This window comes from Natator depressus, chromosome 1, assembly GCF_965152275.1.
Source record: "Natator depressus isolate rNatDep1 chromosome 1, rNatDep2.hap1, whole genome shotgun sequence".
NCBI lineage: Eukaryota > Metazoa > Chordata > Testudines > Cheloniidae > Natator > Natator depressus.
The window spans coordinates 216799710-216903338 of NC_134234.1; the positions used below are offsets into that span (position 1 = coordinate 216799710).

The window sequence follows — 103629 nt, forward strand, 5'->3', positions numbered from 1 at the left end:
CCACAGGTGAGTTCTGTCCGTTTCCGGGCACAGGGATCCGGGCACTGGAGTGGGTGGGAATTCGCTCAGGGAACGTGACACTTTCGATGACACCTGATTCTCAGATCAGGGTGGAATTTGTGGCTAAAGCCAGTAAGAGGAAAACCCAGGGCCATGTCCCCCGGCTGACTCGAGGATAACAGGGATTTGACCCTGTGACTCCCACATCCCACACGAAGTCCCTGTTGTGACTGGCTGTGGGTCATGCTGGGGTGATGGGGTCAGTGTCTGAGTTCCTCTGTCCTTCTTCCTGCTCCAACTTTGACAGGGCTTGGGGTCATCCTGATGCGAATCAGGAAAAGTTTGGAAATCACGGAAATTTTCAGGACTTTTGGGTTCTATCCCCAGCTTTGGGAAGGGAGTGGGTCTAATGGTTTAGGGCAGGGAGGCTAGACTCCTGAGTTCTATCCTCAGCTCTGGAAAGGGAGTGTGGTCTGGCAGTTAGAAAAGCAGGGCTAGGAACCAGGCCCTCTGGGTTCTCTTCCCAGCTCTGGGAAGAGGGTGGAGTTGTGACATCACCCGGGGTACAATCTGGATTATGGAACCCATGTGCCCCATTTAACTATCCTGCCTAGGCTGTCTCCTATACTGCTATGCCAGTGAACAGCAAACCCCAGCCAGGCTCTGTTCACTCAGTCATCAGCATGCAGAGGCATACTCAGTGAAGTTACATGAAGGCTCTCACAGCCCCTCATGAGCTGTGTACGCAGGGTCTGCTGAATTCTTCCCTGACAGCTAGCTGGGCGGGGGAGAGACTCAAGAGCAAACTGTATTTACATGAACGCACCTACTCTGTTTAGATATCCAGCAGATAGAGCAGTGTGCTGCTCAAAGTGATCAACTTTGGCTAGTGTTAGGTTACAAATCACAAAAGTACTGAATGCAGAGGTAGTGAAATGCTGTTACCAATCTTGGCAATATTGTGAATAAAGGGGAGCAGAACTGTACTTAACCTGTCCCAAATGAGGGAGTCAGCCTCAGCTGAAAGGACCTCGTTAAGCCAGTGGCTCAAATGCCAGAGCCCTGTGAAGGATGGGAGAACAGGTGTTCCAGCCAGGAGATGTGGATCTGCCCTCGCCCACCCCACCCTGACCTGGTTTAACCTGTCTTTCTCTCTCCCTCCCCTTCTTCCTCCCCTCCCCTCCCCTCCCCTCCCCTCCGCCCCCCCCCCCCGCACTGTTCAAAGTAAGAGCTAAATAGGCTTCATTAGGACTGGCTTTGTTATTTTAGAATGCTCAATCAGAGCTGAAATCAGTTGTGGTAGGACTGTGTTTCTTGCCCTACCTACTAAGAGCTGAAAATCACTGAGCGATTAAATCACATGAGATGGGGCAGTGTTTCTGCCTAGCCTGCAAAGAGCTGAAAATTACTATGTCTATATTACGAAATTAGGTCAATTTTATAGAAGTCGATTTTTAGAAATGGATTTTATACAGTCGATTGTGTATGTCCCCACTAAGCGCATTAAGTCAGTGGAGTGTGTCCTCACTACCGTGGCTAGCATCGACTCACGGAGCGGTGCACTATGGGAAGCTATTCCACAGTTCCCACAGTCTCCGCTGCCCATTGGAATTCTGGGTTAAGCTCCCAATGCCTAATGGGGCAAAAACATTGTCGTGGGTGATTTTGGGTACATGTCATCAGTGTCTCCTCCCTCCGTGAAAGCAACGGCAGACAATTGTTTAGTGCCTTTTTTCCTGGGTTACCCATGCAGACGCCATAGCACGACAAGCATGGAGCCTGCTCAGCTCACTTCTGCTGTTGTGGGCATTGTAAACACCTCACGCATTATACTGCAGTATGTGTAGAACCTGACTAAGAGACAGCAGCATGAGGACGATTGTGAGGAGGACATGGGCACAGACGTTCCTGAAAGCATGGGATGTGGCAATTGGGACATCATGGCAGCCGTGGGGCTGGTTGATACAGTGGAACACCGATTCTGGGCCCGGCAAACAAGCACAGACTGGTGGGACCGCATAGTCGTGCAGGTATGGGATGATTCCCAGTGGCTGCGAAACTTTCTCATGCATAAGGCCACTTTCCTGGAACCCTGTGAGTTGCTTTCCCCTGCCCTGAAGCGCAGGAATACCAAGATGAGAGCTGCCCTCACAGTTGAGAAGCGAGTGGCGATAGCCCTGTGGAAGCTTGCAATGCCTGACTGCTACCGGTCAGTCGGGAATCAATTTGGAGTGGGCAAATCTACTGTGGGGACTGCTGTGATTCAAGTAGCCAATGCAATCACTGACATTCTGCTATCAAGGGTAGTGACTCTGGGAAATGTGCAGGTCATAGTGGATGGCTTTGCTGCAATGGGGTTCCCTAACTGTGGTGGGGCCATAGACGGAACGCATATCCCTATCTTGGCACCGGAGCACCTTTCCAACCAGTACATCAACCACAAGGGGTACTTCTCAATGGTGCTGCAAGGGACGTTTCACTGACATCAACGTGGGATGGCCGGGAAAGGTGCATGACATTCGCGTCTTTAGGAACTCCGGGCTATTTGAGCAGCTGCAAGACTTACTTCCCAGACCAGAAAATTACTGTTACGTAAAAGAATAAATGGACACAAATCAGATGTCAAGAATTATAACATTCAAAAACCAGTCGGAAAACACTTCAATCTCTCTGGTCACTCGATTACAGACCTAAAAGTGGCAATTCTTCAACAAAAAAACTTCAAAAACAGACTCCAACGAGAGACTGCTGAATTGGAATAATTTGAAAACTGGATACAATTGATTTAGGCTTGAATAAAGACTGGGAGCGGATGTGTCATTACACAAAGTAAAACGATTTCCCCATGTTTATTCCTCCTCCCCCCGCCCCGCTGTTCCTCAGACGTTCTTGTCAACTGCTGGAAATGGCCCACCTTGATTATCACTATAAAAGTCCCCCCCGCCCCCCGCTCTCCTGCTGGTAGTAGCTCACCTTACCTGATCACTGTCGTTACAGTGTGTATGGTAACACCCATTGTTTCATGTTCTCTGTGTATATAAATCTCCCCACTGTATTTTCCATTGAATGCATCCGATGAAGTGAGCTGTAGCTCACGAAAGCTTATGCTCAAATAAATTTGTTAGTCTCTAAGGTGCCACAAGTCCTCCTTTTCTTTTTGTGAAATGCCAATAGTTATCCTTGGAGACGCAGCCTACCCCTTGCTCCCATGGCTCATGAAGCCATACACAGGCAGACTGGACAGTAGTAAGGAGCATTTCAACTATAGGGTGAGCAAGTGCACAATGGTGGTAGAATGTGCCTTTGGACGTTTAAAAGCTTGCTGGCGCTGTTTGCTGACTAGGTTAGACCTCAGCGCAACCAATATTCCCATTGTTATTACTGCTTGTTGTGTGCTCCATAATATCTGTGAGAGTAAGGGGGAGACATTTATGGTGTGGTGGGAGGTTGAGGCAAATCGCCTGGCAGCCAATTTTGAACAGCCAGACACCAGGGTGATTAGAAGAGCACAGGTAGGCATGCTGCCCATCAGAGAGGCTTTGAAAACCAGTTTCATGATTGGCCAGGCTACAATGTGACAGTTGTGTGTTTCTCCTTGATGCAAACCCGCCCCCTTTGTTGATTTTAATTCCTTGTAAGCCAACCACCCTCCCCTCTTCGATCACAGCTGGCAAAGAAAATAAAGTCACTATTGTTTTGAAACCATGCATTCTTTCTTTATTAGTTTAAAAAGGGAGATAACTGATAAGGTAGCCTGGGTGGGGTGGGGGAGGTGGGGGAGGTGGGGAGGAGGGAAGGACAAGGGCACATTGCTTATTGTAGCCACACTACAAATCAAAACTATTTGAATGACAGCCTTCTGTTGCTTGGGCCATCCTCTGGAGTGGGTGTCTGGGTGAGGAGGATATGGAACTTTGGGAGGAGGGCAGGCAGTTGTACAGTGGATGCAACAGCGGTCTGTGCTCTTGTTGGCTTTCCTGCAGCTCCACCAGATGCCTGTTTGCTCCACCATTAGCCTCAGCACTGCATCCTGCCTCGTCTCATTGAGCTCACTTAATGCTTTCCTGGACTCTGCCACTGAATGCCTTCATGCATTAAGCTGTGCCCTATCAGTGCGGGAGGACTGCATGAGCTCAGAAAACATGTCATCGTGAGTGCATTTTTTTCACCTAATCTGCAATAACCTGAAGGATGGAGATGGTAGGGGGAGCATAGAAACATTTGCACCTGTGGGGGGATAAAAAGGGAGAGTAAAATTTAATATGATACATTTCTGAGAACAAAAGGGAGACTCTTTCACAGTGAATCAAGCAGTCCACAGCAGACAGCACATGTGCTTTAGGTACAAGGTCACATTTTGCCTTTTATATTGAGCACCTGCCAGTATGGTGAGACATCACACACAGCTGGGCAACAGAATTTGGTTTCCAGGCAGCCATGGTAAGCCAAAGGGTACGTGGGTTTGGCTTCTTACGCCTTCATAACATGTGGGAATGTTTTCAAATTGCAGCACCCTTCCTTTCCCATAGCAAGCAATGCCGGTTGGTTTGCCATTTAAAAGGAGGGGCTGTGGTTTTCGGGTGGAAGTGCAGCACACACCTCCCCCAACCCCTCCACGTGGCTATTTGGGATGATCCCTTCACCCTTCCCCCAGCCGCGTGGCTATTCTCTGGGATGATCCCTTTTAGCCAAGCACAAACAACCCAGCATGAACAGAGTCCTTTTACTGTTCCCTTACAAAAATTCCCCTATTTCAACCAGGTGACCATGAATGATATCACTCTCCTGAGGCTGACACAGAAAGATATAGACCGAATATTACTTGAATGCGACCAAAACCCAGGGCCATTCGCTGCCATGCTTTGTGCTGCAATGATTCCAGACTACTTGCTACTGGCTTGGCGTATAACGTGCCCTACCATGGAGGATGAAATAAGGCAGCCCTCCCCAGAAACCTTCTGCAAAGACTTTCAGAGTACCTCCAGGAGAGCTTCATGGAGATGTCCCTGGAGGATTCCCTGTCCATCCCCAGACACATTAACAGACTTTTCCAGTAGCTGTACTGGCCGCGAATGCATCCCAAGTCTTCAGGGCAAATCAAACATTAAACACTATTGCTTTTAAACCCTGTACTGTAGTTACAAATGTGCACTCACCAGAGGGGCCTTCTCTGCCTTCAGGATTGGGGATCCTGCCTTCGGAGAGTATTGGCTCCAGGGTGATTAAAAGGCCCTGGCTGCCAGGGAGAACGGATTCACTGCTTCCCTGCTGCACATTCTCCTCCTCCTCCTCCTCCTCTTCCTCATCCAGAAAATCCTAACTTCTATCCATTTGTGTCTGTGACTAGAGCAAATTTTCAGTTGCAGAGCTGGCTATCCGGGGTATAACTCGTGTGTGCAAACAGCTACCACACCTCTGTATAGCCAGACAAACAGAATTATGCTTCTGTAGAGAGGGGTTTCTTCCTGGCTTTTGGAGACTGCCTCCCAGAGTAACAGCTCAGACACGATCAAGTTCCTGGCCCACTTTTCATCTGTGGTCATATCAATTCTCTTCTTCAGAATTCGATTTATGATCATTAACCCTTTCCATTGATGGCTTTATGCCTCCATCATACATGCTAAGAAATCCGGGCTAGCTGAAGAGATCCCATGGTTTTGGGAGAGTCTGAATTTATGAAGTGAACATAATTTTTTTAATTGAAGAAAGAAAGAAAACTAATTGGTCCACTTTGGTTTTATTCAGAGCTTTCATCTGGAAACATCACTTCAACCTCAAAACTCCTTCTCCCTGCCTTTGCCATCACTCTAGGTGGTAGGAATGTAATATTATCCCAATCTTATAAATAGGGAAACTGAAGCACAAAGAGGTGATGTCAGAGTCAGAACCAAGCATACAACCAAGGAGTCCTTACTGCTGATTCCCAGCCCATTCTAATTCAGTAGACCACCGTCCCCTCCCAGACCTAGGGATAGAACCCAGGAGTCCTGGCTCCCAGACATAATATCATGTGAGTCAGTGCAATGGTGCAACAGTGCCCCTTCTGGGCCAAGCGGGGCATGGCCCCAGCTCACCCAGCTCAGCGGTGCCCTCACTCTACTCCTGGTGCCCAGGAATCTGCAAAACTCTCTCTGATCTCAGGTCTGTCAAGGGGTCGGGAGAGGAACCCAGGCCCGGCCATTTCACTGGGTTCTGGCTTCGGTCCCTGCAGCTAGACAAGCAGGATCAGGATGTGCTGACTCTGACAGTGCCCTGAGCTCTTTCCCGCCTGTCCCGGGCCACTGCAGCCTTTCAGCCTGTGAGTCCGTTTGTCCCGGCTGGGGTGCTGTCATGGGACGGCTCGCTAGCAGCTTGCTGGCAGGAGCTCCCTTCTCCAGCTTGCTCTCAGCCCTGGCAGGCACCTGCGTCTCTGCTTCCCAGCCCTTTTCTCCTGCCAACTGGGGTGAGGCTGCCAGTCAGCTGGGTCCATATTAACTCTTTGCTTGCTGGGCCAGCATGATGTACATATGCTCCAAGAGAGAACCCCCCCCCCCCCAGAGCTGGGGAATGAACCCAGGAGTCCTGGCAGAAATCTCAGTGCTGGGGGGCAGGGGAACATTTCCAAGCAGGATTACAAGTGGAGGGGGGTGGGAGATGGATTTCCTGGCTGCTGAAAATTTTCTGTGTTTTCCAGACTTTTCCAGCTCCTTGTCGGGATGACCCTAAGCCATGTCAAAATTGGAGGAGGAACTAGGAGAAGAAGGACAGATGGACTCAGACTCTTACCCCATCACCCCAGTATGACTCACAGCCCAGTGGCCAGGGCCCTCATGTGGGAGTCCCCAGGTCAAATCCCTGTTCTCCCCATGTCAGCTGTGGGGGGACATGGCCCTGGGTTTTCCCTCTCACTGGTTTTAGCTACAGATTCCATCCTGACCCAAGACTCCGTCATCCAAAGTGTCACGTACCTCTGGCAAATTCCCTCCCCTAGTTTTACACCTGGCAAAAAAAAAATCACCCGCGAAATGAGTACAAACTAAAATTTCAATGACTTGTTTATAGTGCTCCATATACTAGCCACCGAAATTTAAGTATGATATTTGTATTCCGATTGATTTATTTTATAATTATACAGTAAAAATGAGAAAGGAAGCAATTTTTCAGCAATAGTGGTTGTGACACTTTTATTTTTATGTCTGGTTTTGTAAGCCAGTAGTTTTTAAGTGAGGTGAAACTCAGGGTACCCAAGACAAATCAGACTCCCACAAGGGGTACAGTAGTCTGCAAAGATTGAGAGCTGCTGGTCTAGATCAAAGTGATAACAAAGGTAGAACAGTGTATTTGGAGTTTCAACTTCATGAAAACGAATGGGACGTTACTTGCATTGTTTTCCCTTCCATGTCTCCTGTTATAATGGAGTAGCAAACATTTATATTATATACAGCCCTGTGACTAAATAACCCAGCAAAGACACCTTGGGGGAATGCTAATGAAGAAATGTAACAGAAAAGTGCTAACTCCAAAGCAAGGGGCCATCGTGTGTGATGACCGGAGGTCAGAGACTCAAAGCACGTTCCCCCCTCTCTGCCATCAAAGGAAAAGCCCACATGGGGGGGCGGGGTGACCATGTCAGCTGTGACAAGAAGCTGTAAGTATGGATTCAGGGAAGGATCCTATATCGCTGGGCTGTCTGGACTCTTACGGGGAAAGGAACCAGATGTAAAATTGGGCTCCCCGGAGACCATCTGGGCACCCTGAAAAGACTTGGGAAACTGGCAGTTTATTACATCGCTGCCACCATTTGGGATTACACACTGTGACTCGCCTGTGCATGTATTTTACCTGATTTAACCTCTCCATAACTCTCATTTCCTTTCCTTAGCTCATGAACCTTTAGTGAGTTTACCACAGAATTGGCTGCCAACGTTGTCTTTGGGGTAGGATCTCGGGTCCCAACTGATCTGGGGTAAGTGACCGGTCTCTTGGGACTGGGAGCAACCTGGTGTGGGGTGATTTTTGGTGCAAGTGACATTTTATCACAAAGTCCAGCTTGTCTGGGTGGCAGGAGCGTCCCCGGGGACTGGCTGTGACTCCAGCGTAAGACTGCTACAGCAATCCAGGCATTCACATTTGGTGAAATCTACTCACAAAACACACCACCAGCTTGGGGGGTCACCCCTGTTTTCTGACAGCCTGCCCTGAGGTTGGCACTCACAGTGGTGAGCCGCTTCACACAGTGTGGCAATCTGAGCGCTCGCAAAATCAACCTGGAAGGACATTTCTCCCCTCCAGCGTATTCCCTCCTGCCTGCGCAGCTGGGTGAACCATGGCCTCTCCTTCCCACAGCCCTCCCCTTCCAGGGGAGCTTAGCCAGCCCATGCCTTTCTCATGGCCACCTGGGCCTTGCTTTGGGGGAGGGAGGGGTCTAGGCAGGACTTCTGGGTGCTACTCCCTGGCTATGGAAGGAGAGTGGGGTTTCTTGGGTTAGAGAGGATTGGAGTTGGGTGTCAGGACTCCGGGTTCTCTTCCTGCCACTATTTCTTGTGCACAGAACAGAGGCCAGCTCTTTGTGCCACCACATGCTTTATTCACTCAAAGCACAAAAGGAAACTGCAGTCCCCCCAAAAAGAGAAGCAGCAGTTGGTGGCTGCCAGGGGGAGGCACACTGCAGGCCCCCCGCAAGCAGGACAAGGGGAGGATGCCAGGCTGGGGCTCACAGCTCCCCACCGGCCCTGGGAGCTGGGTAGCACTCGGCCCAGCTCAGCATGTCCACCAGGCTCTGGATGTACTTCTTCACCCCCACTCTCTTGATGCAGCCACCAGGGGAGCCACAACCAGCCGCAGCCTTCGTCATGGTGATGTCACCTGGATGGGCAGAGAGAGAGACAAAACTGGGGACTCCACATCCTCCCCTGACCCCAATGATGCTTGTCACACACTCCTCTCCAAACAGGACTGCACCTGGCTCTGGGAGGAGGGTGGGGCCTAGTGGTTAGAGTGTGGGGGGAGGGTGTGGCTGGGAGCCAGGACTCCTGGGTTCTACCTCGGTGAGTCTGTGTGCTCCAAACCCCACCCCGATCTGGCGAAATTACCCATTGTTAATGTGCCGGTGAATTCAACACAATGATCCTTGGCTCCAGTGCAGGGTAAAGGCTCCATGTCCTCGCAGCGATCTGCCCCCACGAAGTAGCATGATGGGCACTGCCATCCATTGGGGACGAGGCTCACAGCTGGCACTGAAAACAGCCAGACACACACAGTCAGCTCCATCCCAGCTCTGGGAGGGGAGTAGGGTCTAGTGGTTAGAGCGCGGCGGGGGGGAAGCGGGAGCCAGGACCCCTGGGTTATACCGCTGGCTCTGGGAGGGCAGTGAAGTCTAATAGTTAGTGTGGGGGCAGGGCCTGGGAGCAGGGGTCTAGGTTTGCAGCAGACACACACCTGGGATGACCCCAGCATTGCAGCCATCGGTGTCACAGCAGGTGATATTCACCCGCACGGTGATATTGTGCTGGTAGGTCACCGTAAAGGGGCTGGGCTCACAGCTCTCGGGTGCCAGGCACGATTTAGCCATGTAGGAGAAGGAGTTTCCCCTGTGGGAGAGAACCAGAGAATTGCCTCTTAGCTCCCCAGTGCCCACCCCCCCAGCTGCTCCCTCCACCCCCTTTGTATCTATCCATCCCACCACCATCTAATCGCATCTCCCACCCCCCTGATAGAATCCTCTCTTCTATCTGATCCAGTCCCCCCAGCCACCCACTGCAATTCCCCCAGCTCATCCCATCCTCCGTCTATTACATTATCTTTCCAGATGGAGGAGACCCAGCTCCAGGGGGAGAGTGGGGTCTAGTGGTTAGAGCACGGGGGGGAGGGGTGGGCACTAGGACTCACAGGTTCTAGCCCTGGCTCCAGGAGGACAATTGCATCTACACTTAGTAGGCATCTTGTTTCACTCACCCACGCTGAACCCTGCCACACCGATGAGGCAGGTCCCTTCCAAAGGGGCAAAGAGCTGCAGGGGACAGAAGCATGATTCTTCTTTGGACTCACACACCTTGCATAGCAGAGCGCTCCCTGGTGGTTGGAAAAATCCCTTCTCAAGTTCAAATCCCAGCTCCAGTGCCCACGGGATAAATATCATGTGGAACCAAGAGGTGGCGCTGTGGTAGTTCTTACCACCAATGCCACCTCACTGAATGTGTGGGCAGGTAGATCTTGGAGAAATTCTATGTGCTTTTGTCCCAACTCTGCCCAGTTCCATACAACTCAATGTATGGGGAAAGGCATCTTGCTAGCTGGTTACTTGTATCTTCTTGAAAGCCATAGACAAGTTTGTTTGCTGCCTGTCTGTGGCTGGAGTAAATTTTCAGCTGCAGAGCTGGCTATAACTCGTGTGTGCAAACAACCACCACATGACTGTATAAACAGAAAAACAGAATTATGCTTCTGTGGAGAGGGGCTTCTGCCTGGCTTTTGAGTGAACCTTTCACCTACCCCCCCTTTCTGACTTGCTGCTTGGGGACTCTGCCTCCCAGAGTAACATTAGCTCAGCCATGATCGAGTTCCTGGCCCACTTTTCATCTGTGGTCGTGTCAAGTCTCTTCTTCGGAATTTGATTTATGATTGTTAACCCTTTCCATTGATGGCTTTGTGCCTCCATCATACATGCTAAGAAATCCGGGCTGGCTGAAGAGATCCCATGATTGTTAACTCTTTCCTGTTCAGATTTTGGGAGAGTTTGGATTCATTAAATGAACATAATTTTTTTAATTGAAGGAAGAAAGAAAACAATTGGTCCACTTTGGGTTTTCTCAGAGCTTTCATCTGGAAACATCACTTCAACCTCAGAACTCCTCCTCCCTGCCTTTGCCATTGCTCTAGGTGGTAAGAAGGCAATATTATCCCCACCTAATAATTAGGGAAACTGAGGCACAAAGAGGTGGAGTCTGAGTCAGAACCAAGAATACAACCCAGGAGACCTGATTGCTGATTCCCAGCCCATTCTAATTCACTAGACCACCCTCTCCTCCCCTCCCAGACCCAGGGATAGAACCCAGGCATCCTGGCAGGTATCTCAGTGCTAGGAGAGCAGGCTAACATTTCCAAGCAGGATTACAAGTGGAGAGCAGTGGGAGACAATTTTTCTGGCTCCTGAGAATTTTACATGATTTCCAAACTTTTCCGGCTCCTTGTCACTCTTGGAGGAGGATCTAGGAGAAGACGGACAGATGGACTCACATCCCGACTCCATCACCCAGGGTGACCCACAGCCCACTGGCCAGGGCCCTCGTGTGGGATGTGGGAGTCCCAGGGTCAAACCCCTGCTCTCCCCAAGTCAGCCGGGGGGACCTTGCTCTGGGTTTTCCTCTTGCTGGTTTTAGCCACATATTCCATCCTGACCCAAGAATCCGCCGTTGAAAGAGGCACACTCCCCGGGCGAATTCCCACCCCCTCCAGTGCCCGGATCCCTGTGTCCAGGGATGGATGGACTCACCTGTAGCCAGGAGACCGGACAGCAGGCAGAGGGGCAGGGGCTCCCACATGGTGCCCGGGTGTTTGCTGCCGTGAACAGAGCAGCGATGAAGCAGCTGGCTGTGGGTACGGCAGGCAGGTGGGCAAATACCTACCCTGGAGAGGTCACCCAAGGCTGCCCCATGGTGCAGATGGGAGATTTCACAGCCCTGAGCATTGCAAAATCAACCCTGAGGCACATTTCCCCCCTGCAGCACATTCCTGCCCACCTGTACGTCTGGGTGAGCTGCGACCTCACGTATCCACAGCCCTCCTTCCCCAGGGGAGCTCAGCCAGCCGGCACCTCTCCCCAGCCACCTGGGCCTTGCCTTGGGGGAGGAGATAGCAGTAGAGGCATCCCTGGGAGGGGGTTGAGGTTTCGGTGGTTAGAGCAGGGGAGGCTGGGAGCTTGGGAGCCAAGGCTCCTGTGTTCTATCCCCAGCTCTGGGACAGGAGTGGGATCAGGTGGATTAGAGCATGGGGGGCTGGGTTACAGGACTCCTGGGTTCTCTTCCTGCCAGTGGTGAACTTTGCTCCTAAAACCGCAAAGGGAACATTTTCTAATTCGGGGCTACGCATGCTGCTTCTGCAGCACACCCTGCCGCTGCTAGCTTGTGGAGTAAGTACCAGGTTCTAGATACAAACCGAGATCGTCCCAGTGTTACATTGTGCTCAAACTACTAAGCTAGCTAGAATACTATTTTGGGGGGGGGGGGGAATTGGTATAATATTGTTAAACAGAGAATCTGAAGAATTGCAGTAAATAATACACGCCTCAAAATTCAAATGTGAAACCACTTCCAACACTAGATGGCCTCAGAGCATAGGCAGTGAGTTATATGGGCCCATGGTGCCTGTGCTCCACCAATATTCAGGAACATGGGCCCGGCTCCACCAATGTTGGGGCTTATATTTTCAGAGCCATCCTGTCCATAGGACGGACCGGGGCAACTTCTCCGGGCTCCGCCATTTGGGGGCCCTGTACTTTGGGGGGCCTCGGGCTTCAGGAGGACACGGGAACCAGGGGGGCCTGTGGGGTTAGCAGGGGGCCTGATGCCAGCAGCACTGAGCAATCTGGCCCTAGCCCGCCCGGCTCTGCCCCGCCCCTTCCTGTCCCTGATCCACCCCTGCCCCGCCCCCACTCTATCCATTCCCCCAGCCCCTGTCTCCACCCCGCCTCTTTCTCACTTTCACCCCCTCCCCCTGACCGACACTGGGAGCCAGCGGGGCGGAGCAGAGCAGAAGGGGGTGGGCTGGGGCCAGGCCCCCCGATAACCCCCCAGGTTGCCCTGGATCCCACACCCCCCTGAAGAGCGGGGCCCCCCGAAGTACAAGGCCCGAGGCGGTTGCCCCAGTCCGTTCTATGGACAGGATGGCTCTGCTTGGACCCATTCTGGGCACCACCAAAAATTATACAAACCTGACGTTCATGTCTCAGAGCATTAAACAAGGATCTAACAACCAGGGTGCAAAGGTATAAATGGCTGCTTCTTTTGTTGTTTTATTTTTATAAAGAATGTAGTGTTTTAAGAATATTACATGAGTAACATGACAATATATTTAGCAACATTAAGTAAATTATACATAATTTAATTTAAGATCAAGTAAGAGAGAGAACAGGGCGTCAGAGTCAGAATTCCTGGGTTCCATTCTTGGCTCTGGCATTGACTTGCTGTGTGACTTTGGATAATAATTAGGGCTGTCAAGCGATTAAAAAAATTAAATCGTGATTAATCGCACAATTAAAAAAATTAATCACGATTAATCGCATGATTAATCGCACCGCTAAACAATAATAGAATACCATTTATTTAAATATTTTTGGATGTTTTCTACATTTTCAAATATATTGATTTCAATGACAACACAGAATACAAAGTGTACAGTGCTCACTATATATTTATTTTTTATTACAAATATTTGCACTGTAAAAAATAAAAGAAATAGCATTTTTCAATTCATCTAATACCAGTAGTGTAGTGCAATCTCTTTATCATGAAAGTTGAACTTACAAATGTAGAATTACGTACAAAAATAACTGCATCCAAAATTAAAACAATGTCAAACTTTCGAGCCTACAAGTCTACTCAGTCTTATTTCTTGTTCAGCCAATCACTCAGACAAACAAGTTTGTTTACATTTGCAGGAGATAATGCTACCCACATCTTGTTCAAAATGTCACCTGAAAATGAGAACAGTTGTTCTCATAGTACTGTTGTAGCTGGCGTCGCAAGATATTTACATGCCAGATGCACTAAAGATTCATATGTCCCTTCATGCTTCAACCACTGTTCCAGAGGACATGCTTCCATGCTGATGATGGGTTCTGCTCGATAGCCATCCAAAGGAGTGCAGACCAACACATCTTCATTTTCATCATATGAGTTACATGCTACCAGCAGAAGGTTGATTTTCTTTTTTGGTGGTTGGGGTTCTGTAGTTTCCGTATCGGAGTGTTGCTCTTTTAAGACTTCTGGAAGCACGCTCCATGCCTCGTCCCTCTCATATTTTGGAAGGCACTTCAGATTCTAAAACCTTGGGTCGAGTGCTGTCGCTATCTTTAGAAATTTCACATTGGTACCTTCTTTGCGGTTTGTCAAATCTGCAGCGACAGTGTTCTTAAAATGAACATGTGCTGAGTCATCATCCGAGACTGCTATAACATGAAATATATGGCAGAATGCAGGTAAAATAGAGCCAGAGACATACAATTCTCCCCCAAGGAGTTTGGTCACAAATTTAATTAACGCATTATTTTTTTAACGAGCGGCATCAACATAGGAGCATGTCCTCTGGAACAGTGGCTGAAGCATGAAGGGGCAGACGAATGTTTAGTGTATCTGGCACATAAATACCTTGCAATGCTGGCTAAAGAGTGCAATGCAAATGCCTGTTCTCAGTTTCTGGTGACAATGTAAATAAGAAGTGGGCAGGATTATCTCCTATAAATGTAAACAAACTTGTTTGTCTTAGAGATTGGCTGAATGAGAAGTAGGACTGAGTGGACTTGTAGGCTGTAAAGTTTTGCATTGTTTTGTTTCTGAGTGCAGTTATGTAACAAAAAACTACATTTGTAAGTTGCAATGTCACGATAAAGAGATTGCACTATAGTACTTGTATGAGGTGAATTTCTTATGTTTATCATTTTTACAGTGCAAAGATTTGTAATCAAAAATAATAATATAAAGTGAGCAATGTACACTTTGTATTCTGTATTGTATCTGAAATCAATATATTTGAAAATGTGAAAAAAATCCAAAAATATTTAATAAATTTCAATTGGTATTCTATCATTTAACAATGCAATTAAAACTGCAATTAATTGCGATTACTTTTTTTAATTGCGATTAATTTTTTGAGTTAATCACGTGAGTTAACTGCAATTAATTGACAGCCCTAATAATAATACATATGCAATCTAATGGGGGGTGTTGTGGTGCTTAATTTATATCTGCAAAATGCCTTTAGTTCTTGAGCACAAGGTGCTACAGAAGGGCACAGTGCGATTATTATTAACAGACAACAGGTTCCATAATCCATTTTTAAAGAAAGAACTATAAAAAAGGAAAGATAATGTACATTTAGCTATAGGGATAAAATAAGGTCTGTAAATTGGGCTTCTCAAACTGTGAGTCATTCAGGTATTCTTTTGGCTTGCAACAATTTGTCACTTTGCCTGTTCTTAGGCACAATGAGCAGAGCACTGACCACGGGCTTGCTCTGTATTTTGGAGACTCCTTTTACTGCATGAAGAGCAGGAGGGCTACATGTACATGATAGGCCACACCCACTGTTTTCTGTTCTGCAGGAGAACTTGAGGGCAGTGGAGGCACCTGAAGAGAAGAGCTGTCTGCCTGCCTCGCTAAGAATTTATACCCAATGCTCATCCCTGTGGTCTCTGAGCATGAATCTGATTGTTAACTAAAGGAGACACTGTCCGGAGAGAATGAAGGAGGTGACCATGGTTGAGATGGATGTGGAGGCTGATGACTTAACAGGAAAAATGTGGAAACAAGGAAGGGAAAATAAGAAACAAATATGGAGCTATGCAACTATACTCAAATACCATCAACATAGACTCTGCCTCTGACGAGTTAGAGGATGGTTAGACTGAATTCCAGTGTCAGATGATTTTCTATCTCATATCACCCTCAGCACTGAGAATGCTCCTGAGATGTTCAACAGCAGGTTTACTGAGAAGTTGGGAGATATCAGTGTACGTGCCAGAGAATATAATAAAGCTACTGGAAGATGGGCTCTGCAAAACAGATCATCTAGAGAATGTAACTGCAGCAAAGACGCAACAAGCCAAACTGTGTCTGTAGTTTCATTCTGGGAACTCCGGTGCAATCAAGAATGACTGCAGTCCCAATTTGATCCAATTGGAGCAGACAAACACACAAGTGAGTAACTCTGAGAGGAGAACAGATATTTTAGATGAGAGTAATCTAAGCATCTAAGTCACTAAGCACAATAGCGAGGGAGAACGAATAATAATCAAATTCAAACAGCCTGAATTCTCCCTCTGCTATTCAACTACAATTCTGACAGTGGCGATAGTCTGTTTTTCAACGTTTGATTGCAGGGATGTTTCAGGTAGTAATGTTGTGAGAACTATCAGCAGCGTCCAACAGGTAATCAGCATTTCAGTTGGATACTCATGGGCTTCCCATAGTTTCCAGTGTCAAGCAGGAACCTGATGGTATACAGATAGTACTTCAAACAGTTCCAGCCGCTGAACTCTGTGCTCTATCTCTGACATCCAGTTTATCCTCTTGCCTTCACGCCTTTGCTGGCTCTTAGCAGTTCCTTGCACCCTTGCCCTTAGCACAAACATTTTCTAAGCTACATGATACAGTCAGACTGTATCTTCCAGGACAGTTTACCTGCTCAACACCTCTGTGATGTCATTGATACAGTCAACCCTCTATCACCTGGTATAGGGCCTCCAGGAAGTCACTGATACAGTCACCCTGTATCCTACAGGACAGTTTGCCGGTCTTGGTCCTTGATGAGGTCATTGATGTGATCATTCCTATGTCCTGCAGGAATTTTTCCTGGCCTGTAGAGCCTATGTGTGATAGTGTGACTCCAGTAACCCACCCAATTGCTCTTGTGCTCTGGGACCACTGTGAGATCACTGAGATGGTATTCCCTGAATCCTGCAGGACAGCTTCCTTATTATTCTTATTTGTAGCACCTATAGCCTCAGTCAGGGATCAGATCCCCATTGTGCTGGGTGCTGTAAAGACATGTCAAAAGATAGGTTAATGACTGGGGCTGGCAGTCATATAAATCTGATTTTGTAATGAATTAAATCAGACTCCCTTTGAGCGCTCATTCACCTGGACATTGACTCTCTCTTTCATCCACCCTTCTGGTTTGATATAAAAAGGGAGTGGGGTCCCTGTAGAAGGGTGTAATGCACACCATGGTTTGGTAGCCTTCTCTCCTGTTGCCTTTTATAAATACCTGCTCTGCAGTCTGCACGTCACTGTAGAACTTAACGTGGGTTTCTAATTCTGTTCAGAGGTGCTACCAATGATCCGTATCTGACTCTCCCCTCTCAGAGAGGGAGACACTATGAGTTTGATTCTCCTCTCATTTACACTGGTATAAATCCACTAACCTCTGTAGAGTTATTTCTGATTTATATTGGTTTAAATGAGATTAGATTCAGACCCTGTGACCTCTGTGGTTTTTCTAGGCTTTTAACTCCCAAGAAGCAGGAGTCCTTGAATGCAAGTGTCCAGTATAATACCAAGAATAAGTCTCTATCCACCTCTAGAGTCTCCTTTTTATTAAAAATATTGCTGTGGGTTGTGAAGAATCTCTGATCACAACAAGAATGTTGGTAACGTTCAGGAATGTTCAACGCACATTCTGCTTTGGTTACCTGGACTAATCGAGATTAAAAATGTGTAACAAACGTGCACAGCCCATGTGTGGAGAGTTATAATTTAAAATGATGTTCTTCAATATTGTACAGTTAAATGGTTACCTACAAAACATACCAGGCAGGTATAGAAACCAGGCCAATAGCTGCTTGCGCAGAATGTTACTTAATTGGTGGTAAGAACATTGAATTTTTGTGAAGAGCTGTTTCACTGCTATGTTCTGCCTTGTCTCTTTTGATAGCCTTTTCCACTGGGTTTTCCAGATCTTTCTCTGGAATAACCTGTTTGGTTGTGTTCTGCACTTTATTTTCCATTGTGTCTGAGGAAGCTGCATTGAGAATTAGTCTTTCAGTTGCAGCAGTAGGATTTTCAGGCAGTTCACCTTTTACTTTATCAACCATGTCTTGACAGGTGTTTTCTTCTGTATGAAATAAAATTAAAAAATGACAGTGTGAAACTGTAATGTGTCCACAGGCCCACATTAAATCTGCAAAGGGCCAATCAATTATTGGCTCAACATTTCAGAGGAGCAGAACCACCAACCCCCACGCATTTTTTCTGCCCTAAGAACTAAAGTGCATTGTGGATGGATTGCAGATGCTGTCTCTGATTCTTTTCCTACCAAGATCACTGTATGAAGGCTCTTTCTGCATGAACCTATGGGCCTTTAGTTGTTATATTTACCCTGTCGGGCTGCAGATAAACCACACGACCCACCGGGTAACTCTCTGTTTCTACCAAAGAAGCGGGAAAGAAGTGGTGTGGCCAATGGAGGTATGGCAACTTCCACCTTCTCTGTATGTATATATCTATCTTCTTACTATATGTTCCATTCTATGCATCCGATGAAGTGGGCTGTAGCCCACGAAAGCTTATGCTCTAATAAATTGGTTAGTCTATAAGGTGCCACAAGTCCTCCTGTTCTTTCTGCGGATACAGACTAACACGGCTGCTACTCTGAAACCTCTGGCTGTGGGTATGGCCGATGCTTCTATGGAGCATTCCATCATTTTACATTACTTCATCCTTTCTAACAAAGCTACTTGCTCAGACATGAAGGCCTCTAAAAATCATAACTGCCAACACGTACAAGCGATGAATATTATTGAGAATAAAGAACTTCAAATATTCAGACTACTGCACCTCCTTGTCCAGGCAGTGTGTGTTTATGTACATTCTCCTTCTTCTCTGGTGTGAAGAAGGAGCTTTCACTTGCAGAGTGGCGATTTTGTTTTGATTTATGTATTCTTGGTTCCTGGATCCATGTGTGCTGCATTGCTTCATCCGGAGTCATGCGGAGGGCAGGTTCCCACCTTAAAATATACAAATGATAAATAATTATTGAACAGTGTTTGTTTATAATGCTAAAAATGAAAAATATATTAAACTTAGGTTAGGCCAGAAAATACTTTCATTGTCTTCAGGAAAATTGAGCCATGAAGACATTTTTCAAATTCACAAACAGTAAAAAAGCCTGTTTGCCTTTATCCATAATTCCATTTGCCAAAACCCTCTTTCTGCTTTCTGAAAATTTGCCTGAATTACTGATCAAATTCTGTGCAGTATCAAACAGCCAAATGCTTACCACAGATCCTCACATGCAAATCACAATATTATCAGAGGGTTCATTCTGTATATGTGCCCAAGAGCCTTAAAATCCTAAAATGATGTTAGCGCCAAGAAAAGGTTAGAACTGAGCAGCAGTTGCAATCCCCTAGCAGATAGGTACTTCCTCAATTAGTTGTACCTCATACAAACTGTATTCCATTCTTCTGACTAGTCTAATGTCAAAACTGTCCATGGCGCTCATTACAACTCCACAGAGCCATTGTAAGAAAGATACTGGGCCACTACACTGGAATGTTAAAGGGATGTTCCTCGTTAAGGGAAAGATTTTTTGTGTAACTAGGTCACCGTTCAAAACAACATAACTGCAAGTTGAGATTTACAGAAGAGCAACCCTACAAACAGAGTAGTAAATCCTGAAGCTGTTTTTGAGGGTTTCTTCAGGAGAGTAATAATAACGGGTAACAAAGATCTTGCACAGAAAGTGCTGAACACGGTCCAAAATTCCAACCTGACATAGTGCATAGATAACAGTAAAACAGGCAAGGGAGCTGATACTGCTGTCACGTACATGGGTGTAAATCAGGAGTAACTCCTCCGGAGCCAAGTTACATCAATGTAAGTGAGAGCAAAATCTGGTTCACTGTTTTCAAAATTCAATCCTTCGCTGGTTCAAGTCTTTTATTTTGGCTGGTGAATAAAACATTGTTAGTGTGATTATTAACATCCATCATTCTGGTAAAAAGCAGATCAGTATTTTGTGTGTAGGCTGGTAAATCTTTGTGACAGTTTTGCAGCAGGATACTACTAAATCCACCTTCCTAGAGTGTTTTGTTAGTCTCCACCACTTCTATTTTTCGAGATAAAAGATCACACCACATACTAGCAGGTCTGTGAGGTGCAATCCTGGGAAGTGCTCAGCACTCTCAACTCCCAAGAGTTTTGCTTCTTCCGCCTCAGTTTGATTCATAACAGGTCACCTTTACTTTGTGGTAACAGGGGGACAGTGGCAACATGCTGGAAACTCAAGTGCTGCACTTCATTTGCAAATGAATGTACAGGGTTGTTGTTTTTTTTCAGAAGAAAGAAATGAAGACAGCCATGATATTTGTTGGTACTTATTTATCATTTGCATGGCACCCACAGTGTGCAAGACAATTACCAACAGGCACGAAGAGAAGGTTTCTATCCTCAAAGGGTTTATGAGCTAGATAACCTACTGAAGTTGTATCTTCCTTGAAGATTAACAGAAATTGTTTGCTATTTGTATTCACCAGCAATGAAAAACTTGCAGCTGATCAGTGTCAGTTAAGAGAGTAACTGAAGTCAATGACAAAACTCCCATTGACTTCAATAAGGTCAGGATTTCAACCCACAACTCCCTGGGAAATGTTTGGACCCTGACTTGCCCTCGAGGTTCCCCTGGTTGATAGGAATCTACTCCAATAACTAGCATGAAAAAATGCTATTGAATAATTTTTGAAACCTTCCCATCTACAGTGGCCCAGAACAATGTTTATTTTTTCAGAAATAGTAAATAGAGGTAGTAAAAAGAAAAAAATACCCAAGGGACAAAAGGCAAAGACTCGTCAGGGATTCAAAAATTGATAGGTGACAGGAACAAGAGTTGTATTAAATGACTGATTTTCATAATAGACAGAGGTTAATAGGTGGTTGCCTCAGGAGTGGGAAACAGGCCAGCATGGTTTACTATTATTATTGAACATGTTTATTACAGCAGTGCCTAAGGACCAACCAAGAATGGGACCCCATTATGCTAAGCACACAGAATAGTAGATGGTCCCTGCCCCAAAGAGCTTACTGTCTAACTAGAGAAGACAGACACGGGGTTTAGAGCTTTATAAACATTTACTAATTAATCCTTTCATCACCCCAATGAGTTAAGAAAGTCAGTATTATTATTTCCAATTTAAAGACAGTAAAACTAATGTGCAGAGAGATTTTGTGCCGGGGTCTACTTAAATCGTGGAGAAATCGCACATTTTTTGCAGGTCAGTCACAGCATAAATAGCAAATTTTGCAGATGCATTCATATAATATATTCCAGACCACCCTTACTTCTACGCTGCTGCTAGTGGCAGTGCTGCCTTCAGAGCTGGGCATCTGGCTAGCAGCTGCCTCTTTCCGGCCGCCCAGCTCTGAAGGCAGCGCAGGAGTAAGGGTGGCAATATTGCCACCCCCCTACAATAGGCTTGCAACCCCCTTTTGAGTTGAGACCCGCAGTTTGAGAAACGCTGTGTACTTTTATATACTCTTACCGTATAGTATAGGGTAAAAGTACACAAAAGACCAGATTTCATGGGGGAGACCAGATAATCAATCCATGATGAATTTTTATGGCTGCGAATTTAGTAGACCTCTAGTTATGTGTCTTGCCCAATCTGTACTGTACTTCATACTAAATACAATAGAGTGTTTAAAAAAAAAAGAACTTCAGAGTTTCTGACTCCTGGTGAGATCTGTCCCTAGGCATGTGTGTCCCTAGCCCCCACTCTGCAGGACAGGGTCCATGGTAGGGGGTGGGGGATAGCTCAGTGGTTTGAGCACTGGCCTACTAAAGCCAGGGTTGTGAGTTCAATCCTTGAGGGGGCCATTTAGGGATCTGGGGCAAAAATTGGGGATTGGTCCTGCTTTGAGCAGGGGGTTGGACTAGATGACTCCTGAGGTCCCTTCCCACCCTGATATTCTATGAATGGGTAGACGGCTAGAATAGCTGCATGCCCCACATATGGGGAGAAGAGATTGGCAAGTTTTCTACAGGACAGACTTATTATTCAAATTCCCACATTCGTAAAAACTATTGTTGGACCCCACCATATTTCTGTCCAGAGATAGGGTTCTACTAGGGGGACTACACTTTGAGACACATATAGTAGCTAAGCCTGAAAATGTTCAGGGAAGGGCCAGAAAGCTCATGAGAAGTAACAGAAGGACGTACATATGAAAGAGTATAGAAGTGGAGTGATTTCTGAAAATGCAAAAGCCAGAGGGGACTTGACTGTGGTATTGATGCGTTGAAGTACAGAGTAATAACTGATCAGCAGTTCCTCCTATAATATGAGAACAAGGGGTCACTCAGTGAAATGAATTGGTATTTACTCTGAATACAGTTAAAAGGAAGCACTTTTCACATGTACTCAGTCTGTACCATTCTCTCCCACAGAAGTTCACAGAAGTACGCGCCGGGGCGTACGAGGGCTGGAGAGCCCCATGTGCTGAGCGAGCGTCAGAGGATCCAGCCAGTCTCCCCGGTCGTAGTCCAGGAGGTCTCCAATTCTGGTGACTTCTGCCCGGACCAGCCTCTGAAGCACCGAGGGGGACTCCGCCACCTGCACATGGAGCTGGGGGTTGCGTAGCAGGGGCTCCGCGAGGAGATCCGCCCCCTTGGTGGCCGCCACGGACCTGGTCGCTGAGACCACTTTCCAGGTCTGGAGGAGGTCCTGGTAGAAGACTGGCAGCCCAGAGAGGTCTCACAGAAGACCTCTCAGATGGAGGTAAAGGAGCTGCCAGTCATATCGGAGCCCTCGGAAGCAGCGCAGGAAGGTGTGCGCCAGTGTGCTCCATGCTGGACTACCTTCACCATAAAGGAGTCTCTGCAGGGCCTGGAGGTGGAAGACATGGACCTGAGTGCACAGGCACTTCAGGCCCTGTCCTCCCTCCTCCAGGGGCAGGTGGAGGACCCCTGCAGAGACTCAGTGCAGCCCCAGCCAAAAGAACTCCAGAACCAGCATCCAGAGGTTAGCCAGGAAACTCGGGACCAGGGTGTTGAGCTGGTGCCAGAGCATGGACAGGACTAACTGATTGAGCACCAGTGTCCTCCCTCGGAGGGAGTTCTGGAGGGTGGTTGAAGGCAGGTATATCAGTCTTAGAATGGTTAAAAAGCCCTTTTTGCTACAAACTGAAAGAGATTACCTCAGATTAATTATGGACACCTGAGTCTAATTAAGAGCAGCCTGTGGCCTTTAAAAACCTCTTCCAGTGAGTGGGAAAAGGGAGGAAGGATGAGAGGCAAGCTGCAGAAGGGTCATGTGCAGTGAGGGGAAAAGACTCTTCCTAGGTAAAGAGCTGCTTTTCCCTATATGCGGAAATCTTGTGTTTATTTCTGATTGGGGAGACGGCCTTGCTTCCCAGCATATGTGGGCCCACAGTGGTTTAGAGAGGGTGGCTGCTGATTGGTAGTCCACATAAGAAGAGGCCGTACTCCACCTAGAGTTAGGAAATGTATTTGTGTGTGTGTGTGTAAAGAAGCCCTCGGGCCAACACTGTAAATATCGTAAATAAACCAACATGAAGTATTCAACCTCTAGAGTGGAACTGATTTACCCCAGGCCCCCTCAAAGCCAGAGGGAGAAACACTGAGCCCTGATGTGATGAAAGAGGTGTGTTGTCACATAAGACAACGAGATAACGCTTGTAGTACATCAAGTGTTTGAAGTTTAGCTTCCCTCGGGGTTGAGTGAGACTTGGGAGGGAAAAAGACTGGCAGATGAATGAATTGGTTCGTATGGAACTCTGAAATAACTCTAAGCAGGAATTTGGGATGAGGACTGAGAGTAACCCTGTCCTTATGAAACACGATATAAGGGATTCACCATGAGGGCCTGCATCTCCCCTACCGTTCAAGCTGAGGTAATGACTACTAAAAAGGCAGTCTTCACTGATAGGTGGTATAAGGAACAGGTTGCTAAGGTCTCAAAGAGGGGTCCTATTAACCCTGTTGATACTATACTGAGGTCCCAAGAGGGAGGGGGCTACTGAACTGGGAGGAAAACATGAGTTAGGCCCTTAAGGAATCTTGCCATTGCAGGGTTAGAAAAAAGTGTGGCCCTGGATAAGAGGATAATGTGCAGATATCGTTCTTAGACAGACCTTTATGGAACTAAAAGAAAGTCCAGATGGTCCCAGGGTTAGTAAGTTGTCAAGGGTGTTGTCAAGGGAGATAGCTGGTGCTGAGATGCCCAAACAGAAAATCTCTTTCAATTAGTTTTATAAGTTAGTGTGGTTGAGGCTTTTCTGCTTTGGAGCTGGATGTTCTGAGCGTCTGTTGAATAGCGTCTTTTGGTGGACATCAACCAGCCAGCATCCAGGCTGTCAGGTGTAATGATGCTGGGTCCAGGGGTAGGATCTGAGCATTGTTCCGCAAGACTATGTCAGGCAGAGCAGGTAAGGCTACTGGGGGCTGCACTGAGATGTTCCCCAGATCCGAATACCAGATGTGCCTGGCCCATGCTGGAGCTGTAATCATCGTCGATTCTGAATATTGCCTCACCTTCCTCAGGACCCTTGGGATCATGCAGATCGGCATACATCAGTCTCAGTGCCCAGGGAACGAGAAAGGCATCTGATAGGGGAGGGAGGAGGGATGAGCAGGAGATAAGTCTCTACTATGTCCCAATGGAGAAGATGAAAAGGAATACACCTCCTTAAGTGGGGGGTGGATTCCCCACTTTTGCGTGTGTTAGGGTGCTCCTGCATCCTCTGTACATGGGTAGAGCAAGTAGATGGCACAGATGTATCAACAGCTGAATGCTGTTCTGTGATCTGGGTGACCAAAGGACTAGTTAGCACTGCTGATGTTGTACAAGCCAACAAGATGGATTCTGATACCTGGCCCACAGACAGGGCACTCAGTGCCAAATAGGCCATAGGAGCCAAAAGGGACAGGACAAAGGGTCTGGGTGCCAATGTGCTGGGTACAGAGATTGCCAAGGAGCCACTGACGGAGGAAGGATTTAGCCTGTCCTGCAGGCACTCTTTTCATAGCTGGTACTAAGGTGGCAGAGATACTCATTGTAGGCTGTTGGCTCGTGCCCAACAAGAGTGGGATCTATGTGGACAAATACTCAAAGAAGAACCAAGTCTTTTACATCATGGCACATTCTCTGCTGGCCCCTTCCAGGGCACACCATAGACGTGGTAGTCCAGAACCACAAATCAATGCCCAAAAGGACTCCCACTGAAGAGAATGGAAAGACTCCCATCTGCTGCAATGGGACTTGAATTGTTACAATAGTTGTTGAATACAAAATTGAGCGTTTTTCTAGGGAGGTGTACAATGTGATTCCACTCTGACACCACCCATGTTACCTACATGAAACTTTACCTTAAATCAGATTGAGGTGGTTAATTACTGGGGCTTTTATACGTGAGGAAGGATGCTTTTGGGGTTGTCACTGGATTCAGAAGCAGGAGATCTGGGTTTTGTTTCTGGCTCCACCACAGATTTCCTGTGTGACCTTGGGGAAATCACTTAAATCTCTGTGTGTGTCCATTTTCCCTTCTGTAAGCTGTGAATAATACTTTCCTCTTGTGAGACTAAGTTCATTAATGTTTGTCAAAGGCACTCAAATGCTACAAGGATGGGCCTATAAAATAAACATTGGTGAAAAAACGGAGATACAAAAGTTTTTAAAGGCCTAAGAGAAATAAAGCAGGGACTTAATGTCAAACAAGTCGGCAGAAAATAAAGAAGTAAAAAGTAACTTACATTAGGCAGCCTCTCAGAAAATCCAGGAAAGCAGCATCATGAGTTTTTAATACCATACTTAGATCCTTGGAGTCTGGGTGTCTTTTTTTTCCCCTGCTGTTTGTTATAGTTCTAGGAAAACCTCTGGAATCTTTAAAAACAAAATATGCTTTTAAGCCATGTAAACATTTTGCACAGTAACAGTTTAGCTGTAGTTATGATGTTACCCTTCAGTAGTGTGAACTTTACAGAGTCCTACAAGGAGATTTAAATCCATAAGGAAAATGACTTACATTTACATAATGACTTTCATCCAAAAGGACCCCAAAGTTCTTCACAAACTTACACACAAGAAATATCTTTACCTACCACTGACCTGCACCTACCTCAGGTGAAACATGACAACCGTTTAACACCACAGAAATGCACTACACAGCTGCTTAGGACAGGAAGTGAAGAATGCCATGTTCCATTGAAGCTTGTTGAATGGTAGGTAGGTTGAACATAATTACCCAGTTGGTATTTAGCTAGAACACAATGAACCTTACTCGGGGCCAGGCCTGTGAGGTGGCACTGAGAATTCTCTCTTTCCCAGGTGCTTGGCTGGTTGGTTCTTGCTCATATGCTCAGGGTCTGAGCACAATAGGTGGGAAGGGATTTTCTTGCAGGTCTGATTGGCAGGGACCTGGGGGTTTTCTGCTTCCTCTGCAGCATGCAGGTACAGGTCATTTGTCAGGATTATCTCGGTATATCTCCCTTAATCATTTCCTTATCATTGTAGGCACCTCGGTCCCTCCTAGTCTCTGCCTGTGGCACATAACAGTCTATTCTCCGGAGGGCTGTAAGTCTTTGGTTTCATTTTGGTTGTTTGGTTTAGCGTGCAGGTCCTGGGTGGTGCTGGTGACCTGTGATACACAGGAGGCCACACTAGATGATCTGGTGGTCTCTTCTGGCATTAAACTCTGACTCCTTATTTAGGGTAAAATCCTTATTGAAGTCAGTGTGAATAAAAAGTCCTGAACAGGGTCTTATGAGAGCAATGAAATGAGTTTTCCCATATTACAACCATCCCACCAGTACATGGCTTGCACTGCTTGTGAGTAATCCCTCTAGCATAGCTATCTGAAATTATACGGATTGAATGCTGTGCTGTGTTACCACTTTACTTTGCATATTTTTCAGGACCAAAGAATAATCAGTTCTAGTAAAGTGCACTTAATACAGATTTGTTTCCTAAGTGGTGTTGCCTCTTTCCATGGTTTTAGCAATGAGAAAACACTTGTTTTAAAACAGGAAAACAAACATAGATTTCTCAGTCTCTCCTCTGTTATCTCTGCAGTGGGAGGACCTTAAACTATCGACAGCACATCACTGAGTTTTTGTATAGTCCTCAAATTATTTATTTCTTATGGATATTTGTTCCTAAAAGCAGTTTGAATGAAGTGGTGACCCAGGTAAGAAGAATCTGAGGTTCTTCTAACCCCATTCTCCACCTGCACATCAAAGGCAATAGCAGAGAGGAGACTTAAAAGCCCAGGGAGTGATACAATAAAGAAAGATAATCACAGGCGCTTACCAAAGAACGTTCGTCTTCTTGATGCAGTCTGAATAAAATCAGCTGGTGGAAGACCCAATATCTTCAAGACAGAAAATTAATACGAGGAGTTATTCACTATTTCTTCAACATCTCTAGCAGCCTTGGCTAAAGATGGATATGCTGTTCCTCCTCCTCTTATTTACATGTGGCAATTTACAGTAAAATGTCTCAGAGGGGTAGCTGTGTTAGTCTGTAGCCACAAAAACCACAAGGAGTCTGGTGACATCTTAAAGACTAACAGATTTATTTGGGCATAAGCTTTCGTGGGTAAAAAACCCACTTCTTCAGATGCATTCAGTGAAATGTCTACAACTTTCTCTAACCCACCCTCATTTTTAATGTGCCTCTCCCTGTAATACAGTATCTAAGGTCCATATACAGAACCATGGGATCCATTATAATTGGTTGAAAATGAACTTCACACTCTCCATTTTAAGCTGTCTTCTCACAGTAGATAAATTTTGATGGTTGTCATCTTCCATAAAGAACGCTGCCAGGCTAAGTTGCTCTGTCATTAATGGAGGTCTTACTTAAACAGAATTGTTTTCACAGTTGGGCTCATTCTGATCTGACTAATAGCATCTACAACACCTACATCCCTCTGTTGAGACAGCTCTTTCCCCAGCCCTGGAAGTTTCACAGGGGGACTCTGAAGAACAGCACTCCTGTTGATCGACGTAGTTACTGTGGGAGACTGCAGAGAAGGACAGTACAGCAGCTTTGCACCTGCTAAGTCAGGGCTTGCCCTGGGTTTAAAATCAGACAGGGAGCTAGCATAGGATGCTGGGCAACAAAGTGATATGCTCTCATTAGTCAGACTTGCCTAGAAGACTGACTGCAACACATTGTACCTGCCATAACTTTTGCATCGTTTTCCCAGTTGGCCCCAGGTACATTACATGGCAGTACAAACAAAAAATGTATTAGGAAAAGGAGAAAAATTAAAATATTGTATTTTGCTTTGCTTCCCCCTTAGACTCAAACATACTTCTTTGGTCAGAACCGCTCCTTACAATTCTGATCAGATTACAGTGTGTTCCCCATAAAGACAGAAATAGCACAGTGACTGAACAGACCAACAACGTTCACCACAGGCCGCTGGTTTGCCACACAAAGCGGAGGCAGCAACTTCACATTCTGCCTCTTCCTTCTCACTGGGCCCCCTGGCTGTGATAAGCTTCCCTCTCACAGCCAGCCCAGCTCCAGAAAATATGTGAGTCTCTTCATGTGTCATTCTGTTGCTGGGAGTGCAGTTTAGCAAACTCATGTCAATGAAGGGGACGGTACTGTTCGAACAATTCATCAAATTACAAAATGCTCTGTTTCCAAGACATGCATGTAAGGGATGGAGGAAACAGCACCTTGATGTTATGACTAAAATATCCCAGAAGCTACCTCCATGATGCAGGCAAGTTGTTCTACTTCATTCTCTCCTGGAAAAAGGGGATAGCCTGTGTAAAGTTCAGCCATGATGCATCCCAGGCTCCACATATCAATAGGAGTAGCATACGGGTGACCAAGAATCACTTCGGGGGAGCGATAAAATCGGCTCTGAACATACGTATACACTGCATTAGGAAAGAAAATTGGACACTAAGGAACGTAGTGTTGTCAGGGCAGCAATTCATATTAGAGAACCATAGACATTAGAAAAGACAAATATATCTTATTTCCTCATAAGCCGGAGAGGGATTGTTCCCTAGTATATGTTTCTAATACTTCATCCAGTTCCATTTTAAATTGCACGTGATGGGTGCTTCCCCACATCTTTTGGGAACTACTTCACAGAGCAATAGATCTTGCTCTTGGGAAATGTTTCCTGATATTATTCAGCCAAATATCCTTAGTTCATTCCCTTACATGCAATTATACACCTTGAACCAGCCCAAACAATTCTTCCCCTTCTATAGGCCCCAGTCCTGCAATGGGATTTTCTAGCACAAAGCAATCCACACCTTCAGAGACCTATTCGGCGAAATTCTGGTTTCACTGAAGTCAATGACAAAACTAGCATTGACTTCAGTAGGGTCAGAATTTCATCCAATGTCTTAACTGGGACTCTACACATGTGCAGGGGTCTGTGCCAGGAGGTCACATTCCAGCATTGGGACCATAGTGAGTAAACTAATCCCTTTTAATTGGTAGTCAGCCAAACCAAATATAATGATGGTACATTAGCTCTGTCACTTTCCCCTCCTACATCAATTCCACTAGCCTGTTGACCCTTTTATTTATTCTTTTGCTCTTTTAACTCCTTCCAGTTCAACACGTTTCTGGGAGCAAGGTGCTCAGCTACATAAGCAGTATTCTAGATGCAGTTTCTCCAGAACTGCATAGGAAGGGACGACACATGGCATGTTGCTTTGGCCAATATCACACTATTGGGTTTTTGTTGTGGTTGTGCCATATCATATTATGACCTAATATCTAACTTTGTCTTCTACTACCTGCCCTTCGGTATCTTTCAGTTACTGCTTCCAAGGGGTCTAAAAAACCCTCTTATTTAAGCTAACAGGAGACGAATCATGCTCCACATTTCTTCCACTGAATTTCTATGTTTCAAATTATTCCTCTCCAGAGATATTCCAGGGTGAATCTCTTATTGTCTTGTGCCCAAACATCGGATAGCCTAAAATGATTAACCTCTCTTTCAAAAACAGACTGTGTAAATCTAATTGACTTCAACCCAACCATCCCAAAATCCAGAGCAGGGTGCTTGGCAGAATTTGTATATATTGTCTGAGTGGAGAAACATGTTTAATGGGAGAAAGAGAAGAACACAGGACATGATTTTTTCCCCCATGCTTAGTGAAAATGTTGTATAGATTTCTCCCATTTAACAAGTGCTACAGCCTTCCTCACCTTTATATCACTCTTGAACGACACGTTTATTCTTAGTGTTGGGAGTTCTTTGTCATCAATTCAGCTATAAGACACATTTTATGTTTAATTTCTTGTTTATTGGTTTTGTTTTGTTCATTCGTTGTACGTTTTGTTTAAACCTTATCAAGAAAAAATATTTTAAAAATCTCTTTACAATGGCTGTTTTATCTCCAGTGCCCCGAGTTGTTTTCATTCCACCACAACTCAGGGAAAGAATACTTTTGGTTCAAAAAATGCATGAATTGTAACTTAACTAGCTAATAAAAAAGGATCTCAGGGTCTGATCCTGTCAACCCCCACTGAAAAGAGTAAGTTTTATTGAAGTCAGTGGGGCTATTCACTTGGAAGCATCTGAACTCCCTATGCCTGCTAAGAGCAATTTCTATATCGTCATCAACCATCTTCATCAAAGGTGGTAGATCAGTCTCAGCAGTGTGGGGGAAAGCGCTGGTAGGTGACACAAGGAGAACCCCACTGGCTTACTAGTTCAATAGATGCAAATAATGGGCATGTGTCATTGTATTAGCTCAATGAAATAAACATTTTTTCCAGTTTTTAAAAATTAAGAAATCTAATTAAGAAAATTACATCAACTTGACTTTTCTGCAAACCTCTTTGGTGTTCATAGCAGCTCGATCCAAAGTCAATAACTTTAACTGAATTTTGACCTTTGTGGTATAGCAATATGTTCTCCTACAGAGGAAAAACAAAAAGCGGGAAAGACATTAACACCCCAGTAGGTTAGTGAACTCTTTGGTAAAAGTAACGTATAATATGATGAGGTTATGCTTAACTCTGTAATAGTAATATAAATCACTTTATCTTGCCTGTTCATACACTTTACTGATAGCGGAGGGCAATTATGCCCAATTATTTGAACTAAAGCAAAACTCCAAATGAAAGTTATGAGAGAGACAGAGTAAGAGGAGGAAATAGGGACCCCCTTGGACCAGGGCCCCTGGGCTTCTAGGGTCTGCAGCTCTGGGACAACCCCACCATGTCAGGGCTTCCAGCTTCTTTGCCATGAAGCTGGGAGTCCCAAAGTCCCAGAAACCCCCTCTCTAACTGGGGCTTGGCTCCTGGATCAACAACAGGAGCCTGGAAGCCCTGAGAACCCTGGCTCAAGCCAAGGTTGCTGCAGAGCCAGGATACTGGACCAGCCACCCTGAGTACAAACCTACCCAGACCCTGAGGGTATGTACTTGGCACTGCTACACTACCATTTCTAGCGAGCTAGCATGAGTATGTCTACTTGAACTGGGAATAACATCCCCCAGCTACAAGTATCCTTAGAGGAATCGTAGGTGCCACCCATCACTGTTGAGTTTTAAAGATCCTTTCAGAAGTTCTCTATCTGTGAAAGACAAGATGCACCTTAGAAGAACTGTACAAAGTGGTTTATAATGAGATGACAGTACTCACAGGTTTCAAGTCACAGTGGATAATTTTTTCCCGGTAGAGCATTTGTAAACATCTCAGCACACACTGAGTGAATCGTCGAATCAAAGACAAACTAAAACCTTGGAACTTGTTCTTTTTGATCAGCTGATACAAATTTATTCTGCGGGATGAGACAGAGAGACCAGGGCACTTTGGGTTTATGGCATGAATAGTTTAGAGCTCATTAGAAAGCCTCTTGTTTTTTTCCGTACATGAGAGAAAGGAATCACCCAGAACAAAACAACATGTAAGTTTTCCTTGGGAATGTTATATTGCATGTAATAAGCATAAATATCTCGATCCTCCAGATCTAATGGATGAGTAATGTCAATGGGACACATTTATTTATTGAACCAGGTGTCACAAATCCATTACTTTTCACCATGCAGAATAGCGTTCTCACTGGCGGAATAAGAGATAGAAAGGTTTGGTCCAGTTCCCATTCTTTTTAATTGACCTTTGACTTGGCACCGTCCATAAATTCCTTTGTATCTCAGTGCCTGTGGTCAGACGCTCAAGGGAAATCATCCTTGATAAAATACCTGTATAGTTTCCATTGCTCTTATACCATCCTCATCAGTGTAGTATGAGCACCTTTCAATAGTGCATTAAGTGACGTGACTAACTTCTGTCATGTGTGGTTTGATGGGAGCGGGAAAGGCAAAATAAGTAAACAAACATAAGACAGAAAAAGAGGCTTCCCTTACTAGCGGTTTCCTTCAACCTTCCTCAGCAAGGCAAGATCCCCACCAGGCAATGCCATGGCCAGAAAGAAGATGGGAAGTGCAATGGTACTGCTGCAGTAGGGCTGATAATAAGAATCTAGTGATACTGTTCACTAGCGCACTGAAAAGCTCAGCAGTGCCGATGTACATCAGGTCATGCGGATAAGCCTTTCTCCCATTTCACTTTGCACAGGTTTGTACTTGTGTGAGTTTCACTTTGAGTTATGGGTTCATAAAACTCAAAGCAGCCCTCCCCCCAAAATGCCATGGTTTGCTTTTGGGACAAAACACCAAATTCTCCAGTTCCTCCTGAAACCACAAACTGCTCCAGTGTTGCTGAAAGCTCAACTCAGGTTTACTCAGCATTCTGTCCAGGTTCACTCAAAACATTTCCCATGAACTTGGGCCAGTTTTCAGGTCTGCAATTAAATTTGTTTTACCTGGTTGTAGTTTTGCAGTGTCTTCATTTCTAGATATCTACAATTATAGCCCCAATTATCATAGTATCTCAGCACCTCACAACCTCAAATTTATCCCCACAACACCGGCAAGGGAAGCGCTATTATCTCCATTTTACAAGTGGGAATTGAGGTACCGAGAGACAAAGTGACTTGCCCAAGGCCACACAGGAAGTCTGTAGCAGAGTAGGGAATTGAACCCAGATGTCCTAAGTCCCAGGTTAATGCACTAACCACTGGATTACTCCTCTTTTCTATAGATGTGCCCTTCAATCAAGGACCCCTAACTACTTTACCAATGATAAAGCAACACTCTTCTGAGGCAGGTAACCATGATTATAATTGCTATTTTACAGTTTGGGAAACTGAGGCATAGGAGTAGGAGAAGGGCCTGGCAATGAACTAAAATGGCAATCTTGCTAGTAGGTGTCAAAGGTTTACCAAGAGCATTTGCATTTTGTAGAACGTTGAGTCACAATTTTCAGAATAACTGATATATCTTAGGTTTAGATTCTTCCCTGTATGCCGGAGACATATTGGTGTGACGTGTGTTGAGGGGCTGTGTTGCCACTGGAATCCCAGAAATAATTCTGGCTGAATTAGGCAGATTTCTTCTTAGGGGTTGTGGGTCAAGGTAGTAGCTTCATCGCTCTTGGAGACGGTGGAGCATGCTTCTTGCTACGCATCTGACCAGCTGTGCTGGGGACACAGCTATTGCCCTGCCCTCACCCAGCTTGCTTTCAGACAGCTGGGACCTATGCAAGCACTAGAAGGGAGATGATGCTGTGTTCCCCAATGGAATTCTGACCAGTTACTGAGCATAGGTGCAAGACACTGTATATAGGGGGACCTCCCTCTCTTGCACATCCACACAAGGGATGGGCAGAGTCTGGCCATTAGAAAACAAACTAGCTGGTACATGGTGCTTTCATTCTGTAGGAAACAATGTTTATCAATCAAGTTATTGCTTTACTAATAATTTAAATTACCATTGGGCCGATAAGGCAAAAATATGCTTTTATGTTAAGGACAGAGGTTCCAGATCTCTTTTAAGGGGATGAACTCGCTGGATAGCCAGAAGTTCTTTTCCTCTCAGTTTCCCATAGTGACTTTCTGAGATCCCAGGCTGGTGCCTTTATTGGACCCAAGAGGCCTTTAATTACATCATGTTAATCAGCACACGTGGCAGAGTTCACGTTTTCACATGTATCAGTATGAGCTGGATGTGACATTGAGTTTAGGTCAGAGTCAGGGATCAAGTCTTCTAATAATTTGCTGAGTCTTCAGCATGCTGAGAATACTAGAATGGATGGGAAGAAAAGCCTGCTACACCTATATGCAATTGGGGAAGATTTTTTTTAGAAAACAGAAAACTAAGCAATTGCTTGAACTCCTATTTGACATTTGATTACAAGAAATGTGAAAAATAAAAATGTCCATGATTTCTCCAAACTTCCTCCTATAAAGTACATTCACAAAACAATAACAATCATTGTATTTTTAACTTCTGACGTCCAGTATCTTTAAAAACAGCTGAAATAATCATTTTAAAACACACCCCACATTCCTGATATTTGTTATCATGTTTGTGAGACAATAGATGCAATTATAAAGGTCAAGTTCACTTCCTGGTTCCTGTATTTTTCTCCTATTCTATCATCTCCACCTGGTTACTATTTTAAGGGAATCATGGGTATTTTTCAGCACCGTGTCCTATGGGAGTCTGTCACGGCTTGTTTTCCTTTGCTAAAAATTGCAATGCTGTGCACTATTTATATAGTGTTAGACTGAATATTAGGACAAACCTAAACTACATGTTCTTTATCAGGAGTTTTCAAGGGGAACAAAAGAGGGCAGATCAGCATAACAAACCCTAAAGTTCACCAACCCCTACATTCACTTTTTAATTTTTTTTCCATTTCATTCCATCAGCTAAAGTAATATAACATGCACAGAACAAGAATTATGCACAGATTGTGCCTGGTTCTAATAAGGGTGCACATGGTGTATGTGGTGGAGGAAGTCTAATAAGGAGCCTTTTCCAATCTACCCGTGAGCACCAAGACCTAAGGTCAATCCCAGGCTCTGTGTTGAGAGATTGCTTCTTCTTTGCACCACTCAGGGATGCAAACTGCCCCCCAAAAGAGTGGGGAGGGGCCTCAACCACATCTCATTGGATGGTGCATCAGGTATGTTCCCTCTATGCTTTGGGGAGCTAGGGGAAGGATTGTGCCTCTTGGGAAAAGGAAGTATCCCTCTCAGGGCTGTGGCTAAATACCACAATCTGGCCCTATACGTAAATAGATCATCTGTGTCCTTTCTACATTCTCAGGCCATTTTTCTCTACTTTGTTCCCCATCCTTTTTCAAGAGCTCTTGATAGTGGGGTGTGCAGGGAGAGGAAATGATGTGTAAATTAACACAGATGTCTGTAAACTAAACACTACATGGTGTAAACCAGAAAAAAACCCAACCGACCAACTCAAAAATGGGGTTACCAATTTTGGTTGGCTGTATTCTTGGAGATTTCATCACATGACATAATCTTTAATTAAAGATTAATCTTTAATTCTTGGAGATTCCAGGACAATCCTGGACGGTTGGCAACCCTACTCAAAAACACTAAAAAGAAAGAAAATAACAGACAAGTTATCTTCATAACATGTATGGGTCTGCGATCCTATATCATTTGGCCCATGATATATGTAGAAGAATATATACCTTACCCTAGCAGTTCAAAAGAAATGCAGAAGTGATTGCGAAAGTAAAAGCATTCCTTCATATGGACAACATTGTGAGTATTGTCTTTGTCCTTCTTCCGAAGAGTATCGAGAATCTTCACTTCTACCAAAGCCTGATTGTGAAATCTACATGCATAGGACAAAGTCACATGATATGGCGAGGACCTGATTAATTTAGTCTAATTGTAAATGGAATACTACAACCAACATGATCTTGCCACAGATACAAAACAAATGGCTCTCATTAAAGAATCAGAAGTGACCGGTAATTACCACACAGTGGAATCTGAACTACAAGAGTTATTTCCTAGTCTAAGTAGAGAGAAATACTGTGTGGTAATTATTGGCAAATGCTGACTTCATAATGCTAACCACTATCTATTCTGGTTATTTTGAACCTGGCTGGCAAAATAACTGAATGAAAAAATGTTTCAAACAATACATGTTTGAGCATCTAGGGTGAAATCCTGGCCTCAGTGAAGTCAATGGGAGTCTTTCCATTTACTTCAACAGAGCCAAGATTTCACCCCAAGAGTAGCAAGGTCTTCAGTTTTCTATAGTATCTGTACAAGAGGCTTACTGAAGCAAGAATAAAGCATGCAATGAAAGGGCCTAATTAATTTCCTGCTTTAGATAATAGCACAACTCCCATTGACTCCAATGCTGCTGGATCAGGCCCCAAGAATTTTAGTAGTAAAATTCTCTGGGCCTGGTACAACAGCACTGCTTAGTAGAACAAGCCTGGCCATTACTAAGAGGGGAAGAAAAATTGTAGGACCATACTGTAAAATTTCCTATGCTGGAGCCAGCTATTGGTCCTCCTAATGCCGTATGCCGTCTCCAGCAATGGGTCATTGCTGGATGCTTCATAGGAAGGTGATTGTCCCTCACCCTATTTTCTAACTATGCAACATTATATCATGTTGGAAGAGGGGGGAATTTTTCAGCCTCTGAAGATGCTCTGCTTTGCCCTCAGCATAGGTATGAATATTCCCTGTACATTTTATACATTTCTGTATCAACAGCTAAACCCTTTAAAATCACGCTACACTGTTTGCCTGGATGATTTCCTGTTGCTCTTATTTCATCAAACTGACTCTATGCTAGGAAAATAAAGTGCTCCCTTTTTGTCAGTTTTAAGCTTGCTACCTTTTGATTGTGCTCTCTTGTTCTTACGCTACGAGGAGGAATGAATACAAGCACCATCCTGGTTTTCCACATATCATTCCTTTTATTCAATTTTCCTCTTCTTCTTCTCCTTTCCAAACTAAATAGTCCTAAGATTTTTAATCTCTTTTACGAATAACCCTGCCATTCCTATGCTTTTTACCATCTTTTTTGCACTTCTGGATTTTTCCAGAGTAAAAGAGCTGATCTACGCTACAAAGGCTTTGCCAATACAGCTATACCAGTATAGCTATCCTGGCAGAGCCCCCAAGTGGGACTCAGCTTATACTGGCAAAAGGAGTTCTTTTGTTAAACTCCTTTTAAACCCCCTACCCAGACAACATAAACTATATTGGCCAAAGGACTCTTTTGCTGGTAGAGCTAAATCTACATTGGTGTGGGGGAGGGTTTGCCAGCATAGCTATGTCTGTCAGGGATGTGTTTCTTTAACACCGCTGACTGACATAGCTATGCTGGCAAAACTTTGTAGTGTAGTCCTGGTCTAAGGGTTGTGTACTGGGGGGAAAAAAGCCTAGAATATCTAGTGTGGAACAGCTATTCTGCACTAGTTCTGTGCGGGGACACTCTTATTCCACACTAAAAGTGCCTTTGTGATGTTTAGGTTAATCCACTTTGAAGTGGATTAAGATAAACTGCAAAAAGGCCTTCTCAGTGCAGAATAAGAATGCCCACATGGGGAGGTGGTGCGGAATAACTATTGTGCTTTAAATTCACATCCTAACCCTTTCACACTAACTTCCCCATGTAAACAAGCCTTATAACAAGCCCTATTGGATAACTCTATAACAAAGCTATTTGGGAGTCCAGTACTGGAATAAAATGCAGTTTTGCAAGTCAGGATAGAAGTGAATTGGCAGAGTTATGAAGTGGGGGGAATATAACTGGAATTGTGGGGGATGAAGTCGGTCAGAAATGAGGTGCATTGGCCCAGCTACGTGCAGGGAGCTTGCACCACTCCTGCCCACATCATGCCTGACTCTGCCAGGACGTAGCATCCTTCCAATTTTATTGCCAACAAACTCACGCAAAATTTTTAAAAGTATTTGTAAATACGGAATAAGCAAGCATCCTTTTTCTTACAGCATAAACCGATCATTACTTGTAAATTATCAATAATAAAGCAGGGGATGATTATTCTCATGAATAGAAAAGTATCAGCCTATCAAAGACCTCTTTAACCTCTTGAAGTCGCGCCATGCCATACCTTTTCTTGTTCCTTATTATTTTCACTGCCACTAGTTCATTGGTTTTATGATCCAAACATTTTGCTACTTGTCCAAACGACCCTTTCCCAATGACCTCTAGCACTTCGTAGCGGTAAGCAATATGGTCATGCAGAACCTGCAGTAGACAAGGAAACAAAATGCAAGGTTCTGGTGCCGGCACAAATTGAAGGTTCATATTCTAGAGTGGTGTGCATGTTTGTGAATTCACTGCTCATGAAAGGTGCTGGACTGGCAAAACCTGACGTCTTATGCCCACAGGACAAGTTGAAAGACAGAAGTGCACTAGCAGAAGCGGCACAAGCCCTCAACTAATGCACCTTGCGTCAAGGGAAGGTGGGTCCCCATTCAGAGCTTCGCTTTTGAGATTCAAACAGGTTATCAATAGTGATGGGTTTTCAATGTGGACATTTAACTGCTAGCAAGTCATCTGAGACCCTCATTTATCTCATATAGACCAACTAGCAGTGGACAAATAGCCACTACAAATATTGTTGCCCAGAATACCAGTACCATGATTTTTCCTCTTACCTTTATGTAAGTGCCATGTTCGTCATCATAACAATTATTATTCTGTGTTTCAGGTAACCCTTCAATCTTTTTAGCTTCCAGACCAAGAAACCACAGCTCTGCATAGTTTAGAATTTCTTCTTGTTCATATACTGTTAACTGGTTTCTAAAATATTTCAAGGCTTCTGAATTGAAAAAAAAATCAACAGTGAAAATGTGGAATACCTTGGTGATGCAATTCAATTGTGATTCTTACAGTAAAAGTTTTCTTTAAATGTAAAGTGATTAATTCGTTATTTTTATACTCCCCTATCAACTGTGTTCTTTTCCTGACTCTGCCTTGCTGTGTGACCCTTCGCAAATCATTTTATTCTCTTAGAGCCAGTCTTCTAGAGACATTTAGGGGCCTGGTAGAATTGTCAACAGCACCTACGTGCCTAACTCCCATTGATCTCAGCTTTTGAAAATCTCAGTAGGTGCTTATCTGCTTCTTTAGGCACCTAAATATCTCCTTTAAAAATTGGGCCCTTAGTGCCTTGGTTTGCCTACCTGTAAAATGGCTTTATGTACTTCCCATGAGTGAGGTTCAGCTAAGTAAAGTTTGCAAAGTATATTTTGCTCCTTGGAAATATGGTGTTAAGTGCAAACTGTTAGATGTATTATTTAGAAAGCAGTTGTGCATGAGTTGAAGAAACAAGTCAGACCTATCCTCTGTATTTCTAAGCATATTTCTTGATTACCCACTAGAGCCCCCATTCTGATGTCACATCATGAGCTCACTGACGTCATTTGCAGCTGGAGGATTAGTCTGCCTGGAGCATGACGAGGCAGTGTGCTCCACAGAAGGGCTCTATGGATTTACCCCAGGTGCTCTGGGAGGTATCTGCTAATGCTTCTTCTTGGGTGGCCAAGGGAGGAAGAGAGCCCCAGCTGCCACTGCTGCCTGATCTTCCTCTTTGGCCTTAACTACTTAATCTGCCCCACAGTTAAGTAGGTAGAAGTTTGGTAAGTGTGATTGATTCCCTTTTTTGAACTGTGGGTATACAGTGTCTGGAATGCACCTGTGGGTGGAAAATGGGGGTGGCCAATGTGTGTCCACAGAGTGGCTGGTCTTTGGAAGTTTGTCTTCATTTGCACACTGCTTATTCTATCTGTAGGGCTTCTGATTTTTTGGTTTTAACTCATAAATCCCAATAAAACACCCCCAATACAAATAAACAAACAAATAAATAAATAAAAGAAAAGAAATTGATGTTTATCCAATAAACCCTGGAAAAATACCAGAAATGGTTACTTGTACGTAAGGGCTTGTCTATACAGAGCTGTAATGCGGACTATGGAGGTGTGAGTTTTGAAGTGCACAAATGTATTGAGCACTAATTAGTCAGGGTAGATCCTGCTGGTACACACTAAAGGGTTCCTAGGGCACTTTAACCAAGTACCATTTGAAACAGTGCTCTGTTCAAGTGCATGAGGCAACATTACAAAGGTATTACTTATTGCAGTCTGTACTACTGTAATGAGTAATGTAAATAATATACATTACTCACTACAGTATATACAAAAAGCAAGCCCCCAAAGCCATCTACATAAAACTCAAAAATTGCTAACAGTAACTCCCTTCTCCCAAACAAAATGAATAAACCCTGAAAAACAGAAGCCCAGCGATCCGTTATGTTGTAAGAAGGTACTAATGCTGTAATATGTTACGCTTTAGCTTCTTTACTAAGGGTGGAAATTTCAAATCCACTCAGCACTGGCCTAACTCTACTCCCATGGAGATCACAGGTGTAATTTACATTGACTTCACAGCAAGCAGAGCTAGGCCTAAGCTGAACACTTTTGAAGACCCACGCCTGAATTTCTAAAAAAAGCATGTATCACAGTTGTCCCGAGGCATATTTACAATAGCACATTGACTCAAGTCAGATGCTCTCACCTCCGAAAAAGAGCTAAATGCATAGTCCACCAGTCTTCCATCCCCCAGGCAAAGGGCTCAGAAAACAAATGGATTTAGTCCTTATAATGGCTAAACCTAGCATCAGTCCTCCAGTGCTACAGAGGATCTCTGCTGAACTGTCAAACCAATGAGCTGTTTTAAGCTGTCTTAATTTTGCCTGCATGTTGGTCTGAGGCCAGCCTTATTAGTTTAAGTCAAATTCTCAGCAACTGAAGAGCCCAGAATTGTTCCTGTCACCAGAGTGTCACACTGTGTCCTTGTGTCAAGTCAATTTTTTAAAAAGTTTACTTCCACAAGTCCAAACTTAGGGAAAGCAGAAGGTTAAAGACTAGAGCTTACCTACCCCATTCATTCAAAATCACTGGTACCAGTGCCTTTGAATAAAAGGGAATGCGGGTTCATATTTTTTCTGTTGACAACTGCACATGGAATTATACTGTAAGGAGGGTGAGATTCTCCTTGAAAGAACATGGCAACTTCAGTTCCAAGTGTCTTGTTTGTTTATGTTGTGCCATATATGACAGGCTTCCTGAACCTGAGGAAATCAGAATGTCAGAGCTGAGATCTGCCATTCTGATCAGAAGGGAGAATTTACTCTTAGTCACCATATACTGGACAGTCATTTTTGCTTATGACTATCTGTTTGTATGTTTTTAATGGATCCATCACCAGGCTATAATTATTGCCTAGTAGTATCTAGGCACTGTTTATATAACAAAGGTTCAGCAGAGAGTTAGGTTCAACGTGGGGATGTATTTGCTCTACCATTCCCTTATTTTTAGTCACTGATGGTTGATTTCCAGAAAAATATTGCCAGGTCCTTCTGCTACTCCCTTGTTAGGGGGAATATTTTTGCAAAGAGATGAGACGAACAGCTACAGCCAGGTGATTTTTTTTTTCTTTTTGGTAAATAGATTATTTGCCAAAAAATGCATTTGTCACTCAAACAGAATTATTCACAAATTGGGGTAGAATTCAGCAAATAATTTTAGCCAAATAAAAATGTAAAAATATATATTTTTAAAAAAGCTGAAACTGTTTGTTTTGACATTTTCAAAATGAAACATTTAGACTTTTCATTTCAAAGTAACATTTCACTTAGAAATATAGCTAGATTTGTTAAAAATAATTTTAAAGGGTAACAAATACATGAAAAATTAATGAAATAAAACAACGTGGAAAAAATTGTTCATTTTATTCAACCCAATTTTTTCCCATGAGAGACCCTGATATGGGTAGATAGTCAGGGAGGCTAGACTGTCCTGCAGCTCACACTGCCATGGCTACCATTCTATTTTTACTGTGCTGGCTCAATGAGAGTAGTGCACGTATGCCTTCTGAAGGCGGGAATCACACCCCCAACTCCAAGTGTAGACAGACCCTTAGTGACTTGTCTTCCCACAACAAGGTCACACGTCCCGGACAAGCCCTTGCCATGGTTTCTTTGCAGGGACTGGACTAGATGACCTCTCAAGGTCCCTTCCAGTCCTATGATTCTATGATTGATTCTATGATCCTCTTGTCACTTATATATTTGCACTAGTCTATTTGTTCCACATTTTAATATCAACAGTTAAATTATATTTAAAAATTCTCTAATCCCTTCCCCTATCCCCTCCCCAAGAAAGGCATTTCAATGAACTCTTACAGCAATTCACCTCAGTGAGTGCTGTTTGTTACACTGTTCTCTCTAGCATTGCATTGTTTCTGCTCATACTGTACCTGGAGCTGTCAGAGGCAGCTTGAGACTGGTGTTGGTTTCTTCTATTTCCGGCCTATTGGGATGGACTCTGGTAGCACTTTCAAGCAGGTTTTCTGCAAGGTTAAATTGGGAAAAATGTGGCTGGCCTCGAGATCTGTTTTCCTGCCAAACAACAAAGATTTTCATTTTGCTTTCTTGTATTTTCACTCGTTTTCAGCTCATCCCCTGCTGTTACATAAAAACGGCTGCCTGTAGCCCACTCAGAAGTAAACGCTGGCGGCTTTGGACTTTATTAGGGATTTTAAAGTTTAAAGTCAACCTGTGGAACTCTTTGTCAGAGGATGTTGTGAAGGCCAAGACTATAACAGCGTTAAAAAAAGAACTAGATAAGGTCATGGAGGATAGGTCCATCAGTTGCTATTAGCCAGGATGGGCAGGGATGGTGTCCCTAGCCTCTGTTTACCAGAAGCTGGGAATGGGCAACAGGGGATGGATCACTTGAGGATTACCTGTTCTGTTCATTCCCTCTGGGGCACCTGACACTGGCCACTGTCAGAAGACAAGATACTGGGCTAGATGGACCTTTGGTCTGACCCATTATGGCCGTTCTTATGTTCTAAAGCTAATTTAGGGCTGAAAAAAGGCCCGGAATCCTTGGAGACTATAGTCCTCCGTTTATCTACAGAACAGGTACAGCATGGGTAACAACAGTGGAAACTTCCCTTACAATGTGCCTTCATTCCGACTTGGAGAGAGACACCTTGAAGGGAAAAGGGGGAATTCAGTTTCCATGTCTACTCAATACTTGGGGCTCAATTATCAGCTGGTGTGAACTGTCATAGCTCCATTGACTTCAGTTAAGCTATGAAAATTTACACAAGTTGAGGATCTGGCCCTGGTCTTTCTGCTGAGGAGGTGGACAAGATGATCTAAGAGATGTTTTCCGTTTCTGACTTCTGTGATTCCAGGAGTCAAAGTGTGCCTCTTTACTTCTAAGCTTGAGAAAACAGGTTTAGAAAAAAACAAAACAAAAGACCACTGGCTCAAACCGCCATCCTAATAGGGGCCCTGATTTACCAAAGCACTTAAACATGATTTGTATATTGGACATTTTACACTCCTGTGGAATTTCTAAGCCTTGCTTTAGGAAGGAGTCTGGCCTCTATGCATCTTCTTATAACAATGGCTTTTAAGTGTTTTCTTAAAACACAAGACAATCTCCGCAAACCCTTAGATTAGTAAATTAACCTGTTCACAGAAGATGCTAGGTAAGAACTGGAAATTCTTAGAGTTGAAACTTAAGCAGACTACAATGGGACTTGAGCTCATGTTTGTGCGTGAATGGTTGGCTGCATCAGGCCACGGAATTCAACCTTTTTGATAGTTTGAATCATTTCAGGTAAGCAGCCTCTCTACCCCATTCTGTATGTTGTTCTGTGCCCTAGAGCTCCACTCAACCCTTACACACACATTTCTAAAAAGGTTATACAACGCATGGCAGTGTCTCAGTAAACCTCTACCTGACAAGCTGCTGTTTATAAAGCTTGCATTCTCCAGTCACTCCATGGCATCGCAGGCAAAATGCATTCTGGGATAATTCTGATCCAGAAACATAGGAATCGACTTCCTCTCTACCCAGGGAGTGCTCGATAGCTGTTCTGCCCCAGGCCCTGCCCCCACCCCCACTCCGCCTCTTCCCACCCTCACTCCTCCCCTGGCCCCACCCCCACTCCACCCCTTTCCCCAAGGCTGCACCCCCACCCCGCCTCTTCCCGCCCCCCCTTTTCCCCACCTCTTTCCGTCCCCTCCCCTGAGCACACCCCATCCCTGCTCCTCTCACTGCCTCCCAGCACCTCCTGCATGCCGCGGAACAGCTGGGAGGTAGAGGGAGAAGTTGATCAGTGGGGCTGCGGGCGGGGGGGAGGCGCTGGGGAGGCAGGGAGGAGCTGGCTGCCAGTGAGTGCTAAGCACCCACTAATATTTTCCATTTTCCACAGAGACCGCACCTATGTCCAGAAATATGCCGAGTCCATAAGATCTGAAGATAGATCAGAATGGGGCCCAGCAGAACCTGCCAAATCTGCTGAGACTCCACCATAGATTTGTTACAGTAACATCACACGTAGGAAGGGAAAAGGATCAACATGGTAGAGATAAGGAAAGTGGGTCACCTCTTTAGATCAGAGATCTGATTTATTGAAGAAAAAAGACAGGAATTTAGAGAGCAGGGATCAGAGAAGGACAGAGGAGTTGGGAAGAATGAGGAAGAGAGACGGAACTGGTTGGATTTTTAAATGCCAACATTGAAGAAGGCTTCAAAAGGTTGAAGTAACTTTGGATAATCATCAAAATTTATGGCGATATCTCAAATTAGCTGCCACACCTTTTAGGTATTCACCCATCACTAATTCTTTTTTTTTGTTTAAACTGGAACTGTGCTAGTGAAAACAGAAACTGAAAAAAAATCTTCAGTAAATTATATCTATCTACAGATATACAAACATCCAGATAGGTCACTAATCAGATTCGCTAAAATTCCATCAGCTCGATTAGAAACAAATTGGTTAACATCAAACAAAAGTCTCTAACAATCAGATAGACAAGGTGAGTGAGATAATAGCTTTAGGGCCTGAAGAAGAGCTCTGTGTGGCTCAAAAGCTGGTCTCTCTCACCAACAGAAATTGGTCCAATACAAGATATTGCCTCACCCACCTTGTCTCTCTAATATCCTGGGACAGACATGGCTACAGCTACACTCCATATAAAAATGAGATGTTCTTTAATTCACCTGAAGCAATAGGTTCACATTCTGCAGGTTCTTTGTTATGTGAGGAAGGCTGCTGTCTTGTGGATGAGGTCTGGCGGTATTTAAAATGAAATTGTGCTTCGTTTGGCCTTCCAGATGAGGGAGTGAACTAACGCTGCTATTGAATTTCTGAAGTCAAATAAATAAAAATTACATGGTAAAGATTTAAAAAAAAAAAAAAACAGCTTAGTTTGAAAGAGTGACCTCGATAGCTTTTCTATGCTTTTAAAACTGATTTGTCAAAAATGTATAAAAAAATGTACAAGAACACAATTATTAATAGATGAACAGATATGTTAAAACAGCAGCACTTGCTTCCACTATAAATTCATGGCATGAGTTTCCTTAGAACTACCTAATTTTAGTTTCTCGTAACTTTTTTTTAAATTTCACCTTCTGAGTTGACATTTTGCTATACATTTTCAGCCGAAATGTTATATTTTTCTGGAAAACCTGAGCAAAATTCAGTCAGCAATTTCTGAGTTAAGTGTAGAAAAAAAATCCTGGCTCTAACCAGTGATGAGCTGCCAAAATCTTAACAATGGGTTCCCTCCTCACCCCAGCAGGGGGTCGTTGCCCACCCCCGCCCCCTGGGACTCCTGCCCCATCCAACCCCCCCGACTTCCTTGACGCCCCCCCACCCAGGACCCCTGCCCCATCCACCCCCTCCCCTGTCCCCTGACTGCCCCCAGAACCAGGCAGGAGGGTCTCATGGGTCACCGTAGTGGGTGCCCACCCCACCCCTAAAAGCCAGAGGCACCTGCCGGGGGGGGCGAGGTGGGGAGTCCCGGCGGTGCTTACTAGGGGCAGCTCCCAGGAAGCATACGGCAGGTCCCTCTGGCTCCTAGGGGCGGGGGAGCGTAGCTGGGGGGGAGCAGGGGGAGCGGCCGCTCCCCCACTGATCACATCAAAAGTGGCGCCTTTGGCGCCGACTCCCTGGCTGCTCTGGGGCTGGAGCACCCATGGGGAAAATTTGGTGGGTGCAGAGCACCCACAGGCAGCTCCCTGTGCCCAGCCCCAGCTCACCTCCACTCTGCCTCCTCCCCTGAACCCACCGCCCCACTCTACTTCTCCGCGCCCCCCCCCCCGGGCTTCCCGCGAATCAGCTGTTCGGCGGGAAGCCGGGGAGGGCTGAGAAGCAGGCCGTGGCTTCCCACTCAGGCCGAGGGTGGCGGAGGTGAGCTGAGGCAGGGAGCGGTTCCCGTGCGTGCCCCCCCTCCCCCCCGGGTTACCTGCTGCGGTGCGGGCAGCCCTCCTCGCGCCCCCCTCCCCCTGCCTGAGCTTACCTCCGCTCTGCCTCCCTGGGCCTGAGCAGGAAGCCGCGGCCTGCTTCTCTGCCCGCCCCGGCTTCCCATGTGAACAGCTGATTCGCGGGAAGCCTAGGGGGGGCAGAGAAGCAGAGCGGGGCGGTGCGTTCAGGGGAGGAGGCGGAGGCAGAGCGGAGGTGAGCTGCGGCTGGGGGTGGGGCAGGGAGCTGCCGGTGGGTGCTCTGCACCCATCAAATTTTCCCCTTGGGTGCTCCAGGGCTGGAGCACCCGTGGAGTCGGCGCCTAAGGCGCCACTTTTGGCCGGTTAAATTTAGAAGCCCTCTTAGAACCGGTTGTCCCTCGCGGAACAACTGGTTCTAAAAGGGCTTCTAAATTTAACAACCGGTTCCAGAAAACCGGTGTGAACCGACTCCAGCTCACCACTGGCTCTAACCACCAGGCTATAGAGTCATTCTCATGCTTGTGCTCGCTCGCTCTCCATCCTCCCTCCCTCTTCCCCCCATGATGTGCGCACGCGCGAGACAGAAAACAAATACTAGGGCATGAGAGGCATGAGAATGGCTCTATAGCCTGGCAGTTAGAGCACTCATCTGGGAGGCGGGAGGATCCAGAGTGCACTACCTTCAACAGGAGAGACTGAGGGCGCTCTACATCAGACTATCCCAGTGGTTAGAGCACCCTAAGATGTGGCAGATCCCTGTTCAAATCCCTTCTCCCCCTCTCAGTGGAGGGAGAACTTGAACCTGGATCTCCCACATCCCAGGTGAGTACCTAAATCACTGAGCTAAAAGCTATGAGGGAGGTTGAGGTTCCCTCCTCCCCAGTTTTGTGTGAATTCACCTGAGGGGCCCGATCCAGTAGGCAGTCTCTGAGAATGCCTACACGATTGGACCCCATACATGACTTAAGTAGCCGAATGCCTATCTTCCCCTGGTTTGTGAACTGCTTTGACGTTTAGGCGGGGGATAGGTGTCTTGAAATCTAGAAGGAGGCAACAGTGCAAATGCCCAGGGGCCAAAATATAGGCACCGAGTGTGTTTAGGCGCCTACAGAGTTCCATGAGAGTTGGGTATCGCAATGGGACTTAGGTGCCTAAAAAGGGACTTAGGTACCTAATGCCTTTTGTGCGTCTATGTCTTTTTGTTATTTGCAAAACACTGCTGCATCACAAATGCTTTAAACTCAGTTATTGATGTGTGTGGTAAAAACTTTTGTGACTGATGGGAACTACCATATTTGGTATCCAAATTGTTTGCATCCCATCTAATAGCTGCAAAGAAAGTATTCAGTGTAGAAACCTTCCTCTTGTAGACAGATTTGAGTGCAAAAATAGGTTCCAATCCTGAAAGAGATTGCCTGTGTGCTATCAATAGCAGGATCAAGACCATAGATTCGGTGCTGAAAGTTTTATACTCCTGTAGAATGTAAAAGCTCTGAAGGAGGGAGTCTGGTTCCTATGGCACTTATAATGACAAGGGGTTTTTCCTGTATTTTCTTAAAAAACCAAACCAAGCACCTGAGATGAATAAGTTTCAGAGTAGCAGCCGTGTTAGTCTGTATCCGCAAAAAGAAAAGGAGTACTTGGAGCACCTTAGCGACTAACAAATTTATTTGAGCATAAGCCGTCATGAGCTACAGCTCACTTCATCGGATGCATTCAGTGGAAAATACAGTGGGGAGATTCATATACATAGAGAACATGAAACAATGGGTGTTACCATACACACTGTAACGAGAGTGATCAGGTAAGGTGAGCTATTACCAGCAGGAGAGCCAGGGGGAAGAAACCTTTTGTAGTGATAATCAAGGTGGGCCATTTCCAGCAGTTGACAAGAACATCTGAGGAACAGTGGGCGGGGGGGGGGAAGGGGGGGGGAAGGAGAGCGGGGGAAATAAACATGGGGAAATAGTTTTACTTTGTGTAATGACCCATCCACTCCCAGTCTTTATTCAAGCCTAAGTTAATTGTATCCAGTTTGCAAATTAATTCCAATTCAGCAGTCTCTCGTTGGAGTCTGTTTTTGAAGTTTTTTTGTTGAAGAATTGCAACTTTTGGTCTGTAATCAAGTGACCAAAGAGATTGAAGTGTTCTCCGACTGGTTTTTGAATGTTATAATTCTTGATGTCTGATTTGTGTCCATTTATTCTTTTACGTAGAGATTGTCCAGTTTGACCAATGTATATGGCAGAGGGGCATTGCTGGCACATGATGGCATATATCACATTGATAGATGTGCAGGTGAACGAGCCTCTGATAGTGTGGCTGATGTGATTAGGCCCTATGATGGTGTCCCCTGAATAGATATGTGGACACAGTTGGCAACTGGTTTCGTTGCAAGGATAGGTTCCTGGGTTAGTGGTTCTGTTGTGTGGTGTGTGGTTGCTGGTGAGTATTTGCTTCAGGTTGGGGGCTGTCTGTAAGCAAGGACTGGCCTGTCTCCCAAGATCTGTGAGAGTGATGGGTCGTCCTTCAGGATAGGTTGTAGATCTTTGATGATGCTTTGGAGAGGTTTTAGTTGAGGGCTGAAGGTGATGGCTAGTGGCGTTCTGTTATTTTCTTTGTTGGGCCTGTCCTGTAGTAGGTAACTTCCGGGTAGTCTTCTGGCTCTGTCAATCTGTTTCTTCACTTCAGCAGGTGGGTATTGTAGTTGTAAGAATGCTTGATAGAGATCTTGTAGGTGTTTGTCTCTGTCTGAGGGGTTGGAGCAAATGCGGTTGTATCGAAGAGCTTGGCTGTAGACAATGGATCGTGTGGTGTGGTCTGGGTGAAAGCTGGAGGCATGTAGGTAGGTATAGCGGTCAGTAGGTTTCTGGTATAGGGTGGTGTTTATGTGACCATCACTTTATTAGCACTGTAGTGTCCAGGAAGTGGATCTCTTGTGTAGACTGGTCCAGGCTGAGGTTGATGGTGGGATGGAAATTGTTGAAATCATGGTGGAATTCCTCAAGGGCTTCTTTTCCACGGGTCCAGATGATGAAGATGTCATCAATGTAGCGCAAGTAGAGTAGGGGTGTTAGGGGACGAGAGCTGAGGAAGCGCTGTTCTAAGTCAGCCATAAAAATGTTGGCATACTGTGGGGCCATGCGGGTACCCATAGCAGTGCCGCTGATTTGAAGGTATACATTGTCCCCAAATGTGAAATAGTTATGGGTGAGGACAAAGTCACAAAGTTCAGCCACCAGGTTTGCCGTGACATTATAGGGGATACTGTTCCTGACGGCTTGTAGTCCATCTTTGTGTGGAATGTTGGTGTAGAGGGCTTCTACATCCATAGTGGCCAGGATGGTGTTTTCAGGAAGATCACTGATGGATTGTAGTTTCCTCAGGAAGTCAGTGGTTATCTTGAAGATAGCAGGGAGTGCTGGTAGCGTAGGGCCTGAGGAGGGAGTCTACATAGCCAGACAATCCTGCTGTCAGGGTGCCAATGTTTGAGATGATGGGGCATCCAGGATTTCCAGGTTTATGGATCTTGGGTATTTCCCCCCCCCCACACACACACACACACTGTTCCTCAGATGTTCTTGTCAACTGCTGGAAATGGCCCACCTTGATTATCACTACAAAAGGTTTTTTCCCCCCTGCTCTCCTGCTGGTAATAGCTCACCTTACCTGATCACTCTCGTTACACTGTGTATGGTAACACCCATTGTTTCATGTTCTCTATGTATATAAATCTCCCCACTGTATTTTCCACTGAATGCATCCGATGAAGTGAGCTGTAGCTCATGAAAGCTTATGCTCAAATAAATTTGTTAGTCTCTAAGGTGCCACAAGTCCTCCTTTTCTTTTTTAGATGAAGTTATCCCTTTCACAGGAAATACTATGGAAGGGACTGGAAATTTTTAGAGTTGAAACTCACAGAGTTTCCCATGAACATATGCGGGGGGGGGTGTATGTCCCCCAGTGTGCAGCAGACATAGCTCAAAGTACTACTGAATGACTAGTGGGATCATAGACTGCTCTCAGGTGCTAGACACAAAATTCCACAGCTGCAGGGGGAGGTAAGGCGGGGAAGAAGAGGACTATTTGTCTCACCCTCCATTGTGGGAAACCATCTACTTAGGTTTATTATATTTGAGGTGCTCTCCTGGAAAACAAGCAGCAGAACATTCTTTAACATTGATGGAAGATTCACATACCTGATGGAAGACTTTGCTGGATCCCAGATGATTGCTCTCTTGAGCTGGCAGTTGAGACTGAGAAAATGAATCTACTTGGGAAGACTGAAAAAGATAGTTTGACATTTTGTTCAATAAAGTGATTCTGAAAGGTTACATTACAATGTTTTTAGTGTCATCAGCACTAAATTGATTACAACAATTTAATCAATGGTAAAAATGTAACGAGGACATGTACTGCTCCATTTTTTCAGAGGTATAAAATAACATCCATTAGTCATTCAGAAAATAGCACAGCTATTTAGATGACCAATGACTGCATTTTGAAAAAACAGCCTGCAAGGTGCTAAACAACTAATAGTTTTTCATATTCCGATCGGACTTTTAGCTGTCTTTTTATCAAAATAACATTAAATACTTTTGTTGTAAACATCTGTTTAACAACAGATTTAAAAGTGTAGGTCATGAGGCCAGATTCTGGTCTGAGTTACACCGATGTAAAGCAGGAGTAATTCTTTTGACATCAGTGGCGTTTCTGGTGTAAATGAGACAAAATTCTAGCCCATCACCTCCCTGTGGAGGAATGCCTCCCAGCACTAGAAATGCAGCAACAACATGCCTGTTACTGGATTCAGCTGTGGGGTGCAGCTAATTTCCCCTCGAATGGTTGATATATGGGGGAGGGGCAGCCAAATCATTGTTCTTGTACCATCTCCTTTTGTCTCCTCTCTCTTTAAAACTTTCTCCTTCCTTTCACTTCACCAAGTTTAATGGCAAGTTGAATCCATGTGATGGAAGTGGAACAGGGGGTCTAATTATATGTTAATAGGCTGAATCTCCAATAACCGTTTGTGCTCAGCTGCACAAAGGCACTTTCTTAATGCACTGTCTTTCATTTGTGTGACCAACAAATGGGTACAATCTTCCCTAATGCTCCACACTAAACACTCGGAGAGCTGCAAACCGGGTGAAATTCAGCAAAAAGCCCAAGTAAATGACCTTTGTGTGATGGAGCTACATAGGGCTGGGGAGGAATAGAATTCACTCAACAACCCAGATGGGCTGGAATAGAGCCTGGGATCCATGCAGCCCCCCGCAGCCCTACCCCAACAAAGGATTTTTTCCCCCTGGATTTGCACAACAGCAGACTTATCAGCCATAGCCCTGCTATTGCACCAGCTCACTCTCCTTGCTGGGATCAGAGTCTAGTTTTTCCACATGATCACACAACACAGCTGCTCACCCAGCAGGAGAGGAGCACAACAAGTCTTCTGCTGCAGGAGGCTTTCCAGAGCTTCTATCTTACTGGGTGAACTTCTCCCATAAAAAAACAATGTTACAACATGGAGAGAATGGCCACGTATCCTACAGTAACTGTGGTTCTTCAAAATGTTGTAGTCAATGTGACTGTAAGGTGCAGGTGTGCCTTGTGTGTGAGATTGGATTCTTTTGAATAGCAGTGTCTGTCGGGGCTATGCATGCACCATGTGCCTCTGTGTGCTCCCATAGAAGGGCATAAAGGGTGGGTCAGTCATGACCTTCTCTCATTTCCTTCACAATTCAAAGCTCATGTTGCTGAGGTCACTGAAGAGCAGGGATGGAGAGCAGGTAGTGGGACCCACACAGATTACAATATCTCAAAGAATCACAGTTACTGTAGCATATGTAACCATTCTTTCTTCTTCCACATTGTGTCAGTGTGGATCCCACTGTGACTAGTAAGCAATATCCCCTCTGGATGCTGGTAATGAGGACTGCCAGCTGCGTCAGTCAAATAATGATTGGAGTATTGCTCGCTGGAACTTGGCATCAGGCCCAGCTGCCATATCAAGGGCATAATGCTTGACAAAAGTCAATGGATTGCTCTATGTTGCTGCTTTATGGATTTCAGATCTTCGACTCCAGGATGAAGACAGTGGTCAACAACTACTGTTCTCTGGCACAGTGGAATACCCTACAATAAGAATAAAGCTCAGGAGACAGAACTTTTTTCAGGGTCAGTCCAATGAATTCCCACAGGAACTAAGAACCATCACAAACCTCACCACCCTCTGCTCCAAGTGCAAGGTGCATTTCTTTGACCTTGCCCTTTTCTAACGTAAATACAGAGCAACATATATATGAAACAAAAACAAAAATCCTACCAAAATAAGAAATGCCACTGCACACACTTCTCTCCCTGCGTAGAGGATAAGAGAATGAACATCACATGGGATTAACTTGCCATATGCATAATGAAGTGAAAGGAGGGAGTGCTCTATGGATATAAATTTCAAAGGCCTAAAAAGTTAAAGGCATTTATAAACTCTTTCACTGTCTACCATGAAACAGTGATAGATAGGGGATTCACGCCTATGATTAAACAGAGACCTTGGTTTTACTCGGTTATTTAGCAAACACCTAAAAGCATCTATTTATATTGAAAGTTTATTGATTAAATACACCCACACAAACCCACAAGAAATGAAAACAAGTATTTATACTGACACTGTGATTGAGTGATTATGCAAAACAAACTTCAGATTTTATTAAAGTCTCTTTCCTTTTGGAGTTAAGGTATCAGAGTCTCTTAGTTTAAGAACAACTTTTAATTGATGGAAAGGAAACAGTTAATTTTATTCTCAGTCCTGAAGTACAGGGCATTCACAGACAGGAGAGAAAAGATGGGTGAAACATGGCTTTTGCTGATGTTTTTGGAACACGGGACCGCTAGTTAGTTACAGGTGGATGCTTTGGCTGGCAAGTCTACCAAGACACTTGCTTCTTGGACCTTGATTAGTTACAATCTGGTGAGGGCCATCATCTGGTTGGATCCTTTCTCTTTAGACAAGGCAGGTTTGGATGAGTGCAGTATATTTGACTTCAGGATTTGAAAAGTCAAGAGAGTGAGTCAGGATAGAGGAAAGAAACAGAAGGCAGAAAATCACATGAGAAGGAAAGAGATTACTATACAGGATCTTACAGGCCTTTGTCGTGCTGGCAATTAGATATCCCCACTGCTGGGCTGAGGACTGGATGTCATGATAGTGGGATAACTTCCAGCACTCACAAGTGAAAACAAAGTTCCTTAAACAAGAGAAAGCCCAGCCAACCTTTCTCTCAGGAAGAAAGGTCTTTAGACTTGTCAAGATGAGTTGAGTTACCAACTGCTGGTAAGTCAGGAGATGAGCTGGGGGAAGAAGATTGTTTTTTTCAGTCTTTTTAAGGACCCCAAAAAGGAGTAAAAGTAGGGCAGTTTTTGTCCTCATTATTTTGTCCACCAATTAAATCCATTTCTGTAAGGCCAAAGTTGACATAGGTAAATTTTTTTTGTTTACCAAGTATGATCTCAACACAGTCCTTGACTTATTTTAGTAGGCCACATTGTTTGGACTAATACAATTTCTGTCTGGTTTTCTTGCACATTCGTCATCATAAACAGCTTGACCTATTTTTCACATTTATTGTAACATCTTATGAATTTTTACATACTTTTAATAGTTGAGCTTAGGGTAACTTTGTAGGTCCAATAATCACAACAGGAGTATCTGAGTGCCTTCTCATAGTGCACAAGGAGTCCCAGCCTGGAGAACAGTTAGAAGACATAGTGCAGGATCTTTGTGGTCTCCTCTGAGATTTGCCCCTGATCAGCCAACCATTCAGGCATAAGTAGATGTGAATTCCCTTCCTCCTTAAGTGTGCTGTCACCACTGCCAGGCATTTTGCAAACACTCTTGCCACGGGGAGTCCAAAAGGCAGTCCCCTGGGTTAGTAATGGTTGGGCCCCACTGTGAATCTTAGAATCTTCCTGTGGATTATTTGGAAGCACACATCCTGCAAAAGTTCAGAGCCATGAACCAGTCCCGAGCTTGAAGAGATGGAAGGATGGATGCAAGTGTTATCATCCTGAACCTGAGATAATGTATGTATCTGATTAATCTTCTTAGGTCTAGGATAGGATGAAGACCCCCCCCCTTTCATCTTTAGAATCAGAAAATACAGGGAGTAGAAACCTTTCCCCCCTGAATTGTGGTGGCGCCTCCTCTACGGCTCCCCAGTGAGGCCACTTCTGCTTGTAACAGGCTCTTGTGAGAAGGGTCCCTGAAGGGTGGTAGGTAAACAGCAGGGTTAAAGAGTGGAACTGAATGAGATAGCAATGGGTGATGATCTCCAACACACATCTGTCCAATGCTGTGGCAGACCATACTTGCTGGAATGGGGTAAGGCAGCTTCCAAACATGGTGCTTTCTGGCCTGGATTTGATGTGGCTCCCAAGAGTCCTGTCAAATGTCTTGCTGTGCCATAGGAGTAGGATGCATCACTGAGGAGGAAGAAGCCTGGAGACTCCTCTTGTATATCATCTTCTTGCCATAGTACTTATGTTGCATGGAGTGCTAACACGGCACCTGTTATCATGACTGGGATTGAGGACAGCATGGCTTGAGATATAGGGCTGGTGTGTAAATCCCCAAGGAGTGCGAGGTGGCCTTTCAGTCTTTTAGACAGTGCTGTCAGCTCACTTGCTAAATAATTCACTGCCCTCAAAGGGCAGATCCTTGATCATTACATGCACTTCCCTGGGGATGCCTGATGATTGGAGCCAGGATACTCAATGTATAGTCACTGCCATGCCATAGATCTGGCCTCAGCGTTGGAAGTGCCCATTCCCATCTGTGTACCCATCCTGGCCTCCAACTGGCCTTCCTTGATTGTTCTCCTGAGTCCCTCTGCCCCCTTTGTCATGTGGGAGTTTTCAGAGAAAGGACATCACTCTATACCAGGTAAAAAAGTTCCATTTGTCCAGGAAGGCCTGGCAATTTGACACAGTGAGTTGTAATGAGACAGAGGAAAAAGATTTTCTCCCAAGTAGGTTGACCCTTTTTGTGTCCTTCTCCTTAGAGGTACTCTTGTTTGATTTAGATTTCTCCTGTACCACTGAAATGACTAACAGGCCTATGTTGTGGTGGGCATAGAAGTACTCGAACCCAGACTGAGGGACCTGGTACTGCTCTCTACCCATTCTGCACTTGGTGTTATCATGGCCAGCATCTATCACAGGCCCTTAGCTGGGTCAAGCAGCCCTTCATTTATAGGGAGGGTGATTCTGATTGGACCAAGAGTTGTCAGGATGTCAAACTACTTATGAGATTTCTCTGATATGACCCATGTCTCTAATTCCAGAGTCTCAGCAATTCTCTTAAACAGCTCTTGGAATGCCTCAAAATAAACATGCTGATATCAGTGCTGAGGACACCACCTCATTGGGCAACAAAGATGACAGGCCTTTGGTGGTGAAACATTTTTTATTTCAGAAGATGGAGAAAGCTACTAGGGGAGAGGCTGTTCTAGATTTGATTTTGACAAATAGGGAGGAACTGGCTGAGAATTTGAAAGTGGAAGGCAGCTTGGATGAAAGTGATCATGAAATGGTAGAGTTCATGATTCTAAGGAATGGTAGGCAGGAGAACAGCAAAATAAAGACAATGGATTTCAAGAAGGCAGACTTTAGCAAACACAGAGAGTTGGTAGGTATGATTCCATGGGAAGCAAGTCTAAGGGGAAAAACAATTGAAGACAGTTGGCAGTTTTTCAGAGACATTATTAACAGCACAAGAGCAAACTATCCTACTGCATAGGAAAGATAGGAAGTATGGCAAAAGACCACACTGGCTTAACCAGGAGATTTTCAATGATCTAAAAATAAAAAAGAGTCCTACAAAAAGTGGAAACTAGGTCAAATTACAAAGGATGAATATAAACCAATAACACAAATAGGTAGGGACAAAATTAGAAAGGCCAAGGCACAAAACGAGATCAAACTAGCTAGAGACATAAAGGGTAACAAAAAAACATTCTACAAATACATTAGAAGCAACAGGAAGACAAAGGACAGGGTAGGCACATTACTCAATGAGGGGTGTGTGTGGAAATAATAACAGAAAATGTGGAAATGGCAGAGGTGCTTAATGACTTCTTTGTTTCTGTTTTCACCAAGAAGGTTGGTGGTGACTGGACATCTAATGTCCAGTCAAGGAATGTCAAGGAAGTGAGGTAGGATCAGAGGCTAAAATAAGAAAAGAACAAGTTAAAAATTACTTAGACAAGTTAGATGTCTTCAAGTCACCAGGACTTGATGAAATGCATCCTAGAATACTCAAGGAGCTGATTGAGGAGATATCTGAGCCATTAGCAATTATCTTTGAAAAGTTATGGAAGATGGGAGAGATTCCAGAAGACTGGAAAGGGGCAAATATAGTGCCAATCTATAAAAAAGGAAATAAGGACAACCCGGGGAATTACAGACCAGTCATCTTAACTTCTGTATCCGGAAAGAAAATGGAGCAAATAATTAAGCAATCAATTTGCAGACATCTAGAAGATAATAAGGTGATAAGTAATAGTCAGTATGGATTTATCAAGAACAAATCATGTCAAACCAACCTGACAGCTTTCTTTGACAGGGTAACAAGCCTTGTGGATGGGGGGAAGTGGTAGATTTGGTATATCTTCACTTTAGTAAAGCTTTTGATACTGTCTCGCATTGCCTTTTCATAAACAAACTAGGGAAATTCAACCTAGATGGAGCTACTATAAGGTGGGTGAAAAACTGGCTGGAAAAACATTCCTAGAGAGTAGTTATCAGTGGTTGACAGTCATGCTGGAAGGGCACGAGGAGTGGGGTCCCACAGGAATCTGTTCTGGGTCTCTTCTGTTCAATATCTTCATCAATGATTTAGATAATGATATAGAGAGTACATTTATAAAGTTTGCAGACAATACCAAGCTGGGAGGGGTTGCAAATGCTTTGGAGGATAGGATTAAAATTCAAAATTATCTGGACAAACTAGAGAAATGGTCTGAAGTAAATAGGATGAAAATACAAAATGGGAAATGACTGCCTAGGAAGGAATACTGCAGAAAGAGATCTGGGGGTCACAGTGGACCATAAGCTAAATATGAGAGTGTAACATTGTTGCAAAAAAACAAAACATCATTCTGGCATGTATTAGCAGGAGTGTTGTAAGTAAGACATGAGCAGTAATTCTTCCGCTTTACTCTGCTCTGATTAGGTCTCAACTGGAGTATGGTGTCCAGTTCTGGGCACCACATTTCAGGAAAGATGTGGACAAACTGGAGAAAGTCCAGAGAAGAGCAACAAAAATGATTAAAGGTCTAGAAAACATGACCTATGAGGGAAGATTGAAAAAACTGGGTTTGTTTAGTCTGGAGAAGAGAAGACTGAGAGGGGACATGATAAGAGTTTTCAAGTACATAAAAGGTTGTTACAAGGAGGAGGGAGAAAAATGGTTCTTCTTAACCTCTGAGGATAGGACAAGAAGCAATGGGTTTAAACTGCAGCAAGGGGGGGGGTTAGGTTGGACATTAGGAAAAACTTCCTGTCAGGGTGGTTAAGCATTGGAATATATTGCCTAGGGATGTTGTGGAATCTTCATCATTGGAGATTTTTAAGAGCAGGTTAGACAAACACCTGTCAGAGATGGTCTAGATAATACATAGTCCTGCCATGAGTGCAGGGGACTGGACTTGATGACCTCTTGAGGTCCCTTCCAGTTCTATGATTCTATGACATTATTGTTATTCTGACTCCAGGTCTAGCTCTTCCTCCTAGTCTGGCATAGGCAGTCTTGTCAGAGAAACTGGTGGGGAGAGTAATCTCCTCCTCTTCCCTGAATGCAGTGTCAAATGGCTCCTAGAGGCCTGTGATGTCAGACCCTAGTAAACCCAACAGGGCCGCAATGGCCTGCCATTGAGGTATGGCTGGCTTGTTTGATATTGGCCAATCCAATGCCATTCCTGTCACACAAGCAGCTGAGCCCTATAAAGAAAGCAGTGATGTCCCTTTCAGTGATGCCCACCACAGATCTCAGAGGAGAGTGTTCTGTGTTCAAAAGTGGCGAGAATGTACGTTGCAGGGATGGAGAAGAAGAACAGACCTCCTCAGTGGGCAGTGCTAAGCGATATGGCACTCTTGGCAACAGGGTTTGCACAGTGTTTCAGAATCAATGGCGGACCTGTTTTTTCCCCACAGCTTATTTTCAGCTGTAAACATTGATAGGAATATGAAGAGGCATGCAGCACATGAACGTCCCTGAGAAACACTGCTGTTCAAAAGAATCCAATCTTAAGAACATGATGGGCACAAGCACCCTACAGTTGGCTCTACACTGGCAGATAGTCAAAGAGGAATCATTTATTTTCAATTTTGCATACTCTGGACTCAGTGAAAAAATTAAACATTTATTAACTCATCAAAATTCTTGGGATAACCCAAAGCATTTGTTGGTAGAAAAAGGTCATATTTATAGAAAACATCTTAACTACTTTGTGACCTATTAGTCAAACCATGAGTTTACTGTAAAAGCAAGATTTTAAAGAAAGAAGTCAAAATAGGAAAGAGAAGCGGAGATAGAGCAGAAATTCACACATCAAAACTTCTCTAACCGTCAAGCTATTCAATCTGCACACAAATGGCATTCTTCTGAGTTCTCAGTGAAGCTTTAATAGCAGGCTGTGTAGTGAAGTCTCGTAACACTGAATCTTCTTTGGTTTTACAAGTATACCGTGACACATTTACTAATACATAATGAAGTATTCTCACATATCATTCAATCGAAATAAGAACTATCACAAATAAATGAACAAGCAATTCGACTGGAAGAGCCAGAATTTGAATTTGGAGTTAATGAAAGTGAGATAGTGAGTGCACCAGCAATTGGCTAAGTGCTGGCACATGCACGTTAAAGCCAACATGCAGCAACTGTTATTATACATAGAATCATAGAAATGTAGGGCTGGAATGGACCTTGAGAAGTCATCAAGTCCAGCCTCTTACGCTGCAGCAGAACCAAGTAACCCAGAGAAATTCTGACATGGGTTAGTCCAACCCCCTGTTCTGAGAACCTTCCAATGACTGGGATTCTACAACCTCCTTTGGAAGCCTGTTCCAGAGCATAATCACCCTTATAGTTAGAAAACTTTTCCTAATATCAAACATCAATTTCCCTTGCTGCAGATTAAGCCCATTACTTCTTGTCCTACCTTCAGTGGACATGGAGAACAATTGATCTCTGTCCTCTTTGAAACAGCCCTTAACATATCTAAATGCCGTTATCAGGCCCCCACCTCAGTCATCTTTTCTCAAAACTAAACATGCCAAGTTTTTTCAATCTTTCCTCATAGGTCAGGAGTTTAAAGCTTTTATCATTTTTGTTGCTCTCCTCTGGACTCTCTCCAGTTTGTCCACCTCTTTCCTAAAGCGAGGCACCCAGAACTGGACACCACTGGAGCTGAGGCCTCACCGATGCCAAGCAGAGCTGGACAATTAACTCCCTCCCATGCCTTACATATGACACTCACCCCAGAATGACATTAGCCTTTTTCACAACTGCATCACACTGTTGACTCATATTCATTTTGTGATCCACTATAACCCCCAAATCCTGTTCCCCAAGACTACCACCTAGCCAGCTATTGCCCATTTTTCAGTTGTGCGTTTTACTTTTACTTCCTAAGTGCAGTACTTTCCACTTGTCTTTATGGAATTTCACCATGTTGAATTCAGACCAATTCTCCAATTTGTCACGGTTGTTTTAAAGTCTAATCCTGTCCTTCAAAGAGGTTGCAACCCCTCCCAACTTGGTTTCGTCTGCACATTTTATAAGCATAGTCTCCACTCCATTATCTAAGTCATTAACGAAAATATTACATATTCCCAGACCCAGGACTGATCCCTGCAGGACCCCATTAGATATGCCCTCCCAGCTTGACAGCAAACCATTGATAACTAATGACTCTTTTGCCAGCAGGAGAGTGAGTTTGTGTGTGGGGTGGGGGGAGGGTGAGAAAACCTGGATTTGTGCTGGAAATGGCCCAACTTGATTATCATACACATTGTAAGGAGAGTGATCACTTTAGATAAGCTATTACCAGCAGGAGAGTGGGGTGGGAGGAGGTATTGTTTCATGGTCTCTGTGTATATAATGTCTTCTGCAGTTTCCACAGTATGCATCCGATGAAGTGAGCTGTAGCTCACGAAAGCTTATGCTCAAATAAATTGGTTAGTCTCTAAGGTGCCACAAGTACTCCTTTTCTTTTTGCGAATACAGACTAACACAGCTGTTACTCTGAAACGACTCTTTTAGTATGATCTTTCAGCCACTTGTGCGCTCACCTTATCATAATTTTATCTAGACAGCATTTCCCTAGTTTGCTTATGACAATGTCATGTGGGGCTGTGTCAAACACCCTACTAAAATCAAGATATATCATGTCGACTGCTCCCTCCCATCCACTAGGCCAGTAACTCTGTCAAAGAAGGAAATTAGATTGGTTTTGGATGATTTGTTTTTGACAAATCTACGCTGGCTATTCCTTATAACCATTATCCACTAGGTGCTTACAAATTGATTGTTTAATAATCTGTTTCAGTATCTTTCCAGGTATCGAAGTCAGATACGCTTGTCTATAATTCCCCGGGTCCTCTTTATTCCCCCCTTTTAAAGATAGATACTGTGTTTGCCTTTCTCCAGTCCTCTGGGACACACATGTCCTCCAGGAGTTCTCAAAGATAATTACTAACGGTTCCAAGACCACATCAGGTAGTTCGTTAAGTATCCTAGAATGAATTTCATCAGACCCTGCTGACTTCAATGCTTCTAACTTATCTAAATAGTCTTTAACCTGTTCTTTCACTATTTTGGCTTGTGTTCCTTCTCCCTTGTATATAATATTAATTGTGTTTGGTATCTAATTACCTTTAACCTTTTTAGAGAAGACTGAAGTAAAATAGACATTAAACATCTCAGCCTTCCAGATGTCATCAAGTTACTAGCTCTACTCAACAGTTCTTAGCTTCCATTACTCCCTTTCCTACTCCCTTGGCTTCACTGCAGTACTGCTCTGCTATTTTAGTACTAAGCCACAATACAGCTCTATTATTGAACTTCAGTCCTACCCCACACCCTTCCTGCTATTCCAGCCCTTTCAAATAAAATATTATTGATTTTCACCTAGCCACATTCAGTTACCTAAAGAGGGTCATGGTGCTGTCCACCACCTGCTACATAATCTGCAATAATACAGAGACTCGTGTACTGGGTACTCACTACTTTGATAAAAAATGAACAGCAATTGCAACGTAATTGTACATAGTCTAAAAGACAGGCTTCGTCTCATTTGCTCATATAATTTAGTACTATGTTTTAAGCAGAATAATGAAATTTCTGCAAGTGCAAGAATTAAAATGCAAGTCAATTCTAGTACAAAACCCCCTGAACATACTAGAATTATACAGCTAATATAAAATACACAGCTGCATCAAATACAGAATCCATTTTCTCCTTTTTTAAATGGGTGTTTTATCCATGAAGGCCTCTCTCAAAACCGAATGAAGGCTAAGAATACACAGAGGCAACATAATACAGAAAGTATCAAATCCAGCAATGCATTTAAAAGTAGTAGCAAATGCACTATCACTCATTCACTCAGCATGCAACAGGAATACAAAAATTTCTCCCCCCTTGTCAGTTATTTGTGGCAGCAAAACTGCTAGAGCTACTAACTGCCTGACAGGCTGTTCATTCCATTTCAAAAGGGATTGTTAGAAAGTCCACCTTCATCTAGTCAGGGCATGTAAAGATCAGTTTTATCTACATACCACACCTGATCTGAAACATGGATAAGCCTTCTGCTTGGCTTCAGATTTAAATCTTCTTTCTAAAATGTGCCAATAGAGACTATTAGGTGCTGCAGAATTCTTTCAGGGGCCACCTATTCCATTTCTCCACCTCCCGCTAGACCGGGGTGGGCAAACTTTTTGGCCTGAGGGCCACACTGGGAAATAGAAATAGTATGGTGGACCATGAATGCTCACAAAATTGGGGTTGGGGTGTGGGAGGGGGTGAGGACTCTGGTTGGGAGTGCGGGCTCTGGGGTGGGGCTGGGGATGAGGAGTTTGGGGTGTAGGAGGGTGCTCTGGGCTGGGATCGAGGGGTTTGGAGAGAGGGAGGGAGATCAGGGCTGGGTCAGGGGGTTGGGGCATGGGGAGAAGCTCAGGGGTGCAGGCTCCAAGCAGCGCTTACCTCAAGCGGCTCCCAGAAGCAGTGGCATGTCCCTTCTCCTCTCCTAGGCGTGGAGTGGCCCCCAACCCTCAGAGTGGGGCCATGACGTGGCTTCTGGGAGCTGCATGGTGCAGCCCCCAACACGGCACCCGGCTGGAGCTCACAGGCTGGCTTAAAACGGCTCGGCCTGCAGGCTGGATCCGGCTTGCGGGCTGTAGTTTGCCCACCTCTGCACTGGACCAAACCTAGTTCTCCATATTTATCATGGCAAGTCAGTAACAGAAAAGGCAAATAGAACAATTATATTTGCTGTCCAACTTTGTTCTTCACTGAATAATCATCTAGAGCCTGTGGCACTGAAAAAGGGTTGTACCTGCGTCATTTATTTGTAAAATTTTCAGTCACAGAGAGCTTGTTAAACAGTCAGTGTAATTTCTTCACCAAGACTGACTGCCTGGAAGATGATTGACAATTAGTACATTCAGAATGGTCTTTCCAATTCGGCATTGTACTTTGTTTACTGAGGACCAAATTGTGGTATTTATATTAGTGGTTCAAGTTGGGGATGGTGCAGCCTGCTTCTTGCAGTGCAAGATGGGAAGAGGATAGGCCATGGTCCCATCTCCTGTCTGCCCCCTTGGGGTGACATGAACCCTTGTGGGTTCACTGAGGGAGGAGTTTCTGCTCTCCCCCCAGAGAAGAGGTTGTAATTGTGTGTGTCTCTTGTATGCACTGTGAAATGGGGAAGGATCCTTGTACACTCCCCCTCCTCCAACACACCCAAGTAATGGCCTGTCCCAGTATGACTCTGATTCTATAAACAAAATAGAATGGACTAGCTCTTGCTTAGAAACCAATGAATAAAACAACTGTACATAAAACCCAATCTCTCATTCACAGGGAGTACAGTTAACAATTCCTGCCCTACACACACCACAGTTTCAATTGTTTAGCTAATGGGGACCCATCTCTACTAACACCAACTGAGAATTTTCAAAATATTGAACTCCAGCTTTTTGTGTCTAATAATCCATTGCAAAACTATATGCTGCAAATGTGAAATCATATATTATCTTCAGTTCTTTGAAAACTCCCCCCTTCTTTCTCTGCACCCTATTTTGACTCTTGTCATTGCTTTCTGTTTGTCTAATTTAGGGCCAATTCTCATTGACTTCTATGGGAGCTACATCTGTCCCTTGGGTTGCAGTCTCTTTGAAGTAGGGATCGTATCTTCATTCTTTCTGTAAAGTGCTGTGCATATTTATGGTGCTATATAATAAAAATAATGAATTATAATACTCCTTGTCTATGTCAAGGTTGTTGACATTGTCCTCTGGGCACCTGGATTCCTGAGAGCTGCAGGGGCACTTTACAGAACTGAAAGGCCAAGAATGATTTAAAAAGAACAGCACTTCTTGAATCAAAAGTAGTCATCCTTCCTTCACTCCTTAGCAAATAATGAGGCCGTTTTTTTAAGTACGCACAAATTCCACCTCAGTCCATTACACATAGCATCAGCCCTAAAGACCACAGGAACAATCAGATATCACCTGTAATAATATTAGGGGTTGGTCTTTCAAACTTAAAATACACAGTCATCCACAACAGCTACTCTCCTAAACAGCTATCATCTTTACCAATCCGCCCAGAATTGTTTTCTGATAACACAGTCAAAGAGCAAGCTCATGTCTTTCCATATTCTCAGAAGTCTAAGCAATTCCCATGGCTGGTACTGTCCCTGATGTTCACTCTTGCACACACCGCTCCATCATGTGCCCCCTGGGAATAATGCTCTAATACTAAGCTATAGGCGTACCTCTCTTCTGTTTCCTCGTTTCTTCCACCTCTCCTGCCAACAAAATCCCCACCAATATAAAATCCTCATGCAAAGGGGACACATCTCCCTAATTTACACTCCAATTAGAACATGTGCTATCATTATAGTAATCCAATTTCAACACCAGTGAGAATACATAGAGACTCCAAATAGCAGGCTTCAAAGAAAATGGTAAAAAGACAGCACAAGTGGGTCTAACTTAAAACCTGCACACACACGTGTGCACACAAACAAACATGCTTATGTGTACACTAACACATTGAGTATTTCGATTCCAAATCTCATCTCTCCCTGGTGTACCAGGGATTTATATGAGTAACTTCCATTAAGTCTACTTAGTAAAGAAATTAGCTAGTAATAAACAAATTCAGCATTTATTTTAATAGTGCAAAATACAGTTCTGAAACTGGCATGTACCTGTGCAGTGCCCCTCCTGATGTAAAATAGGTTGTGAGTCTCAGAGAAAAAGGGTTGCATACATGTAATGTATTATTAACATTAGGGTAAGTACCGTTTATCCCCCTCACTGCTGTTATCTACTAGAACATTTTTTTATAAGCCACCATTCTGTTTGTGACCTACGGTACCAGGCACATCAGGCAGGGCAAGTGATCAAAAAATATCACATGTTGATTTCCTCCCAGTTTATTTGGAGCACATTAGTTAGTTTCATTAGAATGATTTATAATACATCTCTATAGGCCTCCACAGCACCAAGAGCCTTACTTTCGCCTCCCAAATTTTGACCCTTAACATGTCCATACTTTGACAGTACTCTCAAGGGGCTGTTTCGGAGAAAGTGAACAATAAAGGATCTGGACATGCCTTTCAACTGTCTCTCATTATAAGGGATGTCTCCTGTGGTATTATCTTGATTTACCACATACACCCTCCTGTTTTCCACATTTTATTATTTTACATTATTCTTGACAGAACGCACAATTTTCTTATGTATATGTGGTATTTCTCCAGCGGACAAAGTCATTCCCTAGATAGGTTCTTCAATCAAACTTGAAAAGACACAAGTGACCAAATGTACAGCAGATTTTTGAGCACCAAATGGGTCATGTCAAGGCTTCCCTTCCCTTCCTCAGTTGCAAATGTCATGACACTTACTATGAAGAGCAATACTTAGAAGACAGCAGGTGACAGGCACCTGCTTGGAATAAAACTGATTCTCACTCAAGCTTCATTAAAGTAAAAAGTAGTTTCCAGAAAGAGCAAACTATAAACTACCAACAGATTTTTAAATAAATGTTTTACTGATACTTCAGTGAGATTCATATTCATCAGTGCAGTATTGGAGCACGTATTCTTGTGCAGTGTTATTATTCCCCATTTGCTAATGAGGAAACTGAGGCACAGAGAAGTTACATCTCTTGCCCAGATCACACAAGGAGTTTGTGAAATAACAAAAATAGCGCCATGTTTCCTGACTCCTTGAACTGTACCTTAACCACAAGACCATCATTAATCCCCTGAAATTGTCCTCAAAAGATAAGTGTCAGAAATAGGACAATAGTAAGAAAACAACATTACTGATGCATTGACAGTAACATAGTACAGAGCATAAGGTGAACATGTAAGAAACTGCCATCTGCCATCAGAGAAATCCTATGTACAGGTACAAATAATTGCCTGCCTTCCAACTGGTCAAGGTCAGCTTTCTATTAGATGTTTGCAGTGCTGCTGTAGCTGCGCTGGTCCCAGAGTATTAGAAAGACATAGCGAGTAAGTTAATATCTTTTATTGGACCAACTTCTGTTGGTGAAAGAGACAAACTTTCGAGCTAGAATTAGATAGATAGATAGAGGGAATATTATAAACTAACCAACAGTGTAGCATCACTTTTCAAAACCAGAAGCTATAGCAGTCCTGCCTAACAGTGCATCTGTAGAGGCTCATGTCTCTACTCATTCACATCTAGTAGAAGTGTTTGTGAAGGAAACAATGAAAATCTTTTTTTGGGAAGTACTTTCCCTCTCAACCCAGGGGATTCATGTGCTCCTTATAGAGTATATTTATGACCTTCCTTCTAGCTAAAAGGATATGTAAAAACCTAACCTATGACAGTAACACATTTTGTATGGGCCTTACATCTGATATTTCTTTGGACAAACTTTCAGACATTTGAAAATCTTACGTTTTATTCAGATCTAATTTATTATACCTTCTTATACCCAAATTGTGAAGACATCTATCAGCCTCATTGGAGGTAAAGCATTGTCGGGAAGGACAAGCTCTTGATTCTAATGAAATTCAGTGGGGTACGTGTGAACAAAAGATGACACCGAACATAGGACAGCATTGTGCTTACTGAAAAGTAAAACTGGGGGCTTGTAAGCAAGGGCTGTTAGTTCAGGAACCCAGAGAGCAGAGACAATTACCACCAAAAAAAAGTGATCTATAGGTTAAAAATGCAAACAGGACTTTCATCTTAGATTCAAAGGGAAGATTGTACAGAGCCTGGAATATGAGATTCAGCCTCCAGGTAGGGACCACCTAAACGTAAGGTAAGTTTTTATGTCACACATTTTGTGTTCTTCTCTGAAATTTTGAGCCCAGTCGATCATGGTCCTGCCCCTTGCGCAGTCATTAATGCTAGTGCAGAGTGGATACAAAATACTTCCATTCTGATTTGAAAGCATTTAACACCCACTTTGCACTTCTTTTGCAGTGTGTAAATGACTGCATGAGGTGCAGAGCAACAATGAATCAGGCCCACCAACTGGACCCCAGCAAGCTGAGAGATGGCCGTGATCACTGCTGTATTGTAAGATGGAATGCTGCCACTGCCATTATACTCAGAGCACAGTCTGAAGCAGAGAAGGTTAAAAACAACAGTCCCTGCAGATTTCGTGAGCCTAGCTGCTAGAGAATACAGGAAATGCTTTTAAAATGACTGCTGTCCCATTAGCTGTAATAGAATATGTGAACAAGAATGTTAAATCCACTTCTTACCCAGTGCCAAAATGTAAATAAACTGGTAATTTAGGGCTCTTGAAGCTAAGATTTACCTCAACAAAAACAAGAAACAAAACCCAAAACAAACCGCTGTCAAGAAATCCCAGTTACTTTGAAAAAGAATTGCCAGCCACTAGATTTCAGAATACTTGCCCAGCTATGTTCTAGGGTGCCTTCAGATGGGTGGGATATGACAAAATAAAAGCAAAGTTTGTAAAACTTAAACTATTTGCCAACGATCCGTTCCTATAGAACTTACTCACAATGCCTGCTGCTAATAGAAATCGCTTCTACTCCTACTGAATAACAGTAATAATTTATGGCACCTTAGAGACAAACAAATTTATTTGAGCATAAGCTTTCTGTTGTTTCATGCATCCGATGAAGTGAGCTGTAGCTCACGAAACCTTATGCTCAAATAAATTTGTTAGTCTCTAAGGCACCACAAGTACTCCGTTTCTTTTTGTGAATACAGACTAACACGGCTGCTACTCTGAAACCAGTAATAATTTAATAATACTTAGCAATTCAAGAACATTTTTCATCTGTCGAACCTGAAGAACTTTATTAAGGCGGATAAGTATCATTATTCCCATTTTACGTATGGAGAAACTGAGACACAGAAAGGATACAATTTTCAAAAGCTTGGATAGGTACCTCTAACCATCTGAGTGCCCAGCAAGGGGCTCGAATGGGAGCTGGCAACTAGTGGATTTTCCAAACTGGAATATGATCGTTCCAGCGTTTTTGAGAGCCCAGCAGCTTGATCATTCCAAGAAGACAGGATGGATAAAGGGCCTGGTCTGGAGAAACAGCGCACAAACAGCATTCTCAAAAGCATCAAGGTGTTCTCAAGAACTGTTAACAGGCCCTCAAAAATTAATAGTTCCTGAGGCAGGAGTGTGCCAGGAGGCACAAGTTAAAGAAATGTACAGTGAGAGACAGGTGGTGGAAAGGGTACTATCCTAGGACTGGGGGGAGTTGGTTTGAGTAGAATGGAGAGGAGGTGCTGCAGTGCAGCATCTGACTATGCTGTGGAGATATGGGAATGCAGGGAAAAGAGACATCAGGCAAAAGAGGCAAAAAGAAAAAGGCACCCTTCACACTCCTAACAAGGTCTACGAGCCTTAAAAGAACTTCCTTACCCTCACTGAGGCACAAGGTCATACAGAGGCACAGTTTACCCTTGAAGCCAAACATCACCTTTGTAATGAGCTGAAGGGGGAGCTAGAGAGTACGACCCAGCAAAGTCAAATCCTCTCTGCCCCAGTCAGGTTCGCCACTGTATTCACCATCCTTACCATAGTATCCTTACACAGGGCCATCACAGACACTACCAACCTCAGCCAGTCAGCTGCTTCTGTATACCTAGATGATTTCCTAAAATTCTCTGATGTGCAGAGTTAATGACAACAGGACTGACTGACCATTGAATTACTTCAGTGGAGGTACTCACTGGCATAAACCTTGAGCTAGGCACTGGTGAATGAGGCCCCACATTAGTTTCCTTCTAGACAGCCAGAAAGTCAATACAACTATAAAAAGTTACATTTAAAAGGTAAACGCTTAAGATATCCTTTTTAAAGGCAGAACATTTGACTTCAGTCTGCTTTGACACATTGGGATTTCTTTAGCTCCCCTTTCCTTCTCCCTCCAATAAAATATTAGCTAAAGCTGTCAAAAGATATTTTCTTAGCCACAAAGTCTTTGTGAAAGCCACAAGAATAATTTGAAATCACCTTGCAGGACCTTGGACAGTTTGGGAACCTGAAAAATCAATAATTTACCTACAATTTAAGCAGAACCCCTTTGAAATAATCTTTATTTCAAGATGTAAACCTTGCCTGAGCTTCCAACATTAATAGTGTAAATACTTTTCTTAAATATTTGCCTCTTCTCAATTTCCCCTCTCCTCAAACTATATGAAATATGTGTAATGATTAATCCATTAAAAAAGACATACAGAACTGACTATACACAGTACAAATGATGAAACTGTCTTCTTCCCCTCTTCTGTCATTTATTGTCTATTCCATACAATAGCTATATCAAAACATAATGCAAACACATGTATTGTAGAATAAAAGCTAAATAAATGCCACTGCTGTTACCTTAGGCTGGATTCTTCTGTTTCTTCTCATTTGTAAACAACACTCATTGAAGAAGCTGAGATCACAACAGTTTTTGCCACTCCCTTCTCCCCCCATATTGGTAATTCTCCATGTTTTAAACCTGTCTCCTTGACATTTTTCACTTTTCACTTTTAAATCCCATACCATCGTTTGCCTAATCCAGATCTGTCAAGCAGGCCCATATCTACAAATAATAATTTGACCACTTTTACAGCAGAGTTCCTTGGTATCAATTATATATTGCTTTACTACAGTTCCTCAGCATTGCAATGAACCAAATACCCAACACAACTGTGAACATTAGAATATTTGCTGACGTGCTAGGAAGTCTTTGAGGACTTAGTGCCAGCACAACATGTTCATCAATTAGGCTCAGCATGATTGCAAAACTGTCCCTCGAGATGCAAGGTATACCATTTTCTTTCCATTTTTTTTCAAAGAAGCATCCTTAGGTTTGGTTCTACTGCTGTAAACAAAAACTCCTTGAGTCATAGTTTCAAATAAATTATCACCCCCTCCAGCATCCCATCTATCACTTTCCACTTGCCCTTAAAACAGAAAATTGAAATGACTGCTTTTCAGTAGTCCCGCTTCTGCTTATGGTTTAATCCTCCATCAGCCTTGACAGCCTTTTAGGTTTTCCATTAGCAAAACAAATGCTTGCAGAGAGCGAGCAGCTTAGGTTTGGAATACTAAGGAAACACACTTCAGTGATCTTTTATTCAGTACTTATAGCAAATCTCTGTGATCTATTTTTATATTCTCAGCAGGATCCAGCAGGGAATAACTATCAGTCTCGGTTCATCTTGTCCCTGTATTTTCCTTCTGAAGATGATAATAGCAAATTTTATAAGGCGACGGTGCATGGACAAGGTCTTTTAAAAAAACAAAAAAAGGATAACAGCAACACAAATAATGTGACTCTGAGCTCATTTCCAGGTTAGATTAAAAACAAAATATCCAAGTCATATTGGAAGTCTTTGTGAACTCTTGAAACTGGAGCTGTCAAAATAGTCCATTCAAAACTTTGGTTTTTTCAACAAAAAATGGCCTTTTGTCAAAAAAGAAAATTTTCATAGAATATTTTTTTCAAAATGTTCTGATCTTTTGATGAAAAATGAAACCCCCAAAACAGGAAAATTGTTTGTTTTGTTTTCCCCTTTGTCTTTCCCCTTCTTCCTTCCCCCTTTTGCAATGGAAAAAATCAAAGAAAGGGGAGTGGGGAAGGGAAAAAAGAAAAATGGTGAGAGTAGGGAGAGAAAGGAGGGAAAATCCAAAATCTGAAAACCAAAAAACCAAAAAATTACTATTTACTATTATAAAAAATTGAAGTATTCCAAGAAAATGATTTTTTTCAACATTTTTTCCACAAAACAAATTTAGCATTTTTTGACAAGTGGAATCTCAAACCATGAGAAACATTTTAGAGGATTAGAAATCTAGTTAATTTACATTACTGAAAAGTTACCAATGAAAAATAACAAATGCAATGGCGTAAACTATAAGGTCCAAAATAAAGATTAGATTCCACCTATCAATGCACATAAAAATAAAAAATGATGACACATGGTTTAATCTTGTGCCATCCGAACCGATATATTTTTATTAATATTTATGAACATTTTAAACTCTTTAATATGACAAAATCTAGTTAACAAAAAAAAGTCTTTTATCAAATCACACCTCTTATTTTCTTAAATTTGCAGCTCTAAGCTGAGAGAGTGTGCCATATTTTGGTCTGATAGGGATGCGCATAAAAATAGGTTATGAAACTTATCAAATGCCAAAAAATGAACAAGAGTCTAAATTTGAGGCCCCCTTTGAGCTTGAGACCCAGGCCAAACGGCCCTCCTGGCCACCCCTCTGATTGGCCCTAACTCTATGAACTTAATTTACTAACACCAGGAGATTAATCTTCCACGAAAGAAATCTGAACTCACACCTACTTAGTAATTCAAAAGGAGCTTCTGACAGTCTGGGTCGGTTCACATTAATTTTCCATGACACAAAACATTTCTTAATGGGATATTTCAAAAGTGTCAAGTTCTTTATGAATCTGACAACAAGATGCTGCCGAGACTCTGGTGTACCTTTGACTACCTCATGATAGGTTGCAACATCTGTCAAATGAACCCAGACGGAATTAATCTATAGTTTCAGACTAATGATGAAAGTAGTTAAATAGATTTTGTGGGGTGTAAGTCAAAGAGTCCCTATGGACTTGTTTGTACCATACCAGAAACTCTTTCGTGTGACAATGACCTAACATTATATATTGCTGTAACTGAAATCATTTCCAATAGGAAAATGATGGGATCTGCTGGATGCTGAGCACTTCTGAAAAGTCTACCATTTCATTGCCTAAATGGGAACTGACACGTTTTGAAAATCTAACTCTGTGTGACTTGCCCATGGTCACACAGCAAATTAGAGCCAGAGTTGGAAATAGAATCCAGAGCTCCTGACTCCCAGTCAACTCCATCCCTAAGGCCAGTGTTTTCCAAACTTTGGAAAGCTGAGTCACCCCTTCAGGAAATTGAAACCCTTGCCCCTGGCAACCGTAACTTGTGTTGTTAAATTCCTGCCCATCTTATTGTATACAGCTTCTGTGGCCCCTGGCTAGTCCTGAAGGTTTATTAACAATGTGTGTGTATAATACTTGAAGCACACTTTGGTAACCCAATGGCTTAGATCTAAGTATCTATTGTTTCATGTATAAATAATTCTAAAATATTCCTGCAAAGAGCAGCATAAAGTGTCAGGGCAAAATTCTCCTCATAGCCGAGCATAGATCTTTGCTAATATTCTGTACTCTCTACCTGCTGAAATTCCCAGAGGGTGAAATTGTGGTGCTGAGAGCTACGCTGTAGCTCATGAAAGCTTATGCTCAAATAAATTGGTTAGTCTCTAAGGTGCCACAAGTACTCCTTTTCTTTTTGCGAATACAGACTAACACAGCTGCTACTCTGCAACCTGCAACTTTGAAGAGAGAATTTTCCCCTGAGATATAGATGGAAAAGGTTTGTACTATTCAAGCTAGGAATCACACCCTTGGTGTCATATCTAATATTAGTAGATATATGTAAAAACACATAATTTTAGAAATCTGTCAAGTCATTTCTCTAATTACAACTGCTCCAGTTATCACCATAAAAAAGCTTGTATACAGAGTTAGGTGTATTTACTGTAGTGTAATTACAAATTAAATGTAATGTACACATTTGGGCAAACAGCTCAAAAGATGACTAGACTTTGATCTGAGGGATACCAAGACCATCTTCCCATTTTCCAGTGACTGCGTCACTAGACAAAGATATTCACTGCTGAAGCGCAGATGAGACCCACTGTCAACAGGTAGGTGCTGAAGGTGATTTCCTTTCGAGTACTTCCCTTAATATATTATGGTGATTCTGCCCATCTGTTCTTTTGTTCTGAAAGCAGAGTCACTTCCAAAGTCTTGTAGATCACAAAGAAGATGCTGCTAATAGATCCAGCCATACTTTGAATGAGCTACAGATCATATATGTCGTGTTGTTGCAGTGTTTCGTGTTACATGTTAAGCATTGATCGTATAATGCTGCACTGGCCCCAAGGAGATAGTCTAGATGACTTAATTGGCATTTTCCGTGTGTAACTTCAATGATTCTTTCTGTGTCTCCTCTGATCCAGGGTTTGAATGCTACAGTTTGCAAAGAGTAAACCTTACATTGGTTGCTTCTGTCTCAGAGAAGCCAGTATAAATTAAAGCTCTTGACAAATTTCTTGTTCCATTTTATGACCACCGTGAGTCAGAGACATTCCTCTTAGCACAGCCGGCTGCATCAGCTGGAGTGACTGATATTACTGTTATTTGTATTAATGATTTATATTACAGTACAACTGAGATCAGGGCCTCATAGTGCTAGGTGCTTTCATATACACAGTGAGACAGTATCTACCCTCAAGAGTTGACAGTCTAAACAGACAAAATAAGAAGAAAAGAAGCAACACTGAGACCCAGTAACACCATATTTTAAGTATTGAGGAAGATTTGGTACCAAGATAACTAATCTGGAGATACAGCCAGGGAAATATTGAACAATGAAAGGGTTAACTGGTAGGAGTCTAAACTCAAGTGAATTGTTCAGAGGAGTACTCTAATCCTGGTAATCCTCTAATCCTTAGGTCAGCATCTACCTAAGGTCAGCTGGAAGAGTGCCTACAAGGCATCTTTCACACCACTTTGTTCCTTCAAATTCCTACAGTTCAATAGTTCAGGAAATCTATGCGGCTTGTCACTCTGTAACCAAATGTTGGTAGGACAAAGCATGCCCTAGTAGGGCTGGGAAACTGTGGCTCCACTGTAGATCCCAGGAACTCTAAGGTACTGCTTTCAAACTAGAGTATCTACTTTATGCCCTGCCAGAATATGGGAAGTTTTAAAGGGGTGCTGTCAGTTTAAATTTTATATACTTTAAACAAACATATTTCTATTACTTATATTATTAGTATCACCTTAGTTTATTAAAAATGAAATAATTTAAAAATTCAATTTACATATCACTGTTTATTCTCTGTTTCTTTCTGCATTTGCCTCAAGGTGGAAAATAAAAAGAAATTAAGTCAGTGTCATATTTGTTTCTGGTCAGTTTCACTTGCACATTGTTAAGGTCCAGTCCAAAACCCACTGAAATCAATGGAAGCACTTCCACTGATGTCAATAGATTTGGATCAGGCCCTCAGTATTGCAATGTTTGGGTTTCATATACTGCAGAGGAGAGCTTATTTGTTTAAAATACAAGTTTTCATCATATTAAAAAATGACATAAATTTTCTCGTGGTCTTTGGTTTTATAAAAAAATTGTGTTTAGACAATGTAAAATTTGGGACAAATTTCAGTTGATTATGTCCTTTTAAGCTATGTATAATCTCGGAGAACCAGATTCTCCTCTAAATCACACCTCTGTAAATCCACAGTAACTTCACTAAAGCCAAACGAGTTACTCTGGATTTCAAACAATGTAACTGAGAGTAGAATTGGCCCACTGATCTCCCATTTTCTCTAACCTTCTCAGGTAGGTACTTCTGATTTGTCTGCAGCAAGATTCCTTTTTTGATTTTGTATATCGGGCAATTGTCTTCATTGACATGAGACTTTATCTGATTCGGTCTTTGGATTGCAGGTGTCTGGTCTAGCAGAGACTGTAATGAGAACAGATCACACTATTTTGTATCTGTATCTCTACACATATATTTCAAAGTTATTAAATGAACAAAAACGTGTTGTTTTACTTTTGAGGCAATGTGCTTCTTCTGTATGGATACGCAACAGAAGTAAGGCTCTTATGGCTGGTCATGTATCCAGTGAATTATTATGAATAGCTGTTGGAATTTCATTGCTTACCAAAGATACTTGAATACAGTCTGTCTCACTTGATAGGTTTTGATCTGTTTTTCCTTTGCATACTGAATGACACACATCTCCCCTAGGAGTCCTTCCTGTTGGATGGAATATTAATACAGAAGACAATAAATTCATTAGAACCACGTGAAATAATAGGTCACTCAAGTTACACAGGGAATTATATCAAACTCATTTCTCTGGTAGGTGGGTAGCTTATATGTAGTGATGTTTAAAAGGAGTAACCAGGGGATTTTATTACTACATAACTGTTCTTCCTCACCCCATTCCCTCACAACTGTCTGTTAGTCCCTCTTGTCAAGTCATGTCTCAAATGAGGTTGTAAGTGCTTCAGGGCAGAGACAGCATCTTTTTATTTATACTGTAAAACACCTAGAACACTTTGGGGCAATGCAAAAACAACTAATAAAATAATAATAATTAACCAAGTAGTAGTGGTAGGGTTTGTGAAAATACAGGGCGGAATAAGGAATGCACACACAAGTAATTCAGATACACTTAGTGTATTACGGCCTATATTGTATTTGATTTGCTGCCCAAGTTTCTTCCGTTTTTATTTAATTTAACTTATTATGAGTGATTGGAGTTATTATGTATTATTTGAATTACAATGACACTTGTGCTAGGTGCTATATTGACATTAAGCAAATACAAAAGTCCCTGCCCCAGAAAATTCACAATCGCACCTAAAAACACAAGGATGAGGCAAACTGAAAGGTGGGATAGGGGAGGATGATGATGTAATAATGAAACAATTAAGTTTTTCACAGTAAGAAGCAATCACATCTTACCATGCGCACTGCCATGGTTGATTGGTAGGGTTTTGTAGCAAGAAGCATTTTGAGAAAGTAATTGAATGAAGGTCAGATTTAACAATAGGGATGACATTTTCAAAATTGTCCAGCTAAACTACAAACATAAAGCATGAGCAAAGTAGATAATTAAGCACCAATTCATAGTGAACAACAGGAAACTGCAAAGTGCACATGCAAAAACCTGAATATGTTAACCCTTCATAGCCTATTAAAACTCCAGAACTGGAGGAAATCAAGGTTCAACCAACAAAGCAAAACAGGGATTGCATTTTTTGGCAATTGTATCATGGCTGGCATGGCTCTATGAGGTGCAAGATATCTGGCTAAGGTAGTTTAATTTAATGGACGGATACAATAGTGAGATTTGAATATGCAGTTGGACTGTCTAATTATTATTAGGAAATAGAACGTATATGTAAAGAAAAATAAAGACAGCTATACCCATATGTTTTTTTTTGTTTATATCTAAAACTAAGTTCAGTGGGGGAAGTAACATGCTTATATAAAGCAAGTTTAATATAAACAAATGTAGAGCAAAACATAGAGAGCCATGAGGACTTAGCAATTATGGACTCAGTAATTTAAACAGCTAAGGAAAGGGGTGGAGGAAACAAAGGAAAAATAATTTGGGATATTTTCACCAATATTTAGTTTTTTAAAATAGTCCCTATAATGCATTAAAAATTATTTTAAAAGCACTGGCTGATCCAGAATCCAGCTTTCCAGTGACTGTGGGATCTGGCACTTTCATCTTCATCCAGAGCCTCTGTATCTAATACTTTGATGTTGGGCTGAAGCCACTGTCAGCTTCAATGAATAGCAATAGAGAGACAAGGTGGGTGAGGTAATTTCTTTTATTGGACCAACTTCTGTTGGTGAGAGAGACAAGCTTTCGAGCCACTCAGAGCTCTTCTTCCTGTCTGGGAAAGACACTCAGGGCTTGCCTATACTTAAAACCCTAGAGTGGCACAGCTGCACCACTACAGTGCTTCAGTGTAGACACTACCTATGCTGATGGGAGGGGTTCTCCTGTCAGTGTAGGTAATCCACCTCCCCAAGAGGTGGTAGCTAGGTCAACAGAAGAAGAGTTCCATTGACCTAGTGCTGTCTACACGGGGATTTTGTTCTGCTTAAGTATGCCACTCAGGGGTGTGGATTTTTCACACCCCTGACTGACATAGTTAAATCAACCTAATTTCCTCATGTAGACAAGGCTGAGAATGTCAGAGCTAAATACACAGTGGAACAGATTGTTTAGCATAAATAGTTAACACATGTTCTAAGGGATCATTCAAGGTGAAGAAGCTGTTAACACCTCTACAATCATAGGACAAAAAAGGGGTGGGGAAGGGTTAGGGAATAGCTCTGTGTAGTTCAAAACATTGTCTCTTTCACCAACGGAATTTAATCCGGTAAAAGATCTTGTTGCTTACCCATCTTGTTGCTCTAATATCCTGGAACCAACACCGCTACAACACCACTGCAAACAGTGAATAGCAGTGATCCTTAATAATGCTACGTTCTGTGCCCATTCAGATCGCTGCATTTCCTCATGGGCCACTCCCTTTAAAGGAATATTGCTTAGTTAAGAGACAACATAATTAAAAACCAAACAGAAAGCTTTAACTGTGTCGAAAGTACCATAATAAATATTCTGTGTCATAAAATTACTATCTGCACTTAGGGCCTGTTCTTTATTGTGGATCTTTTCTCTATTATACTGTACTCTATTATACTGCCTTCTCTTGTTCAAGGAGTAGGTTAGTATGGACTGGGCTAGGGTGACTGTCACTGCCTCTTGGGGTGGTCTCTTGAGGAGCTTTGGCTTCTCCTGACTGACCTTCCTTAGTTTGCTCTCAGTCAGGTCAGTTCCTGGACTCCCACCTCCAATTAACCCTGTCAGCCCTCCACTTTTTGGGCTTGCAGTCTCTTTCAGTCTCCTGGCTGTTTTCTTGGAGGCAGCCTGATGCTGGGATGTTGCCACCTTGCTGTCCCAGGCCCTTCTGTCTCCCTTTCCCTCTCTGTACTCTTGCCTTTATAGCCTCTAGCCAGGCTTGGCAGCTCGGCCTACATGGTGGTTTGATCAAGCTGCTTGCTTGTAAACAGGACAGGCTCTCCTCCCCCCTCTGTCTATGTTCAATAAGGGGTTTGTAGACCCCCATTACAGTGACATTCTAGTAAGTGCCAATCAAGATTTCTTATTTTGACCATGCAATGAAAAAAAAATCACAAAAATGAGCCATGCAATGGAAATGTATGATGGAGGTTAGGGTGCACCCAGAGATGTGAAAATAAAAAAGTAAGTTGACTGCTCCATCATGCCTTTTTTTCCTGCCTTGGAAATCACCAAGTGACAGTATGGTGACATAGTCAAATACTTTGGCTTGGTTTTAAAGAGCTGGATAATTTTGGGACCAAATTTTGTGGCAATACAAGCTAAAAGTTAAGCAAAGGGAAGCTCCCACACCTCCAGGACTGCACAGTTTGCCAAGTGCATCATGGGGGAATTGGTTGCTTTCTTCGGAAGTGTAATTTATTAACCGCTGCCAGGGGTAGAAAGCAGAGCAGATGGATTAGTGATCTGATATGGAAAATTCTATGTTCTTAACTCTTCTGTGTCTAGAAGAACGTGTTTACAGTAAAGTACACTTTTCCACAGAGAGTTATATTCCCCAGTCACTATGAAACTGCTTACCTTGAGAGGAAAACTTAAGAAAGCAAGGGATAGAATTTTCTCAGTAACTGGCTCACTATGAAACTCACTTGCAGAGATTAGAAATACCACAAATCTCACCATTTGCAGAACAAAGCATAAAACACATTTTTCCAACTAAAGAAGAAGATTCACTAGGCTGCCTTAGGGGAAGAAGGAAGTAAACTGGACTGCACGTGGGCCTTCATATTGTGGTGATAATTTTTGTTAGGTTATCCCACACTACGGTGAGGAGAGCAATATAAATATTTAGATAGATTTAGACTGTTGCAAAGTTGATGGTATTTTTTACAAAATGTGCAAGTAAAGAGTACATTAAAAAGAGACCCCAAAAGTTTTAATTTTTCCTGGAAATTTAAAACTTTTTGTTTACCAAATATTTCTTACCCATTGGCTGCATTGTGGATTGTTAGATTAGTAGGGTTGCACATAACAGCTAGTCTATTGATATTTTAAGCCAGATTCTAATCTCGTTTACACTGTTTTACTCAAGTGTAATGCCAATGGAGTCAGTGGAGATACACCTGATTTACACCAGTGTAAGAGAGAGGAGACTCAGACCAACTGATTTGTTTTTTTTTCTCTCTTACAATTAAAAATATATTGAGGCATTTGATATGGGGGCAAAGGTAGAACTTCACACAAAATGGATTTTGCTAAGAAATATAAGAAAATAAAAAAGATTAAATTTTGTTCCTATAAGCCTTGACAGATCTGCATTGAGAGAAAAACTCAATGACAGAAGCAAGAGAACAGACAATTAATCCTAAATGACTTTTCCACTCTCCCACCACCCACACAAAAGAGCATGAAGAGCCACATGGAAACTCTTGGTAAATTGACAGTGGCTCAAAATTGACAAGGAAGGCTACAGCAAACTGCATTAATGGAGACATAAATCTGAAGGACAGCACATTGAGCACAGCAATCAGTCACTTTTAAGTAGGACATTGTATTGTTTTTAAACTTACATTTTATTTTTGTTATCTACAAAGCATGTGAAGAGCTAAGGTACAGAACAGGTAGCAGAAGTGCAAATTTCTAATCTCATTTACACTGATCAGATCATTTACATTGGTAGGGAAGTGTCTTTTAGTCCTGATTAGAAAGAAGGATGAGAGGATACATCAGTCTCCATAGCTTCATTCCGTATGCTTACTTCTGAGATTGCTGCCGGTCAGGCCAGCCATCCCATAGGAACTGAAATGAGACCACTAATTCATATCACACATTCATTGGCCACAAAACAGCCATCAGTAGGAAACAACTTTGAGTTATTACAGACCTGGGGCAATTTTAAACCAGTTACCTACCACTAAGAGAATCCACATCTGATTACCAGTTCCTTGAGGCATGTAGTCCCATTACATCTGCTTTGAGTGAGCCCTTTTCTGTAGCTTTATGAGGTACAAACACATTCTCATAAAAATAGCACTATATCTTTTCCTTCAGCTTTTTGGTATGGAAAATATCAAGAATATTGGGTCTATCTATTGTATTTATATTTCCTAATAGAAGCTCTAGAGTAGACCAGTGGTCCTCAGATGTTTTAAGTCACGCCCCCTCTGATCCTCAAATGTTTTAAGTCACGCCCCCCTGACCCTTAAAATAATCTGCCCTTGTGCCCGCGGTCGGGAGCCAGGAGTTGGGAGCCAGGGCAGGGAGCGGGGCTGTGGTTGGGGCCAAAGCTGGGACTGCAGCTGCAGCAGGGGCCATGGCTGGAGCAGAGGCAGGGCCAGGAGCTGGACCATGGTTGGGAGCCAAGGCCTGGGTCCGGAGCAGGGCCAGGCTGCAACCATGAGCCAGGGGCCGAGGCCAGAGCTGGGAGCCAAGCCATGGTCAGGGCTGTGGGCCGAAGCTGTGGGCAGAGCCAGAGTGGAGCTGGGGGCAGAGTGGGGCTGGGTGGTGCTCCCTTCCTGCCCCCTGTGGGGGCTGGCTTCGGCCCTGCCATGCCCTCCCCCCAATATTCCCCCACGCCCCTTTAGGGGTCACGCCCCACAGTTTGGGGACCACTGAGCTAAACTAACAATGTAGAATAGGTTTTAGAAAATACTGTTCCCATCTTAATGAATGAAATGCATAAGCCTTTCAAGGTTGTTGCAAGGCAAAGGCTATTATCCAAAAAAAGACTATTTTAACCACCTTTAATTTAGCCATTTTCCAAAGTAATACGACTTAGCTTACAGATATTCTGAAAGGCTCCCCTTCATTCCTTGGATGGAGGAATAGCTTGGTGGTTTGAGCACTGACCTGTTGAATGCAGGGTTCTGAGTTCCATCCCTGAGGGGGCCATTTAGGGATCTGAGGCAAAAACAGGGGTTGGTCCTGCTTTAAGCAGGGGGTGGGACTAGATGACCTCCTGAGGTCCCTTCCCACCCTGAGATTCTATGATTCAGATTTTGATCGGCAATGCCTGTATCTCAAATGACAGTGTAAAATTGGCAAGATGGCCGCTTCCTAATTTTTTTTTTTGTTAATATATTTAAGACATTTGTAGTTTGCTTTTTAACCATTTAGGAACCTAAATCCCATTTTCAAAAGTGACACAGGCTCCTAATTTCCACTGATTTCAGTGGAAGTTAAGAATCTAAATACCTTTGAGGATCTGGGCCTTAGGGCCAAATGTTAAAGTTATTTCAGGACCTAGGTGCCTAATGGGATTCTCAACTGTGCCTTGGCTCCTAATTCCCATTTTGGGAATTAGGTACCTGGACACATTTGAAAATTCCTCTAGGGGCCTGTCTGCAACTTTAGACACTCAAATACCTTTAAAAATCTGGTCTTTAGGAGCTTAACTCTCACAGAAAGTCAATGGGACTTAGGGTATGTGCTGCTGTAGCACCATAGTTTAGACACTTCCTACAGCAATGGAAGGGTTTTTTCCATCAATGTAGCTAATCCATCTCTCTGAGATGCAGTAGCTAGGTCAATGGAAGAATTCTTCCATTGGCCTAGGCGCGTCTACACTGGGAGTTAGGTTGACCTAACCAGTACACTAAGGGTGCAAAATGTATCACAGCCCTGAGCAAAATAGCGGTCAATCTAATTTTTAAGTGCAGACCAGGCCTTAGACAATAGTCTGTGTTGCAAGTGCTGTTATTGAACTGAGTACTCAAATGTGACTTGAATGAATATATATCAGGCACAAAATCCATTAAGAGGCAACATCTCAGTGGAAGCAAAGCACTTAAGCACCTGCTTTACTTTAAGCATGTGAATAATCCCAATCATTTCAATAGGATTACTCATGTGCTTAAAGTTATGCAGGTGTTTGTATGCTGTGCTAAATTAAGGCATTAGTGCAGTCTCATTTTACAGTATGTTGCATATGCACATGTAAATTTCATTGACTAATGATAACTCATAAAAATATTAAATAAATTAACTTTGCTTTTGAGGAGGAAGGGTCTAAGACCATCTTGAATTAGCACGAGAAAAAGTTTTGCTTTTCCAAATCTATATCTCAGCATCTCCAAAGAATTTATGTCAGCATGGAAAGGTGTTAGGCACTTGATTGAAGCCAGTGGGACTTCTCACATTAAGGCAAGCAGGATTTGGCCAAGAGGGAGCTAAATAAGTAGAGCCCTGCAAATCTGTGGATATCCACTTTATAGCCTCAGATATCCACGGACCATGTTCGCAGATCACCTATCGGATGCAGATACAAATTTTATGTCCACGCAGGGCTCTGTAAATAAGTGTTTGAAAGAAAGAAAGAAAGAAAGAAAGAACTAATGTTTTTAAATCAATAGTTTGATGCTGCAAAGCCTCACTCATGTAAGTAATTTATAGTAATTTAAATAAAAGATTACATATGTAAATTTTGCTTCATTTAGAACCAAATGAAAAATCTCTCCCCTCATGGGGAGGGAGGTTTGTGTTAGAAGTTATGCTCCAGTGTTGCTACTTCTACAGAAATAGATCTTTTATAAATGTTTTTTTTTAATGACTTGAGGGAAATATAGTAATAAGACTCTCTCATGTGTTTTTATATGGATAAGCAATTTTAGGGAGAATACTTTCTCATTTAAATATTAGGAAAGATGGTTATAATTTCATTGCTTACCATATGCACAGGGATTAATCTGACCCAAGTTGACACTGGTTTTTTCACAGTCTTGTTTCATATTGTGAACAACAGGACGTGCTTCCTTTTCCTGCGTGAAGAGATGTCATGAGTGAGATAAATTCAGTGACAGTGCACAAAGTAATAATGTCGTTAGAACAACAAGAAACAATACTACATTTAAGTTGTAGGAAATCTGATCAGAAATTATCTTCTGGCAGAGGGAAGCGCACAGACAGAATCAGAAATGTACACAGAAGTCATTCAAAGGTATGGCAGGTATACCTTACTGAAAGTATAGGTCTGAATTTGGGTACCAGGTACACCTCTCACTGCCACCCAGTGGTTTAACAGATGGGAGGCTTGACTAGATCTGCAAGGTGCAGATAGGTTTAGAATGAAAGAAGGAGTGTACACAAGGATAGGTCCCTCCTTCCCTGGTGTTCCGCAGCCCACTGGCCAGCCAGGGAAGTGTGACCCATTGGCTCTGCCTTCCCACAACCATTCATTTAAACTCTTGCCCAGGCTTTCTTGAGCACCTGCCATTACCTTAATGACACTCTCTCCAACTAATCCAGGAGTGGCACTGAAGAGCTCTGCAGGGAGATGACTTTCAAACCTCTTTGGCTGGAAGGATGGGTCAAAAATAAAGGAATTTAAAAGGAGAAATGTGAGTAGGCCTCAGAGGAGACACACACGCACACTTTCCTCAAAATACACTCATTTCTGTATAGCATATGGGCCTAATTCTTATTGCACACCAGTTTATATCATAACTTCAGTGAAGTTAATGGAGTTAGTCGTTAGCGCAAAACTGATGAGTGGAATGGGAGGACCTGGGCTCCCCTACCACCCCCCTTATCATAGAAGGGGCATAAACCTCCTGTTCCACCCCTCCTCTCAGGATTGAGGAGAGGATAGAGAGGTTGAGAGCCCCAGAATGAGGGCGAGTCACTCTCATGTGTCTGGAGGTGGGTTTGAAGTGGGTGTCAAATTGCAGGCTGCAGAAAGAGTCTCTATTATCATAACTATTATTTAACAGTTATGGTAGTGCCTAAAAGGTCTCAACCAGCTAGGTGCTGTACAAATATGTGGTCAATTTTCATTCCCTGCTCCAAAGAGCTTACAGTCTAAAAGACAAGACATACCAGGTGGACAAACAAGCAGGTTAGGGCAAGAGAAAAGAGGTAACAAACATAACAGGATGCGCGCAATTCTTATCCAAGAATTTTGTGTCTTCTTTACTACTTAATTTTTATTATTTTTAAACTGTAGTTGCCTTTGGCTCAATCATTTTTGAAATTTGGCTGTAACATGCAAAAACTGAGCATTATGAACCCAGTGTTAACTGTATATTGAAATATTGTTGAATCTTTTATAATTGTAGGTGGAGGAAAGTAAATACAGGCTTTTCTCCCCAGTGTGGCTGTGAAATCCAGCTTGTGCTAGCCAAGTTAATTTTGCCAGGTGTAACTCACACATTTACCTGGAAATGGTAATCTCAAAATACAGCACACTATATAACAGGCACAGTTCTGGGAACTCAGAGAATGGAGATCAACGGTATGTTATTATAGGGGGAAAGGTCACTACTAGTAAGAGCAGATGTTCCCTAATCACTCAAGAAAGTTCAAAGAAGAGCAAGAAAGCGATGCAATCTGCTCCATTAAATTCTACATAGTTTCAGTGGCCCAGACACCAGCAGAACTAATCAGTGTATTGAAGCCGTCAGATGCAATTGGAATCGATTGTTAACACAGATAAGATTTCCTTTGGCATTTCAGTGCTCTCTAGTGTTCCACTCTCACCTCTGTAAATCTTTCATCCACCCACTCTCCCCAGTTTCATCACCACGTTACCATTTTCCCCAGTTTGCCCAAGGAAATTCATTGAACCCTTCTACTGAGCCTTAGGCAAAATACATTACAGTAATAATCAATAGCAGTAAAATATGCACCATAGCATGGCTAACAGCTAACAAAGTAGGTTAAAAATGTGCAAGTGACCATGTAAATTGACAACTCTAGTTTATTTTCAGAGAGAGATTTTTTTGTCTATGAATCACTAGGCTAGGAAATCAGTTCCAGAAGGAAAAAGACGACTATTTGCGGGTGGGGGCATTAAAAAATATCTTACTTTAATATTAATTATCACTTTTTGTTTTCATAAGGAAAGAAAACAAATAGCATCTTTTAGATAGATGGTGAATGTTCCCCCCCAAGGCCCCTTTGACAGTGAAACTCAAGATGACCGTGGGCATGCCACTTTGCTTTCTTGTGCCTCAATTTCCCATCTGTAAAATGGGGCTAATAGCACTTCCCTCCCTCTCAGGGATGTTGTGAGGATAAATACATTAAAGACTGTGAGGTACTCAGATACTATGGTGATGGGGACCATATAAGTACCATAGAGAGAAGATGGGGAGAGGGAGCTGGGACCACCTTTAAATTTTCATTGTAAAGTTTTGTTCATAGCATATTACACTGATATGGAGCATGGGAGGATGACAGGGATATGCTGTAAGCATGGTGAGAGAGCAAGAAAACATGTGAGCTCTGCCACACATACATGAGTTATGAAAAATACTGCACCGTATCAGAATAAATGAGATGTAGAAGAATCTCATTGCCACCAGCACAAGACAATGCCCTGATGAATCCTGATCATGGAGGGTTATAGAGTTGATACATGCAGTGTACTGCTGATAAACACAAGGCTCCACAGTTTCAGATAAGTACTGGACAAAAAAGGCAGCAGTACTTGAAGCACAGAAAGACAGTCAAGCAGTGAACTACTAAGTAAAGAGCAGAATGAAACTAAATGCACTGCTTGAAATGATTAGTGACTAATACAACCCAAAGGAAAACATATATGTAATAACTACAAAACCTGTTCATAGCACATTCCTTCTTTTATGCTAATGTTGGCAGTTTACTATAGATCCACAATCAGTAGTCACTGCAACCACAGCATTTCTAGGTCTCGGTTTTCAGTATTACGAAGCTAAGAAAAATGTCACATGACAAGTGACTGCTCCCCAGATGCCCTGCTTCTGCTCTAATTGACACCAACGGCAAAACTGGGTTCAGTGGGAACAGGAATACGCCTCAATTGCTTTTGCATTACCATTAATCCCCAAATCCTCCTTTTTGTTTGATTACTGACTGGCCTGCTGACCATAATTCAAAGTATAACCATTGTCCTGCATTGTAGACATATCAATGTGCACAGTGTGATCTTTAACACAGTGGGCCAGCTATCTCCATGTGACCCTGCCCCTTTGGGCTGCACTGTCAGTAGATTATGGCTGTAGAGCTGCTGTACCTGGTTCTCTAAACCACATCCTGCGGCGGTGGGATCCTCCAGAGGCATAGAGCCAGGAGAGTAGCACTGAGGCCTGAATGCACAAAAGGAGTTAGGTGTTGTGATGTGCAAATCCTGAGTTAGGCACCTAAGCTTCTAGAGAGAGGTAGACGCTTTAGAATGCAATTAACAAAAGCCAGCAGCATAGGCAGGGAGATGCCTACAATAGATGTGCATGCTAAACCCTGCCCCTATCTCAGAGATGAGCTCTGACCGCTGGCTGGCAGGGTGGTGCCTATCTCAGCTGCAAACCCTCTCTTGTATTAGGCACTTACACTGCTAAAGAGTTGGGGGGGGGGGGGAGGCGAGAGAGAGAATGAGAGCAAGCGAGCGAGAGAGAGCATGTGCATATGTGCATGAGAATGACTCTTTAGCCCAGTGGTTAGAGAACTCGCCCAGGAGGTGGAACACCCAGGATCAAGTCCAATGACTCTCTCATTATTTATCCAGAGTGCAATAGCTTCAACAGGAGAGACTGAACCAGCCCCACATTGGACTATCCCGTAGCTCAGTGATTAGAACCTGGGCTCTAGGACCCTGCGAGGTTTGGGTTGGGGGTGTCCCAAAGTGCAGGCTGTAGCCCATGCCAGAACATCTTCACTGCAGTTAAATAGCCCCACAGCCCAAGCCCCGCAAGCCTGAGTCAGCTGGTGTGGGCCAGCCACGGGTGTTTAATTGCAGTGTAGACAGACCCTAAGAGGCAGCAGAGCCCTGTTCAAATTCCTTCAACCTCTCAAGCAGAGGGGGAACTTGAACGAGAGTCTCCCACCTCCCAGGTGAGTTCCCTAACCACTGGGCTAAAAGTTTTGAGGAAAGTCCTCCTTTCCCTCCCCTCCCCCAGCTGTTATTGTGTGAACTCACCAGGGGGAGGGAGGGCAATCTGGTAGGCACCCTCTGAGCACGCTTGCCGGATTGGGACCTGCACAGCACATCACATGACTTGGGCAGCAAAACACTTATCTTCGCCTGGTTTGTGAATCACTGTTGGAGGCGGAGCTCGGCATCTGGATGCCCAGAGGGAGGCAGCAGTGCACATGCGCAGAGGCAGTCACACTGGCACCTAGGCAGGGACGCTGGAACAGGGGGGCCAAGCGGCCGTGGCCCTCCCACTTTTGAGCTCTGGCTTCTGGCCTGACCTGGGGGCGGGGCCTTGGGGGCCGGAAGCTGGAGCCAGGCCTGGGGAAGAGCAGCCTGGGCAGCTATGCAGAGCTTCCACCTGCTCCAGGTGAGAGGGTCCGAGAGCAGACCCCGGCCTGTGTCCCCATCCCCTACCCAGGGCAGATGGAGGGTCTGTGGCTCCTCGCAGCTTCCTGGGGGGCTCTTACCATGGCCTGGCTGTGGCTCTTCGGCCCCCGAGGCCCCACCCCCAGGTCAGGCCAGAAGCCAGAGCTGGGTCAGGGTAAGAGATGCTGGGGGGGGCGGAGATAGGGACACATGCTGGGGCTGCTCTCGCCCTCCTCCCCCTCCAGACAGGTGTAGGGGCCCAGGCTCCCCGGCCCGGCTCCAGCTTGGCTGAGGGAGAGGAGCCTCATAGGGAAGAGGAGGGGCAGGTATGGGACTACGGGGGGGGGGGAGGGGGGGCGGTGCCTTGTGCGCGCTCCCCCACCCCTTTCAGGAAGAATCCGTCACCCTTGTACCTAGGCAACTTTTATTCTGCAAAATTTAGGTGATGAGTGAGCTTAGGCCCCTACAGGGTTCAGCTGGACTTTGCGCATTGCAGCAGTCCAAAAATTGGGACTTAGGTGCCTACAATGAGACTTAGGCACCTTACTCCTTTTGTGCATTCAGGTCTGAGTGACCAACACAGAGGGGGACTAAGCAGGCTAAGATGGTACAGCCTGCTCCACTGATGCACATGGCCTGTTCTGTGGATTGGAATGGGAGGGACCATGGCCCCTCCTGTCTCTGTTTAGGGGAGTGTGTACCCCAGGCCATGTGGACTGAGAAGTCCCTGAATTCCGTCAAGTGGAGGGTCTGTGATTATGACTCACCCTTGTGTGGGAGGTGCACAGAAGACTAACAAAGCTTCTTGTGTCCTCCAACTCTGAATTCAGTCTGGCTCTTGGTTTTAGCTGCCAATTGATTCCTACTTCTGGCACAGGAAAATGCCATCATATTCTGATTTAACAGGACATTACACCTACCTCTCTGAGATCTGCAAAGGACTGAAAATCAAGGGGTCTTACCTTTGCCTGTGTTAATTGTGTTTTTCTCTCTGATTTAATGATGACAGGGAGGACGCTAGATCTGCCTATTCGTAGTTTTTCAGGCTTGGAAGCAATTTTCTTCCTACCAAGTGATGACAAAGAAAATTAATCAGTGGGACCTCACTACTAAACACACTATATATTATGCCTGTGCTTATGGGGAAACTATTCTGACCATCCTGAAAAAAAAAAGTTCTGGAATGAAGCTACTCAATTCACTGAAATATTGCAAGCAGTATCTATTCACATATAATGTCACTGGAATATAATACACGAGTATAATTTTGTTCTTTTTTTTTTGATGAAAAAATAAGATGACGAGTTTGCTGGCTAGTAAGTATCCAGTCTTGGAATGATTAAAAAGATTTTTTTCCTTTAGGGAACAAATTGCATTAAAGAAAATTGAGTGAAGGTGCATGGCCTTATAGTAGCTCCATCTAGGTTGTATTTCCCTAGTTTCTTTATGAGAAGGTCATGCGAGACAGTATCACAAGGCTTACTGAAGTCCAGATACACCACATCTACTGCTTCCCCCCTATTCACAAGCTATCAGGTTGGTTTGACGTGATTTGTTCTTGACAAATCCATGCTGACTGTTACTTATTACCTTATTATCTTCTAGGTGCCTGCAAATTGGTTGTTTAATTATTTGCTCCATTATCTTTTCAGGTACAGAAGTTAAGCTGACTGGTATAGAAGTTAAGCTTTCCTGAGAAAGCAGGATGATCAGCGAGTTATCTTAAGTGCCTATACACAAATGTAAGAAGCCTGGAAACAAGCAGAGAGAACTGGAAGTCCTGGCACAGTCAAGGAATTATGATGTGATTAGAATAACGGAGACTTGATGGGGTAACTCACATGACTGGAGCACTGTCATGGATGGGTATAAACTGTTCAGGAAGGACAGGCAGGGCAGAAAAGGTGGGGGAGTTGCATTGTATGTAAGAGAGCAGTATGACTGCTCAGAGCTCCAGTATGAAACTGCAGGAAAAACCTGAGAGTCTCTGGATTAAGTTTAGAAGTGTGAGCAACAAGGGTGATATCGTGGTGGGAGTCTGCTATAGACCACCAGACCAGGGGGATGAGGTGGACGAGGCTTTCTTCATGCAACCAACAGAAGTTACTAGATCACAGGCCCTGGTTCTCGTGGGGACTTCAGTCACCCCGGTATCCACTAGGAGAGCAATACAGCAGTGCACAGACAATCCAGGAAGTTTTTGGAAAGTGTAGGGGACAATTTCCTGGTGCAAGTGCTGGAGGAACCAACTAGGGGCAGAGCTCTTCTTGACATGCTGCTCACAAACGGGGAAGAATTAGTGGAGGAAGCAAAAGTGGATGGGAACCTGGGAGGCAGTGACCATGAGATGGTCGAGTTCAGGATCCTGACACAAGGAAGAAAGAGCAGCAGAATACGGACCCTGGACTTCAGGCTGTAGATTTTTAGTAATATGTTGCTATCAATGCTCTTCAGCGATTTATTTGTAAGGAGGAAGTCAGGGAAAACATCCTTTGCCAAGGACCAGATTCTGATACCCTTACTTATGTTGAATACTATCTGACTCAATGAATAGCACCGACAAAGTCAATGAAAGTATTTATGGAGCAAAGTGCTATTAAGGATGAGTTAGGATATCAGACTTTGTTCCTAAATACGGATTTTTGATTCTAAATGTTCTAACAAACCATCCAGCCAGGCTGATGTTTTCTATTTCTTTCAATATGTGTCTACATTTTGCACTATCTTTTTGCTGCCTTCCTATTGACAGCCTCCACAGCATTCCAAGACCTTTGGTGGCTCTCCCACAACTTCTAAAAGATTCGCACAGAAATAACTGAAATAGATAGCTAGATAGATAGATATTTACTCTTTCTCAAAATGAGGCTTTTTGCTATTGTGTTATCTCATTTGATAATAAAAGTTCTCAGGAAAAGAGAAAGACTTGACAAATAAAATAGTAATAATAATAAAATAATAATAATTAATAATAATTATAATAATTTTGGACCTAATAACAATTAGAATGTTTCCCAAATTATACTAAGCATGAGCCTGATTTTGATTATAGACCATCAAGCAGAATTGAGGAACTACAGTTTGAAACTGTTAGAAAATTCGGAGTCTTGTTTACAAGATATAAAAAACTTTTAGGACAGAATCCTGCAGCCATTATTCACGTCAGTAGTCCTATGACAGTATGGACTTGCAGGAGTGGGTCCTTGTTCTGTACGAATTGTTGACCACTTGTTCTTCCATGCTAGGTGACTTTTAAGACACAGAAAAACTAAAGCTGAAAAAACAGAGGCCTGGAATAGCTGCTGCTTTTTCTGACCAGCTAAGTTTCTTCAGAGATCCCATCCAAAGCATCAGGATATGCATTTTCCTCAAATATATGAATACCTTGGCTGAGTCAAGTGCATTAAGTGTATATTGACTGAGAAATGAACAACCTGCAGTATACTGCTATCCTTATAAAATGGTGATTTTAAAATGAAAGATTAAGAACTTGTTTGCTTTTTAGAAAGTAATATTTGTGGTGGTGGTTGTTGTTCAGCTGTAGCTCACGAAAGCTCATGCTCAAATAAACTGGTTAGTCTCTAAGGTGCCACAAGTACTCCTTTTCTTTTTTCTTTTTACGAATACAGACTAACACGGCTGTTACTCTGAAACCAAAGAATCATAGAAATTCAAGATGGAAAAGGCCTGTAAGATCATTCTGTCCATCATCATAGTGAAATTCCTACAGGAAATTATCTAGAGCTTTGGCTAATTTATGTGCCAAAAAAATGGAGCTTCCAGCACTTCCTTTGGAAAACTATTCCACGACTTAATTTTTTTCCCCTTGAGGTCACAGAGATAGGGGTGGGGTGGTGTGCTCTTCAAAACGGCATCTCTTGTCCAATACCAGACAAAACAACATCCATTTTTGTCTCGGTACCAGTCAGGGAACAAACCTTAGAAAAGGAGGACAAATAGCCTGCCTAGTGGTAGAACATATTTTTGAAAGAAATGTCTGATTGCTACCCTGCACTGTCGTTCAATTCAGTTAGTGCTGTAACATGACCAGAATGAACAGATTTTCCAGATTTAAGATAGATACAAAAACTGAAAAAGCAAGAGATGTCCTTGTAAGTTACTCATTTGTTCAAGAAGGAAAACATAAAACTGTCCAACCTCAGATTTTTTTGAGCTTTCTCAGGCTTTCTATTCTGAGGAGTTTTGGCAGCACTGTAAATGTGGATTCCTGGGCCACAAGCACAAAAACTGTGAAAGTGAAATTGGATATGTAACCCGCTGCTTGCTCAGAGTGGCGCGCCCCTCTAGTAAAGGGTGCCTACAGATAAAATAGAGGACCCTGGATATCAGAGAGATGGGCATGTCACACATAAAGTAAACATACAGAGATAAGAATAGATGGGAGCAATAGACCGGGGGGAAGGGGGTCTTGTAAAAAAAAAAAAGAGAGAGAGAGAAAGAGAGACTACTGTTGATTTTTGATCGCCCATGTCCAAATTCACTTAAAGTTGGTGATTTTTATCTTTTTCCTGATTGAAACAATATTAAGATTATTTGATGTCTTTTTGTTTTGTAGTGGCGGGGGGAAAAACCGGTGGACAAGGGAGGAAGCTGCAGAAAGCAAAACCTCAGGTTTTTAAGTGTGCCACTGTCCACAGGTATGGAAGCAAACCATCACCATCCTGACCAATCTCAAAGATAACAGTCAGCTGATCTGCATGTGACACCTCAGGTGTTGAGTCGACAGACACTAAGCCCTGGTCTACACTAGGACTTTAGGTCGAATTTAGCAGCGTTAAATCGATGTAAACCTGCACCCGTCCACACGATGAAGCCCTTTATTTCGACTTAAAGGGCTCTTAAAATCGATTTCCTTACTCCACCCCTGACAAGTGGATTAGCGCTTAAATCGGCCTTGCCGGGTCGAATTTGGGGTACTGTGGACACAATTCAACGGTATTGGCCTCCGGGAGCTATCCCAGAGTGCTCCATTGTGACTGCTCTGGACAGCACTCTCAACTCAGATGCACGATTGTTTGCCATTGCTCTGACGCAGGGAGGGGCGACTGATGACACGGCTTACAGGGTTGGCTTCAGGGAGCTAAAATCAACAAAGGGGGTGGCTTTACATCAAGGAGTATTTCAGGCAGGACTTCACGAGGGTTCCTATAAGAAATGGTGCACCCAAGTAATTGTTCTTATTGGAACAAGGAGGTTAGTCTGGCCTCTGATTGATACATGGCTAGATTTACCTCGCTGCACCTTCCCTGTGAGTGACTACAGTGTGACCTAGAGGAATGAGTCCCCTAGACAGGGGAGGGGAGGAAGCAAATGAGTACAAAACAAATCTGGTCTATTTCTTGTTTTGATCCACTCCATCTATCTTTTATATCTTTGGCTGGCAGCAGACGGTGCAGAAGGACTGCATGCCATCCACATCTCATGGCTGCCCGGCAGAAGATGATGCAATACGACTGCTAGCCATCCTCATCTCTTGCCTGCCCGGCAGAAGATGGTACAGTACGACTGCTAGCAATCCGTATTGCCTGCCTGCTCACCATAAGACGGTTCAATAGGACGGACTGCAGGACTAAAGAGAATGACCTGGTCAAGTCACTCCAAATTTAGTCCCTGCGCCCATGTCTGTCCAGGCGCTCCCAGCCGATGTGGCCAGGAGCACCTCGGACATGACGATGACGGCTACCAGTCGTATTGCACCGTCTGCTACCACAAGGCAATGGGTTGCTGTGTAGCAATGGCTACTGTGTAGCAATGCAGTACCACGTCTGCCAGCACCCAGGAGACATACAGTGACGGTTACCTGAGCGGGCTCCATGCTTGCCGTGGTATGGCGTCTGCACAGGTAACTCAGGAAAAAAGGCGCGAAACGATTATCTGCCCTTGCTTTCACGGAGGGAGGGAGGGAACGGGGGCCTGATGATATGTACCCAGAACCACCCGCGACAATGTTTTAGCCCCATCAGGCCTTGGGATCTCAACCCAGAATTCCAATGGGCAGCGGAGACTGCGGGAACTGTGGGATAGCCACCCACAGTGCAACGCTCCGGAAGTCGACTCTAGCCTCGGTACTGTGGAAGCACTCCGCTGAGTTAATGCACTTAATGCACTTAGAGCATTTTCTGTGGGGACACACACACTCAAATATATAAAACCAATTTCTAAAAAATCGACTTCTATAAATTCGACCTAATTCCGTAGTGTAGACATACCCTGAGAAATATCCCACATCTTTGATCTCATGTACAATGGCTGATAGTGTCATCTTTGCCAGCAGTGGAATGAATTAATCAATAATAGTCTTTGATAGATATGATGTATGGCATTTTCCATGATTTGCGTGTTCATTGATGTGCTGAGCTACAAAAGGGTCGAACTTAGCGATTAGTTCTAGAATGCCAAGGTAATTGCCATTGTGTTTCGATCCAACAGTCTCATCTGAGCCACGGAATGGCAGACCATGCTCAGCAAGAAAACCTATGGTTTCAGCTATGCATCTGAGAACGTTCTTCCAATAAGCCCAAGCTTCCAAAAACTGGTTTTCCATTTGGGTATCAATTCTGCCGCTAACTTTCTTTTGGGCATGGTACCTGCTAATGGACAATGCATGCTGCTTACTCATTGCATGATTGGTAATGTAGGCAGTAGTCTTCCAATTATTGAAGCCTTTGCAGAACATTCCCCACACTTTGGATCAGAAAACAGGTGGCAATAAAAACAGGACACTTTCTTCTTAGAAGGTGAATAGATGAGCCATTCTCACTTGCCAATCTGTTTGTTAGGCTTCACATATTCAAACATTGATTTGGTCAGATAACGATTCTGATTGGTGTCCTCTCGCTTTGTCAATGAAAAGTCAGCATCTAGAATCTGGCATTTCTGTGGGCCCTTCTCAGTCCAATATGCAATGAGATCTTGAGAAGTCAAGTCCCACTTGCCTGGATGGTTGGAGAAGGATATTTTTGTATTACTATCACTGGGAAAGTCTTCAGAGGAGCGGGATGAGACTGCAGCTAGAGAAGTCACAGGAGGCTGCTCCTTTCCATCAGGTGCAGGAGCAGCAGGTTCACTTGGGCTGGTATTCGCCTGGACTTCCTCACCACCAGACTTAGTAGGAGGAAAAAATGTTAGGATGAAAGGAGTACCTTTCAGCACTACATCTTGTCTTTGCCGTCTTTCTTTGGCCTCCTTCAACTTCTGCCATCCTCCTTTCTTTGACATGGTCTCTGTAGTCCAGTGTAGGCTTCTGTGTACAAAGTTCAATATTGCTTGGGCCCACAAACACTTACTAGCCCACAAAGACAAAATCAAAACCACTATACATTGAATTCACCGTCTTGATGGATTAATTTATACAAAGCTATATCTAATGAGACAAAAAAATTTCCGCTGGCCCCGCTACTGTCGCTCAGCTGTTACTTCAATATGAAACGGAGGGCCTACAATAGGGCCTAAAAATAGGAGAGCCTAAAAAGTAGGGCCTAAAGTAGGACCTAAAAATAGGAGGGCCTAAGGCCTTATTAGACTATGCGTTAATCCGGCCCTGACAACATCCCATACACAATTGTATTTTTAATACAATGTACCTTACTGGTATTAACTGGCAATTCAGTAAGGTTCGGGGGAGAGGGGATTAGATGGGGAGAACATGAAACAGGAGTTATACTATGATGTTGCAACTGATTATGTCAATGTAGTGCTGATGTCCAGTACAGGTACTCTGTAGGGAAGGGACACAGTGATCAGATAAAATGGATTGGTAAAAGATTTAAAGGAGGTATTCTTTCAAGGAACAGAAACAGTGTGCCCTTGTTGCCAAGAAGGCCAATGGCATTTTGGGATGTATAAGTAGGGGCATTGCCAGCAGATCGAGGGACGTGATCATTCCCCTCTATTCGACATTGGTGAGGCCTCATCTGGAATACTGTGTCCAGTTTTGGGCCCCACACTACAAGAAGGATGTGGAAAAATTGGAAAACGTCCAGCGGAGGGCAACAAAAATGATTAGGGGACTGGAACACATGACTTATGAGGAGAGGCTGAGGGAACTGGGATTGTTTAGTCTGTGGAAGAGAAAAATGAGGTGGGATTTGATAGCTGCTTTCAACTACCTGAAAGGGGGTTTCAAAGGGGATGGATCTAGACTGTTCTCAGTGGTAGCAGATGACAGAACAAGGAGTAATGGTCTCAAGTTGCAGTGGGGGAGGTTTAGTTTGGATATTAGGAAAAACTTTTTCACTAGGAGGGTGGTGAAACACTGGAATGCGCTACCTAGGGAGGTGGTGGAAACTCCTTCCTTAGAAGTTTTTAAGGTCGGGCTTGACAAAGCCCTGGCTGGGATGATTTAGTTGGGGATTGGTCCTGCTTTGAGCAGGGGGTTGGACTAGATGACCTCCTGAGGTCCCTTCCAACCCTGATATTCTATGTTTCTATGATTCTATGAAACAAGAGAGGCTCGGGGCTTTTATGACTGGTACAGCAGGGAGCCAACCCCCTCTCTTTCATAGTCCCTCCCACCCAGCAGGTTGGCCGGGGACCAGGATGGGTAAAGGGGAGGGCTGCCAGAAGCCTCTTCGGTATATATTGAAATGATTATGGAATTACCTGCACTGTACACTCCCAGACAGTTAAGAATAAAGTTGCAGCCTAATTAAACCACATCCAGTGTCTCCTGTCCTTCCAACATAGCTGGATAATGAGGTTATTAGAAACTTATAGAAACTTGCTGAATATTGTGTGTGAGGAAGGCAAAGATGTAGCACATCAGAGGTGGATTTGATTCAAATAGGATGTTATTTTTCATTGCACTGATTTATGACACAATGCTGTCACACATCAGCTGCAGCCCACCAAAGCTACTTTGGAATTTCTGGACAGATTGTGGTCAAATGCAATTATGTATTATTCAGCAAATCGACAGTTTGCTGCATAGAGAATCACAGAATTAAGTGGCACGCCATCTAGTTTCTGTATGTTTGTGGTCTACAGTGACAAGGTTGTTAGTATGCTGGGCCAAAGTCCACAAAGACAAGAGAATTAATCAAACATATAAGCCAGATAAATACTGATGTGCTCGGAGATACTGGTCTCATTAAGGGATATCCTGTAAAGCGTGGCCTGATACCTACTGCAAAGCCCAGGGGAGATCATCTGTTTCACTGCCGCCAAACGTGCAAGTGGAGTTTGAATGAGGGAGAGTAATGGAATTATTGTGCAGATTCATGAACCAACTGAGTGGCATGACCATATTGTTCCTGTTTTTGAAAACAAATGAAACTATAAGGATTTGTGTTGAACTTATTAAATTCAGCAACACTGAAATAAAAGTAAATTATGCCTTCACTACTTACCTCACCAATGCAAAGAGAGAGCTTATAACAATAATGCAGTATCTTAAGGAGGGTGGCCAAACATACTTCTGATGAGGGCTTTTCGCATTACTTAATGAATTGAGTGTCACTGCACTGACAAACCAAGAGCCTCTGAACCAAGAATAAATTCACAGTCTTCCCAGAAATACTGAAAGGTGAGGGAGTGATCCAGATATTTGAAGCTCACATGGGATTAAGCATATGTTGAGAACAAGTGCACAAGCCATCTGGTACCTAGAAATCAGTATAGCCATTAAAAATAAAGTAATATCTTGCACCGGCAGTGACAACAGGCTCCCAGCACAAAGAACATTTAAACTCCTCTGCCTGATGGATCGTGGCAGCTACAGCTACATCTGACTACAATGGCCAATTATATTTAGTGGTCATTAACTATTTTTCATGTTTCATAGAGATATTTCTCATGCGAACTACATTCAGCAAGATAGTTATAAATGAAAGTGTTTGGTCTCTATGTAATCTATAATCAGTTAATTTCCAATAATTTTTCATCTGCAAAATTCAAGACATTCCAGTATGCTACCTCTAGTTCATATTACCCTCAAGGGAATGGCAATGCAGAGAGAGAAGTCCAGACTGTCAAAAGTATCCTGAAGCAGAATAATCCATTTCCAGCCTTCCTGAGCTAACTGTTTAAACAGTGATAAATAGTCCAACAGTTGTTATTAGAAAATCAAATTCACATAAATATGCCATCTTTTTGCCGAAACTAGAGCCTTATTGGCCAAATTCTGAAAAAGATAAGGTGTTATATGAAACAGAAAGATTTGTATAAAAAGTTTCATGACAAAAGAAATTCTACTAGGCCCTTACCAGACTTAAACTCTGAAGCTAAAACAGTTGGTAAGAAATAGTGGAGTGAGCCTACAGGAAAAATGAAATACTCCAAGATCCTATCTCATCAAAGCTGAGGAAGAAAATGTTACAAATTACTTCTGTCTACTCAGGATTCCTGGATAGATGTTGCTGACATTTCCCAAACAAACAAAAGTACAAACAAACAAGACAATTTACCCAGGGCTGAGGTCATGCATAAAAAATTTAAGCTAAATGGATCATTTTTCATAAAGTCATGAGCAAGTGGAAAAGTTTTATAATGTAAATCCCAGTGTAATATTAAACAATGGCTTTTACTACTATGTAAGTATATAGAGAGAGCTTATTTTAATTGCTTATAAGAGTTTATATGATCACTCAGCTTTATCTGTAATAATGTAATTGTGTATAGACAAAATTATGTATTGGTTTATTTGTCTTTCTTTTATTTATTATTTATTTAATTGTCTTACCTATTATTTATGTATGCTAATAAATTATTCAGCTCTATAAAGAACACTAGAAAATAGGATGAGGACAAAAATCATAGCAGTGCTCATAAAATACTGATAAATCTTAATTCTCACTTCATTTTAAGGAAACCCCAATTGTTATTGCAAGTCATAATTGCTCTATCTGTCTAGGTTCTTCTACCATACCCATCGCTGTAATATTTCAGCACCTTAGAAACAATAAACTTGCAACAGTGTTTTCTGTCTTGAATGAACCCTAAGTATTTGAATACAAAACATACTTTTCACATATTGAGGAACTCGAATTTAGCACATATTCCTGTTTTCAGATGCTCACCGCAGATCTCTGTTGCATATTTTGCATCTGATCAGTGAGCAAAACTCCCACTAAAGTCAATGGGAGTTATCTGTGGGATATGAATGCAGACTATGCAACCAAGTTCTGCAGTATAATCAAGAGTTCAGGAATGCGGATAAGAGTTAGATCCAACGGGAAGGTCTTAACTCTAGTGTCAAGACCCAACACGGCTAGATAATACTTAGACCTGCAGTGAGTGCAGGGGATTGGACTAGATGACCTCTCCAGGTCCCTTCCAGTCCTATGATTCTACTGCCCTCCAATCTATCTATTTTAAAAAATAATATATTTTCTTTAATTAATACACTGTTCACATTATTAAGTCTTTCAACCTCCATTTCCAAATGTCATAGACCTTGCTATATAATTATAAGTAATTATTAATAAACAATTAGTAAGTGTCTTCAAAGTTTCCCACCATGATTCAATAGAAGTTTCAGTTTTTAACAACTGTGGAGCCAAGGCATCAATCCTAATCTCCAACCTTTCCTCCATGGATCTTAATGCAGAAAGAAACGTCTTCCATGAGATCCCCAGAGAATCACCATTTTCAAAAATGGGGTCCCCGGGACTTGCCTGGCGTGAAGGAGAATAGGGAGTTGCACTGGGTGTACCTGAACATGCAGCTCCATCCCACCAATCACCAGTACTTAACCTCAAATTGTGTTCAGTAGGCCTCTGCCGATTTTTCTCATTTGGCGATTTTCTCTTTTTCTGTGGCATTATCACTGCACTCAAAGAGAGTTTGAAGTGAGAAATGCACAAGCCGATGACACAGAAGAATGCCTGCAGGTAAGGAAACCTGCTGCATGCACATTCACAGCACCACCGTCCTGCACTGTCCCCAAGATTTTGCCATTTTGAATCTAGTTTTTATAAGCATGCTTGGGATCAAGGCTAGTGTTAGGGCCAGAGCAGATGCATGGTGTCTTTGCGGCAGTGGAATTCTGCAGATTGTATCTATGATGTAGTAATATTCTAAATGACAAACTGCATTCTTGTGGTCATAGTGACCAAACTACCCTCAAAAGTTATGTAAATAATTAGTAAATTTGCATGTGAGATTGCAATTATATTGTTTTTGATTTCATCTGTAAGAGATGGTAGCCAGATTTGTATATAGCTCTGAATAAAATTCCTTGTTACCCTGGAGTGACAATCATCCTTTTGCTTCAGCCAGGGTGAGTGGTACCCAGCTCAATCAGATTTTTAGAGGAGTTGGAAGCAAGGTAGTGGACCAGGAGCTACAGCCAAAGACCTTGTCTACTATAACCCTATTTTTAAACTCACTTACCATTAAACTGCCTTATCACCAGTGCAGTTCCACCAATGGTAGCAATGGGAAGAGCACTAGTGTAGATAAGGCACTGGCCAGGTTTACTACTATGTTGTTTAATGCTGCTCCACCTTATATTCACAAAGCACCTTTCTTTCTGAAGGATCGCCAAGTGCCTAGCAAACTAAAATCAAAATGCATACATAGACTACTTACTGTCTCACTAATGAACAGCCAGCCAGTGGAGCGAAACACAGAAAAAGTTTAACAGTGCACAGCAACACTACAAAAGAATTCAGAGCAGAAAGGGAAGAAGAACATTATATAATGGCTGAAATTGGAGGCGGTATTTACATAGAAAGTAATTTCCTGAGATGGAAAATGGCCCGGATAATACAATCAACCTATGCTTGACAAAAGACAATGGGATTTCAAATGGTTAGGGTCTCCATTTTATGCATTATCCAGTCTTTTTTGGCTCCTTCTGTGTCCCTTTATAAGTTGGGGCGGAAAGGAAGCAAAACCCTTCATAGCAATGACCCTACCAACCAGACATACTAGCGAGACTTCTGTCTTCTTCAAGTGGAGCGTGAGGCAGCCCTGACACATCCAGCCAGAAACATCGTCTATACACCTCTCAAGGAGAGAGACTATGGCTATGTGTACCCTACAGAATTAAGTCGACACAAGTTACGCTGCCGATCATAAACCGCTATAATCACATTGCCTGTGCATGTTCACACAACGCTCCTTGTGTCCTCAGAGCATGTCCACAGTTGGTGCTCTAGTAGCGAGAGAGAGAGCAGTGCACTGTGGGTAGCTATCCCACTGTACAGCTAGCCACCTTCACGTGCGTGGAAGCTGCTAGGAGTTGTGGGAATGGGAAATGGATTGCAGTACATCATGGGTGAAGGCTCACCATCCCATGATGCAGTTTTTTCTGTTCCATCATTCCAACTACACTTCATGCCATTTTTCAACGGCCCCTGTAAACGGTGTGCCTGCCACCTCTGCCTGAAAACATGGATCCTGCACTGCTCTCTGGTCTTGTGATAAGTGTTATGAACACAACACCGCTGATCATGCAGTATTTCATGACCTGCAAATCTGAACAGGAATCCGTGGTGCCTGCCCTGCTGTGTGCCATGGAAAGACACAAATCCAGATTACTTTTGGCATTCATGGAGCAGCTGCACATGGTGGACCATCACTATTGGGCTCAGGAAACAAGCACTGAGTGGTGGGATCGCATCATGACGCAGGTCTGGGATGACAAGCAGTGGCAGCAGAACTTTTGGATGCACAAAGCCACCTTCCTGGAACTGTGTGCGGCGCTCACCCCTGCCCTGCAGCACAAGTACACCAAAATGAGAGCTACCCTCTTGTGGGAGAAGCATGCAGGGATCACTGTGTGGAAGCTGGCAACTCCAGATTGCTCCTGGTCAGTCATGCATCAGTTTGGAGTTGGGAAGTCCACTGTGGGGGTTGCATTCATGCAAGCATGCAGGGCCATTAATCACATCCTGCCAAGAAGGACTGACTCTGGGAAATGTGTGTGAAAGAGTGAACGGGTTTGTGGCAATGGGATTCTCTAACTGCGGCAAGGTGACAGATGGCACGCATATCCCAATTCTGGCCCCAGACCGTCTTGTGAGAGAGTACATCAGTAGAAAGGGCTACTTCTCTATGGTATTGCAGGCACTGATGGATCACTGGGGTCGTTTCACTGATATCAACGTGGGGTGGTCAGGGACGGTACACGACGCATGCATCTTCAGGAACACTGGCATGTTAAGCAAGCTGCAAACGGGAACTTTCTTTACAGACCAGAAGATTCAAATGGGGATGGTGAAATGCCTGTAGTGATCCTGGGAGATCCAGCCTACCTCTTATTCCCATGGCTTAAGAAGTCTTATACCAGAAACCTTGATAGCAAGGAGCGCTTCAACAAAAGGCTCAGCTTGTGCAGAATGACCACTGAATGTGCCTTTGGCAGATTAAAGGTGCACTGGTGCTGCTTTTTTGGCAGGTTAGACCTCAATGAGGAAAATATTCCCATGGTCATAGCAGCCTGCTGTGCTCTGCGTAACATTTGTGAAGCTAAGGAGGAAAATTTCCCCCAAGGGGTGGAGAGTTGAGACGGCTCACCTGGCGGCTGACTTTGAGTAGCCAGATACTAGGATATTAGAGGGACTCAAGGGGGGGCTATTTGAATCAGGGATGCTTTGAAGTAGCATTTTGCCAATGAGCCCCACTAATGTCTTTTTGTAATGCATTCAGCAAGGCTTTATTTACTTGCCGCCTGGAATGACCCTTGTAATGACTGCTTCTTGAGCGGGATTTGTAGCCTGCAAATATGCCAATTGCCTCTGTGTATGAATTCCAGCACCAACCACTGTGTGTAGGAGAAAAAAATTCACTTTCTTTCGATGAGTACATTTTTATTAAACAGCAATAACCAATACACAGAATTCGATGTCCTGCAAGGGAAATGACACTGAGGAGCACTCTCTTAATGGACGCTCTCATAGCTGTGTATAGGTCCAGCTGTCATTAGGCAACCTGTTTGAAGGGATGGAGAGAAAGGGGTACTGTGACGGGCTCGAAATATGCAAGGAATGTGGGGCGGGAGACGGGGGGGGAGTTTGGGGAGGGCATGGCATGCAGTTCTATACAGTCTCTCTAATCTCTTGGAGCATTTCACTATCAACCATTGTCATCCTGCTCAGGTGGCCAGTAGTATATTCCTACTGATATATTCTTATTATTCAAGCATGGAATTTCTATCCCTAGAGATTCAGTTATACAGTTTGATTATCATAGAATCATAGAATATCAGGGTTGGAAGGGACCTCAGGAGGTCATCTAGTCCAACCCCCTGCTCAAAGCAGGACCAATCCCCAATCAAATCATCCCAGCCAAGGCTTTGTCAAGCCTGACCTTAAAAACTTCCAAGGAAGGAAATTCTACCACCTCCCTAGGTAACGCATTCCAGTGTTTCACCACCCTCCTAGTGAAGTTTTTCCTAATATCCAACCTAAACCTCCCCCACTGCAACTTGAGACCATTACTCCTTGTCCTGTCCTCTTCTACCACTGAGAATAGTCTAGAACCATCCTCTCTGGAACCACCTCTCAGGTAGTTGAAAGCAGCTATCAAATCCCACCTCATTCTTCTCTTCCGCAGACTAAACAATCCCAGTTCCCTCAGCCTCTCCTCATAAGTCATGTGTTCCAGACCCCTAATCATTTTTGTTGCCCTTCGCTGGACTCTCTCCAATTTATCCACATCCTTCTTGTAGTGTGGGGCCCAAAACTGGACACAGTACTCCAGATGAGGCCTCACCAATGTCGAATAGAGGGGAACGATCACGTCCCTCGATTTGCTCGCTATGCCCCTACTTATACATCCCAAAATGCCATTGGCCTTCTTGGCAACAAGGGCACACTGCTGACTCATATCCAGCTTCTCGTCCACTGTAACCCCTAGGTCCTTTTCCGCAGAACTGCTGCCTAGCCATTCGGTCCCTAGTCTGTAGCTGTGCATTGGGTTCTTCCGTCCTAAGTGCAGGACCCTGCACTTATCCTTATTGAACCTCATCAGGTTTCTTTTGGCCCAATCCTCCAATTTGTCTAGGTCCCTCTGTATCCTATCTCTGCCCTCCAGCGTATCTACCACTCCTCCCAGTTTAGTATCATCCGCAAATTTGCTGAGAGTGCAATCCACACCATCCTCCAGATCATTTATGAAGATATTGAACAAAACCGGCCCCAGGACCGACCCCTGAGGCACTCCACTTGACACCGGCTGCCAACTAGACATGGAGCCATTGATCACTACCCGTTGAGCCCGACAATCTAGCCAACTTTCTACCCACCTTATAGTACATTCATCCAGCCCATACTTCTTTAACTTGCTGACAAGAATACTGTGGGAGACTGTGTCAAAAGCTTTGCTAAAGTCAAGAAACAATATATCCACTGCTTTCCCTTCATCCACAGAATCAGTAATCTCATCATAGAAGGTGATTAGATTAGTCAGGCATGACCTTCCCTTGGTGAATCCATGCTGACTGTTCCTGATCACTTTCCTCTCGTGTAAGTGCTTCAGGATTGATTCCTTGAGGACCTGCTCCATGATTTTTCCGGGGACTGAGGTGAAGCTGACTGGCCTGTAGTTCCCAGGATCCTCCTTCTTCCCTTTTTTAAAGATTGGCACTACATTAGCCTTTTTCCAGTCATCTGGGACCTCCCCCGTTCGCCACGAGTTTTCAAAGATAATGGCCAATGGCTCTGCAATCACATTCATTTAAGACTTCATTTCAGACTTTTACTATATTTGACTTTATACGCTTTCTTTCATATATAGAGCCACTCCCCAACAAGCATGTCTTATTCTGTCAATCCTATATATTTTGTTCCCTAGTATTACCGTGTACCATTGATTATCATCATTCCACCAAGTTTCTGTGATGTCTATTATATCAATACAGACACTCCCCGACTTACGCAAGTGTTCCGTTCCAGAATGCCTCGCGCAACTCACATTTTGCGTAAGTCGGAAACGTATACCTGACCATTACGCAAAAAAACAAATTAAAAAAACCCTCCTATTTCTATCTTACAGAACCTTTTCCGTAAGTGCGGATTTGCGTAACCCGGGTCTTGCG

At 43.5% G+C, this 103629-nt stretch overlaps 1 protein-coding gene across 1 annotated transcript; it reads right to left on the reverse strand.

Annotated features, from left to right (window-relative positions):
- Positions 1-17545: 17545 nt before the first annotated feature.
- Positions 17546-82104, reverse strand: DYRK4 (dual specificity tyrosine phosphorylation regulated kinase 4). The gene is made up of 15 exons (XM_074948640.1): positions 82044-82104; positions 74432-74526; positions 50078-50161; positions 44652-44798; positions 41884-42025; positions 38223-38386; positions 37673-37809; positions 35266-35406; positions 31340-31478; positions 30529-30610; positions 28430-28602; positions 27014-27074; positions 25459-25588; positions 18528-18697; positions 17546-17805 (listed from the first exon to the last, which is right to left on the reverse strand). Exons 1-15 carry the CDS (start codon positions 82102-82104, stop codon positions 17546-17548), a joined length of 1986 nt encoding a protein of 661 aa, XP_074804741.1.
- Between the last annotated feature and the right edge of the window lie 21525 nt (positions 82105-103629).

Coding starts and splice junctions, on each gene's coding strand:
- DYRK4 (XM_074948640.1), bottom strand. CDS start 82,104: ATGAAACAAGACTGTGAAAAAACCAGTGTCAACTTGGGTCAGATTAAT. Junction 42,026..44,651: donor ATGTGAACCTATTGCTTCAG/GTGAATTAAAGA, acceptor GTTGTTTGGCAG/GAAAACAGATCTCGAGGCCA. Junction 25,589..27,013: donor AAGAAGACGAACGTTCTTTG/GTAAGCGCCTGT, acceptor TTGTTTTTAAAG/ATTCCAGAGGTTTTCCTAGA.